Here is a 130,212-nt window from a genome sequence, read left to right on the forward strand (position 1 = left end):
CAACTAATGCAGAATGAAAGCCTTTTTCTCTTTCCAAGTGGAACTAATAGGAACATCAAGTATGTTAAAATAAAACAGAAGCACGAGTGATGAAATTGTTTTCCACTTTTTTTTAAGAACCTTTTTTCTAAGATCATCCATCCATGAAAGTTAAAAAACAAAAGTTTGCTTCTAGCACAAACGGCTTCAAGTGTCTGATTGTTTTTATTTGTCTATAGATTGTATGTCTACAGCAGCTGTCAGCTCAGGGAGTAGAGACACTGGCTGTTGTGGATGTCCCATAGGCAGGGGATATTCCCACAGGTGGTGCAAGCCAAGCAATATCGCAATAAACACAAGAACAGGACCCAGTGGATCAGTACTTGTGAACATTCCCCAGGCCTCTAGGAGACAGTGAGTGATTTCCAATGGCTTCAGTGGGCTTGTTTCATCTTTCATTCTCTTGTAGGTGATGTGGGAAGAAAACAAGAGCAATATCTGCCAAGCACCTGGCCAGAGGGGGCATAAAAATGCCAGTTTAACTTTTATCTACTGTTGCCCATAAACAGTGCTGTAACACCAAGACCACGTGGTGGCTCTGTCTATTCACCTGCCATTAAAGCCAGTATTTAAAAGATGGCTGTTGTTTATATATATACATACATACACACATATGTATATACATATCAGTCAGATAGCACTTCATAAACTGCACGGTTTGGAAGCAGTAATCATCCTGATGGGACAAGGGCAAATTCTTGAAGGAAGTGTATTGGAATTCAATATTAAGAGTAATATAAAAAAACAATCAAGTGGCATGTTAGTCCAGTTTCATTAACAGTAACTGCACAAATTGATATCAGAATGTTAAATTATAGATATTTAATTTACTCATGATGTTATGGAAACATTCTATAAGCTAAAAGAAGTACAGGAAATTTTCTTCTGAAATTATCTCTGATTCTGCTGGTGAATGCAACTCTTTTTTTTTTAGTTCTGTTTCTTTAATTCCTGCTTCACTATCAAATTCATTCTTCTTGAGGCTACGTGACAACATCAATTTTCTTGGTGTCAAAACTACAAAATTCTCCAGAGCACTTCCACAATCCTGGCATTAGCACAGAACCCATTTGGGAGGTTCTCCAACACTCAGCACTCTCACACTTTGGACATTCACATTTTAGCTCTCAGAGATAAAGACAGCGGAGATGAGGCTGGTCTCTGTTAGGCATTGCCATCACCACTGTCTAAAAGCATACTCAATATCTCGATAGCACTGCTATGTGCAGCATCAGGCATTGCTGCTCCTCTGCACATGGTGCTGTGTTTTCTCTGGAGCTCCTCTCTAATACAGAAATAGTGATTGCATCTGTACTGGTGCATAGTCCCACACACTGGATTTTGATTGTCTTCATAGATATTTTGGTTAAAAGATTCTTCATATGTTTTTGGTCTGTGTCAGTCAGCACTCTCCTAAACAATTTGGAGTTTGGATGCAACACCCCTGCTTTGGAATAAGAGAGGATGGACGTGTATGGACGTGGACAAACTGGAACACCTTACTTCACAGCCTATAACACACCCTAGTACTGCTTAGTGTAGCAGATGTCAGCTATAGACTATGACTCATGAGACTAGATTACCTGGATTAGTTTGTACGTAGTGAGGAACTGTTCCAATACCAGCAAGCATCACTACTCTGAATAGTTATTATTCAATTTATTTACATCAAACAAACATCTAAGATGGTACTGCACCCGTTCACATCGTGAATATATGTGATAGGTAAGATAAAGTGACTGATAATGATCCTGACCTGTCTAAATCTGGAACCAGATATACAGTGTGATGCAGTACAGATATTTGATGTAACCAGATCCAAAGCAGGCTGAAGAAGCAGAGAGATATTCCTGTCTGCAGATTAAACATCAATAAAATAAAAGTGATTTAAAAAAATTGTAATTCAAGACTACTTTTTGTTCACATATTAACTGATGCAGCTCAGTATGTCGTGACATCAGAGAACTAACGAAACATACCCCAAGCATCATGCATTTGAGCTGAACCATTGCAAGATATGAGAAAATTTAGACATGGAGTAAAATAACTGCTTTGAATCAGATCCCAGATGTGTATTTTGGAAACAAAGTATGAACAAACCAGGAAACTCCCTAAAACAAAGACTGCATTTATCCAGCAAGCCAATGATACCATACATGATCAATTCTGCGCTTCCTCTTGCTAGCTGTGTGAACAGTAGATAGCTCAGAGAAATGAAATCTAGTTCATACAAATTATTGTCATTGTAATTATAAGGATAATTAATACCATGATGAGCTGATGCTTTCTTGGAGACATTTTAATACTACACTATTTCTTCTATGAAGCAGCATTAAGCAGAATTCTGGCTGAAATGCCAGTTTATACTTGATGCAGCCTATTCTTGGTGTCTACCCATTAAACTAATCTAATTACTTAAGTTTTTCTTGTGAACTTTTTGAGTGTAAACAAACTGAGTTAGTGTCTTTCAGCTATGGGCTTCAAAAGACCTACAATTACAAATTTTATTGCTCAGCATTACAAGATGATGGTATCTCAAGAGAAGGTGACAGTGAGTTAACAGATAGGCCCCCAAGGGCAACTGGCCCAGACCTACAGACTCCCTTCTCCAAACAGAGAAACAGGCACAATTAGCAACTTTCAAAATGATAAATCTCTTTCCTTCCTTCAACAAGCCTAAGGTGACTGAGTAGACTGTCTTTCATTCACATTTTAGTACTAATTAACTCATAACATTTGGCTTTCTCAGAAGAATCTCTTGCTCATTAGATACCAACTTACACCATGAGAGAAGATCACTCTTATAATGCCAGGAAAAAGAAACACAGTTATGAAAGGAATTATTTCGTAACTCATATTTGGTGAACTGTTAGAAAGCACAGCATATTTATTCCAGGTACGTTATTAGATTTTCCTAATGTAGTCATCAGCTTAAAGTAGCAGTACCAGTGTTAGCAAGAGATAAATAATTGCCAGAAGTCTTAGAGGTGCATATAGCTGTATTTCTAAACTTTATACCACTACAATATCTGATCATTAAGAAAGATAGTATTAGAAAACACAGCACAGTAACATAAATAACAGGTTGCTTCTTTTTCTTTGGTTTTTTCTTTGTTTGTTTGTTTGTTTTTCAGAAAACTGAGATGTAGACATTTGAACCTCAAGCTTGTTAAGATCTATGTGGGAGTCATGTTTGATGTGGAAGTGATATTTATGATTCATAAATGAACAAACCAACTGCAGATATATTCAAGAGATTGCAATTTTTCATTCAGGACCATCATTGTTTTTAAAGACTGTTGAGTAAAACATGATGCTTTGTCAGGAAATTTAATGCCATTCTTTTTGGAAAGAGAATGTATTCGTATGTCTCCTATTTTGCTTACATCTTCACCAAAAGATATGAGAGAGAACCATGATACTGGCCAGTAAAAGTGGTGAGATATATAAGATATTTCACTATCAGAGCTGCAGTAAAGACCATAGTAATATTTTAGAGAATTTCTAGGATGTTATTCCACTGCAAAGATAAGAGACACTAGAGTCATTAGTGGAATACATTCTTAAATATCCTGTGACCCATTCACAAAAGTTTTTGTTGTGTTTCCTTCCAATACCTCAGTGAATGATAAATCCATGATGAGCATAGAATTGATATAGTTTCTATGCTTAGAAACTTCTGATCCTTTTCATCTAACCAGAAAAAGACAACAGTGTCTTCTGAGGACATAAAATTACTTTTCAATCTACTTGTCATATGCCCTAGAAATGCTCAAAAAATGTGGATTTGTCTTCCCCTACTTTTACATTCTGTGTTCTCTAAGTAGAAAGACAGTTTGTCTCCCAGCCTGAGCAAGAAATCTCATTTCTTAAAAAAACTAATTCCTGATTTCTAGAAATGGAAGAAACACAGGATCTGGATCCATCAGGTTACTCTTTTATAAATAAGCTGGATTAATTAGAGTGTAAAATTTTCTTCCACTGGGTTGGCTTCCTACAGCCTACAGAAGCCAAGTAGTTGAAAGCAGATAAGTAAGATTGTGTTTGATGTCAGTAGATTTTAACAATTCCAAATCAAATACTATACATTTCCACTACAAATCTCTTGTTCTGATTTCCACAGGTCACAGAAGTTCAGGTCCCATCCAGCCATAACAGAATTTTCACCAAACTGCCTAAGGTTTGCCCGTCGCTATTTCAAGCAGAGAGCAAACAGTGTGTGTGATGCTTTTGGCACCTGCAGGCTTAGTAACATAGCTAATAGAAAGACATCTGTTTCTGTTATGATGGAAGGATGTTTACATTATGGCAGATTTGCAAGTTCTACAGAGCAGAGGCCCTTTATTGGTAAAGGAAGTCATCATTTAGTTTGTTTAGCACTGAACACTTACTAGGGGCCACCTTGATCAGTAATCTGGAAGCCAGGAGTGGTTGTGGATCTTGGCTTCCCAACAGGCAAAGCTATTGAGCAGAACATTTGGCCAGAGAGCAAAATCCATCTTCTTCATTTTTGACAGCAGTGACTTTGGTAAATTGCAGAGGAAGAAGAGGTCTCTTCCTTCAGTAGCTCTGCACTTGATTTGCCGGGTGGTTTAAATCCAGATCTGTGTGACAGACTCAGTTTCTACAGTTCATAGTTTCCAAGGTCAACAAGCTGATGGACGTGCAAAGTATCTTACCACTCAAAAAAGAGGGCTGAGTAGTGGGGAGAGAGAAAGCATAGACTGCTGGGAAAAGCAGGAGAAGGGAGAAAAAGAAAGGGAAAAAGTGGTGACATCACATGAACTAACAGTCTGAGTGCAGCACCAAAAAAATGAGAAGTAAAGCTAAGAGCAGCGGTTAAAGTTAGAAGGCAAAAAACATGTTCTTCAAGACTCACTGAACAATGCTTGTATTAAAGCAAAGATATTCAGCTATAGCAGACTGAGACCTCACTGTGTGCTGAATAAAATGCATATGAATATGAGCTATGCATTTATAGGTACAGGTATGTGTATAGATATGGGTATAGATATATGAAACACAGTGAAACAGAAGAAACCTCTAGATATGCTCTAGTCCTCTGCCATGCCTAGCAAAGTTCTACCTCAGTCATTGAAAACTTTAAAATATTTTCAACTATTTTCAAAGAATGCCACTTCAACTGTTTCAACTCTTAGTAGGTAACACTTTTAAATTAAAACTTGTTTAATTCAATTTATTCCCATTGTTTCTGGTACTATCCCCAGTGACATAGAATGTATATTCTTCTATTCTTATAGCAATCTTGTATGTCTGTAAAATCTATTCACATGTGCTTTTTTAGTTCAGACAAGCACAGATTTTCAGTCATATGGGCTTCTGAATCCCTATTTACCCTACTGTTGCCCCCAGGACTTTCTCAAACAGGCACTTATCTTTTGGAAATGAGGAAAAATGCCACAGTGCTTCTAGGGAGTGGGAAGAAATTTCTTCATATATTATCTGTTCATTCTCTTGTTCCCTCGTATTTAATATATACTGTATTTTTTTTAATTGTTTTTGCTTGTTATTTGGTTTGCTTTCTTAAGAAAACTTGAAACTGCTGGATAGTTTGTAGCATATATAAAAGCTTATTGTAAAAATGAAGTGCAACAAGCCAAATTTCAATGCAGTGCACACCCTGGGTTACAAAATTTAGATTTTATGCCTTTGGAAGGAGTGCAGGTGCAAAAGGTATCAATTCCCCATTCCTGTTCTGGGGAAACATTCCTCATATTTGCAAAATGTCTGAGAGACAGCTTGGTCCTCAGTTTGGGTGAATGTAGCCACAGTCAGAGCCAATATTGCTCTGACAGCTGCTCTGACTGCAAGCGCTCAGGCACAGTGCATCGCTTCATGCTTCAGGAACACACATGACTATACTCTTGTGTCCACTGATAAATTCACCATCCAGAAACTGGTTATAAAATACAGCCTTCATCTCTGCTGCCAGCAAAATTTCTGAAATCCCACTGACAAATATTTTACCTGACATAAACCATGAAAATAAGTTGAGGTTTGATGATTTAGTCATGGAAAGCATATTATTTTTAAAGCTTCTACATCACACAGATACATTAGAGGCGTACTGTAAAAACAAAAGTGATAACGATAGTTGTAAATAAACAAATTGATAGTTAAGCAACAAATAACCCAGATAGCAGAGCTTTGCATTAAAAAAAGTGGCTTTCCTATGAAGAGCTCAGTATCTTTTTGTGTTCACGGAACATATACAGCTGAAGAAATTCAATAGTCACCTTTGTAAAAGGAAAGTTAAAAGTGGATGAGGGAATCAAGGATATTTCCAGGACATTCTGAAAACAATAATAATGACATTGATATAATTAGTAGGGAGTTTCAAACTAAACACTGCTACTGAAGAGAATCAGTAAAAGTACTAACACCAAGTGGAACATTTCAACGCAAGTGCTCGGAGATCTCTGCATGTAAGGACACTGATGTACTCAGAAAGATCATCTGCCCAAAGTCATAGGATAGAGGGCAGAGGTGGGGGTAGAAGAGAGGTCTGAGGGTGCTCTAGTGTGTTAGTCATTAATGTTATCTTATTTATTAAGCATAAAAAATATTTTCACTGTTAAAACTGAGAGGTGGTGGGCTTACAGTCCTGTGTAGATGTGTCACTGAGGGACATTGGTAGTAGGTGGACAGTTGGACTGGATAATCTCAGTGGTCTTTTCCATTCTTAATTGATTCTATGATTCTGTGATTCCTAACCTTCTGTCTTTTTTCACTTCCTTTTTAATCTTCCCTATTTTGTTGGGCTTTTTGTTTTGTTTTGTTTTTTGGTATATTTGTTTTTTAAGTGTGTTGGTTTTGTCTAACATTAAGAAAGGATTGGAATAACTGCAGTCAGGCAGTCCTGCTTAAACCCATGCAGGACACAGAGATGCTGGCAGTCATTGGCACCAGCTCACCTACTCCACCCTTCTTCTGGGCAGAACATTAGCAGTACCCATGGGCTACCATGGGAAGGAGCAGACAAGCTCCTACATGGACAAGGAGTAGCATGTGCCACTGTGCTTGATGGCCTTTTTATTTTGGAAAATCTCTTGTGCCTCTTTATCTCATGCAGGAAATCAAATCTGATCTCATGGCTTCTGCATGTTTTGCTTTCTCTATAGGCTTCCCCTCTTTTCTCAGGGAGAGAGAAGATTTTGTCAGACATGGACTCCACCCTATCAAAAAAAAAAAAAAGAGAATCCAATAAACATAGTGTCAGTCAAGTGAAAAAAAATGACAAGGATGCTGACTCAGCATTTCCAGATCACTATGGCAGCTGGGATCACAAGTCTCTGAGGAGGAAAGATATATAGTAAGGAGGAGACACCATTTGGCTAAGGAAGAAGATATGTCAGGAAAGTGGAACTGCTGATGCCTAATCAACATCTAAAATAAGTAAAAAATGCAGCACAGAATCGAAAAAGAGACTTGCAGCCTGCAAAACTACAGGGGTGACAGCTTCAATTTTTATGATCTATCTCTCTTATTTCTTTGGCTTACTAAATAACAGTGGTAGTAGGTTCTTCCAGCTTTCAGTAAGACAATTTTTATGGCAGGTTCATGCGTAAAGAAAATACAAACAGATGGTATAAGATGGTAAGTCAAAATCTGGCCAACGTACAAGAAAGCTGTGCTCTCCCAGATTTAAATTCAGAAAGATTTAAACTTAAAAAGATGAGATAGTAAACAGGCAGGGTCATAGGCACAGAAATGAGCAAAGTCAGACTGATCCATAGGAACGTACTGAAGCTCAGCCACCAAACTTAAGCTTTCACATTAAGGTGAAAGCTTGGAGTGAGGCAGATAATAAGATCTGCCATTAAGTTGATATAGAAATCTGCTCCTTTCTTTTGCCACAGATGAAATCTGTGGTCTGTCCAAACCACTCAGCTCATCCAAATCGAACTCTAGCCCTGTGTAAACTGAGACTAGCTCTCAGTCCCTTTAGTAAAGCACTTTCAAGAGCTACAGATTAAAAGTGATGCTTGCACAGCACCAGCCAAATGCTGGTTGCTTTCAATCTCATGGCAAAATTCCTCTGGGTCTCTTTGGCTATGTCAATACTAATAAATTAAAAGTGCCCAGCACTATTATCTGGTACTGTAGCCAGCTGGCAGCGTGCATCTATATTACTAAACTCTTTCACTCCCTTAAACAGGTTAGTCATATCCAACTTGTTTGTTGAGAAGGGCCTATACGAGCTCCCAGATCATTTCCTGTGCACTGGATACAGGATGCTGCCTGAGCCAGGCCCAAGCCATGCCGTGGTCTGTTCTCACCCTTGGACAATACAGAAAATCCACCTCCAATGCATGGAAATCATAGAATGAAAAGATCATTAAGGTTGGAAAAGACCGCTAAGATCACTTAGTCCAACAGCCAACACGTCCCCATTATACCATCTGAACCTTGTCCCCCATTGCCATATCTATATATTGCTTGAACACCTCCAGGGCTGTTTCTCAGCATTATCTACTAGTTTTAGAAATTCTTGAGGAAGGCACTTGACCTATCAATTTTAATATGCAGTGCAATTAGAAGTATTAACTCAATTGATATTTCTTTCAAGGGTTCAAATCATTTCCTTTTAAAATATTTTTAGTTATTTCCATATTTTGAGGTCTCCTGTAAAATACAAGCAGAGTTCATGCTGGATTTAATCTGATTTCTAGTGCAGACCTCCAGTATAGTAGGTCTCCATATTGGATTCTTTTTATCAGCTCGTTCTGCAAATCAAAATTTGTGCAACTTCAGAATCATCCTGCAAGTGCTGGGATTGCAAACTATTCTGCCATTCAGATGGTTCTTAGGACACAGAGGTTAAAATCAAATCTGATCCACAGCCAAGATGTGCTGGTAAACTCCAGAGAAGCTTAAAGAGCTAAATTATTAAGGCACTGCAGGTTTTTACACAGCATCGCCCACTGAGTGCAAGCAAAATAGACTAATCCCTCAGCTACCAGAATCAGCTGGCTATTTCCAAAAGCCAACAGCAGCAAGGAAGCAATTGCATAACTTCTTTCTGAGCAATAGAGAGTGCAGAAAGGAGGGGTTGGGTGGGAGCAGAGTGGTTTGACATCCAATCTATCATTTTTATTAGGCTGAGTCTGCAGACATTTGAATTGTGTTTTTCTCATTTTTTTAAATGAAATGGAGAACAGTAACACTAATGGCACAGTTCCTCATGAGTGATAGAGTAATTTAAACTTCATAGAGCATCCTAATTCAGATAGTGATAATTTCTATCAGAAGAAAACTGCAAACATGGAATTCGTGTTAATGAAGAGGAGGGAAAAAAGTCCTTCAGGATGCTGTAAAACAACGGCCTGAGGGCATGTGTAAAAGACTGAGCAGGAAAGTTGGGGAAAAAATACTGTTCTACCAATGCACACATGCTTCCTCACAAGCACGGGGAGACGAGGTGTAGGCGGAGGCCGGGTGCTGTATGGAAGCTGTTTTCTTAACCTCTGCAACAGCCTGGCCCCCCCGCTGCTCCCCCCACCAACTCTCCCTGTGTGCTGCACAATGTCATCCCAAGCACCAACAACAGCTTGAGTAAAAACAGCTTTCACTGAGAACAGGAGAGATAGGAAGGAGATTAGTGCTTTTTTTATACATAAACCTTGTGCTTGGTGACCAAAGCTGAAGACAAACTACAGGAGCGAGATGAGGAGAGTGGATGCAAGGAGAAGCAAAGTCGAGGTGACTCAGAAGATAGCTTAAATCCATCAACAGGCGGCTAAGATCTGAACGTCATCTGCAACTGGGGGAGAAATCACAGCCCCAGTGTCAACGGCCACAAATCTTATCTTCTTTGAAGTGGCCAATATTTTACCCAAAAGTTACTACCTAAGATTGTTATCTGGCTACTTGCTGGTCTGTGTGAGACAAATTGGCAGTCTTCAGCTTGATCCTGGTAGACTAATTCCACAACACCACATTTGGCATTCATTAGCTGTGGGGCTGTGGGGCTAAGTAGGAACAGTCAGAAAGGCAGAACCTCCGTTTCACCCCTCAGAGGTGGTCTTTCAAGCATGGATTTGAGATCTATGGATAAATCAGAGTAGGACAGAGGGTGCTGCAAGTACATACATGGGTAATTATGTGACTTTACCTTGAAGAGCTCTATTTATTTCCAGCAGCACCACAGATTATTGCATGCTCCCAGCAGTTTAACAGCACAGTGAAAATTACTGAAAATGAATATTTTTTTCCCTTCAAGCTTCCTATGTTTGGGTAATGGAGAAAGAATAAAGGAAATGGAATAAAGGAAAAGGAATAAAGGGAAATAATAAGGGAAAGGAATAAAGAGAGTTGAGGTAACTACCTGAGAGATATGTTCCTAGGAAAGAAAAACCTAAAAAATGGACATGATAGTATATAGGCACTTGTTTAGAAACTGAGCTATTGAGAGTCTTCTTGGTATTCTCACAGATGAACTGACACTGCTAAACATTCTGATTCTCAGCATCAATCTGCATTTGCAGACTTTATTTAAATTGACCACTCCTACATGACGGCAAATAGATAAATGTTCTCCCAAAGTACTCTTACTGTATGTGACTACATAATGTGACCCAAGGAAAATCAAGTCAATCAGCACTGAACTCACATTCTGAATAACCTACTACAAGGCACTTTTAATGTTTTAAATGCTATTTGTCACTGTCACACTGGAAGAAAAATTACAGATCACTTGAGCTAAGTGGTAGCTCACTTCAACAACATGAAAAGCCTCTGAACTTCTGCTTTTATTCTGATCTCATAAGCAGTTTTCTGTGAGTTAAGAGCTGGAAAGGAGGAAAAGAGCAGGAGTTGCAGTGGGGCTTTCAACTTTGCCGGCAAATTGAAGGGCTTAATGTTAATCAGGGGATAACCAGGTGTGAAGAGTCTTAGTGCAACACTCCCTGCAGGTCCCTGGTTCAGGGGGTTACTTTGGGTGTTGTAAAGATTAATTTCACATCTGTGCAAGACTTAACAACTTGAGGGCCATTCTGAGATATGGCAGTGTTTGCCAAAGGCTGCTAGCTGCCAAGGAAAGCATCTGCCCTAAGAAGGGGCAGAAAGAGAAAGAAAAGTGATCGTGACAGAACTTAGTCATAGGCTGATTCTTGGAAAAGCAAAGGTTGGTAATGACTGACTTGTGGAACTGGGCATGAACATGGGCTCACCTTGATGGGTGGTCTCAGGAACAGCTCTGAAGGTGAGGGAGTTTAGTTCTCAGGGTACCTCTGAGCATGTTATTTTTCTGATTGTAAGCTTGGGGGAAATTTCTACTGAAACACAGACCCACATTATTTCCCAGCATCACAGGCTCACGGAATGGCTGAGTTCTGAATGGAAACTATGGAGATCATCTGGTTCAAACCCACTGCACAAAGCAGTCAGGTAGAGCAGGTTGCTCAGAACCATGTTTAGGCTCCTGAATATCCTCAAGTAGAAGATGCTCTGGGCAACTCATCCCAGTGTTTGACCATCCTCAGAGCAAAAAGTGGTGGTTTTTTTTTCATCAAGGCAGTTTCTTGTATTTCAGGTTATACTCACTGTCTCCCACTATATTCCTCTGAGGATTGCTTGCCTCCCTCAAGTCAAGCATTTATATATGCTGATGGGATCTCCCAGAGCTTTCTCTTCTCCAGCCTTAACAATCCCAGCTCTCTCAGCTTCTCCCTGTTAATTCTGTTTAGTTTGTGTATAGGCACATGCTCAGGATTATGCCATTTGCTGTAGGAGAGACATTTGAACCTTTTATACAGCAGTATAAATTTTTAAGTATACTAATATTTCCAAATTCTGTCAAATGACAGAACTGGAAAGAGACCCAAAAATGCTTTCAGCTCCTCTGCCATCAGCTCTGCCTTGCTGCGAAAGTAGAGTCATAGAATCGTAGAATCACTGAGGTTGTAAAAGACCACGAAGATCATCTAGCCCAGCCTTCAATACCCCCCCACAATGCCCACTAACCATGTCCCTCAGTGCCATATCTTCACAGTTCTTGAACACCTCCAGGGACAAAGTTTTGCTTTTCCATAAGGATTGCAGGTAGTGCAATGCATCAGGCACCATGCTGCAGGCTCAGAGAGCAATGCTCACAGGCCACACCAAGAGATGCACAGAGGTAGCTCCCATCATCCACTGGCTTCATGGCTCCAGACACTGAGCCAGATTGGTTCTCCCTAAAATCAGGCCTTTCTGCTTGTAGAGCACTTGTACATCCTTTCTGCTCAAGTCCTTCTTAGTGTTGTCCATCTGATTTTAGGTGAGTCTGCAGGGAAAAGAAAGAGAGACACTACTTCTTTAACCACAGTATTCTGACAAGGATATATGAAATTCCCATTAACAAGGGAGCCACAGACTTCTTTCTGCATTACACATTCAGTGCAGATTAAATAATCAACAATCCTTTTTTATACCATCAGAGTTCGTTTTCTCCTTAGAAAAATAATGCTACAGATCACACAAATAGGACAGTAGTTTCATTAAAAACTTAAACTTTATGTCTATATTATTTCAGTAGTTAAGGGTAGGTTTCTTTTTTCTATGCAGATTTTTGAATGTTTTTCTAATTCTTTTTATCTAAATATTGAATGTTTTTAATTTACCTAATAATAAGTACCAAATACTTAGTAGAAAGATTGTTTGATATTTTGCAATTTTAAAATTGACTTTTGCAGGTTTGAAGATATTTTTATTCTCAGAGTAAGAAAATGGATAATTATTTCAAAATAGTCACAATAAAAATGCCTGTTAAAAAATGTGGCTTCATAGCACTGAGTTTTTAACTTTCCTTTTTAAAAGTTGCTCTTGAGGCAAACCTCTCATGCCCACATTTTTTATGAGCAACTCAATTCAAAACGGGATGTACCAGTTAATTAAATAAGCATAATGCTTTATTATTGTTTCCTTTCCACGATATCTATCTCAGCGTTAAATCCTTCTGGAGATAAAGCATGGAAGGTTTTCTTTTATTGTGATATAGCTTGGTGAGGAAATGTCTATGTAGAAAAGAAATAAAGGAGTTCCTGAATGTAGCCCAGAGAAAACAGATAAAGATAATAAAGCGGTCCTATTCTCGGCTTGTTTTTTTCTTTTTTTGTTGCTGTTTCCCTTTCTTTTTTTCATAACTTAGAAATTCCCTCTTGACCATGAAAGAAACTACATAACAGCATAAACACAAATTAAGTAAACTGTTTTGATACACTTTTTTTGGCACGCTGTCTTCAGCTTCCATTAATGTGCTGAAATTAATTCTAGAAAAGGGAGCTATTACATTTACATATATTATGTGCTTAAATGCAGGTAAATTCAGACCTCTCCTACAAAACTTAGCTTTATACCACCTCTTATATTAAACTAGATGCCAAAGGGATAAGTACCAAAAAATGATTTAAAAGACAACCAGCTGAGAAAGTCACAATGCTGCATGTTTTCACACATTGTCATGTGGAGGAATTCAGAACAGCAGTGACAGAATTTTTCCTAGGCTTACACAGAGAAATGTGAACAGTTGTTTCAGCTTCTCTAGCAATAGAAGACATAAATACAAGATAGGATAGAAACAAAAGCATTATGTGTAGCTATGATTGCAGTTCTCACCTCTGGAGATCTCAAAAAAAAAAAAAAAAAAGTTTAAAAATGACATCTTTGATTCAAGAAGGATTATTTCCATCCACTGTCATCTCACACAGAATTATAAAAGCTTCTGATAAGGCAAATTACTCCTAGGGAGTTCACTTTCTGGAATATACACTGTTGAGTACTTGCCAGACTAACAGGTCTGAGTCAGCCCTATCCTAATCATTTTATCCATAGCCTGATTGTCCATGTGCCTTATGATCCTGGACCTTGTTCAAAATAAATAATGGCAGTAACAAGCCACAGGCTGAACTTTCCTCTGAAATTTTTTTAAGACAACATCTTCTTGCATAAAGCAAGCAACATCTGCTGACACAAATGAGGAAGAAATTCTTAGTGGTTAGGATGGAGAAGAGGAATATAAAGGAAGAAAGTCTCCATCCCAATCCTATCCACACCACAGGGATTTCTGCATTGGGCTCCAGGCAGAAGAGGGAACATGCTCCTTACCTACTTAAATACTTAATTCTTCTAATAGAAGATTTAGCCACTTTGACATCAGCTTACATGCTGAAGTTCGGAGGCACTTGGCACTTCACTGATGCTTCCTAAATATACTAAATATACAGATGTTCTGGTTCATATGAACATACTCCTCAACAAAAGGTGGAGGTTTGTCTTCTGCAGTTGGCTTATTAATAACTTTAGAATTTGATATTCCAACAGACATTAAAAAGCTCATCATTAACTTCTTCCTGCATGATAATTCTGAACACTTTCATCTGCTGACAAAACTGTGTTACAGGTTTTATCCCAGACTCAGAGAAATTGTAGTTTGTGAGATGTTTTCATTACTTGTAGGAGGCCAAGGACCTTTTCTGAGACAGGGTCACATTTTCCAGCATCTATTAGAATAGCAGGGCACTCAAGAGGAGTATCCCAGAACTTGGAACTGCCTTTTTTGTCAGCGCAGAAGGATGACACATTTAATCAGTTTTAATCCTTTTCAAGCTACATTTTCATACAATTATATAATTGTCTGGGTTGAAAGGGATCTTAAAGCACATCCACTTCCAATCTTCCTGACCTGGACATCGTTGCTACTCGCCAGATCAGGCTGCCCAAAGCCCCATTCTACCTGGCTTTGAATTCCTTCAGGGGTGGGGCACCCACAGCTTCTCTGGTCAGCTGTACCAATGCCTCACCAATCTCTAAGTAAACAATTTCATCCTAACATCTAATCTAAATCTCCTCTCTTTTAGTTTAAAGCCATTTTCCCCTTCCCTATCAATATCAGACTGTGTAAAATCACTGCCTCCCTCTCGTTGGTAAACTCCCCTCAAGTACCAGACGGCCACAGTGAGGTCACCTCAGAGCCTTGTCATCTTGAAGTTAAACAAGCCCAATTCCCTCAACTTTTCTTCGTAAGAGAGGTACTCCAGTCCTTTGATCTTTTTCACGGCCCTCCTCTGGACCCTTTCCAACAGCTCTGCATCCTTCCTATATTGGAGGCCCCAGACCTGGGTACAGTACTCCAGATGGGGCCTCACAAGGGCAGAATAGAGGGGTACAATCCCCTCCCTCTCCCTGATGGCCATCCTTCTGTTGATGCAGCCCAGGGCACCACTGGCCTTCTGAGCTGCAAGTGCACATAGCTGGCCCACGTCCAGATTCTCATTCTCAGAACCACCAGGTTGCTCTCAATGAGTTCTTCTCCCAGACTGTACTCATATCTGAGATTGCCCCAACCCAAATGCAACAATTACAAATGGTCTTGTTGAATCTCAGTAGACTCATTGGGGCCACTTCTCAAGCCTGTCCAGGTCCTTGTATACATCATATATAGATGTATAACAGAAAGCATAATGGCATCCAACTGATGTTGGAGTAAATCCGTGATCCAATTGCACATAATTCAAACTCACGAGATTTATTTCTCTCCACTCGAGAATGCCTGTCAGAGCCAGGAAAATATTTTATCACCAGGCTAAATTCATATCAACAATTAAATAATCGTTTACAGAAACAGCAATTTTGCTTTGCAAATAGCACAATAACTCCCTAAAGCCTTTTTTCTTTTTTTTCTTTTTTTTTTTTTTTTAAGTCTCTCATCTCTTTTTATACATTTTTAGTTCTTTGCAACAGAATTTTGTTGCTATTTTTTTTTTGTCTGGGATTGTAACTATCAGCTATCTTTCACATGAAAAAGCACACAAAAACCATTTGCATTTGAGGTTGGAGAAGTATTTGTTTTTATTTGAATTGATTAGCTGTTTGTAATAAAACTAAATCTCAATAACTGAAAGAAGATGATCTGGACAGAAATATTCCTGTTTGCCTCTGGTATCTGATCTGGACAAGACAGGAGGGAAAAAAAAAGACTAAATCTCTAAAGCAGTTTTGCCTGAGTATGCAGGATATTTCTGTGAATTTAGTGATTTGTTAGGGTAGGCTTTTCCCTTTTCTCTGAAGGGAAAAGATATGGGATATAGAACAGGAGTGGGAGTGACTTGTTTGCTAAGGAAAGTGCAGGACTGAATATACCGTTGTAACCAAGGAGGTTTCAGCACTAAGTCTCCCAGAGGTAAGTACTCTGTCTGCCTAAAGCCACGAGGAAAACTATGTCAGTGAAATGAGGCAGTCTCTGAAGGGAGGAGAATCTAAAAATGGAAGACCATTTGTACATGTTTATCTATTGTAAACTCATAATCCAGGCCATCCTTAATAAAAACATTGAGTTCATGCAGACCTTTCTACATCTTCAAGAATGTAGAGCTGGAAGAGAGTCTCTCTGAATCTCTGTGAATCTCTGAGTCTTGCTTCCTGTTACTTTGGGCACCATATCTTGAACAAACTTGAAGAAGATCCCAAAATCCTTAGTGAAGGAGGTCACTATCAGGATCTCCATTTCACAGATGGAGAAACCTGATCCTTGGAGGGTTGAAATGATGAAGCCATGAACATTCAGTAGAAATGTTTGGACCAAACCCTCTTTTCCCAAACATCTTCCCTGTATTTTAGCCCCTGGGATAATCAGGGGCTTCTAAAGGTCTTTTCCAGATTTCAAAGATCAGTGTCCCACAACACCATTGTTGTTCATGCTTGCAGTGCTTTGCCTTATTGATTTATGTTGAAATGGACTCAGCGCCCTGCGGTTACATTGGAGAAATTCTTCAGCATGCTTTTTTTTTTTTTTTTTCTTTTTTCTGGCATTTCTCAGAATGCAGAATTCATCCCAAAATGACTGGCTTCTGGAAGCTATTGGAAAACAAGATGAAGCCTTCAGTTTCTGAATAAAACTTTCCACCTGCCCTTATGGATGCTGAAAACTAAAGTGTCCAATTTTGTCAATTAAAATAAAAAACACTTGAGCTGGCTGTGTATTAAATGCAGACCACCCCAGAATGCCTTTAAACAAGAGCAGGAAAGAGATTGTTGTTCATGGGGCTGAGACCTGCCAGTCAGAGTAGGACCGAATGCTTGTCAGTCTCCCTCATATTTGACTTGGAAGAAACTCATATCAATATGTAGTCAGGAAATGGCTCTTTAATCACTGCAAAGTCTCTCCTGATTTTAAAGATTAAATCAGCCATGGGCTGCATGGGTCTTTTTTTTTCTTTTTTTTTCTCCTCCAAGATAACTGATGATAGCATTTGAGAATGATTAACCATGCTGTACGGCACAAGTGTACAGCTTGCTCCGATTTCATGCATTACAGGCACGTTGAACAACACTGATCTCAGATAACAGAAAATCCAAAGAGATCTGACAGATTTGCCTACGAATGATATATGGAGGGAAGACAACTTGAAATACAGAAGGAAAATAAATTACCCCATATATTAACAGTGGTCTTATTAGAAATGCTGAAGGAAGATGGGCCAGGAAAAGAGCAGAGTCTCCACGGAGGTCCCAGTGAGGTGAGATTTGAAAGGCATCTCCTGCTAAGGGCTAGAAGTCCTACTGCTCCAGGAGGAGTAGAGGAGTATCAAGCAGGATGGATGGATCTACAGAGAAGTATCCCTGAAGATACATAAGCTTCTTAGAAAAATGGCACCTGGGACATTCATAGAATCATCCTGTGTCTTGGGTTGGAGGGGATATTAAAGCCCACCCAGTTCTAACATTCTGCTGTGGGCAGGGCTGTCATGCACCAGATTAGGCTGCCTAGGGCTCAATCCAATCTGAACTTAAAGGCCTCCAGGGTATTCAAAACTTCACTGGGCAACATGTTCCAGTGCCCCATCACCTTCTGAGTAAAGAATTTCTTCCTGACATCTAACACAAATTTCCCTCTTCTTTAACTTAAAGCCAATTCCCTTTATCCTATTCACTGCAAGAGGAAGCCACTCCTAGAAAACCAGCCCTTGGAATAAGTCAGAACTGGGATATTCATAAGTGGGTAGGAGGACACATGACAGGGCTGTGATGAGAAACAGAAGCTTCAGGTGGGAGAGGGCTTTGGCCATCCTTCAGCTGGAAGGGACAATGTGTCCTGGGGAAAGGGAGGGTTGAGATGTAGCAGAAGGGACACCACATGCAGATGTGCTCAACATAAATACCTGCTTTTATAGCAAAATCCCGACTCTTACAGATTGTAGGAAGGGAAAAGTACGTCCTAAACTTTCTGAGTAACCTGTATCACTGAATTTACCATTAGATGGTACAAAGTGCCTTTGGATGCTGATGGCTTGTTGTTTAGCAAGGAAAAGGGCCTACAAAGTCATCAAATGAGTTGTCATGAAACCACCAGTCAGTTCCTGCTCTTCTCACAGTGATCTGGATGGTTTTAAGCAGAGAAATGCTCCCCAGCCAGGCTCATAGTTAATAAATCCTCTTGGAATCTATGCTCAGGTTGTACCTTTCTCTAATACTGTGTGCCATTTTTCACTCATCCTCCTCTGCATTTTATTCTCCTTTATTAGATTTACAGTGGAAACAAGGGACTGTTGCAGAAGTCCTTCTCCCACACCTACTAGCAAAATTCTGTTCTTTCCATAACATTTTAAAAGATTAAGTAAAAAAAAAAAAAAGAAAAGAAAAGAAAAGAAAAGAAAAGAAAAGAAAAGAAAAGAAAAGAAGAAAAGAAAAGAAGAGAATTATCAGGTAAAATTTTACAGCAAAAGCTTTCTCTTTTGCTAGGAATTCTTTTCCCACAGATTGCCTGTTCACAAGTTGTTGATATCCAAACACATGCTAACGCATGCTCAGTCACCTCATTTAAACACAGCAAAAGTGCAGCCAAATGGACTCCCTTGTTCCACATTTCTGCCATTCAAACACCAATACAAAATTAAATGGAGAAAAGGCAGAAAGCATTTGGTTCCTCAAGGCTGCTTGAAAAGACACTGAAATCAACAGCACGACTCCTTTTAGCATGTGTGGAGTAAGTCAGTCTGTACAACCTCAGTTAGAAATACCAATGGGACCATGTAAGGGTGGGGGTGGTAAGCACAGAAAAGCAGCAACTGCACATATATGGCCATTTTAGAGAGATTCATGTTAAGTAGATGGAATCACTCAGATCTCTGAACTACCCCAGGAGAAAAATGAGCTTGACTCTGAAATTTGCCTTCCAGAGTGTCTATAACTACAATTTGTTCTCAATAATTATATACGCTTTTGAAACTTCTTACCAACCTTGGCCTTCTCTCACATATATTTGCCTCTTTGATGCAGAAGCTACAAAATCTGAGCAAAGAACACCACTATGATGAGATTCTGGTCTCATTTGGCAAGCCCACGCTGCTCCTTGCAACACAGAGGTAAAGTTTCACTCCACAAATCAGTCTTACAACTGTAGTGTACATTTCCAAACAGTCCCACAGTAAATCAGTGAGTACAGTAGGGTGTGCTTATTGGTGTTGTCAAGATGCTTGTTGAGAATTTCGGCTTCTCAGCTAATTCACCTCTTTGATCCCTTCTGCTTTACTCCAAGTCTTTTCCTAAAAAACATGGAAAAAGGACACACCAGTGCTTCAAAATCAGCTGTTCAAGATTACTGACTTTGTATTATTTGAATAACTGACAACACACTCTGGATAGGTCATTTTTTCCATGAAATACCTCCAGCTGAGATAATCATGCCAGATTGGACTAGGAAAGCATGTCAGCCAATCTTCATAGTCAATGATGAATAGAAAAGATTTGATAAGGAGAATTAAAAGATAAAGATGAGTGAATAATCAGTAATGAATAAACAATAAGGAATAGCCTACTGAACGAAATTTATTTCCCTATGCATACACATGGTTCTGTTTAAAACCTACTATTGCTATCTCTTTTTGTAACTCTTTTATCAGCTAATTTATAGGATCAGTTCCTAGGCCATAGATTCCTTTCAAATGTTGTGAGGATTCACTTGGAATTTGTGCTGGAAAATGGATTACATAATATTGTCTCTGCTGTATTGCTAAATGCATGTGGTAAGTCTTCGAATTAACGTCAGTGGTTCACTAATGACAACAAGTAATTGCTGATGTTTTTTTGTTCCTGTTCTTATTTTTCTTTTAAGAGTTAGTCTCAAGATAGTAGGTGTCTGCTAGACATTTCAGAAGCGGAATGCTGGTAACAGCATACAGGAATCAGTAAATAACTCTTTAAAACATATACAAATACACAAACTTCCTTACTTAGCTGTCAGTATGGAGACTGGATAAAATGTTTGGAATTTTGGCTTTCAGTCTCCTGAACCATGCACTTTTCTCACTTCATCCTGCTAAATTTTGTGTTTGATTAGATGTGACAACTGCTGCTAAAAATACTGGAGTTTGTGGAGTGACAGTATAAATGCTTAAAAGAGGGCCAAATTCAGCTCCTCTCAGAAGATATAAATCCTTAAATACATCACTGGAGTCATGAGAGCTGGTCCGGATTTGCACCCTATGAGAACAGAAACTGGCTCACAAAGCTGAAGAGTGCAATTCAGCTGGCAGTCCTGTCCCAATTTTTCACTTGTTTGCACTCCTGCCAACATGTTTTGCAACTTTGCTTCATTTCTGGTATTGACAAGCTCTGGATTTTGTGATTTAATGGGAAGATGAGAGTTTTGACATTACACCCACATTCGTTTCCACTGACCTCTCCATTCAAGAAGGGCCACCAGACAGGAGATTTGAATGATACACACCTGAGAGTTCAGTGCTCTGTAGCTGTCAGTGAGGTCTCCCAGAGCAGAGACAAAAAAGTCCAGTAGTTTTCAGAATGCACCAGAGCAATTTCCTGCTGCTAAGCTTCATCAGTACATGGCTTCATTGCCTGCATCAATACATCACGGCTTGCTGTTGCCCAATGTGCTTACTCCCGGACTTCGTACCAGGCATCTAGGTAAGGCACATTTGAAAAGTGCCTCCTTCTTCCTCCTTCACCATCTTATTTCGTTTCTGATCCACGGACACAAAAGGATGCAAGGAGTTATCATCCCAATGCACCTCACTCTAGAAAAAGATATAGATGGAGCAAGTCAGAAGGTGACATCTGAGCATGCTCATGTTACAGTCTCCAAGCAGCTACAACCACATCTTATCCAGTCTGCTGTCCTTCCTTCCCTTCCCCTCACTCCTGTAGCGATAACTGTCTGCATGTGGCTGGGTCACCAAAGGATAGTACAAACGTAAGCACAGGGTTCAAGGTCAAGGACCCCTGTGGCACTGAAGGACATGATTTGGTGGTAAGACTTGGTAGGTTGCCAGGTTGACAGTTGGATTTGAAGATCGCAAAGCTCTTTTTCCAGCTCGAAAGGCTCCATGATTCTGTGGCTGAATTCCTGGATATCCCTATGAACAACCACTAAGTTGTTCATTCTATAGGGAGAAATACTCAGGTCTTTACACCAAGCAAGTATCCAGCATTGGAGAAATACACAACCAACAGCATATGGACAGGAAAAATTTCAGGGTTGTTCACCTCATAATTTTAATGTAAGAGTATCTTGGACAATAAGAGGGAAAAAAAATGTAACTAAAAGTGGCCTTAAACTCCTTCAGATATCCAGCTTGCACCCAACATTGTTGCCAGCCTACTGTGATGCCTTTGAGGTTGTTCTTAGAGCAAATTAGCAGCTCACAGCGTCTGGAATAGATTCAGATGTCCCATTGGGATAATGATATGCTTTCTTTAATAAAACATCCCATGTGAGAAACAGAACTATCTGGATTTTACCTTTTCCAACATAACAGATTGTGGTTCTGGTTTTGTGCAAGTTACCAAAGGAAAATATTAATTGTCTGTCACAAGTGTACTGGTATGCATATGAACAAAATCATCATTTGTTACCTTCCTACTTACTAATGTTCTCCACATCTCTCAGGACTTGTCAGAATTCAGAGTGGAAGGAGCAAACACTGCCTTTAAGCTTATGGGTATTTTGGAATTGCAAGAAGCACACCGTGTCTAGATTCCATAATGGTTTCACAAGCCTCCACAAGTTCAGAGTGATAGATATAAGTAGCCAGACTACGCCACAGTTGTCGGCACAGCATTGGTATCAAAGTCCTTTATTAAAATGAACAGCCATCAAAATAGAGGAATGAATTTTCAGTTGTAGCCCACAGGAATTTCTGCATCCAGATCCCATTAATCACCAGAGCTCTGCATGCAGTTCCCTGTACAAAACCTTTAACATTCAGCTTAGCATGGTAAGTTATGACAACCACGGGATCAGGGCCAAATTCTGCCCTCACTTATATCTCGGCAACACCATTAACTGCTGTCAAGTTGCACAGCGCAGTCCAAGTCAGATCTGGTCATTTGTCTACCATGTAGCTCTCTCTGCACATCAGTTTCAATGGATCCATTTATATGCTCTAAAACCAAACACATAACTAGTGCTTGCATAAACTGGGAACCAAAATGGATTTTGAGATGTGTCTTCTTACACCAGGAAGAGTTCAACATTTAGGTTCCTGCCAGAATAAACAAGACTTACACTATCAGATGAAGAATGTCATGGGATACTTAATTACCAAAATTAGCTAGAGGGATTCAGGTTCTGGGTCTTGACAGAAAAACACATGAAATGTATACTGCATGTTTACATTTTGTGAACAGCTTCTCTTTATTTTTTCATACCTCTTAATTTTTTAGTACTTCGGAATAAATATACGCTAGCTCAGAACGTTCCATTCCAAGTGACAGAAGGAATCATTTAAAGTGTTGTGGTAATCATAAGAGGTGAAATCAAGTTAGTTTTAATTCCATAGCTGCCTAGAACTAATATTTACTGCTTCATTTAGGTAGCAGTTTAACTTCAGAAAAAGTTGCACACAAAACATTTGTCCCTGTGAAATATTCTCATCTATTTTATTTGGCTTCTCTTCACCAGCAGGCTGAAGGGGTAGTTTAAATATGAAGTGTAGGTTTTACCCTACATCTTTACCCTAGATGGACAGTAATGGAGAAACGCTTCTCTACAGTGCAGTTAAAAGGTACGATTTGCAATAGTAATTGTGCACGATAGGAAACCATTGCTTATGCAGCCCTTACCACAAGGATCCATGCATGGTGTTTTCTTTCTGATTTCTCAAGTTAAAGTTCAACCAGTGATTCATCTATTGTTGCTTCTGTAACTTGCACAGTTTGAAATGCGCTACTTTTTGGCTTAAAACAAATGTAAACCACACACAGCAAGGCCAGCTCTGTGAACTTAATGAGAGGTAAGAGATCTAGTGCTTCTGGGAGGCAAGGAACTGTGAACTGTTTCAAAGTGGAAATCAGAAATATAAAACTAGCAGTAAACTAAACCAGCATAGAAACATTTGAAATTAACAAATAAAAAGATCTTAACAGAAGCGTATCAACATAGATAAATGTATATATGTAGGAGAGCTGCTCTGAAAGAAATGCCTCCTGATTTATTATATGCACCCTTGCAATCATTTTGGATGTTGGTATGTATGGCAGCAGAGTCTGTCCTGTCCCACCAACATCACAGTATGTGTTGTTGCTGGGTGACAGATGGCAGCAGAGGGGCAGTCTGACAGAATGGTGTTTGACATGGAAGTGCATATGAAGCAAAGGTCTGTCACTGAATTCCTCCATGCAGAAAATGTTGTATCCATTGACATCCATTCACACTTGCTGAAGGTTTATGGAGACCAAACAGTGGATGTGAGCACAGTAAGGCAGTGAGTGGTGCGTTTCAGCAGTGGTGACAGCAACAGCAGGTCACCTTCATTGGTGTAGATTTTTACAGGTATGGCATACTGGCTTTTGTTCATCACTGGAAAAAATGCATAGCTAATGGTGGTGACTGTGTTAAAAATCATGTTTTGTAGCTGAAAATTTGCTCTATCAAATAGTGTTATTGTGTTCTTTGCATCAACTGTAGTTTTGACAGAAATAATTAAAAAGCATTACTTTCAGAGCAACTTATGTATCTGTGTGAGTATACATATACACATCTATGTATACACATATATATGCATTCATACAGTATTAGGCTCCATAAATCTGCAAGAGCACTATATCAGTTTAGTTCAAGCATTCACTTGGCACCTAAATTTTAGGCATCTAGTGACACTGAGTTAAGTGCTTGAATTTCCTTTACAGTCAAAAAGAGAAACACTGCTGTCTTTGAAGGGCTGCAGATAGAAAGAGTCTGTCCGCTTAAATAGACTCTCTTCTGGAAACCTTCAAAATCACCCATCCTCTTCTGCTGACTACAACAGCCAGTGGCACAGTTCCTTCGGAGAACTGCTTTACCAAATTCATAAAATACAAGTTAGATGTCTAAGTTAGGCTAACTGGATATAACATTGGTTTCTGATCAAGATAAGGAAACTAATTTAGCTGCAGACTCCCACTGAGCTGCCTGTGTAGTACAAGAAAAAGAAAACAATCCACGACATCAATGTCCAACAAAAATACCACTAATCAAATGTCTGTTTACCATGACTACCACAAGGTATGACAGAGAACAGAAACCCAGAGATTCCAGGAGAATTACAGCTGTATCTGCACAATAAGCATATCCACATCTATAAGTGATGAAAATCACTTGTATGCTGCTATGAGAATTTATAATATAAAACATCCAAAGTACCTACTGTAATTAAGTTTGTCCAACATTTCCCTACCATAAAAGTGTTTTCAGTGGCCCAGAACATTACTAAACTTTAACCACTGGCAAGCCAATGGAAACTTCTCAGCCAAAAGACATCAGGGATTTCAAAGAGTTCAGCCAAAATAAAATAGATATTTTTGTCCTTAATAATAATAATAACAATAATAATAATAAAAATCTGGCAGATTTTCTTCTTTCAGTGGTTGACCTCTCTTCTATCTCCTTGTTTGGCAATAGCACACATTCCTTACTCAGGTGAAAGTCTGTCACCTTCTGGATGCACCCTTCTCTCCCCAGACTCTACAGGGCATCTCAGCTCAGTGAATGTGTCTATGCCCAGATGGTGTCAATATCCCTTTGGTGCAATATCAATGTGAATACTATGGTCTAACACAAGCAAAAGAAGCATAAGTTAAGCTGAAAAAGGCATTTCTACACCCAGAGGAGTCTCCAACACTGAAAGGCATTCAGGGTGCAGTTACACCAGTCACATTTTTTCTATATAACCAGAAAAGCTTTCTTTCCCATGTCAACAGGACTTTCTCTTCAGGAAATCTAACTGTATAAGGGAATGTGTGTTCAAGGGGGTCTAAATTACTGCATGACCATCTTAAATTACAACCAACCCTGAATTTGAGTACAGGAAGCATTATAGCCCTGCTTAGCAGTAGTGCTCTTCTCGTCAGTGCTCCAGCCTGGCCTACCGAGGGACAGCACAGACAGCTCAAGCATTCAGCACTTTGGCAGAAGGAAGCCAGACAAAATTGCCTGTAGTGGTGAAGGATAGCAGGGCTCTGGCAGTATCTCCCTGGAGTGCCACAAAGTGAGTCACCAACTTGGCTTTCAGTTCTCCAGCTCTTACCACCACAGTATTGTTCTTCCTTCTCTCAAGATGGACAGACAGTTGTTTTGTGTGTTGTCCAGCTGACAGCTCTTACCCTCACAACTCAATTGTGCACGCTTGCAGCCCGGAAGGCCAATTGTGTTTTGGGCTGCATTAAAAAAGGGGTGGCCAGCAGGGACAGGGAGGTAATTATCCCCCTCTACTCAGCTCTTGTGTGGCCCCATCTGCAGTACTGCATCCAGGCCTGAGGCCCCCAGTACAGGAAAGACATGGAGCTCTTAGAGCAAGTCCAGAGGTGGGCCCCTAAGATGATCAGAAGGCTGGAGCACCTCTCCTATGAGAAAATGTTGAGGGAACTGGGCTTGTTTAGCTTGGAGAAGAGAAGGTTTCCTTCTATATGCAGCCTGCTTGAGGGTCTAATCCTCTGTTTAAGACACCATGCCCTGTTACTATGGAAATTATTGAGATATTGGAGATTTAGCATAGTGACATAGTGCAGGGACAGAGCTGGAGGTAAGGGAAGAGATAGATTAATTGTGAGAGAAACCAGCACTGTGGCTGTGAGTCCTTGATTGCTGATATATGTGGATACATTCTCTGGACTCAATATACAACCCTGAGGAAAGATAGAAATTAGTCTGAGGAGTGTCTTGTGTTTCAGCTCCTACTTAGATGAATTTTTCTGAAAGACAGAACTTGTGCTTACACATCCAGTATTTAAAGGGGGGCTGTAAGAAGGAAGGGGACAGACTTTTTAGTAGGGTCTGTTGTGATAGAACAAGGGGAAAATGTTTCAAAGGAAAAGAGAACAGATTTAGTTTGGATATAAAGAAGTTCTCTACAATAAGGATGGTGAGGCACTGGCACAGGTAGCCCAGAGACATAGTGGATCCTCTGTTCCTAGAAATACTCAAGGTCAGGCTGAACAGTTCTCTGAGCACCTGATAGAGATGTGGGTGTCTCTGTTCATTGTAGGGGAGTTGGTCTATGTGGCCTTCAAGTGTCCCTTCCAACTCAAATGATTCTATGACTCTATGATTTTCAGGTTTCTCAAAGCAATGCTGTTCCTTACTTCCTCCCATAAAGGTACTCACATACTTCCCAGACTACGTTTGTGTGTTTGGTAAAGGAAGTTAAATTTCAGAGCAATTTTCTATAGCCAAGAAATCAGTTTTCCTACTTACTTACAGGAATCTGGCATATAAGTCCTTATTGATTGTCTTGGTTTGTAGAAGTGACATCTGTAAGTCCCTATCTTGTTTGGTACTTTTCACTCTAAATCTCAGCTCAAATCATCTCATGATAAATCCCTTTCCTTCATCATTCTCACCCCATCTGCTCTCCCAAGGGAGACCTTTATTTTCCATCTTCCAAGCTCATCTCTTCGAATGATGAGGAAGCTGTCAGCTGCTGTGAAGATTTGTAGGGCCCTAAATCGTATATGTTAAATCTTTAAATACATTTATCCAGGTAAAACATTTTGAAGCAAATATATAAACTCTGAAGGTTTGCTAGCATATGGCATAATGATTAAGCAACCAGATATGGTGATTTTCATCCTCTTTATTGTCATTATTTTAGCAGTATAAAATCTCTTTTCCATTTATCAGTTTGCTTGAAAAAATCCTCTACTTGGTTTAGCCCTCATCAAGCTTCATCATTCTCATTAGTGGAGTAAGGCTGAATCCAAAAGTCATCATTTTCATTAGGTCAAATACCCCACCACATGGACTCTGACCCTAGTCTGTCTGCAAGGACTCTCTTGATGAAGTTTTCTTTCAAAGAAATAGAGCGTTGGTATTAACAAAGATGTTATTTTGATGTTTCAGATCTAACCAGTCACAAAAGAATTACAAAAAAGTAGCTAAGGCTTGCATTTTGATGAATCTCCTAAGTTCCATTTTAAGGGATAAATCAAAATATGGTTTAATTCTTTAGTCATCCTGGCCATAACAAGAATCATTCACCAAACTTCCATGCCAGCATTCCTGCCTACTGGAAAGTTTTAATATCTGCTGCTATATCAAAACACAAACAACTCCTCTTTTTTTTCCTTTTCTTTTTTAAAATTAAATTGCTCTTTTATTTTTATTTCAATTAGTTAGAAATGAAAAGATTCCAAGTTTTTTCTCGAGATATGCTACACAAGTCTCAAGTCCATATTGCCCACTGCTTTTTGAGCTGCTACTCGTAATATGCATCTGGGCACTGGGAGGGTTAATACAGGGAAGAAAACACAGGAATGTGTGATAGAAAGGGACAGTGAAATGAAGAGGAAGCATGTGAAGGTAACTACAGGTGTGACCCCACAGGAGACATGGTGGCTTGAGGGGATCCGAGGCAGCCCTGTGCAGCAGCCCTGCTGAGGGACAGCCAGAGTGCCTTGCCGAGACCACCTCATTGCAGCTGGATTTCTGCATCCTGAAACACACAGGCTTTCTCAGTCTATTTGTTCTCAATCTCCTCTCCCTTTGGGAGGATCACAGTGATGTTAGCTATACCCCTTTCTGAAATACACTCTTATTTCCAGCCAGGCCATTCTTGAAGCCATTGGGTTGTGCTGATAACTCTTCCGGGAAGGTAAAATTCAGCAGCCCTGCCCTATGGCACAGCAGCAAATGCACTGCTCTGCACTGAGCACTCCTCTACAGACAGCCTCTCTACAGGCATCTGTGTTGCAAAATTGGGCCTTGAGGTAGCAAGACACAAAATGTAACTGCACAACACTTCTCATGTGCAATGAAATAAATGTGGTAAACCACCGATGATTCATCATTTACTTATTACAGAAAACAAGCAGGTTTTCTTCTGAGTCACATGCATGCAAAGAATTTTTTCTTTCTCAAGTGAAAATAACAGTGTTATTTGAAGACCTGGCAAAAATAATAATAATAATATTAAAAAAAAAATCCAGACAAAATAAGAATCTTTGTTCAAATCTGGAAACTGAACATACACCTATTTGATGTTCTGAGATGTTTGGGAATTTGATTTTTCACCTGAAGCTATTGCAAGGTATGTAATTGTGCAACTGGGGGTTCAGAGGGGGATGGATTAAGGATTTGTTGGGATCCATTCAAAGGTCATGAGATCCTTTTTCTTTTCCCACTCCAGTGTTTGGGGAATCTGAGCGTGCTGCTAATAACAACCCAAATATGTTACATTCAAACTTGATCAGAGTTCTTGTGAAACCTGCCCATTTGGTTATCACATGGCAGCCAAAAAGAGTGTTCACTTACTTTCTTAAAATGAGCAAAGAAACTTTTAGCTTGGTTCTGGAGAGAGGCAATAATGGGATAAAAATATTACAAATATGGACAAATGAAATGATTGGGGGAAAAAATGAAACACTTTTATAGAAGAATGGACAAATTTAAGAACATAAACTCTTCTGTTTCTTGCAGGAAAAAGCACTGGTTCAGACCTATCCACTCCTCAGCTTAAGAAGGTAAATTGTTTATGGATTCTTTGCCTTTGTGTTCAGCGACTTACACTGCTATTGCCAGTCACAAATATTAACATTGAGCATAATTGTATTGCACTGAAGAGATGAGTGATGCTTATCACCTCAAGAAATTCCACATGGGTTTTTCAGAGGGTATGAGGTAAAACATATCAACTTGTCAGCAAGTTTATATGACAAATTCTTGAGAACTGATGGACTTCCAAACTCCATTTTGACATGATTTAGTGGGAGTGGTGGTGATGAATTGATGCTTTGATGAGATGATCTTAGTGGTCTTTTCCAGTCTTAATGACTTGTATATATTTGTATGCGTATTTATGTATGTTATATATTTATGTATTTGTTTTTGTATTATTATTTTGTCCAAACTCCCACTTGTGCAATATTGTGCCCAAGGAATGCAGGTCTAGCAGAGATACTAAACAGCTAAAATGCAGCCCCAAGTAAACATGATTAAACTACTTCCAGACTCAAACCTATAAACCCCCATTCAGCTGATGGGCTGGAACATGAGGATTCATCTCTCTTGTCTGTGCTAGAACTGCTAGTCCTGGAATCTGCATCTGGTCAGCATGACCTAAACTGCACCATCTGGACACTTGAGAAAGAGCAACACTTTCCCCACTCATAAGCAGTTATTTTAAACAAACAGGACTTTGGATGGAGCAAGCCAAAGAAGAGAAGAGAGATACTTGGAAAAGCTGAATAATTAACAGCTGAAAAACCTTTTGTCTGGTAATGGATCCGACCTTTCTCCTATAGTGAGGACTGGCTACCAATGAAGTCATGATTATACCTTCCTTGTTATACCTCTTCCAGCTCTGCATCCAGGCTTGGAGGCATTCAGGGACACACAGTTTCCATGATTTCTAGAATGGAGCTTAGCTGAAATCACCAGTCAGGAGACAGAAGCAATGACCAACTTCAGTGCAGCTTCATTTCCCGTCATCTGTGGGCCGCTATGGCTTGAACAGCTTTTTAGACAGGGGTGTAGATAGATCAGCGCAGATAGTCAGGAAACCATTTCTCCAGGGAATAGAAGTGCATGGGACCCAACGAGGTGAATCCACAGTGGTCACACTGAGTGGTCACACTCAGAGAGTTGCAGTCAACTTGGTGTCTAAGCAGAGATTGGTGATGAGTGGCACTCCTCAGGGATCGGTGCTAGGACTGGTGCTATTTAGTATCTTTGTAGATGACATATGAACTGTGGGATCAAGTGCACCCTCAGAAAGTTTGCAGATGACATCAAGCTGAGTGGTACAGTTGACACACCAGAGGGAAGAGATGCTATCCAGAGGGACCTGGACAGGCTGGAGAGGTGGGCCCATGCCAACCTTATGAAGTTCAACAAGGCCAAGTGCGAAGTCCAGCACTTGGGTTGGGGTAATCTCAAGCAGGTTGGGTGGGATGTGAGAGCAGCCCTAAGTAGGATTTGCTAGTGTCAGTTGACAAAAGGCTCAACACAAGCTGGCGAAAGCCAACCAAATACTGGGTTGCATCAAGAGAAGTTTGACTAGCAAGTCGAGGGAGGTGATTCTGCTCTTGTGAGAACCCACCTGATGTACTGCATCCAGTTCTGGGGCCTCCAACACATGGACATTGAGCTGTTGGAGCAGGTCCAGAGGAGGGCCAAGAAGATTATCAGAGGGCTGTAGAACCTCCTGTGTGTGTACAGGCTGAGAGATCAGGAACCTTTCAGCAGCTGAAGAAGACCTACTGGAAGGCTGGGGAGGGACTTTTTAGAAGGGCATGTAGGGAAAGGATGAGGGGAAATTGTTTTAAACTGGAAGAGTGTAGATTTAAACCAGATATTAGGAAGGAATTATTTACTGTGAGGGTAGTGAGACATTGGAACACGTTGCCCAGCAAGGTTGTGATTACCCCTCCCCTGGAAGCATTCTGGGCCGGGTTGGATGGGACTTAGAACAATCCGGTCTAGAGGGTGCCCCTGCCTATAGCAGGAGGTTGGAACTACATGATCTTAAAGGTCCCTTCCAACCCCAACCATTCTATGATTCTATAATTCTACAGTTCTACAATATGTTTGCTCAGAGAGGTTTTGGCCTCAGATCCTTAGAAGTACTCAAGGGCCATGGAATAGGAACCTGTCAGACAGTGAGTGATACCTTCTCTCTTCACTGCTAAACAGAGCATCTTCCTAGGGCCTTCTCCTCACTCCTCATTCAGTCTGAGTCCTTTCTGTGAACCTCTTACCCTGCTGCATAGAATCTTGCCCATGAATTTTGAAAAGCTACAATCAGGTGTACTAAAAATAAAATACTATTAGAACAAAATAGGGAACATTGCAACCATAAGCAGAGAGCAACAGCCTTCAGGAGATCAGCAGGTACATTGGGTGCAAAGTACAGGCTGGATCTTGCAACCTGTCTCTTCTCACTGGTGACAGGTGACAGGACGAGGGGAAATGGCCTCAAGTTGTGCTAGGGTAAGTTTAGGTTGGATATCAGGAAGCACTTCTTCACAGAAAGGGTTGTTGAGCACTGAAATAGGCTCCTAGGGGCGGTGGTCAAGTCACCATCCCTGGATGTGCTTAAAAACCATTTGGATGTGGTGCTCAGGGAGAGGATTAAGCAGAGGGTTGTTAGAGTTGGGGTAGTATGGATAGGTTGTGGTTGAGCTTGATTATCCTTAAGGTCTTTTCCAACCTAAGTGATTCTATGATTCTATGTCACTGGAGCAGGTGGGACAGTGACCAGAAGGGTAGCACCACCAGAGCCACGCACTCAGCTCCTGCTGATGTTAGTGAAAGTTCAAGGCACTTAACACCTCCCAAGATGGGTCCATGAGAAAGACTTCCAGAAGGAAACTATCTTGAAAATAGATCATGTGCTGTTAAATGTAGCATGGAAGCAAAAAGGACAGAGCAGTGCGTGCTGCAAGATGTATCTTCTTTAGTGCAGTATCCCCAAGCTACAAGCTTATTCACACTCTTGGCTCTCTCTTCCCACTGTCTTATCTGTTATGATGTTGGCACAGAGCTGAGTCCAGTGGGACAGCAGAGCTGGAATAAAACAGTGAATGTTCTCTGGTTTTCTTTTCTTACTGAATTCCCTAACTCCCAACCTGCTTAATGGGGAGCCATGAGCTAAAGTAAAATTATAGTTTTGTCTTCTTCTCAAGCCAGATATCTCCAGAGGGAATTCTGCTCACAGTGTACTTTTTCTCCAGAACTACTACCACTACCACAGCACCTTGCATGGAAAACAAATTTTTTCTGTTCCCCAGTGAAGTTTCCAATTAACAAAGGTAGATTCAGTGAATAGTCTTCTTTTGGTTCAGATTTGCTGTACTTTACCAGTTGTTCTATGCACTGGAATTTTTTATTTATTCTTTTATAGCCAATCATCTGAACATTCATATAACATTATAAAGTCTGCAGCTGTTATATCTAATCTGGCAAAGAAAGGAGAAAGTATACTTTAAGGAAAAGAAGGAGAGGAGAGGAGAGGAGAGGAGAGGAGAGGAGAGGAGAGGAGAGGAGAGGAGAGGAGAGGAGAGGAGAGGAGAGGAGAGGAGAGGAGAGGAGAGGAGAGGAGAGGAGAGGAGAGGAGAGGAGAGGAGAGGAGAGGAGAGGAGAGGAGAGGAGAGGAGAGGAGAGGAGAGGAGAGGAGAGGAGAGGAGAGGAGAGGAGAGGAGATGGAGGGAAGAATAAATGTGTTAGTTCCCCCTTTTTATTTGTGGAAATTCACATTTATTAGTTTAAAAGTTCAATCAAATAAAAAGATTTCTGAATGAAGTGGTCTCAGTTTCAAAAATTCTGTGGCTCTCTGTATTGTTTCAAAGAAGATTCTGTTTTTCTGTAGAAAAATTGAGCAAGCATTACTTTATGTGTGATGCATAGCAAAAAATATCCAAGAGATCTGTGGCTTTCATGGGTCTTCTTTCTCCTCTTTATTTTCTGCTAATGCCTCTGACTGCTCCACCCTGGCATCATGGACAAAGTATTCCTCGTAAATCAGGAAAGAGTATTTAAATTCCAAAGGTAAGAATGCATGATGCATCTAATGGATGTTATATCCAGTGTACCAATATCTTTTGTCAGTATATCCATATGAAACATACATATAGGATACGACATCCACTGGAACTCAAAGCTAACCCCGCTGCTAAGAAACGGTATTTTTCCATTGTATGTCATCACTGTATTCACCAACGGTCCATACACATACTTAATGCTCACTAATTCATTTTATATTTTAAAAAAAATATCCTCGTGGATGTTGCCTTCTCTTTTGCTATGCTGATAATATCTATAATAAATTATTGCATGAAAGGGAAAAGCTTTCATTGAAGTTTTTTTCAGTGGGGAGTTCATGTCGCCACTCCATAGACTGCCATTTTGACTCCAGCTTGTAGTGGTGACATCACATCTCATCACCAGTAATGCTGTGATCCAGGAAACTGTCACCTTCAGTTTCATATTGGTTCAATACAAGGTCCTGACAAACTTGTGTACCATGTTCTTACTGTTCCTGGGAGAAGACTTGTGGGATGCACCTGGTGCAAACTTTGTGATATTCCAACATTGCTAGTATTGTTTCCAATGTACTGAAACCAACATTCAGCTCCTTACACAGTTCCCTGGCTATAATTCAATGATTTGTGTGAATGAGGTAATCAAAATACTCTTCATCTTGTGGTGTAACAGCTGTGAATGGCCACTGATAAAACACACCACCTACTGCCTCCCTATACTTGAATCCACTGATCAGTCTCCAGAAACGTTCAGCAAACATCAACGAATGCCAATGGATGCCATTCTGTCCACAAGGCAGAATTCAATGATACACCTCCTCTTCACCTACAGTTCCATTTCAGACAACATTTATCAGACTTCTGCTCTTCTACCACATGACTCTGCTATCACATGGCCACAAAATGTAATGGGAGTGGAAAAGTTCAGCCTCTACAGCCACACCACCAAGATCCATCTCTGACATTTTGGATCAATATCATTAAATAGGAGGCAGTACTTTTGGAGCAGGCTTTTATTTGTCACTTACAGTCTCACATTATTTGGTTTTAGTAGAGGTAAAAGATACTCGGTGTGATACAAATAATTTGTTGTTCTGTAGCAGAAATGTAGAAATCCCTTCTGAGGTAGGAGATCTTAGAGTTCAGCACAAAATGTGAGACAAACGTGACTAGAGGCTACATCTCTGATCTTCTGGTCCATCAGAAAAGAAAATGAAATTGGGCAAGAAATAAAACAGCCCCAACACATGCTCTGCATCAGGAAGAACAGTAGACTATGTAGTGGTCTACCTAATTTGCCACGATCAGAGAAAAGGAGAAACTGGGCCTTCTTCAGCTCTAGGGATATATATTGCCAAGAGAGAAAAGACATCAACCACATTAGCTAGCAATGGGGTGCATGGGGTGCACCATTTCAAGTGTGCCATTCCCTTTGTATCCCTTAGAAAAAAGCAGAAAAACAGGTTAAATAATCAGATAATGACTTGTGAACAGTGTTTTAACACAGCAGAAAAATAAAATCTTTGCTCCAGTGTCAGAAATGCTGGCAAACCTTCTTGTGGATATTCAGTGCTGTCTGACCAATATTCACAGGAGTAGTCCCGAGGAGAGAGGGAGTATTCCAGCAGAAGCAAAGGAGGCTCATAATTTTTTATTTAATTATGGCTTTGTAGCTGGAGATTGGTCTCATGGGAAACATAATGGGAGATTAAATGGCAGAAAAGTTCATTCTGTATCTCTTATCTAAACATGTCCAGATCTCTCTCACATATGAGTTGTTTGTAACAGCGCTGACTTTTTTTTAAATAAAGTTGAGTATGAGGGGAAATAAGAAAGGGTCAGTTGGACTCAGCTTGACCTTTTTTTTTTTTTTGTAAAATAACACTTGTGTGTTTGGGAACAATGAACTAAATATGGACTTCAGTCAAACAAAGAGAGATTCAAGGTTAAGGGGGAGGTTTTTGTTGTATTATGCAATGCTCTGGGATAGTCTATTGCTGGTCCTCGCAGTGCAGATGTAGCCGTGGCTGATTATCCATACTCCCAAATCTCTTTACTCACCCGCACTGTTTGGTTTCCAAGAGAATGATTCTCCAGTGGCTGATTTATTTCTGCAGAAATGCGTGTGTGAAACTAACTTATTTTACAACTGTTCAGCATTGAGCATCCTCTTCCCTTAGCAACAGGCAAAAAAGGCTTTACAGAGCACACAGTATACCACTGTAGGTCTTGTTCTTTTTATAAATGTATTGTGCACCATGTAAAGACGTTATATCATGCAATAATACTTCAGTGGACATGAGGATAGAATCCAGAATGAAAGTTATGGAGGGAAAATTAGGTGTGGGACGTCCCCTAACGTCACTGAAATGGAAACAGAAAAGCAAGTTTTAGAAAGAAATAGCCCTGAGTTTCTGTAGTATTCAGACAATTTTACATTAAATTCTTAATTTGGCACAGTGCCCTAGTTTGTGCTGTAGAGAGTGAGCAGCTAGCTTTAGAGTAATGTAAAAAACCAGCTAGCAGTGAGTACACGCTGTATATCATGAGACAGTGGAGGGAAAATACATGGGTCAGGCATAAGGTAGGTGGCAAATATCATACTTCATAAGGGAGGCAGTTCTGTATTTCACATGCAGCGAACTGGGTGGTTCCCAAAAAAATCACAAGTTGTCTCAAAAAGTGTTTTGAGTTTGCCAGATGCTCCTTGAGAAGAATAAAATTGAAAGCAACACCTTGAAGGACTGTAACAGGAAATGGCATTGCAAAGATGCACCAGAAGAAACAGTGTGCTTATTGCAAGATTTGAATACTGATGCAGAAGATTACTTAGGAGATATAAGGAGTTGGGGGGGGGGGGGGGGGGGGGAGGAGGGGGAAGGCAGAGAATTAGTTTCTATGCAAAGAACTGCTCTGAAATCCACAAGAAGGCAATAACCTTTTTAGAAAGGTCTGTTGCAATTGGACAGTGGGAAATGGTTTCAGGCTAAAAGGGGAGAGATGGAAAAAGTTTTTTTACAGGAGCAGTGGTGAAGCACTGGAACAGGTTGCCCAGAGACACAGTGGGTGTTCCCTCCCTGGAGAAAATCAAGGTCAGGCTGGATAGGTCTCTGAGCACCTGATGGAGCTGTAGGTGCCACTGTTCATTGCAGGGGAGTCAGAGTAGATGGCTGTTAAGGGTCACTTCGAACTCAAATGATTCCATGATTCTACGAAACAGATCTGAATGTCTCCTACATTTCTTGGTGAAAAAAAATAAAGGACAACAGAAAGGGGAACGTCTACAGTGCAACGTGCAATAAAATGTCTAGTAAGAAGGAAGAGAGAAATTATACTTTCTGATAGCAAACATCTGAACCACCCAAATAGTGGATCTTCTGGAAATCAGGGACGTTATCTGGCTAATTATAAGCTGAGATGGGGAGAATTCAGTATACTTGGAGGACAGTCTGTTACTTCAAAAAGCAAAAGAACAGAAAAGGAGGGGACTATTTTAGGTTATGAGAAAGATCAGATCAGTAATCATGGGTCTTTCTTTAAACAATCAGGATCGTGGTTTACACAAAAACAAAAGGAACTGAGAGATCTTTGGGGGAAAAAGAATTGAGAAACAAAGAAAAGACAGTGGGAGGTTTTGAATGAGACCACCTGAAAGAGGCGAAAGTTCAGAAGCACAGTAGGTTGTTGATATGGCTCCATCAGGAACTCCTTAAGGATCTGAAAGCTGAAAAAGAATGTTAAAGATGAGGTTCAGAACGAGTGAATAAGGATGGGAACTAAAAGAACATGGATAAAATCAGAAAAGCTATTGTAAGAACACAGAGGAAATGCAAAAAGTCTAGCTACACACTAGAAATCAGAAGAGAGAGACTCCTTAGAAGGAGGAAAAACACTGCAAAAAGGGAGAAGTCTAGGTGTTAGTTGTTTAACAGTCTAGGTGTTACTTGTTTTACAGTTTGCAAGAATTTTTAATTATGTTAACATCAATCATATAATGAATCAGATGCTAACATCTGGGGGGGAGGGGGGGGGGGGAACCAGGAGGTCAGAAAGGGAAAAAAAGCATGTTTAAAAAAAAAATTAAGTTGTGTATCATCAAGTTATGGAGTTCACTGCTAAGAATGTAGCTAAAGCAACCTCAGAAACAGGTGATTCTTTCTAAGGATTCGTGGATGACCTTGTGAATCTCAGAGGAGACACTCCCTCCAATGTTCAAAGGTTAGAGGAACAGAGAGCATAATCTTCAGCCCTTAAATAATTTAAATATGTAGATAAATTAATTAAGATATTAAAAGGAGAATTCTGTTGGTGTCTAGAAAAAACATAATACCAAGGTCACCAAATTTCCTTTTCTGACATGATCGCCAACAACCTGCATATAGGTATTGCAGAAATAGTCTCTGCAAGGTGACCTGATGCAGACAAGACTTCTTATAAGTATGCTAGGGAAGTGAGGTTTAGGTAAAACATCCACAGTGTCATATGCATCTAGCTGGAAACCTTATACTAAGCATTCTTATCAGCAGAGGCAGCTACTTAAAGACAGGTACTATAAGCAGGACCTTTTCATCATATGTGAATGACATCAAAGTGAAAAGGTTGACATGTGCTTGGGCTACAAGCTCGGAATTCAGTGTGATCTTGGGAGAGTGAAGAAATACAGTGAAAAAATTAGCAAGATTAAATTCTTCAAAGACATGTTGCAACAGTCCTTGTGAAATCCAGGCAACTCAGACAGCTGAGTGAATTGCTCTCTGGGGACGCCTGTGCCTCTGCACTGCAAATAGATGAAGTGCAGGGAACTGTGCAGACAAAATGATTAGCTTCTGAGTGGCTTTTGTTAGGTGAGATACATTCCAGCTCTGAAAGCACAGATATGAAGTGGAGAATAGTTGTGGCTGGGCAGCAGTTCAGCGGGAAAGATCTCAGAATTACAGAGGATCACAAACTCATGATGAGTCTAACGTGGTGTTTTGCAGAAGAAACAGTTCTTATTCTGGGCCATACTAAACAGATTGTTCCATAAAGAGACAGGAGTATTTATTCACTCTTTCCCCAAATTAACAAGGCCGCATCTTAAAACTTGTTCCCAGTTGTGGAGTGAGCACAGGAAGAATCAAGAAGGGAGAGCATCAGAAACCATCACCCGCTGATAGTGCCTTCAACCTTGCAGCTGTATACTTCTTTAGCACAAAAACCTTCTGTCAGCTGCATGATTCACTTCATAAAATATTACTGGATATTAAAGTGTTCTAGTAAAATAATTTATGTAACAGAGAAAACTGGTGTCTGAACTATGGAAACCAGTTGTAAAGAGGCAACCTTGGCTTCCCTACACAAGAAAACTTCCTCCAAAGACTAAATTTACCCTGCTTGAAAACTCTCTGGCTAACTCCAGAGCTGATCTCTCCAGCTCAGGGAGAAATCTATGCATGCAGATGTTGCAGATAGGGATGAGCTCAAATTACTGCTTTGTGTCCTCATGAAACAGTAGAATGAGGCTCTCAGAATGCAGATCTCCAGAGCTGTCAAACTGGCATCTCACCATCATTACACTTGCTTTATAATTGGTGGTAGAAAATATTTTATTCCAAACCGTGTATTCTAGGGGTAAAGACAGAAGTCCGGGGATGCTCAGTGGTGTGTCAAAATCTGCTCTCAGCAATAGCCAAGTGTCTTACAGCTGGTCCCTTGGTGGGGTCAGCCTAAGGCCAGGGATTTGCTATGTTCAAAATTATCCATTCATCCTGCTAGGAAAAAGAGAGGAACAAGCCATCTAAAGAAGGTAAGGCTTTTACTAACCCAAATAGAGTTCCACACATGGACCATTGCCTGTGCTGGAAAAGTTAAAGAGAAAAGCAGCTACAGAGAGAGAGAGGAGGATGCCTGGTGCTGATGACATTACATATGTCATCTGGAAGAGCTGATGAGGGGGCATTAATTGCTTTGACACATAAAATTGCTGAAAGCTTTCAGATCTGAAATGCTGGAATTGGATGGGAATCCTAAGAGAAGTTGCCGTGCTTTGGGTTTATTTGGATTTCTTCCAAGGAGCATTTCAGAATTTTGCAGTCAAAGACTTTGAAATATCTCTCTTCACACAGCAATGGCAGCCATTCCCTCTGTGAGACACGATAAGCACACAAAGCACTGCAATTTTGGATTATTCATTATCTCAAACAAGCTGCAGAGAAAATACACACTGTGCCAGCTCATCAGCTGGTGTAAATCAATACAAATCCAGTGTTTCCCCCTATGAAGCCCACTAAAAGCACTAGAAGTTATTTAACTGACATTTTTGCAGTCCACATTTGTTTATTTCATACAGCCAAAAAGCAGGCTAAATGAAATGTTTGTATACAATATAAAACCAGAGACAAAGCTTGCTACGGCTTTTAGCTTCCATTTTTTTTCCTCGTTGATGCTTATCTCGTCGTGGAGGATGGTGGGACTGGCACTATGAAGATAATCCTGCTTCCTTGGGGCAGGGTGCTGAAACCTTGCTATTTGTGTTTCTACAGCAGACTCTGACAGGTTTTCAGCTTCCTGGGAGCAGTGAGAGACTGCAGTCTTTCTCTTCCCCTATGCTACCCAAGCATAAGAGGAGCTTGTCTTTCAGATCAGCTTTTGAGAATAAAGTACAAACCTTTCAAATACATAGAATTATTTTCCCTATGAGGAGGAGAGGAGAGGAGAGGAGAGGAGAGGAGAGGAGAGGAGAGGAGAGGAGAGGAGAGGAGAGGAGAGGAGAGGAGAGGAGAGGAGAGGAGAGGAGAGGAGAGGAGAGGAGAGGAGAGGAGAGGAGAGGAGAGGAGAGGAGAGGAGAGGAGAGGAGAGGAGAGGAGAGGAGAGGAGAGGAGAGGAGAGGAGAGGAGAGGAGAGGAGAGGAGAGGAGAGGAGAGGAGAGGAGAGGAGAGGAGAGGAGAGGAAGAATAATGGAAGAAGACAGGTGTCTTCACAAAAATTTCCATGCCTTTTTCACTAAAGTCCTATTAATTGAACATTTCTCCAAGATCTAAACATAACAAAGTAAAATGAGTAAAAGGAAGATAACTAAGCTCTTATTCACCAAGGCATTCAGTAACAAGCTAGAGTCAAAAGGCATGATATGACTGCACATTTTCAATTGTAAAATATAAACTCGGTTGTTTCAAACACACTTTTAGCATAGAATTAGAAGGAGACTGTTGCAGAGACAATATTTGTAGTTCACTAGATCCATTCTAGAGTTTAATCCTCATGTAAATCTAAAACTTCGCTCTCTTATACTGAATTACTCTCATTTTACATCATGGTTCATCATTTTAATACAATTGATATACAAAGTTAGCACTCCTTCAGTTTACGTACATGTGATTCTCATGTATCAGTGGCTCTCCCCCGAAGCCTTTTCTGTTGATCTGATCCTTCTCCTAGAAGGTAAGTTATCATATATTTGAATAGTCATGTTTCATAGTCTTCTACAAACAAATAACTTCAATGTAATAGTTGTCAAATATGCAAGAACATGAGTTAAATTCTTCATAAAACATCTGTTCTTTCAATGCTGAGCTTTAGACACGTTAGGCATTTAAACAGAACATCCTGTACTGGCCAAAGTAAAGAAAAGAAAAAAGTAGTTAATATTCTTTTTTTCTATTGCCATATAATTGTACAGCATATATTTTCAGTCTATGGGAATATTTTTCAACATTTTTTTTTCCTTTTTTAAGTTAGTGGTTAATATCAATGATTTTTGCAGAGCTCTCAGTAGCAACACATTTCCCAACATATGAGCAAATTACTCATATGGCCAGAAATGAATTGAGGCAGAATTTGTGGCTGCAGATATGTGAATATGGATAACAAATGTGAAGGGTGACAGGTTTCTTTCTTCTGTTCCACTCTGTTTTTGAGCAAGCTGCCTTTTTGTCCATGGAATGTGGGATCTGCAGTTGTTTTGCACATTTCTGTGTAAATTATCCTGCTTCATCACAGAAACATTCAGTCATCAATTTAGAGAACTATGGCCCATGTGATTTGAGGGTTAGCAATGTATAACCTGGCCAGAAAATAAGTGAAAGGCCTGAGGTTGACACTGAGCCCTGATTATTAACAGGAGGGGAGTACACTCAGCACCACAATGACAAAAGCACACCTTGGTATTAACCACACTGTGTTGGTTGTCTTGTTAGGTCTTCGCTGTTTTCTCATTTAGACTATCAACCCAAAATCAAGCATGAGAATGGCTGTATCCAAACTAAAGCTAACTACTAAAATGTTCTTTCATTATATTTATTTCAATGTCAGGTCCTGGAAAATGAACATAAATTCACAGTTAGTCATAGAAACAGTCATGAATTCTCATTACTTTTTATTATTATTGTGAACTCAAGCCATATCTTCTAAAAACGTGCCCAAAATTAGTTTTCTCACTGTGGAAGCTGAATACTCTTGGTCCCTAGCTTGTGTGTCTATGGGAGCATCTGTTCTTCCTAAGAACTGATGTCACTGACGCTAGAATGATTAAACCTTTTCAGAGCTTGGCCTCTCGTTATGATTAGTTTAGAGAGAGTTTGTTCATCTTTCATCAATCTATAAAACACACAATATACACAATCTATACACACGCAACCACGTAGGGAGCACAGAGCTTGCTGGCACAAGCAAGTGTCCTTCCACACATTGCATGGACTATATAAGGACAAAGAAGCCATATACTGAAAATCTTAACTGTAATAATTGCGATTAGTAAATCAACTATGTGAAGGAAAATAAAGTTCAAGAGCCTTAGAGACACTGGTAAATATTTCCCCACCCACCCCATCTTGCTCGTTACTGAAAATCCATGAGAACTGTCTGACTGGAATGCTTTGGTTTGAAGCCTGATTGAATCTTGGACAAGATGCTGCACAAAAAGCATTTTCTTCCAGCAGCCTACCAATCATGCTAACAGTTGTTGATTTCAGATTTATCACTCTTCTTAAAAAGTGAAAATCTCTATCCTTACAGCTTCCAACACTAAGAAAATCTGCCAGAGGTAAGCGACGTAGTGAAGATAATTAGGACTGAAGGAACTCGATTCTATTTTTAATGAATTTTGATTATGTATACATATGTTTATTTCCCTATAGATCTTCCTGTTTTATTGATGTACATCTTTCCACCAGCAGTACATAACAATCTTATATTTTAATTCTTCTTTTTTTCTCTCTAGATCAGTTATAAGGGTCACAATTTATAGCAGATTCATAAATAAAACACAATTTTATGTCATTCACTTGTGTATTGCCAGATAAGACTTCAGGAAAGAATACCAGTTGTCTACAAGAGCTGCATTTCATATGTTTTCAACTATTCTTCCTCTGTAAAATTTCACATATTACCAAAGGCATTTTTAAATATTTTAAATGGAAGGGGAAATGTCAATGATCATTTACTATTACAGGTTCATATAAAATCTTCACAAGCCTTTTAAAATTGAAAATCTAATACAGTTGATTTTATCCTTGCTGATATCTGAGTTTGAATGAAAGAAGCCCAGCTATAAAGTTAAAAACAGAGCAAACGACCAGATTTCACAAAACATGAATTGCTACAACCCACATGTCCATAAAGAATGCTTCATTCCAATTAAAACTGGTGGAAATGCCTATTATTTTCTCAGTGTAGAGAGAGGCAGGGGAGTTTCCTAGTGCGATTTTAATTCTTTATGAGAAAAATACATTGGTTAGGCTCTGAAGTGAAACTGAACACTCTGTATAATGATACATGATCAGTGTACCACTAGGTGTTAACTATTTTTCAGATGTCTCCTCTAAAAGTATATAAAATTATAAAGGCTATGTTTTCCAAATCAAACCCTGAAATCTAGCCCAAATTTGGCCACTCAGCAAAGTATCCTGCTGTTACAAATTTTTAGACTCTTTAGCTCCCTCTTATTTTCATAAACAGAAACTGCTAAGTTTTTTGCTTAGTAAAACTCATGGAAAAAAAAAAAAACCACACACATACACACAAACACACACACACATTAAAAAAGTACAACTATTAAATAAGACAAAAGAAATTGTTCCCATTTTCTGATTTTTTCAAGAAAATGTCTGCTTTGACACCACCACCACCCAGAAGAGAAAAGTCATAGAGATTTTATAAAACTTTATTATTAGGTTCTTAGTATTACTTTACTTGGAAGGCACTAGTGTACTATAGTGGTGGTTACATCACCTTAACCAAGACGTAATGCAGAGCTCTCTGTGACCTGAAGTGACCAAATGCCAGGACAGAGCTGCAATTTGGGCTATTTTTGTTTACAAGTGGTAGCATTTCAGTAAGATTTTCCAAAAGGAAAAGAGCTATTTTAGCACGCAAAGTGTTTTGGGCTAGGCTGGTAATTACCTCATCCAACACAGATACAAAAGCAGCTATGATGAGAAGTTTCACAATGTTCCAAATGCTTCTCTTTATAAGCTGTTGTAAACTGGATTTCTCTCAAGTCACCTGTAACCCAGACCTCCCAGAAGTCCCCTTTCCTGTCTTGCAGATGGGTTCGTTTCACCATATTGACATGAGGCACCTGTTTTGGGCAATTGTCTGACACTGTAGATCCACTTGGTCACTGCTGAGCTAAGAAACCACAGGAGGAAAACTTTCTAATGCTGAAAAACATGTTGGCTCTGAAAAGTATTCCAGTTTTTTTTTAAAGAAAAAAAAAAAGAAAAGAAATAAAGCAGGAGATGAGCTTCACCTGCAAACATTTGCTGGGCAAAGCACTGTATTTTTCTCCACTGTGTTACTACTTCCACATTTAAGTACTGTGTGAGTCACCACAGAGCTCAGGAGAAGAAGAATTTCTCTCAATGTAAAATCAGCCTGCATTACACAGTGTATAAAAGGCAGAGAACGAGCTAATTCTAATTTTTGAGTACAAACATAGAGGGGACCCAGCCACAGCATTTCTCCTGTATGTTTTTCATCCTACCTCACACATCTCCTGTGTGCAGGACTGAAGGTAGGGAAAGAGCTTCATGTCCTTTCTCCCACCTCTGGCTATTTAGAAAAGGACAATGAAAATTACATTTCAATTTTTAGCAGTAATTCATGTGACTTCTGGACTTTTCCTTACAGAAATGGGCTCTGTACTTCTTAAGAAAAAAATAAGGAAAATCCCCCCGTGTTTTTTAATCATTTGCAGCAACTAAAAACTGAAGATCATTATAAACATGAGGCTTGGCAGCATGCTACAGACCCTTTCCCCCTCCAATACAGATGATGCTGGAGGGCTGATCCATAGGCTTTCTATTTTGGGAGGTGAAAGAAGGTAGTCACTGGAGCGCTATTAAAAACAATTTCTTCAAGATATTTGCATCACTTAAATAGGTCATAAACAAAGGCAGAAGCAGTATTTACTGTGCTATTAAGGTAAACAAAAATAGAAACCCACAGGTAATTATGAAACAGATTGAATCTGGCAGGTGGGTTCCAGCAGTCTGGTTTTGATTTCCAAAAGAAGGATTAGAGCCAAGCTATAGACCTGCCATAATAAATTAACTATATTCCCATACTTACATGGCTTGTTTCTTTTCACTTCTACTTTCATTTTACATTAGCAGCATTTGGTGCCCTGATCTAGAAACAGGCCTCCTCATTCCCTAATCACCTCTGAGCCCAGAGTTGGTTTTATGGTGGAACTACAGCCACTGCAAAGCAATCAGCATGGGGCCATCCTGCCAGTCCATACCCATGCAGCACTGAACCCTGGAACTGGCATCCATATGCTGCTTGCAAGAAATGGAGAAGCTTTGCCTACATTTTTCAGAGGAAATAGCTTGTCAGTGCAGTAATGAGTCCCAAGAGCAGAAACTACAGGGGAAAAAAAAAAAAGAGATAGAGAGAGAGAGAGGAAGAAAAACACCATGCAGATACTATGACTAGACCAGACAGTGCTACCACTCAAGTGAATTGAGCACAGAGGGTCAAAGAGGAGGGGCAGGAGCTAGTTTGTAAAATACATTTAAAAGTGAGGAATAAATTTGATTTTCGTACCACACTCTAGAATATAAGCTTGTGTATCTCATGACATGATCTAGTGATATGGTGGTGACAGGTTGATGGTTGGACTAGATGATCTTAGTGTTCTTTCCAACCTCAATGATTCTATGATTCCATGCTTCTGTTATTTAAGGAATGTCCTCAGAAGTGAGAGATGGAGCAAAGAAGTCTGGATTTGCACATATCAGAGCACTGACTGCTGACCACAACGCACCTCTGGAGCAGTTTGCATGAGAAGCAAGAATGCCAGTGGCCCAGGACCCCGTGTAGCACCTCTTCATATTGATATACACACCCAACCAACCAATTGCCAGGGTTTTGTTCTGAGTACTCTGCTTGGCTCAAACACAGCAAGTGCAGGAGTGACTACCTACACTGCAATCGCAGCTCGGCTAATAAGCTCCACAGTCCCAGAGGTGCTTTTGACAATAGGTCTTAAACTCTTGGAGCACTGCTGTGCCCTTGGATGTTCTACTCATTGGCCTTTTGGTGGTTTTTTCCTATACATGATCAGGCAGAACAACAGTCTGACCCTGCGGTCCCAGGTGAGGATCAGCAAACCTATGAGAAACAGTAGCACTGAGAACAAATGCAATTTACTCAGATAGTGAATATCCTACGCCAAAACAAGGAGCAAAGAAGATACGATTTACCCTTTAAACAGACAACTGACATGATCACCGTGCTGAAGCGCGTGTTGCAGCTTTATGTACATCTGCTTTGATTTCCTTTGCTTAGATTAGAATCCATTAACAAGGCCCAAGAGGTTAAAAACTGAGAAATGACAGAAGTGGATTACTACTGCCAATTTTCAGTAGTAGAGACACAAAAAACACAGAAATTGAGTTTTTTTGGTTATTTTTTTAATTTAAGTTTTATTACAGTTTCAGATTTTAATGGATAAATAACCTTTTGCGAAGACTGCCAAACGTTTTGTTCCATTTCTAATTTCACTGCTGTTGTTTTGGGTTTTTTTTGTTTGTTTTGTTTTGGTTTGGTTTTGGTCAGCAAGTATCAGAATTCAAAGGCGTGTTTAAAAATACAAATACATTTCTCGTACAAACTATGGTTTTGATAAACAAGATGCAAAACAACAGTGCTCTTATTGCAAAATCATCTGCAGAGGGTATCAGCCAAATCACAGATATTAAACAGTGTGATGGGATAAAATAAACATGTTTGGTTAGATTCAAAGCAATTTCTGAGCGATTTATTTATTTATTTATTTATTTATTTATTTATTTATTTATTTGTTGTGAAAGCTGAAATTGTGAAGGACGTTGGGAGAGCACCAAAAGAAAACATCTTCGTGAGGAACCCCAGTCCTTCAGACACTCACGTGGCTCTGCACCGTCTCTGCATATTTCTTAGGTTTCAGAAGGGAATGGAACTTGGTGAATGAAAGTGTCACATCACAGTCCTTGCAGCAAGCTGAAATAACACACTGTGGGAATAGGACCTTTTTCAGTAGGACTAGTTTCAGAGACTCTTTATTCACAACACCTTCCAGTCCCACTTTTTCATTAGTTACTATGGCACCAGCAAAGTTCCTGGCTGACCTTGGTAGATGAGAGCAGAGTACCAGACTTCCCATCGTGGTTGGCAGTATTGTCCTGGCTTTCCACAAGCTCACACCATTCTCTTAATATCTATTTAAATCTCTTGTGCAATACCTTGACTGTAAACTCTCCAAGTCACAGGGCTGTTCTTCTGCTGCATTTCTACTGCATCCAGTATACCAAGCTGTCAGTCCACAAATAGACCTCCTAGGTGATATGATACAAATACAGACTGTGGTCACCGCTGTCTTCCTGTCATAAACAACAACTTTTTCTGTTCCTGCTGTGTATGGAAGATGAGAGAGAATTTCTTTTTAAATCAGTGCTCAAAAATACATGCTCTTTTTTACCCAAAAGCATCAGAGTGATCTTATTTCAGTAAACCATTTACCACTTAATCCCATTTTAATAGGACAAGCTATGGTCTAGCAAGTAGGAAAAAAAGGGCATGTAGTAAATCACTGTGCTTGATGTAAAATGGTACAGGTTCCTTACTGTCTTATTTAGCTTTGTGGAGTCAGATAGAACCCAACGTTTCATCTTTGTGCCTGAATCTGCTTATGTTTAAGGAAGAAAATATGATTAATGCTGATTTTATTTGTACAATCCAAAGCACTGTATTAATACATGAAACTTATGGGTAAAAATCAAGGGTTGCTGGAACAGGTTGCTCAGGGAGGCTGTGGATGCTCCATTCCTGGAAATGTTTAATGCCAGGTTGGATGGGATCCTGTGCAATCTGAACTAGTACTTGATCTAGTTCAGGCAACCCTGCCTGCTGCAGGGGAGGCTGCAACTTGATGATCCTTGAGGTCCCTTCTAACCCAAGTGATTCTATGAATACATTATTATTATTTAACAGCTAAAACTGTGGTTAAAAAAAAAATAATAATAAGCAGTAGAGAAGAAAATTGTTCATCATGAAAGGAAAGAAATGTCTTCATAGAATGAAGTTCTGTGCTAGCACTTTCTGTTCATCTGAATAGTGATGACAGAGTATGTATTGGACCCACGAAGTCCCAACATAGTAAACTTTATCCTACCCGTAACATGGGAGAAGAGTTTAGATTTTCCATTGCAATGTAGACAGACAATAAGAACAACCTTTCTCTTTTTTGGGCTCACAGCAAAAGAAAAGTAGGGAAAATAACCATCTCAACACTGAATAAAAGACAATTGGTTTCATTGTGATAGATCTTACTTGTGTCTTCTAATATCACAATGAAGAAAGATGTCTTTCTTAGACTGTACAGGAAAGATGGCTTGGTTCCTCAGCAGGTTGACCAAAAACAACATAATTGTTCCAGCTAAAGTTGAACAATGCATTGTAAAGGAAATATAACTTTATCTGCATGGCTTTAGACTATATTTATTTGGAATATAAGAAGAAGCTGTCCTTTGTATTTTGCTTTGATAACTAATGCTGTTAAACACAAGCTCTTCTACTTCTCTCCCAGAAGATCCTGGTGCTGGTCACACTCAATATTGGGGTTGAAAAGATTGCAAGACTGAGCCACACAGTCATGCAGACTGCCAATCACAAGGTACATCTCTTTTGAAAGAATGAGTTTTACTGCAGAAAATAATGCACTAAATTTACTCCTAAAATAAATAAATAAATAGGAAAGGAAACGATTTATCTTTGTATCTAAAGCCTAAAATAACTATGAAACATTTTAATTGACCTGTAAGCTTACTATTGAAGGCGAATTTGCTTCTCCCTGACAACTCTTTAAACATCACCTATAAAAATTAGTGGTATGTCTCCTAACAAGAAAAATACAAAATAGAACAAGACAAAAGATTGTCATCAAAGAATTTCCACTCAGCAAAGCCAACTCTGAAATTTCATTGCACTTTTTCTGGTGAGGGAATTAAACTGAGGGACAAGTTTTGGAAACTTAACAGATGTTTCTCCTCACCTGAGCTAGTTGAACTTATTGCATGGGTGCTGCTACCTCACCTTACCCAGAGGCAGGAGATGCCACCCCGGCCGTGGTTGACAGCTGCATTTAAGCCAGCACATTCTTCCCCAGAGTGAGCTTGGCTGAACCAATAGTGCATGTATGGCTCAGAAGAATAATTCAACCCCCAAAATTTGATTTATTCAGTAACAGACCCACGTAATGTTATGAAAATCCTCAGCACCATACACTGTATTCCAATATTATGTTCATTCATATGAACTTGAGGCAGTGTATTTGGCTTCAGTTAATACTATCAATGTAGAGAAGTAATAGTAAGACAAGAGTGATCCTTGAGCTTATAATTAGTACTCAGGAACTCAGAACCTTGTCAAGACTATTCTGGTACCCAGTCCACTGGAAGAATTCATTACTAAAGTTATACTACTTGGTCACACATAGAATTTAAATATTCCCCTGAAGATGTCACTCTGTAAACACAACTAAAGCCAATGAATCAGTATTCCTCCCTTGTATGTTATTAAAACAGGCAAAAAAAAAGTGTTTCGCATTCTCTGTAGCAGCCAGACTACAGATCCCTTTGCAGGTCAGACAGTTCAGAGAAACAATTTGGCTTACAGTACTTTTGTTTGCAAGTTATTGTGAATAACTCCAGAGGAAGGGGAAGAGAAAGGAGCAAAGCAATGATTGATACCTAAAACTCCTCCCCACTCCTCAAAAGAGACAGTGATCAACAGGACGGAGCTCTCTAAGGGTGCTTGTGCATCTAGCCAAGCTCCTACAGGCTGTGAATGGATCTGTGATGGTAGCAACCACAAGGTCTTTCTGGGAGTAAGTGCTGTAGGAAGTAGGACAGAAAAAGGAGATCATATCTGACAGGTTGTTATGAGAGGTTAGTGCTTACTGCCCAGTGTCTTATTCATCTCATCTTCCTTTACAAGGGAAAACTATCAGAAGGCACATGCAGAATTTAACTGACAATATGATTGTTTTCACTGAGCGCTTAACAAATACGTGATTACAAGCTTCATGCTTTCTGGAGCACAGATAGTGAGGGAGAGAAAATTAAACCTAGAGTCAGAACTACAAGAATAAAACAGTGGGAGTTTTTTTACTTATTTTTTCCTGGGTAGGGTTGGATAAGGGCTATTTTTTTATTTTGTTGTTGGGCCAGATCCTTTCATCAACAGAGCTTCGTTCAGTTTGGTATATGGCCACAATTCTGCAGACTTCTCCTGCAATTTCCTCTAGGCAATCTTTTTTAAACTTAAAATATATAGAAAATAAATAGCTTACAGGCTTCAGCAGTTCTACTGTACTCATCCTTTTTTGTGGAGACGGCAGGATCAATTCAGCTGTCAAAAGGAGGGGGGGGGGGGGGGGGGAAAAAGCAATGCTTGAAATTAAATTCTGACTGCAACATGGGGAGTTTACTTTGCAGGGCAGTGTAAGTGCATGTTTATGTTTCCCAAAGATGCATGCTCCCTTGAGGAGATGCTACTGAAATGGTATTCATGCAAACAGCCTTCAGGGAATTGTCTTGAAGTTGCTAAGGTCATCTTGAAATGAGGCAGAAAATATACTGAAAGCGTACTGATCACATTTAACACATGGGAAATAAAAAAAAATGAAAAAAGAGAAGAAGTAAAACAGACCTTGACTGTTCTTCTCAATTCCCCAGACCAGGGAAGGAGATAGAAGGGGAGGCTGGGCCACCTGGATGCAGGCTTGAGAGAGAAGGCACCACAGAAGGCAGTGCATCACACAGGGCAGGTGCTGCCCCAGGAGCCTTTTCCCCACTAGACCCATCTCCTGCTGTCCATGGAAGTTGGCTTGGTGTTAAAGAGAGGAGCAAAAGAGCTTATTATTATGATGAGGCATTTTCACTACTACATAGCAGAACAAGTCAGACAGAGCTGTGAATGCAAAACTCAAGATTAAAGGAATGGCAGTGTTTAATGAATGTGGTGTTTAACAGCTTCTTGTAACACTGCTCACTAGAAACATGCCAAGCAACACACTGCTCCATTTCCTGTGCATGGAGCAGAACAAAAGTCTTTCCTTCACAAGTACACATGATCACAAGGTACCACCAAAGCCAAGCAATAGTTGATGCCTGAACTGCAAATGTTGGTCTTTCTGGCTTCAGTATTATTAACAGAGCTGGCTTTGGAGAGGCAGACACAAGGTAACTGCCAAGAGTGTCAAGCCACAGGGAATGAAAAAAGGGAGAGGGGGAGGGCACTGAGTTAAATATGTAGCACAAAGCATAAATCACTTGGTGCTGAAACCCCCGCATCTGTATTTTAAGCAGTTCAGGGGGTTGTGTGGGATTAAGTTAAGATGGTTCCATGGGCCAAACTTCCCCACTACACATTTGGTCTGAAGCTGTGTGAAGGACCCATGACTGGCTTCAATCTCTATGCTTCTTTTAAGATTTAGAAAGCCCTTAGTACACACCTGAAACAGTGGTTCCAGTTTAGCATCCCTCGCAAAAAGTCTACCTTAGGCACACAAGTCCTGCTCTGTGGGTGGAAATCACACACAGCACATGGAAAAATCCAGGGACACACTTCCAAAGTAAAGTGTTGCTTCAAGCCAAAATGCTAAAGCAGACACAGAAACAAAAACATCATTTGAAAGCTGACTACCCTTCATAACATCTCAGTTGACCTCACCTGTTTCTATTGTAAAACTGAGGGAACAAATATAACCGAAGGGTCATAATCTTCTGCAGCTTGTGACAACATAAATGTGGAAAGCTACCTTTCAGATCACTGGAAATGCTCTTTGAGTAGCTAAGACATGATGATTAATTAACTCATTTTTCAAGTGCCTCATTTCATCTCAAAAATAGCTAAATCAGACTATATTTTAATCCATCACCTTTTCACCGTCACCCCTGGCACAACCCTCCTCTCTTGACCTAATGTTTTCAACTTCCTGCTAAGACGGGTGTTTGATGAAACAAAAAACTGCCTAGTTTTCAAACTCAGATCCAGCTCTTTCCCTATCGCAGTCATCAGCTAATTTCCTTTAAACATCATCACATAATCAAAGGGGACCCTGGGGACCAGTGTCCTAACCCTGTCTTGTCTGACAGATGGAAGATTCCTTTCTTAAATGTCCAAAGCTCAAGGCTGACAGGAGTCCTTCAGGGAACAGCATTCAGTTCTCCCAAGGCCATACCAACTCCAGGTCACCTATGGCACTAACTGTAAAAATAAAAAATAATAAAAGAAAAGACTTCCTGTTGTTCTGTCGATACTCTTTAATGTTAACCTGAAGGGAGTACCCATTGCTTGTGCAACTGAACTAATTACCAACAAAAGGTAATTTTATACACGCATACTATACAGTGAGGTGAACATTTGACCTCCTTCATTGCCACCCAGTTTACTTTGGACAGAAATATCCAAGTTCTTTGTGTTTGGCCAGCTCCCCCCTCCTTCTAGTTCCTTCAATGCTCTAACTAGATGTTAAAGAACAAACTGGTAACCTTCACTGGTGCAGCTACTTACCTCTAAAACTCAATAATTAATCCCAAGTGGATGACAAATGCTATGCAATTTATTCTCTGCTTGGCTTCAGCTTGAAGGAGCATGGACTCTGAATTAGTGAGCTCTTTGGGTTCAATCTGGAAAGCATATGTTTCCCTTCCATCATTCAATCCATCAAAATGCAAAATAAAATAAAATAAAATAAAATAAAAAAAGCTTGGGAAAGGCACATGGCACATTTTGATATTATTCATTAATGTTAATGTCCCTGTTATAAAGATATGTTTTATTTGCAGGTAACAACAGCCTCATGGGCATCTGGGAACACTTTGAATGATTGCAAAAAAAAAAAAAAGAAGAAGAAAAAAAAAGAAAGAAAGAAATTTGGGTCATAACTAATGATCAACATCCCCTTTTGATCAAATGAAGCCATCATAATGTGGCAGTCCTCTGGGGGAACAAGAACCTTTCACCTTGCTGGGGCCTGTTGAGGCCAGCAGTAGCTGCAAGCAGCCCTGGAAAGTAGCCTTTTAGCTTTAAGAGGGAAAAAATGGAATCTATCCATCAACACGCTCACTTTTGATACCGAACATATAAAAGAAACTAAGGCTGAGCAGTGGGGTAGTGACATCACCTCCCTGTTAACACATGCATTTATGGAGCACCCATTTGGAGCCTTTCTAACAGCATAGCAACTCATGCAGCGCCACTGCTGGGTGGCCACTGCTTGAATGCTGGGGACTCTCAAAATATATCCTCGATACGGAGTTCTGTCTGTACTTCCAGAACTTCTTGTAAAAGAAACTCAAAGGGCTGCCCTGGGGCTCTGTAAAATCAGTTTACCCCTTTCACTGTTGGTTCTCCCACAAGAGGAAAAGGTTGTCAGGTCAATGGTAAAAACGTTCTGGCTTTTTTTTTTTTTTTTTTTAATCAGTAAACAGCCTTTGAATGGATTGGGAAACAAAAGCACAAATACTTTATATCAAAACGACATCAAAATAAGACAGATGAGAATTTGCTGAAAGTTGGTGAGGACAATAAAAAAGGAAAACACAGCAACAACAAAAAAACAGAGGCCACAGCTAATAAATATTAGTTTTCAGATAGGCTTCAGGTGCCTCCTGAATACTGCTGCCCTCTGCCAGCCAGACTACTTGATGATCCAGGTTCACCCCCAAAATCTGCTACCATCAGATCCCCACAAGACACTGCAAATGGCTTACAAGGTGAATAGGAGAATGGAAATGTGGAGCACACCACTTGGCACCTGAACTTTTTGAGTGGACAATAACCCAACCTTGTGCTAATAAAATGAAGATTTTCCTTGGGGAAAAAAAAAAAAAAAAAAAAAAAATGTCAACGTATTTTTATCAATTAAGACTTTCTGCTCAAGGCATTCTGCCAGTGTAGTTCACTGCTTCATGTTTTCTTATAAAATATGTCCGAGCCAAAAGATCCACTCGTAAATAACCTCACATCAACCATGCATCTCAGGGTGGTGACAAGGGCAAAAGCCTTGCTTAGACTGCAGAAGTCCCGGCTGCATAGTGTTATTAAGGGAAGGGGCATTGGGCAGCTGTCCAGACTATGGAAAGCAAAGGACAGTGACACAGCACATGACATCCTCTATATCTTTGTCTCCAAAAGCCTACTCAGAAGTCAGCCTACATTTGGTCCTGACAGGTAAATTTCAAGCCTTTAATACAGCTTAGTCGTCAATGCCCTTTAATGTTAAAAAAGGGGGGAAAAAAGACATCCATGTTGCCTCAGTGTGCTTCACATTGAACGAAGCAACAACTGTCCTCTAGGCTCCCCAAAAACTGGTGAAGCAAACGTATCCACTTTGGCTTTTCCTGAGTCATTGGAGAAAGATGTTAATTAAACACTGTGGTCTGTATTTTGCTGCGAGATTTTAGCTAACTGTATTCTGGCTTTTTTCACTGCCACTCCAAGCCCCTTCAGTGAACTATAATATTTAATCTTCAGTGTTGCTCCAACTAAAATGACTCCCTAGATTTGTGTGAGAGCCTAATGTATATCTCAGATTTCACTCTGGAGTCCCTCATCTATCAAAAAAAGCAGCCTTCTGGTGAGAGCTTTCCTATTAGCTTACTCTGAGAGGCGGGTGGGAGCTTTTAAAACCCATATTTCTATGTGGCTCAATGCTCCTACTCCTGCAGCATCCGAGCACTTCACATTCTGCGATGGGCAGACACTACTATTTGATGAAAAAGAGGTCTAAAAGGGAACATAGATTCATAGAGTGATTTGAACTGGAAAGATCTTTAAATATCATATAGTTCCAATCCTCCTGCCATGGGTAGCAACACCTTCCTCTAGACCAGATTGCCTAAAGCTCCATCCAACCTGGCCTTGAACTTGTTCAGGGACAGGGCACCCACAGCTTCTCTGAGTAACCAGTTTCATTGCCTCACTAACTTTAGGGTAAGGAATTTCTTCATAATGTCTAACCAAAACCTATCTTCTTTTAATTTAAAACCATTACACCTTAACCTTTTCACTCAGAGGGTGGTGAAGCACTGGAACAGTTGTCCAGAGAGGTTGTGGATGCCCCATCACTGCAGGCATTCAAGACCAGGCTGGATGTGGCTCTGGGCAGCCTGGTCTGGTGGTTGGTGACCCTGCACATAGAAGGGGGTTTGAAACTAGATGATCATTGTAGCCCTTTTCAACCCAGGCCATTTTATGATTCTATGATTCTACTGCTGCATTTGCTGATAAAGAGACCCTCCCCATCTTTCCCATAGACCCCCTTATGTACTGGAAGACTGCTATAATGTTTCACTGGAGCCTTCTCCAGACCCAACAACCCCAACTTTCTCAGCCTGTCTTCACAGAAGATGTGCTCCAGCCTCTGATCATCTCGACTCACTAGAAACTGAATGTCCTTCTTTTGCTGGTGGCCCTAGTGCTGAGCACGGTATAACAGGTGGGATCTCACAAGGGTAGAGTAGAAAGAGAGCTGTGGAGCAAGATTAACAGCATGAAAACCAAGGACATCTCTAGAAGAAGAAAAAACAGCTCATGGCTCTGAGTGAATAAGTGCCCACATGCATGGTTAAGGAGTGTTTGTAGAATACTCTGTCAACATGTAAAGGTGGATGGGAAAGTTGTAAGGGTGGGAAAGCTAAAAGAAAAAGAAAACTTGTGAATGTAAAAAAGTGAGGTGAGAACTTATAGTAAATGGTTTGGATCATTCACATCTGAGTCTGTGCATCTGACACTGCAAGCTACCATTTATCTTGATGCAACCCAGGATACTGACTTTCTGGGCTACAAGCATACATTGCCAACTCATGTCAAGCTTCTCATTCACTCATTTCTCTCACTCCATTCATTGCCCAGCTTGTATTTTTGCTTGGGATTGCCTCAAGCCAGGCACAGCATTCAACACTTGGCCTTGTTGAACTTCATAAGGTTGATACACACCCATCTATGAAGCCTGTCAAGGTCCTTCGGGATAGCATCCCTTCCTTCCAGTGTGTCAACTGTACTGCTCATCTTGATGTCATCTGCAAAGATAGATAGATAGATAGATAGATAGATAGATAGATAGATAGATAGATAGATAGATAGATAGATATTAAGCATGTTGCTCACTGAACACTGTAAGACAACAATTGCTGCCAAAAGGAACATCCTAGCCTTCTTCCTGAGGTTGCTCGTGTCCAGTCCCAGACAACTCCACATCTACAGGAGTGTGTAGCGACCTGGAGTGCTCATGCTTACACCAGAGAAAGAAGAGATACTGCCTGTGGGAAAGTGTTTGCCCCTTGGTAGCCACAGCCCACCTGAACCTCTTAACCAAATGTAGCTTTGGATGCTTTCCCAGCACCTCTGGAAGACCCAGCAGGACAGCTCAGAGCTTTGGCATGATCCCAAACAGAAAGAGTTCCTTTGCTAGTCACAAGGCTTTCCACGGTCAGGTGGTGAGCTCAACAATTGTGTTTTTATTTTACTTACTGAAAAAACAAAGTAGCTACCAAGGTTATAAATGATGACCAGCCTTCCTCAGCCTGCAGTGTGTTGATGCAAAGACCCCCTGTGCTCCTTGGCTCTACCTCTGTCTTGTGCTTGCTGTCTGAATAAACTAAGAGACAGGAAGTTCTTTTTAAGATCCCTTCTCAAGCTATTGCATTTTCTGAGTGTAATGTTAACCATCCTGTCAGCACTGTGTAAGCTCACAGCAATTTTAGGTTAGGGCGCCTAGCATGGCAAGAGAAGCACAGCATGGGAGTTTTATGTTTGGAGGAAGGGATGAAGTGACAAGTTTTGAATTTGATAGCTTTGCATCTGGCACCATTTCCGAATAGTGGTGCATTCTAACAGTCCCCTAAAAACCACTGATTTGGAGAGAAAGTACACAGGCCTGCCCTCACGCCCAAGGCACTAAAGCCAGTTGGCAGGGCTGTCTTCAAGACTATTAGCGCTCTCGAACACTAGAAACCTCCTGTCCGAGGATATTGCATTTACGTACATCTCTTTTCCAAACTGGAAATGTTTTAGAGTTTCGTTCCATGCCTGGGTTTTGTTTCAGTTAGAAACTCAGGAAATCAAAGAAAGAAATACTGAGAGCTTGCAGCATTCAGCAGAGACCGAAGGGATGACTGGAAAAGGACAAGCCATGATAGCAAAGCTCACACATTCCTTCAAATCTCCCAATTACACTTCATCCCCCTGCCTTTAAAGCATGAGGACAGCAGTTTGCCCATTGAGCCTTTTCAGTGCAAATAAAGTCCCACAGGAAAGAAAGAAGGAAAGAAGGAAAGAAGAAGGAAAGAAGAAAAGAAGAAGGAAAGAAGGAAAGAAGGAATGAAGGAAAGAAAGAAAAAAGGAAAGAAAAACAGACATAAAATGTTGCTCTGCAGAAAGACAAAAAAATTTTCCCGGTCTGAGTGAGAAAATCAATAAACATTAAAGCATTGCAGATAATTGAAAAATGATGTTTATTTTACTAAAAAACACTCCTGTTTTTTGGAAATTAGTTCTGCAAATGTTGCATGTAAAGGAATGAGCTTCCCCAATAGCATCACTGAGGATGATGGACGGGACTAGGAAAGAGTGCACAATCATGTTTTCTTTGTCCCATTAATCACACGTTCCTCCATAATCCTCCTTCCAAGGCCCTAGAAGGAAAGGGAAGAACCTGTCATAACCTTCTAAAATTGGACTTTTCTGGTCTTCAGCATGGGTGTTTCCACTGGGCCTGTGACAGACTGAAACACATCCCGAACCATTTCCAAGCACAGCAGGGGAAACTGAGGCTGCATTTCTAAGCTGGTCTTACGTGCATGGTTTTTCCTCATTGCCTTCCCCATCCAGGACTGTTCCCTTCCACTTTGGTGACTGCCAGGCCTACATTTTAGAAATAAAATATCTTTTTGAACTATCTAACCACTGTTATTGGCACCTCTCAAAGCTGCAGTGAGGGCTCCAGCATGAGAGCAAAGAGGTTAATGTGGACATATGGAAAAGACAAAACCCAGGCAAAAGGGCAGTGTGTCTGTTGGACATACCACAGTAGCGTGCCTGGTAACACTTTTCCAAAAGGAGTTGGTTTCTGAATTAAATGACACTATAGACCAAAATAGCATATCCTCAGCATCCATAGCTGAAGCATTTGGACAAAGCTCAGCTCTAGTCCCAGGGTAAAGCAATAGCACAGCCAGAGAAGTATTCAAGAGTGGAAGAAGGCAATTGAAACTGTGCAAGGAAGGTTTTGATCTGCTATATATTTGAATATTTTGAAGGTCTCTATTAAATGACTGTAGTCTCCCTGCTGCGGCAATTGAGTGGAGGAAATAATAATGGAGATTGAAAGGCATTCACCATTCGACCTCTCACAACCCTGACATTCTTCAGTAGAATGTGATTGGAACTGGGCACATCTGCTCTCAATAACAAAAACAAAAATGGCCTGCAGCTTTAAGCCCCGAAAAACATAAAGTTGGTCTAAAAGGAGGGCATAAATATGTATATTTGTAGACTCAATATAACTGCAATGGTTCAGTAATAGCTCTACGATCATGGCTGCAACATGTTGTGGAATGCTTTATCTCCTGGAAATGCCCAAGAAATGTGAGGAAGTGAAAAGACAATCTCCTCTTGCAATTAGGTATGGCCAGCTTCATGCAGAGGTCATATAAAGCCAATGTTTTGGCTATCACCTAACACAGCACAAGCCAGCTGAGCCCTCACACCTCATTTTGCTGCCCCAGCCATGGGGTAGGTGGGCACTGTGCAGATAAGTAGTGCTGAGATGCCTGGTCTGATACCAGCCCCAGAGCTGCTTCTGGGGCGATCATCTCAGTGCAATTGGCAGCCAAGGGATTCACACTGCTGATGATTGAGGCTATTTACCTCAGGAACAGTTCTCACAAGGTTTCACAGGTCCCAGGTAAATGTAGAGCTCAGTGGGGTGTCATTCAACATGTCATTTCGCTCTAAAGAAGCTGAGGCATGTCAGTCTGCCATGAGAACGGAGAGGGCTAAAAGAGTGCTGGCCTGGGACAGGTCCTTCTGCACCTCACAGCACAACAGGCCCCTCTGCTCTGTGCCAGCTGAGGGAGGCAGTCATGCTGGGGACAAGACTGCAACGAGCTGAAAGATGGAGCATGTCCAGTGACTTCAGACACAGCTGCTTGGTCTGGGACTGTGCTACAAATCAAATGGTGTTGCTGATTCATCCCATTCCCAGTAGCATATGTGAGTCATCTGTCCACCCTGGACTGCTCACTGATGAAAAGTTTATTTTTAACAAGTACTAGTTAAAAATAAATGTATACATCATAGAAATGAGTACAGCATTCAGCTCTAAATTGGTATGAATGTGCCCTGAGAAAAATTAGCTAGCTTGAATGCAATAGGAAACCTGAGAACAAGTCCTTCTCTTACATTGGCATAAATCAGGACAAACCCCACAGCGATCAGTTACTGTTCCTATTAAAGCAGCATTTTTAAGACTCTGATTGAGATCATGCTCCATTAACCTAGTAGGAGGATCCTCTCAAAGGTTTTATTATTATCCAGTGTTCACAAAAAGGGGACTCTGACAGTGGGGGTCCAAAAGCAGGGTCTGTGCCACGTTTACCACTATTGAAGTTGGCAACAAAATCTAAACTTTTAATTTAACCTCCATCTGTAAGAAACAAAGAGATGAGATGACTCAAACAGTGGGGGAAAATGCCCCTTAAATGTGCATATACCTCTGCAGTGACTATAGACACAACTGGGTTTGGACTGGACACCTGAAGTTTGGCAAGATGAGCAGCACTCCAAGAGATCACAGCAGGGGAAGGAATTTAACTTTGCTCCTCTCAGCTCTAATGAGAAGCTTTATGTGGCTGAAGTGGCAGAAGATTTAACAGCTTTGTCCAAAAAAGGTGGTTAACAAAGCATATGGGTAAAGAGCCTGGGATATGCAGAGGGAAAACTAATGGTCTTGCCTGGCCATCAGCTCTGTAACAAGGGTCATACCCTGAGCTGTGTAATGGCTTGTAACTGCCTGGAAAGCTGCATGATTTCAGCCACTGGATTTAGCCTGCTTCAACAAAACACACATTCGCACCACATGGAACCTGACAATTGCCCTCCCTGAGTTTTCTCATGGACACACGGACGTTTTTACATCTGAACACATACAAGAGCAGAGCAGTGTAGGAACATGTGGTGTCCTACCACAAGAGCAGACAGTCCAAGAAGATTTTCAGTGTACTCGCATGGAAGGGTGGGAGGCAACTAAGACAACTGAACGTGTCTGTTTAAAAATAATTAATTGGCACATACATACATTTGGATCACAGAAACAAGGCAGAAGCACCCTTGCACATTTATAACGAGCAGATGGCATGTGGTAATACTGTGGTGGGACTTTGAAGTGACCTGCTCTTTCTAAATGTTAGACTGAAACTAACTTTTAAGAGCAGAGCACTTCCTTCCTGTTGTCTTTTGTTGTGAGGCAAGCAGGCTGCAGAAAGAGATGTGCTTGCCTTCCTCAACAAGCATGAAAGAAGGCCCAGCTGTGTTGTCATTAGCGCTCAAATATCAGCATGGAAAGCTGCTTGGGGCAAACACCATCTCACTGTTCACCCTGTCCTTACTGTGCACACAGCCCTGCAGCACTGCCATGCTCAACCTCATGCAATGATGAACTGACAGCAAACACTCATCACTGTGGGGCTTGTGCTTATCAATAGAAACCTAACCTATCTCTAACCTCTGACATGGTCAGTAAAGTCATACGTCCTTGACTGCCCAGAGAAGCTGTAGGTGCCCCATCCCTGGAGCTGCCCAGGTTAGATGGGGCCCTGGGCAGCTTGAGCTGGTTGGAGGCAATCAGCCTACTGCAGGGGGTTGGAACTGGACGATCCTTAAGGTCTCTTCCAACCTAAGCCTTTCTATGATTCTATGATTTACACTAATCTTTAATTGGCAGCTGTTAATTATTTAATGCAACATTTTTCCTTAACTTCCTATGAAAAGCAGTAGCCATTACTACCTACAGCTTAAAAAGGGGCAAGATTTTGATGCAGAAAATAGTGTTCTTTGGGAAGCATTTCCTGAGTCCTTTCAAGAGCATTATCTGACCAGCATCTTTCACTTTTATTTACATTTTATCTTCTTTAAGAACACTTGTGGTATGGGCTGAGTCATCAATAAGGGCACAACATGAAAGGAGGGATGAAAAATAAGCTGTCTTAAGAGCACTACTCTACAGGAAACTTATTAGCATTTATTGTGCAGTATCAAGTTACCAGAGTCAAATGGAAAGAACAGAGTTTATTTAAGTGGCACAAAACACAGCCCTCTGGAAGTTACATTCAGTATTTCTGAAGTACATGATGGGAATGGGCGTGTGTGAAATCTCTTAGATTTTGCAGAAGCCAATAACAGGTACAAGCTGGGGAGACCGGGAGTTTTAACATTCATGGGAGCCTTAAGAAACAGCACTTGGATAGGGGAAATGCCAAAGAATTAGGGAAGAAAGTGTAATTTCCAGTGGGAGAAATCCCAGGGCTATCACATTCATAGCCTACACACACAAAGCCTATGTCTTGTCTTTCCCTTCAGCTCCTCCCCCTAATTAAGCAAAAGAGACACAGTTAAGAAACAGCTCCATAGATTTCCAAGACCAATTCCTGCATCTGGAAGACTTCTGAGCTTTCTCGATGGCCAAGTCACAAACCTCACTCCCACATTAATAGAAGCTGATTGCTACTGATGTAGACTGTAGGAAAACCTTCGAAGTCTCTCTGTAGGAGTAAAGCAGGATATATATTTACAGATGACATGCATGTGCTGACATAAGCAAGGCACACAATTAGAAATGAAGCTAGATTTACACTTTGGATCTCTCCTTGGATGAGTAATGATGAAGCCTGCATGGCTGACATCTCACACCAAGAAAGAAAAAATATATGTGAAGAGAGGGCTTGGTTTTAGGGACATCTTTTAATGGGCGATATAGGTGGTAGGTGGACAGTTGGACTGGGTGAAGTTAGAGGTCTATTCCAACCTTAGTGATTCTGTAACTCTATGACTTTACCCTGCGCAGAAGACCTGATTCCTCACTGGCTTTTTTCTCTCAAAGCAGAAGGTCACGATCTGAACTTCCATTATGGCTGTTCAAAAATGCATCAAAGGTTCAATGGATAAAAGAATGTTATTTTCCAAAACCGCTGGGACACTTCCTGTCAGTTCACATAATTGAGTATTACAGTATTTAAATTACAAATTGAAGATTATTTTTACAGGTGTCATTTTAAATATAATATGAAATTTCTTGACATTACCTCAGCCGCGCTACACAACCCAGCTGCACTCGGACTTGCATGTGTGATGCACATGGCTGAAATTTTGTCATATTACATCATGGGCTACAAAAACACACAGTATAAATAGACGATGTAATATTTGAGAGAGCAAAAACACATAGTGCTGGCCGAGCTTTGTGGAACCCCAGATCTAATACGGACGTGGAAATGTAAACTGTTATTAGAGTTCAGATCAAAAATCTTTTAAAAAGGGTCGTGCAGATGCACAGGGTGAGGTCGGATAGACGGTGCTGCATTGCCCTCCAGTGGGCTCCCACCGCCTCTGCCTCCGCATCCCCAAACCTGTCCGAGCAGGAGCACCTACCCGTTGGCCCCGAGAAGCTAAACGCATGAGACAGCTATGGCCCCTGAGAAAGGCACGGGTTATTCACACTGGCAAATCCGTAGACCAGCAGGAAAACGTTAACTTAATTAAGAAGCAGATCTCTGAGAATCCTCTTGGCTTTTTATCCGCAAATTGGCATTAGTGGCCGCAAGGAATTTGCCTTCAACTGTTCTAATTTAATGTGGCTTTCTAAAATGCTATTATCTCCATTCTGTAATTTGTTATTTCATTTTTATGGTTTCCAGCAAATGCCTTGTGCGGAACGGAAAATTCCACCTTTTCTTCTACTCTGTTGTGACTTGCAATTTGCATTCATTCTGCATGAAATACTCAGTTCCCATCAAAGAATTCTAAATGTAACGAAAAAGATATAAAGAAAACAAACTGTCAGCAGCTTCCTAATGTTGTTAACGCAAAAAAATGTCAGCAATACTCACTAGATAAATTAAAACCCCCTTGCCCTTTTGCTACCCTCTTCCCAAGGAAATGAGATATAGTTTTACTTACACAAAGCTTTATGTTGGATCCAACCTTCAGACCAAGTTTCAGTTCCAACAAAGAGTGACCACAAACTAGGCTGGATGTCTGGACAGTAACTTAGAACTAATGCCAAACTCAGAAGCAAGGAGCTGACACTCTTGGGCCCGTACACACAGTAAGCAGAAGAGAACACTAACTGTAGCATTAACTGAGCAATTATTTTCTTTATGACTAGTTTGCTTCACAGAGCATAGCACGATTTCAGTGATTCATGGAGCAGATCTGTAGTGGGAAAAGGTGCAAATGTATTGAAAATGAATCTGAGGGCATTAAACTTTCAATGCACGTTCATCTAGTGTCATGAAAGACTGTAGCAAAATGACTACCTCTGCCTTTTCAGACAGTGCATTTTATACTTCAGTGATTTCATTTGGAGGGGTGGGGAGGAAAATGCCAACTTCTCCTTTTAGTGAGCTTTGCAGTGTCTTTCCAGTCTGTACCAAAAGACACTTTTGACAACAACTGCTTCGTTTGGCTTTAGGCAATATGGGGATATCACCATGAGTAAAGTTTACTTTTTAATCAGAGACAGAAATGAAAACTGGGAAGAAATAAGGAAATGAAATAGTTTTCTGTTGTGAAAGGAATGTAACACAAAGGCTACCCTGGCTTTAACCTGAGAAATGAACGTACTGGGATGGGACAGATGCTTGTAAACCCTACCTGGCCAGACGTAGGGGTCACGACCAAGGCCATAGTTTAAAATAAATTAAAACAGGAGGGGGAGCTCTCACCCAGCCTGTCAAGGTAGAAAGGTGTTCTCAGGTATTCTACTCTGGGATCAGAAGTGAACTGTGAATCATTTATATAAGACAAGTGTTTATATTACAAATCCGAAGCACTGATTTTATATGCTTAAGGGTTCACCATGGGCAGGTAAGTACTGCTGTGATCATTTAGACTGCCCAGATTTTACCCCAAACCAAACTAAATGTGTTGTTTTGTTTCAGGGATCCATAACATTGAATCACTGCAGCTGATTTTTAGCTCAGTGATGTTTGGTTTGTTCACATCTGAAATTCAAAGTAAAAAATATCAAGGAATGGGAGCTCATATGGATGAAACCCAAAGCAAATGTTTGCAGGAACCTCTGAGAAATGGAAGTGCTGTGTTCACATAGTTCTAATTATAACACTGCATTAGTAGGATTCATTTGAGCTAGGACCCACGGAAGGGAAACATAAAGGAAAGCAGACTTAAAGGGAATGCAAAATACCCTGTGGAATTTGGTCTGGAATCTTCTAATGTGAAGGAAATCTACTTTAGAAAAGTGGGAACTACTTAAAAAACAGCTGGAGAGACCACAAGTGAAATTCATCCTGGCTATAATCTAAACACAGAAAAGGGCAAGAAAGGCCGTTTTGGTTAAGTAAGGATATTAGTCTTATGCACTGTGTACAAGCCTAATAAAAGGTCTTAAAAGTATAAATAGCACTGGGAACTACATAAAAAGTAGACAGAAGCTAGTTAAAATGAATAATTAGGATGTGAATGGGGTTCTAACAGAAGGCAAACTGTAAAGAATGCTTCAGTTAATCCCAAAAGCTCCTTGCATATTCCTATAGCAAAGACAGGAACAGAAAACCACAGCAGTTAACCTAACAATGAAGTGGATGGTGCATTAGACCTGCTCTTCATGTTGAAATGGTATTGTTCCTATTTAAAGCAGAATACAATTTTCAATATTTTCCATAATCAGCCCCCCTTTTTATTTGTTCTGCTCATAGTATGAGGGATTCCTCTCATCTCACTGAATCCACATAGGAAAGGGGGCAGGCTGTTCAATTACTCATTCAGACACCACCAGCAGTCAGTTGTGGAAGATACCTAAGCTATGGAAGCTGAGGCATCCCTCCTGAGGTATTCTTCTCCCACCATGAAATACAGAGAACCCAGATGCCTAAACTTTTGTGTGTGGATGTGACTCTGTGTCCTTACGGACAGAATTCTAATCCAGTTACAATTTTTTTAAGGAAATAACCTAATGACTTGAAGTCAATGAACCCCGCTGGCTTACAGAAGCCATGGGTATCACAGATTCAGAACAGCAAATTGCAATTGTAAACGTAATAGGAAATTTGCCCCCAGATGGAAAAAAAACATATGTATGTTTCTGCCCATAAATGGCATCCTTCCATGGCGAATTGATGAATTTCATCTGTGAGTCACTTCTTATGGAATAGTAATGTTACAAAGGGTAAATGGCTCGTTTGACTGCAGACATGCTCAAATAGAATAGTTGGAAAGAGGCCGCTCGTTAGTGTCTTTGCAGTTGCAGTGGTTAGTTCTGGAGCTCTCCCTTATTATTATTTTCAACTGTTCAGCATTACGCCTTTCCACAACACCAGTTGCATGTATTTCAAGGAGGAATAATGGCAAAGATCAGCCTCCAGTTCTTCCTTCTTATATTTCAAAAGTGCACATATGAGTTGCATGCTGTGTAATCTACATGACTTGCCAGAACGAACTCGCAATGATCTCCTTGGAGACCACCATAAGGGAAGAAAGCACTTGATGACACAGACTAGGGCCTAGTCCAATCTCTGGCAAAAGCCTTTTTTTTTAGTAAAATTCCTTTATTTTATTTCACTGTAATAATCGAATACTTTTTGAAAGGAAAATTGCAAAGTGGTTTGGCTTTCACTTTGAAACAGAGGCCATTTTGTGGGGAAGAACTTCAGTGTCATGGTGAGAAGAAAGCTTTTGTTTTGAAGTAGCAACCCTTGAGATTTTAACATGTAAAATCCCAGCTTTTGGTGGAATTGAAGGGTATTTTGCATATAAGCAAGGAAGTTTTGAAGTTGGGTATGGCAGAGTTGTCTACATGGTGTGGGAGGTAGCAATTTCCTATCCTCTACCAAAAGAATGCTAAAGAGGGTGATCAAAATGTTCTCCATCTTAACTGTGGGCAATGCTTCTGCAGTCTTTGTACTGTTGTAACTACTTTCACCCAGTGTAATGCACCCGGAACCTGACCCCATAACCCAGAAGCAAAAAGCTCCAAAATAGAAATTAGTTAGATCAATCCTTTCTTCACCAGTCACTGTGGTCAGGCTGAGAAGCCCTCTGAAGACTCTGAAGGAACCTAGCATATTTCCTATGTGGTGTTTTTTGAAATGCAGCCATTTTGAAATAATGACATGATAGAAATAAATTAACAAATAATGCTATCATACTAAAGTTAGGTGTTCATATCTAACAATAATAAATGTTGCTTATTAAGAACTTGCTATCAAAATCCTCAAGGCTCTTAAAAACACCAAAAAGATAACAAAACTGGCTTCTAAAAAGCCCTCTCTCACGAGTCACTAAAAGAGAATGATTTGCTGAAACAAGAGTTCTGAGGACTCCTATTACTATAGGTCTATACACAAGTCTTTAGTCATAGAATCACAGAATCATTGGGGTTGGAAGGGACCTCCAGAGATTATCTAGTCCAACCCCCCGCTAACGCAGGTTTCCTATAGCAGATTGCACAGAAAAGTGTCCAGATGGGTCTTGAATGTCTCCAGAGAAGGAGACTCTGCTACCTCTCAGGGCAGGTTCTTCCATCCAGTGCTCTGTCACCCTTAAAGTTCTTTTTTGTGTTCATATGGAACTTCCTGTGTTTCTGTTTGGGCCCATTGCCTCTTGTCCTGCCCCCCTGCACTACCAGTAAGAGCACTGGGCCCATCCATTTGACACCTTCCCTTTAGATATTTATAAGCATTGATAAGATCCCCTCTCAGTGTTCTCCAAGATTCCAAGATGAACAGTCCCAGGTTTCTCAGCCTTTCCTTGTACAGGAGAAGCTCCAGGCCCTAAATCATCTTTGTTGCCCTCTGTTGGACTCTCTCTAGAAGTTCCCTGTCTTTCTTGAACTGAACAGCCCAGAACTGGACATGGTACTCCAGATGCGGCCACACTGAGGCAGAGTGGAGGGAGAGGATCACCTGTCTTGACCTACTGGCCACACTCCTTTCAATGCACCTGGGGACACCACTGGCCCTCTTGGCCACAAGGGCACACCTGCAGTCCTCCAGGAAAACCAGGTCCTCCTCCACACAACCCAGCTCCAGCTGGTCATCCCCTAACCTGTACTGATGCATGCTGTTATCCCTTCCCAGTGTAGGATTCTACAGTTGCTTTTATTGAACCTCATCAGCTTCCTCCCTGCCCAACTCTCCAGTCTGTCCAGGTCTTGCTGAATGGTAGCACAGCTTTCTGGTTTGCCAGTCATTCCTCCCAGTTTTGTATCATCTGCAGACTTGCTGAATTTGCATTCTCCCCTCATCCAGGTCACTGATGAAGATACTGAACAAGATCAGACCCAGTACAGACCCCTGGGGAACACCACTACTTACAGGACAACAACTAGACTCTGCTCAGCTGATCACAACTATCTGAGCTCTGCCAGCCAGCCTCAATCCACCTCACTGCCAAATTACCTATCACACACTTCCTAAGCTTACCTGCAGGTACCTTTTCACTGTCTTAAGAATTCTATAACAGAGAACAGAGAATGGAAATATCCTACATACTCAGAAAATGCTTACCTAAAAAGAGGATAAGAAAGAAAATTTGAGGTTAGAAGGCCAGGGAAGATCAAATGTCAGTCAAATTTGGTGATCACCAAAGTCACAACATAGTCGATAATTCTCTCAAAAACTGAGTAACAGTTGAATGAAGAAATCAAATGGGATTCAGAAATGATGCTTTTAGTCCTGTAGCTGCATATTAAAATACAAAGTTTGCTTTAGAAAATCTGGTAAAAGATCTTTCAGGTGCAATGTGATTTTTTTTTTTTTTTTTTTTTTCACAGAAGACTTTCTTGTATTTGTTTTGAATAGTCATTAATCAGAGCAATGGAGGGGAAAAAAAAACAGAAATGGAATATCACTTAACAAGCCTGCAATTAGTGGACTAACAAGTTTGTTATTTTTGTACTTTTTCCCACTGTATGACCTAACGGAGTGCTAGCCAGCATTAAACACACCACAGCTCCAGTAAGAGCATTGTGGTCTTCCACAACGTGCATGACCATACTGCGAGTCTTTGTGAATTTTGCTTTTGTAGAGCTAAAATGCACTTGATGTCTTGTCCATCTCAATTTATCGTGAATCATATGTCAAGAGCTCAATATTGATGAAGACAGCGTATGAGAAGGCATATGCCTGGATATTTTCCAGTCTCTATGCATGGTAGAAATCTTAAGGAATTTGGTCCTATCTTGATATGTGGAGAACAATGCAAATAATATCAGATTTCAGAGCCATAAGAAATGCTTAACACAGAGCCAAACCAGAGAAATGTACAGGTGCCTTTCCCTGATCGTTTCCAAAACCACTCTGTCCCTCTACATTTCTAGTTTTTGTTCATCTGAGAAAAGAGGGGGAGGGTGAATACTTTTTGATTAGTAAAACTAAGAAGTTGTGCAACAATGCAATGAGAAGGTCAGAGTTCAAATTCAACATGCTGGATTGCTTGTCTCCCTCAATCCGATTCACTAAATCAGCAGCACTGAATTGCTATGATGACAGGAAGAATTTGGAAGGGGAGGAAAGTTGTGCTAGTATTGAAGACAAACATAAATCTATAAAATTATTGTCTTAATCTCTTTCCAAAATCAGAAGAATCTGTCTATTAAAAGAGTGAATAATTTTTACCTTCACTGAAAGGATGGATTCGAGATTTAAGTGTCAACTATGAATATACATTTCTAGTTTTTCTTTGATTCTAACCCAAAAATTGTGTTTGATAGGAAACTTTTCCCAGCAATAAAAATGCTTCTCACACAAAATATCCATTAAAATGAGTATATATTCTCCCAGAATGTTTGTGATCCAAAAAATGGCATTACAAGCCTGCCACAAAACCAGCTAAACATTGACTCTTGCCCAGATTACCAAAAGCATTTACACACTTATCTTGCATTAAAAATTAGAAGCTTAAAAGCCTTTGAGACCCTGGGCTCTTAAAAATTCAGATCTGAAAAATACATTTTTACAGAGAAATCAGATCATATCATGAGATTAACGTTTATTCCTATTGAGAAATGAAATATTATCTCACTGAGAAATTAGCATAACAAGGCAAATGCAAAAAGACTGAAGCTGTGCAGTTCTTTAAATTATTTCCATTTTTAAAAGCCTCAGCCATTAAGCACAAGAACTTGGTAGTAATCCTATCTTGTCTGAGGGTTTGAAAACATCAGGTACAGTTTCCAAAACATTTTTAGACTTGTAGCCAAGCTGTGCATACTTAGGCATTAATGCTTTAAAACTGGACCAAAAAGTCAAAATCCTGACCCAGAAGGAGTTAAGAACTGAGGTGCAGCAGAGAAAATTAGGTTTCTCTAAAGCTTCATCCATTCAGTGTTGGAACTTATCTGTATCTATGGATCTCATCCTACAGTAAGGGTTGGTGCACATGGTTCATTGTGGGCAATGGCAGAGAAGGGGGCATGGCCGTGTGAACCCTCATCCCAAACTCATTCATATGGTTATCTCCTTTTCCAGAGGGTGCAGGAGGTACAAGAAATTGTGATGAAAGTGATTCCATTCCCCTCTCAAAGCTGGGTCACCAGACAGCAAATATGACGAGATGCTGGTGGTGAGGTACAATGGTCCAACCACTGATCTTATACGACCACTCCTCTAGGTTCATCCTGTAGGGTAAGAAACAGCTCACACCAGAGTCTATTAGAGTGAAAATTAGCATCCTAAGATGGGGAAACAGTTACAGAGAACAGCCTCAGGCATGATGGCGAGGAATGAGAAGTCTGTAAGATTTAGGCATCTAATGCCCACATACTTCCCCATATTGGGCAGCCTGAAAGCCATTTTAAGTGACTTAGCACCCTGAGAGGAGCAAGGATACAATCTGACACCGAAGTCCTATTTCAGTAGCAATAATTATCTGGGTATTCCCCTTCTGGGTGTCGAAGAAATTCAGCTCTTGGAAATCAGCTCTAACACACAGCCAGACTCTTTGGCTGGGATTTGCCCATTAATTTTAAATCCTTTAAAGTTAGTTGTCTAGTCTAAACTAGTCACTAACCTCCCTTCTGAAGTCCATGAAAAGAGATAAATCTGCCCAGTGAGGAATTCATTCCATTTATCCCAGGCATTTCTCTTCCCTTATTGTGCAAGGAAGGACTTGTGTATTGCTTTGCGGAGTGAGGCCCGAGCACTTAATACTTTCAGTTCCTGCAGATCTCACAATACGACTACTGAAAATACATTCAGCTACTGAATGCACAGAGGTGCGTCTGAGCTGTCAGTATCTCTCAGTCTAGCCCTACATCTGCGCACACCTTGCTTGTAAATCATCAGCAGAATAAACACATTTTCTCACCGAGGGTTTTCCCATAGCTCAAGAGTTAAGGATATTTTTTCTGTGATCAATAAGTCAAGCTTCCATAGTCAATGAAGAAATCATTCCTTGTCAAGAAAAAAATAGAACTCTTTTCTCTCACTTTTTTAAACAATTGGCCATTTTCCATTTTTTCCACAGCAGAGAAAAGATCTAGAAAGTTAGGGATGCACTTTTACCCATGGTTATTAAAAGCAAATGAACACACATAAAAACACGGTATAGGAAAGAAAAAAAGGGGAAAAAAAAGAAACAAAAAAATAGTGAAACTGAGACACAAGAGAGAATCCAAGCAGCATTTTCAATACAAACCTTGACAACCCTATGTTGTCTTACAGTACAATCTTTTCTTATGTATGCAGCTGATACACAATTCAATGTGTCATTTTTTTGGATGTGATAGCAAGAAATTCCAGGAATCGTTCAGCCAAAGGTAACTATGAGTATAATATCATGTGTGGGTATAAAAACTGAAACCCCCTATTTTGTGAAACACTTCACAGAAGATCTGAAAAATCCACCTTCCATTAGAGCCAAATTCCAACCTCAGATACACACTCAAGGCTCTCATTAAAGGCAAGGGGAGCCAGAAGTACTTTGTTGAGGGCAGACTTCAACTGATTTCAGTATTTAACCTTACAGAACAACTCTACTGAAACCTTGATTAGCCAAATGGAACAGAGACATGAAAGTAGTTTAGATTAACAGGGTTTGGATAAGTGGGAGAGGTTTTAGTGTTTTGTTATGCACTTTAATAGACATGACCTTAGGCCACAAATCAGCAAGGCTCCTAGGCACATGCATAACATTAACCATGTGAGTAGCTGAAGTCAGTGGAACTGTTTGCTCCCTGAAACATAGTATTATGTGGAAATACAGGAAAAAATTGAACCCCAGTTCTGAATAAGAGAAGAGCAGCAGTAACTACGGATTGCATATTGTTCAGTTTTATTCTTAACTCTAAATACAAGCTTAAAGCAAGCATCCTGAGGGGAAAAAAAATACTGATTTGAGAACAGGTGTCCCATTCAAGCTAGACAAGTCAATGGAGGTAAACCAGTAGGTTTTTGGTACAAGGTGAGAAAAACCTTAGATGGGAACAATTAAAAAACTCTGCCAATAGAGCTTAGAAAACAAATCCCAGCCAGTCTGGAAGTGAGAGCAGAAATGCCCAGAGGAAATTCATTCTCCTTAAACTCCAGAACAATGCTGTGAATCTGGACTGTTTTTTATCCCAGCTTCTGAGGAAAATTAAGCTACTGTGGAATCTGTATTTCAATCATCCCCAGTAACTTTTGCACCCAGCTGTAAAGATGGCAGCAGTCACTGAAATTCTGAAAGTCTGACAAAAAGAGCATTCAGACAAAGGTGAAAGTCCCTACAAACACCTTACATGAAGGCTGCAGCCTGTGCCAATGTACTGTGAGGGAAGTCCCTTACAAACAATCCAGCTAAAAGGACATCTGTTCAAATTCAGTGTGGGCTAAAATCCTGCTGAAAACCAAACCTTACTCGAGTGTTCACTGCATGTTTGGGGAGGAGAGTTTTTTGGGTTCTCTCCTTTAAAAGTCTGCTCATTAAAATAAATAAATAAATAAATAAAAATAAAAAATGTGATGTTCACTCATTTATGAACAGAAAACCAAACAAATCCAATAGCAAAGGTTAGCAATCAACCAGCATGTGGAAAAACCGTTCCATACTGTTTACATAGTTGAGGATGCAGGCAACCAAGGCTTCTGTTGTTTGGACAAATCCTAATGCTTTACTCAGTCTCACTCTCTCATCAGAAAAGTGCACATAACTGTCACTTGCCTATTTTCCAGAGTTAATGTGGGCATCCATGTTGGGAGTTAAGTGATTGTCAAAGGCTGTGGTGATGGGACAGTGAACTACCTAGGACAGCTTTGACATTTATTTTTAGTTTATATCATCCCTTATCCTAAACATCCCATACTTGCCTGTTCACTAATAGCTACCATTAGATAAAACATGAAGGAGTAGGATGTGCTAGCAAAGGTACACGCCTACACTATGAAGGACCCGAAATCTCAAACAGAGATAATACAGAGCTGCAACAAATCAAGCCTCTCCACAACACTATCTGGTAGTTTTTCTCCACAGTGATTAATAATTGTTTCCTAAATGATCACCCGGAATTTCCACTGACTCTCCTACACATTTGGTGGTAGTTAAATGTCTAAGCTCTTTGCTTCCCCACAGCAGATTGTGTATAGATTTGCTCCTCTTCACACCGTGCCACAGGATGCAGTCACATTCCCTCCCTGTATTTAGCATTTGGAACTTAGTGAGCCATAAGAGTCGGGTATTGCAGGATGAATAATTTAGATCCAGAAGTTTTCAGTTTTGGCAATTAGTAAGTGTGAAAGAGCTGTAAGCAGACAAGAGCTCCTTGTGGGCATTTCCATTTGCTAACAAAATAGATATGTGCAAAAATTAGCACATCCAAAGTTTGGAAAGAATGGTTTTTGTTGTCGTTCTGTTGTATTACTCTGGTAGTACTGATGTTTTATTAGTAAAGGTTTTAATAAGGCCTATGGGGAAGAATGAGAAAAACAAAAGAAAAACAAAGAATTCAATATTAATCTATTCTGCAAGAATAAACATCTGTGCCTTATGGGACACATACATCAAGCTTGGTTCAGCTGCGTGACACAAATGGCATTTTCAATCTGCCTTCTTAATCTTAATTCCCACTGTAGGGCTATTGCTGAAAATGAACTGGCGAGAAGCGCTATTCCTTTCTACTGTATGTTTTAACAAATATGGGGAGAAAACAGTTATAAAGGGGAAGTGCTTTTGTTATACACTCATGGGTTGAGCCCCTATATAAGGATCTTTTTGCGAGCAAAAGCGCATCAAGGGACCAGAGTGAAAGCAAGTCAGTGTGGGGATGTAGCAAATTGATGTTGATAACAACAGAACCATAACAGAGAGAGGCAACGCATTCCTTGTCTGCATGCAGGCTACATCCCTCACTGCCTTCAGTAGAAACTCCACAAAGACAGAAGCAGCTTGCCTGAACTAAGATGAAAACTGTAATGTTTCCAGTGAAAGTAAAAGCTCCTAGAGCTGCAAAAAGAAGTGTTAATGTGGTGATAGCAGTGATAAGGAGGAGAAACAGATGGAAATAAGCACAGGTATCAGAATCACCCTGATAAAAAAACATTTGCACTTGAACTGTGCAATGCTTTATCTCTCCACTACTTGCAGTGTCCTTCTGCCTCCAAACTCAAACGTTGCCGGTGTAAATTTGTCACAGGTCCGCAGGTCTGTGCCGCTTACCAATGGGACCACATCTGCATGTATGTGACCTTTCTTCCCTCATCATTGCTCCCTTTGAGGCTGTATGCATCACTGATACTATCTCAGGTTTTGAGGACAGCAATAATAAAAGGAAGCTAGAATGAAGTGTCTGAATGTCCTGCCAGGCTGCTGCAAAATCAGCAGTCTGAGGAAACAGAGAAGGAGGAGGGAGGCATGGAGGCAGCACTGGCCCCAGAGCCTTTTCCATGAAAGGCTAGAACAGCATCTTATTGCTGTCCTCGAATAAATCTTTGTGGCTATCTGTGCACAAAGGGTTTCCCTTTTTAGTGTCATTTTCTTCTTACATATCAGCTGGTACTTCATGATAGAGAGCACTGGTTGGAAAAGCACTCATAGAAACTACTTTTTCTTTACCTTGGACTTCTAGATATGGATCTCGAGCAGTAGTTAATTCCGAATGTTATGGGGAACCTGACTATTTCCATTTGGCCCCATTTTGCTACTGTTACCACCTCACAGAAGAGTGAGATGCAAATGCAGGAAATCCATCCCATAGACAGTTGAGGAAATAACTCCTAAATTGGGTTTTGGTACAGCCTCACAGAAATGTAATGAATTACTGGTCTATATAATTCTGTGACACCATTCAAAAGAGAAAAACAGTTAGCTCAAGCATTTGTTTCTTACGTAGGAAAAAAAAATACAGCAGATGTACAAGGTCTAATCAGGATCTAAGAAACTGTAGAGCTGTTAGAAAAAAATTCTACCCTGGCAAAAATGTCAATGAATTTTTATGATATTTGCAGAACATGCAAGATCTTAGACCTTCAGGCTACATCTGAAACATTTTATACAATAAACGTACCCTGGACCATTTTCTTGCTCAGGGGCCAACTGGCATATGCTGTTCCACATCCACCTCCTCCAAATCTTCTGCTCTTCAGATCAGGTTGGCTACAACCAGACGGCCTGTGGGGAATAATCCTGTCCTAATTCCTGAAATGCCAAGGAATTGCTCAGGATAGTGCTAGTCAGCATAGGCTGAAAACATGTCACAGTCTGCTCTGAGTAACACTATAAACAACAGAGCCCCAGTGAGCAGGGGAAGCTCCTGGCATGGTTTGATTTGCTAGTGTAGGCATATCCAAGGAAAGTTTAAACACTGATCTTATGTAACTTTACTAAATAAAGAAGCTTCAAAGAAACGAAGCATCCTCAGGGTCCTGACTGTCACACTGAAAAGTGTGATCACCAGTTGGAAAACTGGTTGCAGTTCAGTGAAGAAAACTGTAAGCAGTTGTGAGGTCTTTGGTATGAAGGCATACCGACCTTCTGTATAGACCATCACACATAGATGCAGTACTGCATACTGCTGACATATACGATAGCATAACATGTGAAGTTAAACTATAACTCCTAGTTTGGCCATCTACTGACAACGGGAATGCATACATGAGCTCTGCAGTTGTCTCTTTGGGAGATGTCATCAGTTTTGTTTTCTAAGAGAAGAAACTGAAGAACATACAAAGCTCCATGTCCTGAGTGAGCTGGGCACCCTCAAAACCCAGTTTCAGGTAAAAGTTCAAAGTAGACCTGTTACTTCAAGTGTAATCCATATCACCTGCCTAGAGCATGTCAAACTTGTTTGCAGAATGCTAAGACTCAAGTCTATCTTCTTCCCACTATCTTCTTTTCTCAGAGACATTTTAGAAGGACACAGGAAGCACAAGCTGTTTGCAGTGAAATGTACAGGACACAAGAATTCTCATTCTTGTGCTCTGTATGTTTTGAGCAATGGCCCAGAACCGGCTTAAGTTACTGCCAACTTCTGTTAAGGAAATGGCACTGGAGAAATAGGGTCCTTCACACCAAACATAAGTTGGACTCCCGTATGTAGGATCTTTTCCAAGCGGAGCCCCATCCTGCCACTTCTCATCCATCTCACCAAGAACACACAAGTACTATTTGTTTTCCTCCTTTTCAGCCTGCACAGCTATGTTTTTTCTGGCTTGGATCCACAAAAGGAAAATATAACAAAGGAAAAGTCAAGGACGGATTATAGCTCTGAAAGAAGTTTAACGACAAGCACATTGGCATTTTCTCTTTTATTTTTACATTTCATTTTACCAGTTTCGTTACAGCCTTCTGCTAGGTAACATGCTGGATTTTGTTTGTTGCAAATAGCCAAAGTCTATGATATGTTCCCATACTGCAATGCTCTAATACCTCTCAGCCCCCAACTCTTGTCTTTCCTAGCTGATCTTAATAAAGAAATGTCCAAATGTTATAAAATAGTTTGTGCTGATTGTTAAAAACCCTTTTTAATATATTTTATTCTCTCGTCTCCCACACCATATGCACTTGGAGGTGTGGTTGCATTAGTTCACAGGGAACATAAAGACATGAGAGTTGAGTTTTTTAGAGAAGGATAGTACATCCTGCCTAGAGGCCATTTTTGTCATGGAAACTAGGATTATAGGCTATTCTCCTGCTTCTTCTTGCATGATTTGAGACATTAAAGTGAGATATCTAAATTGGAACCTATTCTTCATCTATAACCAACAGATGCAGACAGACAAGCTCATTGCCTGTATAGGGAGCTGAGTATGAGCCCTTAGGCAAGTTGATTCGGTGCCTGAAGTTAGGTGGAATGAATCCAAGCTGAAGGTCTTCATTTTGCAGATTGTATTATTTTAATATGATTAAAGCATCTAAGGCACAGGATATGTATTTTTTTTTCCCAAAAATTGAAATAATAGAATGGAAAAATAATGTGATCTTTCAGGATTAGGCATGGGTGCGTGGAAGAAAAGCTCATAAAGTTCTGGTGAGACCATTCTAAGAACTTTGATAAAGAGGTTGGAAATATTTTTTTAAAAAATAAGGAATGGGGGGAAAAAAAGAAAAAAAAAAGCTATAAGAACATTTAGATGTCTGGAAACACTATCTCTATCAACAGTTCATTGCTGAATTTTGTGCCTTTTACCCATCTGCAATGAGCTACGTTACTCATAGCCTATAAGTAGACAGATTTCTAGCGTTGTATCTAGAGAAAAGACAGGAGGAAGAAGATGCAATATTGTATAAGCGACACAGAAACATGAAAAACAACAAAAAAAAAAAAACAAAAAAACCAACACTGAACAAATGGTTTATAATCTTGTTTCATTTCAGAAATATGTTCATTTTCAGGCTAAATGAGACAATACCATTGGAGATCTGGGCTCTTTTAGGTAATGTGTTATATAGTCCCCAGGGAGCCCAGCAACTCAGCATGGCCACATGGCAGTCTATCATCAGCAGCCCAGAATATCTCTCTGGTACAGATCTGCCCTTTTCTTTTTCTGCCACTAAGTGCTGGCTGAAGCCAGCAGATCTGTCTGTGCTAAGGAGATCCAGCAACGTACACAGCAAGGAGGCGAGGAGCAACCATAAGTCATGACAACCCTCATTTAGAACTCATTCTCCCTTCTACCTGAAGCAAACTTTGGACCACACCACAAAACACCTTCATCTTGAATTATTACTCCTTTCCAGTGTTGAAGTGTCTTCACTTATCAGAATATTCAGAATACTGTTGAATTTTATTTACACCAGGGCCACCTGGTTCATAGGAATAAACTATCTTTTTACTCAGTGTATAGATGTAACAAAGTAATTTTAGCTTTATGTTTAGCTTAAGATCATAGATTCTGTAGAATCAGAAATGAGTGTGGAATGAGAAAAAATGAAATCTATTTCCTCTTCTATTTCAGGAAACCAACTGAAGCAAGAAAATGACTGTTCCAACAGAATTTTCCACATTTCTATATATCATTTTAATTTACTAACTCAAATAAAGGGCAGGTTAAACCCTGTTCCTCTGACTTTGCAATTAGATACATGAAAAACGAAATAAGAACAATAGCATCCTTCAGTGCAAGAGTCGAAAAAAGACAGGACATTTCACATTATGAATACCTTTAGCTTCTCCATCACTAAACATCCACTTCTTCTGAAGGAGGTTTGTTTTTTTGATCTGATCAGGCCGTATCCTTGAAGTTCTCTTTGCAATCAAAGAATCTACAACGGTGAAAAACTGTGCTGTGTTCTTTTATTAGAATAAGCCATCTGTTCAGTATGGAGGAATTTTCATTTGTAACATCATAGAACTCTTCAAGGCTGTGGTGCTTAATTCAAGGCAATTGTGCCAAAGTGTTCCTGGAAAGTACAGAGATCAATAAAAGAGATTTCAGCACCAGCATTAGAGATGGTTAAAGCTATATCAAAAGTAGAACAACCAAACTGCTAAGTGAATGGAGTATGTTAAATTTCTCAGACAATTTTGTACTTCTCTGAAATCTGACAAGAATGAGTTGTGAAGAAAAGAACATGTGAAGGATGGAAACTGAAGCTAAAGGACACAAGGAAATGTATACAGGTGTATCTGAAAAAGGTTATTCTAGACAAAACCATTTTCTCTGTTTTTCAAATAAATATTTTACTGATAAATGAAATCCTCTGAGCTAATCTATTCCGATTTCACAAAAAACAGCCACATTGAGGATTACTACTTACAACAGAGATCATTGATTTTGTGGCAATTTTTTAGGTGGGTAATTTTTTAGCTGAAATGAAGATCATAAATATGTCCAAAAAATTGTCAGTTTTGTCAATTCACTGAGCATCTCTAAAGGATAAGTCTTCAGACTTATTTTATTTCCTGTATTTGTTAACTGAAATCTGTCTTAATGTTTCAGGTGACACAGATAAGGATTTTTCCAATGCAAATTTTCCTATTGGGTAATTTCCTTCTGAGTGAGAAGTACAAAATGGATGCAAGTTAGCAGCAGTCACAGATGAGAAAGTGTTCTGCTCCTGGGCACCCAGACTAACTGGGATTCTAAGACTGAGAAGTTGAAGCTTCTCTTTTTTCACTGTGTGAAAGCCTGATAGTCCTTAGCTTATAGTCTAGATTTCTAGAAATAGGGTATAGTTATCAGTAGGACTGTCCCTGTTAGATCTGTTTAACAAAATCACTTACTTGAAGCTGCAGAATAGTTGGCTGGAAATGTATGAGATGGAAAAAGACTGGACGAGTTTTTAAATTGGCAATATTAAGGTATGGGATGTAAGAGAAGAGGTATGTCGAGCAAGGATAGGGCAGTACAAACATCACTGTCAAAAGCAGCATCAGGAAAACATTAACTGTACTGACTACAATTCCACTGACCCAGAAACGAAGTTTTAGATCTTGACAGGTGACTTACGATTGGAGAAGAAAGGAAAGGACTGTCATTAGGATTGTACAAAGAAAAGAATAACCTGTTTGCTAAGAGGAAATTAAAATATTTGTTTTGCTTAGTCTATCAAATGAAGCTTTAGAATGTCCTGCTCCATAATATATTAGAAAAGTAAATCCATAGATGAGTAACTATGATTAAAACCTGAAGATCAGTGCTACCACAAGAAATAATTAGCAGCAAATACATTATATCTGGCAAGTAGAAGTAGGTCTTTAGCTAGGCTGGGTTTCTGCAATGGTCTTCCAGTAGCAAGAAACATAGCTAGTTCCAGGATGAAGTTTAATCCATTTATGAAAGGTTGGCTGGACTATCAGTGTGTGAGGCACTGGGAGCCAGAAGGTTTCTTTAGGCCTATTTCTTCCTTTCCCTTCTACCTAAATCATATGTGGTTTCTCTAGAATTCTTTAAGCATGACAGCAAATTAATGGATAAAGAAGAAACAGATGATATTATTTATTTGGATGTTCTAACAATAATGATAGTGACCCTTACAGAAAACTACTATATAAGCTTCGTACTTAGAACAGAAGATGAATAGTAGGATTTACCAAAACTTGAATTTCAGAATATAATTTCCCATCAATGTTCCTTCTCTTTTATATCTGAGAATGCTGATAAACAGGATACTGGACTAGATAGGCAACTACATATGCAGTACTTTGCCTATATGGCAAGTTATCCTTTCTTACATTTCCAGAGGTTATACAGCTGAAATGTATTATCTTAGTCTTGGACTCTTTGCTCTTTCTGTTGTGATTTTCTCTGACATAAACCATAGCAAAAGAGCCTACATGATTTCAACACTAGGAGATTGCAAAGTAAACCATTTTTACATACCATGTCTGGTAACACTTTAAAATAATAGCCCAGTTAATTAATGATGAACTACAGTGAATATTCTTATACAAGTACATATGACATTCCTATTAGTGCCAAATGAGTTCATCATGATTAATGTTATTACAGTACATACCAGTGAAATTCATAAAGGCCATTATGCTGAATAGTTACCCAGCACCAAAAAGCACTTCCCTACAGCCAGCAGTCAACACTCAATAAGGAAGATGAACAAAATTCTATTCTAAGATCCATGGAACAGCATTATTATCAGCTTGGTAAGAGATACAGGCCTTTAAAGGAGATCTTCAGAGGAACCTTCAGATTTAGGAATTTATTCACAGAGAGGCATAGTGGTTAACATGTTTAAAATTCTGACAAGTAAAATTAGGTGCTGCAAGGACTTTCTTCCTGTGCAGGTAAGGCCTATGGAGTGGTATATGTTCAGACTCTTTAGATACTGGTCTTTCCACAACAGTGTGAAACATTAAGCATGCCTGCCCAAGAGCAGAGGTCATCACAGGGCTTGTGCAAAGAAGGATGTTGTGTTCATTGTCCTGTCTTTGCAATGGATGCATGGCAGGGTCAAGAAACACTGCCACCCTCAGCAAGGGCAGTGCTTAATGCCCAGATTTCACAATATAAGATAAGAGGTAGTATCTACATCAATGAATTCAATAAGTACAAAGTATGAGTCAAAAGACTGTGAGAAAATATTTGGCCTGTACTAGCTAGCATTCACTCAGACATCACACACACTTGGTTTGGAGATTAGCGCAGTGAAGGACCACTCCTTGCAAGCTGTGTGATAGTAGTTCATAGCAGCCACTCTGTTTTCAGGGAAAGTCAGCAAGTTTGGATGTATGCACACAAGCCATAAGACATCGTTTGGACCCTGTGTCAGGAAAGTCTGTGGTGCATTTCTCTGCTCCCTGCAGATATAACCAGAACAGTTGTACCTTCTTAAGACACAGAAGAGAGAATGCTTTTGGCTATTCCACACTGCCAGCTCATCCAGCTCACATCAGAGCTTTTCTGGGGCTACAAATGGCTATTTTTCCATCTCAGCATTCCTGAGACTCAGGAAGTTGATTTATCAATTGTACTGAAGTCATTATTAGAAGCATTCTGTTAAATGCGTGCAAATGAAGATGGAGTAGGTATGGAAATAAGGATATTTACCTTTGGAATAGCTAGAATTTCAAAGAGAACTGATATTAAATCTGGGGTATTTTAACTAGAAGTGTTGCCAGTGCTATTAATTGTCCCCATTATTTATAGTGAAATGTAATTAAGATAATTATGAGGGGAGTTTTCTCGCTGAAATAAGCTTAATGGAATAAAAAACAAAACTATCAAGAGTACTTCACCAAGTAAAAAGCAGATTGACTCAAAAATTTTTCATGTAGAAACAAAATAGAACCCTTAGAAACAAATCAATGTTCTACTAAATAAAAGACATTCTTCTAAAATTGTTTCCCATTAGTGTTTTCTTACCTTGCTTTGCATTCTGGAACACTTGACATTCACACCCTAAATTCACTTGTCTGATCTTATTTTTTGTGGTTTACCATAACTTTTGGTCATGTGCAGAAGTTCCTGCTCTGTCAAATGTTTAAGCACGAGTTTAGCTTTTAGCTGGTGAGTATTTCCAGGGACATATGTAGCTGTAATCACACACTGATTATGAACACATGCTGAAATACATGACTTTTGGTAAAGTTTCTCTTCAGTTTTCTCTGCATTTCCTCTCTTTTCAGACCATATCGAGCCTTCGGTTTCTCCACACACTGTGAAATTTCCTGGCAGGCCTGGGTATAATACTGGGGGTTAAGCCTCTAAGAAATAATTTACTTGTTACTATTCAGCTAACCCAGTAGGAACTGTCAAGTAAGACTCTTTAAATTCTCAAACCTCAAAACCAATTCTTTTTATATCTCAGAACACATATCACCACCTTCAGGACCTCCTAAGTCAAGATTATTGAAAACACCCACTATCCTCTTCAACATTTTGTTAATATCCAATATTGAAACACCACAAAAAAAGTGTTCTCTCAGGTCAGGACAACTAATGTAACATAAGTGCTTTATTTGTCAAAAACAGTTAACAAATTGTAAATAGAAATGAATCCATAAGCCTTACTGTTGGTCATGCATATTCCCAAAAGGTATTTTGCAGTATACATCCAAACACAAAATCCTGATGCATCAACATTGCTGGATGAGGTTGTTGTTCATAGAAAAGTGTGCCAGCTGGGGAACCCGATCTATAGTCTCATCTTGACTACTAAGTCACTGATTCATTCTAGCCCATGTGTGGCTCAGTTTTCTCAAGGGCAAAGCAGCAGTGATACTTTTCCATTTAAGTAAACTGCTATGATTACATAGCTGATCAAGTAAATGTATTATTTTCAGGATGGACAGCAATGGTGGAGTCACATAATTTTTCAGCCTAAACAACATAAAACAAACTCGGAGGAGGGACAGACATTACCCAACTTAGCTGTGGATTTGATTCCTAACAGTTGTGCAGCTGGTGACATTGCCTATTAGGAAACTTGCCCTGAACTTTCCATTTTAAGTCATTGTTCAGTGGCCCTTATCCAGAGTTTAACAGTTTTGATTGTTTTGTGTAGTAGGTGTCCATCACAAGCTTCCTCTAATTTTCAGCTAGTATGGTTAACAATTCTGGGAAATGACAATAGGGAAAGAAGTATCAGAAAACTCTTTCAATATCACTGTAATTCCTTTGTTTCTTTTTTGTTGGTTTTTTTTTTGTTTTTTTTTTTTCATTCAATAAACTTGAAATCTAGTACAAAAGAGAGGATCATATATTAGGCGTGATTTTGCAAACTCAAAGAAAAAGAAACAATCAAATAACGCAGTTCAGAAAACAGTCTGCATTTGTCCATACTTAGCAAAAACAGCCTCACAGTTAGCTTTACTTTCTCAGAAGTCTCTATCCTCTTTGAGCTTTTTAGTCTCCTCATGGCTCTTATTTATACATGGCAGACTCTACAGAGCAAGGGAAAAGAACCCCTTTACCTCTTTGGAAAGAACTGGGCTACAAGTGTGTTCTTCCCCTCAGCTGCTGAGAGTGGAAACTGAGAGCTCACCCCACAGACTACAGTTTATTTACTGAACAAGGTAAAACAGCTCTGGGTGCAAATTAGAAAGAGTCTGTGAGTGATGTGCCTCAAGTATTGTACAGTAAATAAAGCAAAGGAGCCCTTGGTGCTCATGGACCCGGGTGGTCTCAAATTGGGCATTTAAATTCAATATATTTTATCTCAGTGTCTCAAACATTTCATGGCAGTGCGACTCGTTACCTGAAGGAGTATGGAGATAATTAACCCTCCTGCAGCTTAGACATAGGAAGCCTAAGTTTTTAAAGTCAGGAAAAGGAAAAAAAAATACATGAGGAAATTAGTGATTCTGTCTATATGGCTTAAATAGGTGTTTAGCCATATGTTAATGAATAATTCTTCCCTGTCTCAGTTAGTTCTATTCCCTTATCTAGAAGTAGCAAAGGTGTAACTGAAACAAAGCACACTGGAAGGCAGAATTAGTGACTATATACGTTATATACACAAGATTTTAATTCACATTACATGGACAAGCCATTTCTGAACGCTTGAGCATTTGACATTGCAACCTGAATAATATATTTTTAATATACCTTTCGGTAGTTAATTTGCATTTAAACACTTTTGAGCATTGGGAGAAAAGATGGATCAATACATTGGTCAAGCTTTTCCTTTGATAAGTAGGATCTTATATTCTAATACGTATAGATTTAATACTATTTTAGCATTTATTGACCACTTTTTCATACTTACACCCCCATGTCAAGCCACTTATGAATTTATTTCCAAAGGAAATCAGCCCCAAGTTCAACCATTACAAGCTTTACAAAAAACTGCGGAAAGCAGGAATTAATTCTGACACATCTGATCAGCAATTTGTGGCATCATTCATCTCAAACTCCCCAGACAACTGAAACCAACAAAAGATGATAATCGTTTTTAAGTAAAATCTTCAACTGGAAATAATTTTCTCTCTTCCCCAGCTCCTTTACCCACCCTCCATTCCCTCCAAAAAATATAAAATATTTTACACAGTAACATCTTTAATCTTTTCTTTTGTCTCCCTAGCACACAACACAGATGGGCTGCGATAGGAAAACCTGGCCGCAGTCCACTTCTCTCCTAAAGAATGAGAAACAAAAATGATTGAAACTAGCCCAACCTGTTCAGTGCGCTAGTTTCTAAAGAAAGCAGCATAAAATATTAACCTTCCTATTTTTTTTGGCCATTTTTTGTTTGTGTGTTATTTTTACTATTGCTGTTCACATTGTAATAATTTAGGGCCCTAAAACTGATCAGAGTGGCTTCAGGCTAATCAGCATGGGAGAGTGAAAAACTGCCCTCCCCTCAATGAAATGCAATATGCTGTAGCCCATGCCAAAGGCATATTCTAATGACATTCACATTATAGAAATGGAGGGGAGGGGGCTGCAGGTGAGAGTATCTGAGGAAACAGAGGGTAAGGAGACATAATGCAGAGGAGAGGTGCCTGCATCTTTCCCTTCAGGTTAAACGGATGGAGCAACAAAGTGAACATAGTTATGTAAAATCAAGTGGGTTTTATTGTCTTCTCAATATTTCTGAAAGAATGATACGCGATGAAATTACGAGTTAAAACAAGTAAATCAACCCCTTGGCAATGATGAACAAATATATCAAAGGGGTGCAGTCCCTGATGAATATAACAAAGTACATTGGTTTTATCTACATTTATATTTATCTGCACTCTAATAAAGGGTCCCTTTCATACTGAGCTATTCCTTTCCTCTTGATAGATAGCACAGTGATTAACATTCCTTGGCAAATCTTAGAGAAGTTCTGGTGTCAATAAAGTCTTGCTAAATTGAGTTGAGTTCAGATGATAAATGTTTCATTCTTTTGTATCCCAGTTCCGTTATCCATCAGGCTGAACTACAGTTGGCAAATAGCTTCTCTCAGGTCAAAACACCAACTTCTCCAGCTCCCCTCATCACAGAGTGCTTGGTTGTATGAGTGAACCTGTCCTAAAACACTGAGATACCTGGTAACTACACACAACCTCCAAGTTTTAATGTGGTTTACGTAGCATAGGCCAGTTGTACAAACAAGCGAGTAAGATTTAAAACATATTCTATTTTGAATACCACAGTTTCCTTAAGGGCAATTTAATGCAGCATATTTTTCAGATTTCCTGTGTGTTGCATGCCACTGTGATGTAATCTAGCGAGATGCTCCAAACTGTGACAGACATTTTCAAATGTGAAAAATATGTTTCCAAAGAGCAAGGTTACTATCACACCAGACTTCAACAACCAAGAAAAGCTGGGCTGACAGGTTTCAACTGCATTTTGTACCATCTCTAGTCTCTAAGGGCACGTAACTCTGGTAATATGTACGATATGAAAACCTAAATGTACTCCAAGAGAGACAAATGACCATTCAGTTATCAAAGAGATCACACACTGTAGTATTAAGAACAGTGGTCAAAGTCTGACTGAACATCTTCTGAAAGATTATAAATCAACAGGAATACATGTAAAGCGTATGCAATATTTCTACATTCAGTTTATCTAGGCTTTAGTTATTGTGTCATTAGAGAGGAGCACTCCAGGGGAAGCCAAGGCTCAAGGGGAAAAGAGGAGTGGTCTGAGGTGGAGGATCTGTCACCCATGAGCAAGGACTGACAGATCTGGCACCACTTAGTATAGGGAAGTTTGAAGAAAAGGTCAGTTTTAGATGTTGGAAAGTCTGAGGCAAATATGTCAGTAATAATCTGCTCTCCTTGTCTTCTAGAATGAAAAATAATGGACTTTAATTGCAGTAAGGAAGATTCACATGAGATATTTTGAAGAATTCCCTAATGTTAAGAGTAATGAAGCACTGGAATACATTTTCTAGGGAAGCTGTAGGATCTCTGGAGAATTTTCAGAGCAGGTTAGGTAAGCATCTGGCAGGAATGACATAAGATTAGTTGATTCTGCCTTCAGGCACAGGACAAGATGGCCCCTGGAGGTCTGTCCCATGTAGCTTTTTTTCTTTTCCTGTGAATCTCCATTTCAAAAACCTGCAATTGAATGCATCCAAAGTATCACATCTCAGTTAACATTTCTCCTTATGCAACACCTGGACTTGAGTCTTTGGGTTAGCCATAACCCCATCGTTTTAATTTAGATGGCCTCTTCTAATAGCATCACTAGTAGAAGGAACAATTTGACTAAGATTCATAAAAAAGTGATGAAGAAAAACAGCAGGTTTTAAAGGACTGCTATAACACAGCGACTTAATCAGAGACAACAGGTTGTCAAACAAGTCAGATGTTTCCAAAGTAAAAGAAAAACATCCCTTGCTAGAAGTATGAATGAATAAGTACTGAAATAATGTACCAAGAAAAATGACGAATCATTCCATCTTGAAGACTTTGACTCAAGACTATCTTTTTTCAAACTGCTATAATCCAACAAATATTTTTGGATTCAATATAGAAATAGTTAAACTAATATGGCTGTTATAGAAAAGATCAGCTTTTTGTCATGTATGTACTTGATACTATTCTCTTTCTCTCTTAGTATTCTGTGTCCATGTTCAAAATTATTCATATTCCATAATCAAATCATCTCTCTGTTATGCAATTGAACAATATTTTTCTTATCTGCAGATGTTGATTTTTATCAGAGCAGCTCTTCTTTCTGTCTAAGATATTCAAAATACTCATAAGTAAATTGTGCTAACACTAACAAGTGTTCAAAATCTTTTGAACTTTGCAGATTCTAAAATAGGGAGAATATACCATTTTCTGTTTATTTATAACTGCCTATTGCTATAATTAGGTTACAGTGCAGAACAATAACCCTTCAACACATAGAGACGTACAGCTTTCAAAATTATTAATATAAAATGTATCAACAAATTCAAAATATCTTTCTGATGGTACTGAAAAATGAAGAAAAAAATTCAGTCAAAAGAAAGAAAAATTAACAGCTTTGATTTCACAGAGCACATTTTCCTAAAAATACTTTTAAGTGTCTCTATCCCATTTGATCTTTAATTTTTTTAAATTAACTGTGTAACTAGACGTCTTTCACTCTATCTTATGGCTGCTTCTTTTGTAGAATCTCCAATTAAACATCTTCCTTTTCAGAAAGTGAGTCACAGCACTCAGCACAATAGGCTGGTACAAAGCAGCACAGAACAAAGACAAAAGGATATCTCCCTATCTCTGGCTCATTTAAACAAATTATATTTTATTGGACCAAACAATCCAGATTACCCTGAGTAATCATCATAGCAGATCATGCTGACAGTATTTGTGGCTTTCACAACTGTTGGCAGTGATATTCATTTCCAGAGCTCTGGAGAACATTTTGCCTGGCACTGGAGTCTGAAGCCACCATTCTGGAGCTCTGCTGAAAACATTTCCATTTGATAATGGTGCCTACAGACAACTCTTCTAAAATTTTGTAGAGTGTATCATAGCAGAATAAATGTTCACTTTGTTGGCATCATGTAGCACTGATCATTCAGTTGGAATAACACTTGGAACTGATTAAAACACTTTATCCCACCCTTTGTACTGTTACCAAAACTGATTTCATTTGTTGTTTCAAAAATTTAAACCCAATTTATTTCCTCAAATCATTCATTCAGACTTGGATTACATTCATATGAAAATTAATTACTTGTTAATTGAATCCTGTACCAGACTGTCCAACATTTGGCTGGAAGGTGATACCAGGTAAACCAGCTGACAACTCCATCACACTTTCCCTATTTGATTGCTGTCACAGTATTACAGTTCTTTCTCTTTTCTGGAGTTTCATGAGATTTTGCAACTTATTAAAAAATGAACATCTGTGAAACAGAAATGTCTTCAGCCAACTCTTTCAGAATTCTTAGGTGCAATCTAGCCAAGACAGATGATAGAAAAATATCTACCCCTGGCAGATCTTATGTGTTGTCTTCCTTCAGTACCGATGAACCTGGAAGGTGATAATGTCACAGAGCATATCTCCAAATGGAGATGAGAAATCCATATTCATAGAATCATAGAATGGCCTGGGTTGAAAAGGACCCAATGATCACCTGGTTTCAACTCCACTGCTATGTGCACGGTTGCCATCCACCAGACCAGGCTGCCCAGAGCCACATCCAGCCTGGCCTTGAATGCCTGCAGGGATGGGGCATCCACAGCCTCCTTGGGCAACCTGTTCCAGTGTGTCAACACCCTTTGCTTGAAAAGCTTCCTCCTATTGCCTCTGTCTTTTTTACTTCACAGTAGTCAGTTTTGCTGAGCTCCTCTATGTGAAACTTAAATTTTCCCTAAGTTTCTTCTGTTCCTAAAATCCTGAACCCTACCACGAGTTTCTCCATAATAGGATCAAATTATCTTATCAATTAAACTGATTTCTTAATTTCTACTTTACACAGGTTCTTTTCACCTTTTCTATTCTTCTTCCCCTGTACTGATGTATATCCAGGGAAGATGACTGTGGCCATGTTTCTCCATTGGATTATAATTTATTTTAGCAAATTACAACCTTTGAATGTGGAATCAAGACCTACTAGCCAAGCAATAAACTCTTGTTGAGGAACTCCCTGTTTTCATTCATATTTTTCCAACCCCAATTTCCTCCAGGGCAAATTTATTCATCACTTCTCCCTAGCTTCCACAAAAAAGCCAGTTGTTGGGACTGTTCTCTTTTAATAAATTAAATATAAGTTACATACTACTTGCAATCAGATCATGATCATCAGACCCGTAGCCACTCAAGGCTGCCGTGCAGCATTTAATTCATCTATATCTATCAGAACAACATCCAGCATAAAATTACTCATCGTCAAACCCAGTATGTTTTGTGTTAGAAAACCATCATCTGTCATCCATCATTTTTAGGAGCTTTACTACCCTCTGCATGAAGTGAATCTTCCATCATTGTATCCTGGACTCGAGTCCCTCATGACAATTATTCTTTCTATATATTAAAGACAGGTGTTGCTTTGGCTGGATTCAGCAGGCTGTAACTGACTTACATTAGTGCACGGTCCTGGCCTTTGTTAATTAGTTTGTACAGTCACAGCCACTCAAGACTGCACATTTCAGATTTCCCTCTAGCCTCCCAGATTTCAGAACTTCAACTCACTACATTCAAATTTTTATTTTTTTGCAACTTTGGAGCATATTTTTCATGTGGCTTTACAGAAAGTTTTAATCAGAGAGAAAGGAGGATGGTTCTTTCTTGAATTAACGCAAAGCACACATGGAAATCAGCTTAGGTTGTGGTTGGACTTGATGATCTTTATTGTCTTTTTTCAACCTGAACAATTCTATGATTCTATGATTTCACACCTCTAAATTAGTTACTTTTAGTGCAGTTTAATTATTAAGGGACTACTGAGATTTTCTCTCCAACCTGGTGAATAACACAGGCTATTGAATCCAACTTGCCTGTCTCTGGATCAGATTTGTTCCTGGTTGGAAAATTTTAAAGGGTCTGATGATCTTGATAAGTTGCTAATGATTTCTTTGTACCAGCTTTATCTCCACTATGCCATGAAAGATCAGACTGGAGATCGAGTTTGGAAAGGTCAGCTTCCTTTCTTTAAATTTATGTCAGACAAAAGTATACCTGGTTATTGTGCTCTGTTTCACCCCTAGGTACTCCCTCCATCAAGTTCAGATTAAAGATATCTTTTATATATATATGATTCCAAGTGTGACTCAGTTCTGTCTACATTATGCTGAGGATTTTGTCTCTAATACTGTGATGCTTGACAAGAAAGAAGTTCCTTATTAATGAGTAATACCACCAAATCAAATGTAATTTCTGACAATAGTTTCCTATAAAATCTCTTTAGTGCTCTTAACTGGAATTACTATAATTCACGTGAATATTATTTTAACCATAATATAATTGTACAGCAGGAGCCTTAGATTCCTACATTCAAAATAACTTTTTTAAAATGCCATGGATTTGTACATTGGAACAGCATACATTTTTGACAGCCTCTTAATTAAAAAAGCCTGCAAGGCTACACCATTTCACAAGCTGAAGAGCAATTTTCATAATTATAATTGCACAGAAGCATGCACATGAACTTGGCAATTCCCATCTACACAGCTATAGATCAGACTAAACTTAAATTGTTAAAGCTCCTTTGCATTGAACCAAGCCAAAGGGAGCTATGAGACCCGATTTTGTTACTAAAGCTGCTTATCTGAGATAACACTCACTGAACTACTAACTTTTGCAGCAACTACAAGTTTCACACAGGGCAAGAACAGACATAAATAATGTCCAGAAACAAATAACATTGTATACAAGTATTTTTCCTCTTGGAAATGGTTATGTTTATACTACACATGTGCCTACATGCTTTAAGCCCAGGTTAGTACCACCAGTGAAGCAGCAAGAAAATGCTTTGCTTTTTCTAATCACAAGCAACAGGGTTGAACCAATCACCAAGAGCTGGAGCAACATTAAGGTGTTCATTCCAGGAACCTGTATCTAATTCACGCTGGCCAAGAACAAGGAAAGGAATGACATGGAGACCACTTCAGTGCTCCATGTCTGAAAGCACCAGCTATGTTGATGTGATGGGCCCAGATACACTGGCTTGAGAGCCAGACTGCACTACAGGCTCAGGACAAAGCATCCAGAGCACCCCAGGGAGTCTGGCTGTGCTCATCCTGCTATGGGACTGAGTCCAAACCCTAATACTATCCACACTTGTGCTGTGGGTAGGAGCCTAACGCCCTGCTCACTCCTCCCTGATAGAGTAGGTCAAGTCAAAATCTAAAGACTTCAAATCTGCAAATCTTTGTAAAGATGCAAAGCTTTGGTGTAAATTAAGAAGTTTAAACTGCTTATTCTGTATAATGTCATGAGGCAGAAATATTTGGTAGTGATAGATTTCAGATTTCAGATTTGAGCTCTACCGCATTCCATGCTACTCAATATTTACATGGCACTGGTGTAATGTGAAAACCGCTAGTACCCAGAGGTTACAAGATACACAGGTGCAAGGCTATCACAGTGTGTCAGATATTCTGCTCACCCTAAAAAATGGCATTTTCATTTCCCTTCTCACCCATGCAAGGAGACTCTCTTGGCTCTCTTTGTTGTTAAATTTTCAGTGAAGGAAAAAAAAAATTTAAAAAAAAAAAAAAAAAGAGAGAAAGAAAGAAAAAAGTGAAATTTACAGAAAAAAAAAATATCAGAGGTCTCATTTGTACCCTGCAAGCACAGCAAATCAAGGTCGTGGAGCATTGCCAAATGACATTTTTCCTTTTTTCACAGTTAAAATGCAGTTTCAGCACTGATCTTGGAAGGGAAAAGGCTACCAATGAAAGAAACTGCTGCCAAAACTCAGATATGAAAGCAAAATATCTCAAGCAACAATATATTGACTGAACTACTGCAGAGGAAGTCGTGGCTAGATTCTACAGTAAAATATTCCTAGATGCTCCCTGACTCATCTCCATGACCCACCATATCCACTCCTTTGCTCTGTCTCATTTCTGTAGCAGGCAGCACACCTTTGAAGCAGCTAATTCAAAAATAAACAAATAAATAAAACTGTAGTGTTTATAAAGCAGATTGACAAGGGTTTAGGGTTGGGTATTTTCTGGGCTTGAAGCAACCAAATCTGTAAAGAAAAGATGCTTAGCAGCACCTCACAGGTCTTTAAGGAATTTCCTGAACACTTAGTCAATATTCAAGTATCCCTGTACCCTCAAGCAGGCAGCTGTGCTCAATGGGGTGAGCACTCCATGGGTAGCATGAAGTGATCTTGTTGCTTTACAAGCAGCTCTGAAATGCAGAGGCTCACCTATTACAAACATACAACAGTATCACGGGAACACACAGCTGGATGCAGGTGGTAATCCTTAACCTATCCAAGACTTCCCTGTGCTTCACTGGGGTGTTTTGGATGATGCATGGGTCAAAATTTTGTTTTAGGTCTGTAAAACTCTTGAGAATCTTCCAAAATTAACCCTGTTCCTGAAATGCAGCACCGGCGTCCTAATCTCATGCATAACCTAATCCAGTGATTTCTAGTTGTGATGATTTAACTAAATTCAGGGCAACTGTAATTTATGTTTGTAACAGCAGGTTTATGGAGATTGCAGAAGTGAGCCTTCCAAAATCAGATAATACGATTCTGAAATCTGTTTCTAGGAAATTAATGTGTCTCATTGCATGCAAAAGACATTTTAGAAGTACATGAAGACAGAACTCATTGCAATGCACTGTTGGCTGACCTTCATATGCTTCTTCTATTCAGTGCCCCAGAAGGCATTATATGCATGTAATTTCCAATATGGGAACAATTTGAGATGTAATTAGGCAAATCTCAGAAGGTTCCGCCACTGATTTGTTCATTCTTTCAATATTATTCTATAGGACACACCAAAAACATTACATTAGGTTCAAGCAGGGGGCAATTAAGAAAACTTTAATCCTGTTACAAGGGTATGTAAACATATCATCACTTCATAATGGTGTTATTATACTTTACATATTGGGCAGATGGGTCATCTTGGCGTTCTGGCATTCAGTATTGCACGTGCTGTCTCCAAATATAATTTGCCATGTTAACAGGCACATTTCCCATTATCAGATCAATAGTATGGTGATTTTCTGCTAGAAATTCTAGTAACACAATAGCTATCTGAAAAAAGAAATAGTGACAATGTTAAGAGATTGGGCAAACTTACCTGGAATTAGCCTTTAATCGAAATAAAGAAGCCAGCAGAGTAACACTCCCTCGCGAACAGATATTTTCACCAAATAACTTTAAAATTCCTTCTTTCTATGGCAAGGGGAAAGTGTCATCCACTGTCTCTGATATACAGTATCTTTTTCATTTTCTCTTCATGTTTGCAGTTTGTATTTTATTTATTACTTATCTACATATGTATATATATACTATAGGAATAAAAATATGACCATGTGTTTACACCTGTGTCTGCATACATGTATGTGCATAGGTTGCTTTGATGGTTATGTCTCCTATTTATTTCCCTGGAAACTACAACAGACTGAAGAACACAATAACATTATTTGATAGAGCACATTCTCAGCTACAAAACACTGTTTTTTAGCAAAGGTGACCACTGTCGCCATCAACACAGCTGAAATGCACCACCCAGTGCCTCAATGTGCTCACAGCCACTGTTTGAACTCCATAAACATTCAGCAAGAATGAATGTCAATAGGTGCCACTTTTTCCACATGGAAGAATTCAGCGACACAACTTTGGTTCATCCACACTTCCATGTGAGATGCCATTCCATCACACTGCCCATCTGCTGCCATCTGTCACACAGCAACAACATGTGACAGGGTATTGGTGGGAAGGTGCAATCTCTACTGCCATACCACTGACATCCGCCTCCAACGTCATGGGCCAACACAATAAAATAGGAGGCATCACTCTCAAAGCAGCCTGTGTATGTATATGTGTACATGTAAAGTGTGAGACATATAGGGAACATTGCTATATGTATTACTTAAGGGCTAGTGAAGACTAGTTGAAAGTCAGATCTTAGATATACAGGTTAACACTGCTCAATTTAACTTAAAGACATTGTAAAGCCTTAAAACATTTTCCTGATGCCTGTTATTGTAGAAGGTTTTCTCCATACATTATATCACAAAATTGTCACACTTTTTTTGTCACATATCACAAAGACAATTTCTTCTTCAACTGTCATTTAAGAAAATGACTCTAAAGCAATTTTCATAATCATGAATAACTAAGTAACTAATTGCATAAATATTATGTTCCTTTTGTCAGGTAATCAATTATTATAATACCATAAACTATACAAAGACTCTTTCACCTTTACTTGAATTCCAAGGTGATTAATCTCTGAAGGTAACTATTTTAACCACAAAATAGTATTATAAATCATTTTAGCTAAAAAGATGTGGACTTAAAACTGCAGAGAAAAGAAATGAAGAAAATTTCTTTCACAAATTTGAGCCAAGCTAAGCCCTACTGCTCAAACGATAGAACGTGAAATCAACAACATTAGGAGCGGTTAGACTCCACATTTATTTTCTGCTTGATTTAATTTTAGAACCAGTTGATATTCACTGTTGTGCTCACAGTCTTCATTTTGCAAGAAGAGCTCAAACCAAAGATTCATCTGAGTCTATGACCAATATATGATACCTGGGAAAGACCAGAATAACAGGGTAATGAATCTCAATGTCTGCATTTCTTCCCTGCTGCCAGTAATCAGATGCATAAGAACTTCCCAAGCCAGAATTTATTTCTTCATGTTAATAGCTTTTGAATGCCTTTTTTCCATGAATTCATCTTTTTAGATTCATGTAAACTTTTAGGATTATAAATTCTACAGCTGAACTAGCTGTTTAGTTTGAAATTTCCATCCCATCACCTTTGCAGGAGCCTCCTCAGGTTTGCCTCATGACGAACAGTGAATAATCATTCCCTCTTCACTATGATCAAGCCACTTTAACTCCTAGCATGACATCCACCCTGCTCTATCATCTAGCATGCTGAATTAGCAAAATGAGTGACAAGAAGACTTGAACACAGACGAGTCTTAAAAATAACATTCGTTGATGGCTTGGGTTAGAAGGGACCTTAAAGATCATTAACCTCCAGCCCCCCTGCACGTGCTGGTGTCACCCACCAGCCCAGCTACCAAGGGCCCATCTAAACTGGCCTTGACTGCCACCAGGGATGGGGCATACACAGCTTGTCTGGGCAGCCAGTACCTCACCATCCAAGAGTCTTTTTATTGCTTCTCTTGGAAGCAATACACGTTTTTCAGGGTTTCTGATGGAAAAGTTATGCTGTTTTTCTGATGATCCAACAACTTCTGAGCAAACTGATAGCTATTATCTGCACTACTGTGCGCTTATAACTCAAAGTATATGAGGCAGAACAAGGCTCATTGATGCAGCATGTGTGTGTATGCAACAACTATCAAAAACACTCCTCTAGAAACAGAGCAGGTTGTTCAGACTAGCAGGTGAAACCTCCTCTGTTACGAGTGTCCTTTAGGCGCAAATCAACCAGCAGTTTAAACAAACCATTCTCCTCCTCCGCAAAGTGAATCATATCACATAGCTGGTATTTGGGCACTGCTAGTTAGAATGCGTCTGTTTTTCCAGCTGAATCTGTCAAAGTCAACGCGGTGGTAGCATTCGGGGAACAGAGCCAGAACCAAATGGTGAGAACAAAAGAACATGTCCTCCCTACCAACCAAAACAATACACAAACAAGCAAACAAAAACCTGTTACTCATTAGGCTGGTGCGTGATTCCCAGCATAAAAAAATGGGAAAAACTTACTTCAGTTTTCATTGCTGAACTCTGACATGGGCTGTCATGTCCAATTACATTTCGTAGGTGTTTGACAGAGCCTTGTTTCTTTCTAAAAAAAATATAATAATAATAATAAAGAAAACACTACAGGCTGCTTTGAATGGCTTTGTGGCATCTCCATTCTTCCTTTTTAACAGACATCTTCAACTTAAGTGTACTGAAGAAAAAAGTCTTCTGTTGCAAGGTTAAACACACGACTGACTGGAACAGCTGCAGTACGGAAGTAGTTAAACTTCACTCTTACTCAGATCTGTGGCAGAACATAATGCTGAATTACCAGCCTTGAAAAAAAGGAAGCAGAAAGGTAAACCCTTATTCCCTGAACCACTCAGGTATGGGGCCTCGTGGGTGTCATGGAAAAGATGTGCCCTGGACTCCCATCAGCAACTCACAGTTGTTTCCTTTGGGGTCTGCTTTGAATTAGCTGGTGTGAGCAGAAGATGCAGATGTGTGAGTTGAGCTCCATTGGTGAACATATTTGCTGGAGGTCACTCATGACCCCCACAGCCCAACCTGCCCCTCAGACATGGCCCCACTCATTCTGCAGCTCCACATGCCAAAAGTGCTATTCCTTCACAACTGCAATTTAAAATCCTCATCATCTCTCCCCTCTCTGCTGCCTCAACAAACTCAGTGTAACTCAATGTGTCTGCCGCAAGCATACATGAGATCCATTATGTACATCCTATCCGACTGGAAGAAGAGGAAAACTAGAGATTTTTTCTCTCATTTTTTTCCCCAAATAAATGGATATAAAGTTGTGTGTTATAAAACTTGTGCAACTGGGGCATATACTATTAACAGATCTTATTCAGGATTACACAGAGTGTCAGATAACAAATGCAGAGGACCAAATGAAGGTGTAATACTAAAATGCCAGACATTTCATCTTAAAATAGTTCATATTTACCTGGACTGCATCATCAAACAGAAAGAGTTGTTCTTAAGAAGTTATTGGTGTCTGTTTTGGTCTTATTTCACCTGCTGTTTGCATCACAGTAGATGAAACAAGAGTCTTAATGTTGCAGGAGGCTCACAGACGTGATGGCTACACCCCCACCAATAAACTAGGCAGTTCCAGGCTCTATTCTTTGGCCCTGGAAGCAGAATCATGCTGTCGTAACATAGCCACATTTATTTATTAAACTCTCCTGGCCTCTTAAGCAGGGAGGCTGCATCCAAACCACCATTTCGATGGTCTCTGGCCCAATCTAACTCCTGAACCAGGCCCAGAAATAGTACGAGAGGCTTTCAGTAAGCCTAAGCCAAACCCATGCCAAGGACTGCTCTAACAACTTCAGGATAGAAACAACACAGTTCAGGGCCAAGGCAAGACCTTTGGCACTGCTAATTTATTAGTATAGACACAGCAAAGGGAGGTGGCTAATTGCCCAACAAAGATAGGCAATTTGAGGCCATGCACTCAAGCCAGTACTAAAAAAAGTAGCCTTCTGAGCACAGCACAAGCTCTCCTTGGAGCACTGTATTGGGAACTCAGATTCTTCTGCCCTCGGTGTGCTGCACCCCAAATCTCCACTCAGGTGTGCTGCTATGTGCACACACAAGGAGCACAAACTGCACCACATCCTTGCTACTGTCTCGGTTTCTCTCTTATTTGGACCTGTTGCTGCTCCCAGTTTCCTCCACAAAGCTCCCCACCCCATGTCATTACCTGCAGTATTCTTCCAACACCTCTGAGTCAAAATTCAGGCTATCAGAAACCTGGTGTGCTATACAAAGATTAACAAGGCTGAGTGTATTTGCAGTGTGTAGACATGTGTCCCACTGAAGCCAAGGAGAACTACAGGAAAACAACCAAAGAAAGAATGCACTCCAGCAAGATTTGGATCTGCAGCTTACTCTATTATGGCAACATCATGAGATTATGTTACTAACAGTGCCTGAAATATCTGCTGCTGAAAGATAGATTCATATTAACAGCATGTGCCGTTTGTTGGGAGCATTGTGATAAAAACAACTATCATATTGCTAGAAGTTTGATGCTTTATAAAGGCTATGTGTCATGCAGAGGTCTTATATCATCAGCGGGAGAGAGTGAAATGATATTTCTTGGCTTCAGAGAGGACAGTCTAGTGCTTAAACTGGAAGTCTTACAAAGACACAGTATTTCTCAATGTGATATCTACTTTTTTTTTTCTTTTTTTGTCTTCAGTCTGCTATTTCCTTCTCTCTGCTGGTGCCACCTGTCCTTTATCAGCTCACAAGGCCACCCTTGAAGAGGTCAGGACATGTGAACCCATTGCTGCTGTCATGGAAGGCTGTCATAAGTCTTGCCAGGTGTTTGATGTTACCCCATATAGCCAAAGACATTGTGCTAACATGACAATCAGCTTGACACCTACAGCTCAGCTCACACCTAGGGTCCTTGAGTGTTCAGTATTTCATTTGGGAGTGACTACCTGTGGAGATTAACAGGCAAGGCTCTCCAACCCAGTGAGTAGGACATTCATGTGAAAAAGGAGAGTTCTGGGTCTTAAGCACTACTTACGAACTTCAGCACAATCCATTGCAAAAGTTCACTGAAGAGTATCATACACTGTCTGTTTTCTCTCTCTCTCGAGTCTACTCCTGATGAATCTGGCATCTCTTTCTGCCTCTCAGAGCAGACTCAAAATGATTCCCCTTTTCCAAGAAGTCTGGTCAATGGGACATTTTCAAAGAATGGAGACAAAGAGCCCATTGTGATGGAAGCAGGCACAATACCTCAGTCATTTGCAACCTGGTTGACTGCTCTTGTTGATCATAAATGAGGAGTAGCTGGCAGCGCCATCTTTTTTGTGTATTCTTTAGTTGAATTGGTGTGACATCTGCATGTTTGCTTAGGGTCAGGCTTTTGAACATGCCTATGAGATTAAGCCTGTCCTCTTTGCCTGAGAATCATGGCTGGACCTAAGCAGAGGAGGCTCCCTGGGCTACTCCAGCATCTGCAGCTTGAGGAATATAGATCCCAAGTATCTTAATTTGTAAAAGTCAGGGAAGTACTCACAAACATTAGAAATTCATCTATTTCATGAGTGGTTTTGAGACCTATTCTCAAATTCAGCTCCTTGCTTTGTTGCTTTGGGAAAGACCCATCCTAGAAGTCCAAGCTTTTAAATATCTCTGGCCAAATTTACATGAACAGGGTAATATTTCAGACTTAACTTTCTTTAAAGTAATGTTCAGGTGAAAAACTGAATATTTAGCTAAAAAGTTTCAGACAAATCTAATTGTGGCTACCACAGTATTTCCCCCCATGAAAGCAAAATCTTTCTCTTTCCTACTAATCATCTCATATTCACACTTATTTTTATATCAGTAAATGATAATTCAATAAATGATCTCCCTTGCTCCCAGGATAATTAAGGAGTGTTGGTTTTTTTTCATACCATTTTAGTACTACACTCTCCATTAGAACAGGGAACATCTAAAGCTTAACTCGCTGTAACAACTTCTGTGGGATCTGGGTCAAGAACCAACAACGTTTACAGCAGCCTGATCAGGGAGACAAGCTACTAAGATAAGTGCTTTCAAATTACAAGTGTCCTCCCAAGGTCTGAGAAGAAATGCAGCAGCTACCTTCAGACCAATCAGAAAACTACCGTTGGAAAGCAGTATGATGGGGCACTTGTCCAGGATAAGCCAGAGTTGCCTAATCCCTAAAATCCTGTGCATTTTTTATTCAATTTGTCAGGTCAGATATTTCTTCATTCTCCTGTTTGGACACATCTCATAACCTCAGATCTGATTGTTGTTCTTTGCCACGCCACAGCTCTGTGCCATATATGATTTCACGGCTCTTTTCCAGTAATTAACATAATACCGAAGGGCAAGGAGAGGTTGTGGCTGAAAATTAATGCTATAGCAAAGGCCCATTAATCACAGCTTTCCACAAGCCAAATTAACTACAGAAGGTTGTGCTGATAACATGACAAAAATTAACTACAGAAAGCTGCTAAAAATATGTAAATACAGCCTAAGCCTTTGGAACTTTTGCCTTATGAAGATTCAAAAAGAACAAAACAGTGATTTTTGTTATAGAAAACAAATTGTTGGTTTTGGTGTTTTTTTCTGTGAGGTATTAGAAACAGAAGATCAGCACAAAGAAAAACGGATCTAATTTCTCAGTGGATCTTATTTTCTGTTCATTGATTTCTAACCAGGATCTAATCTGTGAAGGACAATAAAAATGTTTCTGATGTAATCCTGTTGCCTGCAGATGAAGAGCAGTTAATAATGAACAACTACGGGCTGGTTGACATCTGTGTCTAGAAGAGAGGAAAAAAAAAAAAAAAAAAAAGAAACAAAAAACTTTCCCAATAAAATTAACCATAACACTTTTCATTGGAAAAGATTTACAGCGTCCTTGAAATCCAATAATAGCTTATACCTCCTGAACAGTGGAAAAAATCACTTTTGGGGGGCTATAAGCTCAAAGACAACAACAACAACAACAAAATACTAAATATTTTTTACCACAATCTGGAAGTCAATAGAGAGACTTGAACTCTGCATTGCTTCAACTTCTCCCATGAAGGTGGAAAAAATGAAAACACCGTGTATAAAGTTGCTTATAGAAGAGGCATAAAGATAGCACTCACCATGTGAGGAACAAAGGACCTCTTGTTTGAAATGTCAGGTTTAGAGGAATTTATATAGTAAGTAATTAAACCAAATTATTTCATCAAGGGAAAGATATAAACTGATTCTCCCAGGAGGCCAATTAACAGTTCCACAGACTTTACATAGGAATCATCTGCCAGAGCTCAAATGTCTAAGAGCTAGATGTCTAAGCTTAAACTAATCCCTAGGTTCCCTTTAGGGTCAAAGAAAGAAGCAGCCACCTCCAAGAAGCAATTTATCTTGTCCTACAAAAGACACTGAGAGCAGACACATATATGCCGGAGATGACTATTTCTCTGGTTGAGAGCTGAAATATTCACATACTTTATTTTTACACATTCAGCTCCAAGTCTTTGTACCTGGGCTGAATGCACACACTCTAAGTGTATCAACATTAATGCTTAGATGAGAATCTGTCAGCCAGAAGACAACTGCACCTCCCCTATGAAGACAGGCTGAGGAAGCTGGGCTTGTTCAGCCTGAAGAGAAGGCTGTGAGGAGACCTTCCAGTACCTAAAGGGTTCCTATAAACAGGAGGGGAGTCAACTCTTTGAAAGGGTAGATAATAGCAGAACAAGGGGAAATGGTTTTAAGTTAAAGGAGTGAAGATTTGGGTATCGGTGGGAGGTTCTTTACTATGAGAGTGGTGAGGTGCTGGCACAGGCTGCCCAGAGAAGTTGTGGATGCCCCATCCCTGAAGGTGTTCAAGGCCAGGTTGGATGGGGCCCTGGGCAGCCTGGTCTAGTATTAAATGGGGAGGTTGCTTGCTCTGCCTGCAGCAGGGGTGAATCTTTAAGTCCTTTCCAACACAAGCTATTCTGTGATTCTATGATTCTATGAACTGAACATTATAAAAAGCGAACAAGAAACTCTTGATTTAGCTCAAAACCTTAAAGACACCGCCTTGGAAATTCACTAACTTTATAGGTTACTGTGGAGAAAATCGGGTAGAAAAAAAACGTGGATGGAGAAAAGGGAAAAAAGTAAGGAAAAAGAAAGATTTTCTATGGAATATTTTTACTTTGGAAGTAAAATTCAGTAAAAGTCAATTGTCCGCTGAGATTAATTATACAGGGAAACAAACTACAGACTTTTATTCAAAACTTGAAGGAGTGTTCCATCAGCTCCTCAGACATATTAATTTAAAGCTAATACCTAAACTGGACCAAAACATTTCTTTTTTTGATTTCTTTAAATTCAAACAGAAGTTTGGACAGGAAGGTTTTCTAAATCCAAAGCAGATACAATGTGTGTGTGAGAGAGGCAGAGACAGTTCATCTGCCTTATCAAAAATTATGAGAGAGATTCAAATCAGGGCTTGACATGTGAGGTGAAAACAGATGTTTCAACTCACAAAAAGCTTTTCACAAAAATGCTTGAGGTTTTGTTTTTCTTCCAATGCAAAATGAAAATAAATAGTCATATTTTGAGATTTTGCAGGAGTAAACAGAAACCACCAGAAAAAAAGCTTTTTTTAGCCCACATCGTTTTGGTTATATCTCAAGCAAGAGTTTCACAACCACTGAGATGGTGAGTGTTGCCAAAACCAGTGCTTCATTTAATGGCATTTCCCAATGCTCTCCTTGGCTCTACTCAACAAAGGCATTTTTTGCTCAAGGTTATCAAACAGGAACAATGAAAGGAGGAAGAGGATGGTGGAAGCAGGCTTTGCCAGGCTGCTCTTTGCCCACCCCGCACAGAGGTAAAACAGTTCTTCTGCCCTCAGAAACTTTCCTCTGGATTTACACTGGAGTAAATTAGTGGAGAATTCACTGCAGAAATAGAAAGCTGTTTACAATTCTAATAGGAAAGAAGGTTAAAAATACAAAGCAAGCAGAGAAGCATCTTTTTCACATTACCAGTATTTTTAAAACTTTATCAGACTCAAATTTAGCTTTCAAATGTAGGTCAGAATCAGAACCAGGTTTCAAGTTCATCAAGTGACCCATGTTTTGTTCTTTCTGTAACAAAGAGGAGTAAGTTTATTAAATCAAAGTGTATGGAACTGGAATCTATAAAGTCAAATTTACATATCGTGGTCATTGTTCAGTGTTGATTTGTTTCGTAGTGAATTAGAATCACCACAAGGCAAAACAATGCCTGAAAAGAAGCACTGGAGAAGAAAAAAAGAACTTATTAGTACACCCAAATGCACGGAAATTTGTCTAACTGAGAGAAAGCTTATTAGTCCCCAGAGAAGTGAATACAAGTGCTATATCCCTGTAAAATTTGGAGGTGACTGAATAACCTCATGCTGGACCAAATACAGGCCCATTAAAATCGCTGGAAACCTCTCCATTGACTACAATAGGCTTTGGATCAGGTCTCTTTTCCTTTTTTAGGCAAGGCAACACAAGATGGGGTGAAATACTATCCCCACTGAAGTCAATGGGAGTTTTGCCACTGACTTCATTTGGACCAGGATTTCACTCCTCCTCCATTATCAGAACATAAAGTGTACTTTCCGGATCTAATATGCTGGTTGTGAAAGAAGACAGAAACAAAAAAACTGCCACTATATCCAGAACACAGAATATACCATGACATGACAGTATTACTGTGTTTCAGAAGAAAAAATGGCAGTGGAACACAAACCAACACAAATATATATTATAGACTAAGTTACAACAGTTACCTGCAAATATACTTCATATTGCAAACTATGAGAAAAGAACATTAGTGGCAAATAGAAAAAAAAAAAAACAACAGATGTTGTAATGTTAAAAAGACTGACCTACCTATGCAGCCCTGTTGGCATTTCTGTGGTCAATAATGTTGCTAAAGGTAAAGATAAAGGTAAAGATATCAGAAACTAAACGTTAGTGTCTGATTTTCCACGCTTGATCTTAACTCTCCAAGCCCAAACAAAAAAACTCCTCTGACCAGACACTGTTTCTGTACATTGTTATTAGGATATTATTTCCACACATGAAACAAATAAACAAACAAACAAACAATAGTGGATGCCCATCATAACATCATAGTTTGCTGTTTTTGAGTGCTTTTGGGGGGTAAGGGTACAGCTGTACTTCTTTCAGAACAGCTCTTGCAATGGCTCATCCTGGGGTGATGCAGTCCCTGGTCTGGGAGAAGGGATACAGGTAGAGAGGACACATCTTTCAGAGCTCACTCTCTGATCAGCATTGCTTGCTTGGGAAACCACAGCTTCAGGTTGGACCTGAATGCCATTATGAAGAAATTGAATGGTGCAGCAGTGCTGGCCCTGGAGGACGAGGACACCTCCTTTTTCCATCTCCTAAATGAGTTAGAACGTGACCTGCTTGTTCACTAGGAGCCAACCTGAAAACACACTGGAAAGCAAAATCAGCACGTAGTGAAATGAAACATCTGAAATTTCTTGCGGTCAAGCAGCAGGCACACAAAAAAGGAAACAATAAGGACTGCTGTCTTTCTCAGCATAGATTGCAGATCAGAGCCTGTAGACTGGGCCCCAGATGAGAACGGCAGGATGCAGCTGACAATGTACTGACTCATGTATCCACTGACAAGTAGCAGTATTAAAACAGGGCGTAAAGATGCCACAACTCTGCGTGAGCAATTCGTCAGCCAAGGCAGACACAAGTGAGAGCATTAACAGAGCTGTCGGATCCCAACTGGTGAGGCACGAGCACAGAGCAGATGCAGGGCTGTGCTGAGAGCAGAGCTATCTCTATACCAGTAGGGTAAATAAGGGCTTTGTCTCTCTTCACCAAACTGTGTGTAGGAGAGCAGTTTGGCACATGCCAGAGCTCTGTTGGCAATGTAACAAAGATGATAGTAATCTTGAACCAAATGGTCTCAGTTCCCAAAAGCCATCCTGAACCCTCTCAGACTTGAAGCCAAACTGCTGGAAAACCCCATTAACCATTCCTGGCCTCCAAATGTCCTCAGCTCTCCTCTAGCTGCACCTTTCCTGGACACTAGACCCACTCCAAATAGCTACTACCTCCCAACAACCATCACATTGCTGCTGTCACCAGACTGAGGCTAAGGGCTAAAGAAACATAAATGGGGACAGCAGGAGATTTAAAGCATGAAAACTTTCTCTGAAGTGAGAGTCAGCTACAGCAGCACTGTGAACAGGCAAGCAAAAGCATAAAGAGAGCAAAGGGGAGAGGCCGAAACAGAACATCAGGCAAGAGGAAAAGGATGTGGAGTGAGAGGCATGCAACAAGGTCTGCTAGAAATGGAGTCACTTTGAAGTGATTTGGGGAATTGTGAGCAGGCTCAGAGAGGCCTGAGGATGTGGTGGTGATTTCACCCCAGATGGGCACAGTTTTGCAAAATGCATTGGGTATTTAAGCCACCGGACTTAAGCCCTGTAGCACCTCCGTCAGGAAGGATGCTGTTGCAGAGAAGACCTTGTTAGAATGAGGACAAAGAAAGAAGGTCCATTGGGACTGCTAAGAAAACTACCAGGGTTTGGTCCCTTCCCTCCTGGCTAGCAAACTCAGTGTGGGACCCTCATCTAACCAGGCTCCAGGCAGCTCTGGCCTAAGAGTGGGATGAGCGTGTGTTACTTGTCTCACGTGCTCTGAAGCTGGGTGAGATGTGGCCACAAGTGTCTCCCAACAGCTCCAAGACCCAGGCTGACTGAGGGACATGAGCTGACATTCAAATCCATTCCAGGATGAGCCTGCACACACAACAGTTTGCCAGCGTTACTGGTTGTGGGTTGACAAAAGCACAGACCAGTACGAACACTATTTTTCCCCAACACTGTTTTCCTGGATATGATTTTGGCAGTTAGCTCCCTGGTAATCAGATCTCTTAGTCACTGTCTGTCACTACCAAGCCAGTGTTCTTTCACACTGTAATTGCATCCCATATGTAAAGTTACTCCTAAAAGCTGCCTTTGATAATTGCTCTTTCTTCTTTGTATCAGGCAATCATCACAGACACAGGCACAAGTGAAACAATAGATGGTTACGGTTTCCTTCTGACGCACTTGCATGGATGCGATCCAGTTGGCTATTCACGCTACTTTAAAGACAGTGTATATTTACCCACTCAGCACTGCTCCAAGGTAAGCACCTACGCTCACTGCTAGAGTGGTGACAGGCTTTATTTGCTTTTGCTGTAATGAAGTGAATTCCACCACAAAAACGGCCTTTGTTAACTGCAGGGGTACAGGCAGCAGAAAGATTGACACTTCCAAGGTAGATGGGATCACAGAAATCTGCTACAGGGATTGTGCTCTGTGACAGTTACAGAGAAAATAAGAAGTAGGTGAAATATATATATGTGTGTATCACTTAAATTCCTTGATATAAATAGGAAAGCTTCAGGTGAAACAAAGCAACATTACCTTCGCACACAGTTTGGTGAGAACCCTACAAATTGAGTCCTGCTCTGGAATCTGCCTGTTAATGCAGGTCAAAAGTTGGAAAGCTTCTGGAAAAAACACCATTTCTTCTAAGGAGAGGTGTAAAGCATTCAGTCAGAACACTCAAAAAAAAAAGAAACCAGTTTTCAAAGCTTCTGAAATGGAGAGGCATGGTATGAGCAACCCCCAAGCTGTATCAGAGAAAGGCCGTACAAGATCAATGGGCAGAAAGTGGAAAGTGGAAAAATGTAAACTGAAAATAGGACACAAATTCCTAACAGTAAGAGAGTAATTAATCACTGAAACATATTACCCAGGGAAGTGGTAAATTCATCATTGCTTGGAGCCTTTAAATGCAGATTGGATGCTTATGTGACACGCTGTAGTAGTTCAATGGCAAGTTAGCAGACGCAGTAACATTCACTTGTACAAGTGTAAAATAATTCCAGTTCCTTGCAGTGCAAAACTACTGTCTGCCCCATGGGAAGTCAGTCAAGTTGGGGAAGTTGCCCCCTTCCAGCCTCCAAATCTCTGAACTCAAATCTCGTTAACATGTGGACACTTACATTGTTTTGTTTATCAATTCCACTCTAGCCTAAGTGCATTATACATCATGCACCTTTAATACTGTACAGTTATGCTGGGAGTAAAGTTTGCAGGTAAGAGGAAACTAGAAAAGAGGCAGGCGACAGAGCTGATTTGCAACAAGTCAAACTCTGGAATGTCATACCTTCTAAGCACCAACTATTCAATCTTTGCACTTCAATAATTAATTGTAGGAAGTTTTTGTTTTTGTTATTTTTAAAGCCTATGAATCATTTGTTGAGGGATTCATAAATCTCACTGCTTCAGCTGGTAGAATATAAAGGTTTCTGTACTTTGTTAATCAGAAAGACCCAACAGAGACATCTTAAATATAGCTTTCCTCTGTTGACCAAGTACATTGCCTTAAATGGGAATTTGTCTGTGGAGCTGCAGTCTGTATTGACCATATCAGAAGAAAGACATCGAAACTGTAAGTACTGCAGGATAATCAGATAAAGAAGATACCTCAGATGCCTGATAACTCATGGCAGAATTCTGATGTGTTGGAAGTGCAAAAGCCCGGACACTGTTGGGTCATCAAAACTAGCAAGGTCCAAAGGAAGTTTCTAATGAGAAAGGGCAGAGGGCTTTGAGACATCATAAATGTCAGAGGGAAAAAAGGAATGACAAAGCACCTGACTGCTAATGGGAAGCAAATCCATGAGGTAATTGCATATGGTAACTTATTATGATGGATAAAGATGAATTGAATTCTAAACAGTAAAACAGTACTTGATTAGGAACTGTAGGTCATGACCGGTTTCTATTTCATGTATGCAGACTTGGTACAGTTCAAATAACGAAAACACTTGCATGCTTCCAAACAGACATATTCTGACACTGGAAAAATTATAGGAGAAGTTTGCTAGAAGGAAAAATGTAGGCAAAAAAAAACATGGGAGACATGACAGAGTTCTTCAGGAACCTGTTAGATGACCACAGGATCAACCAAAAAAAAAGGACAATATCACTTGAAGGCTTGTCTTGGCCTAGTGATATATCAGATGCAAAAATTTCAGAAGTGCTATTCAAGAAATAGGAGAAGATACAAAGATTTTGAAGCATACGGGTTAGTATTTGCAAAGTATACAAAGTGCATTAAAAAAAGATAAAATATCCTAAAGGAAAAAAAGTTATTATTGGCAAAACTGGTTGTCAGAAGTTTAAATACAGTGAGATCAAAGCAAATAAGGCAGATTTCTCAGTAACAGAAAAAATTCTCAATAGCAGTAATGAAAACAAAGAACAAATAAATATTTATTTTTATTTGATAACAGTGTGTTTTCATTGACTAAGTATGATTAGACTATTTTTGCTTTATCTGTCTAATAGAAGGAATGAGATCATATCTTCTAAGGATGCACATTTTAAGGCCATCAGCCTGGATAACCTGAATTCAGGTGTTCTAAAGGACTTTTTCTGGAGAATTCACTAGTGAGTTTCTGCTTATTTTTACTAAATCCCAGAACATTAAAGAAGTCTGGAAATGGTAGACAAACAATCATCTTGTACAAACATTTGAGAGAGGCACCCCATGCCTACCAGTGTTACAATACTGATCATCTTGACATCAACCTCAAACGAAGGAATTAAAAGGCTCGTGTGGAATTTAACTGATAACAGAATAAAGGAGAATTCTATAATGAATACCAGACAATGTGAAATGCTTGATGGAAAATACTGTTCCTTGAACAAACTTGAGTTCATTCTCTGAAGCTTTTTGGATAAATGTAACTGCAAAAATGTAATAACATTTTATAGGGTGTTTGAGTTGATACCACACAACATTCTGATATAAAAGTTGGTAGTATACAGCACCAAAAAAAAAGCCAATTAGCTAACTGGAATAACTCAAAGTGTTGGTAAGTAGTGCCACTAAATAGGGATGTTTCTAGGAGGGTCACAAAGTAGCAGCTGTAAACCTAAGGCTTATGTTCTGTCATCCTCAAGTATTTAGAAGGAAATGTGCAATTGCTGGTAATTTTCCTGTAGGATGTAGAAGTAGTTGGTATGGCAGAAGGAAGTGGGGAGAGGACAACCAGATTGATCTGAATTGCCACGTAATCTGAATCTACTCAAACAAAGGCTTTCCGTAAATTCATTAATTTATATATCTAAGAAAAAAAAACAAAAAACAAAAAACAACAACAATGAGCTGTTCAGATAAGATAGGAATGGTGCTCTGGACAGCCGCAATTCTGAGATGGATTTAAAAACCAGAGTAGGCCAGGCTGAAGTCCCGGCATCATGCTGTGGCAAAAAAAAGTGCTGTTGTGCTCCTGCGAATGCCATTTAGGGGATGTTTTGTAGGAATGTTAAACCCCTCCTGCAGCTTTAATGGGACCAAAGCCACTACACTGAGTAAAATCCAGAATTGCTGAAGAATACTTTATTTCCCTTTTCTCCACTCCTTTCACGCACTAATAAACACAGGCACAGAAAAAAAGAATCAACTGTAAGTGCCATCAAAATTCTACTAATCGTTCAATTTTTGCTATACCACAATCTTAAGAAAATATCGATTCAAAGGTGATCTCCAATCTACTGTGTAAAAAACAAGAATTTCTGATAATAGCCAAACCAACACATTTTCAGTTGAATATTAAAATAATCTTAATGCTTACCTACACTGAACAACATCAGAAACAAAAGAATTGTCTGAAAGCGAAGTTTAGGCGTTCTTCTGATATCTGTGATTCAGCCAGTCTTCTTGAGTCCTGGGCTCAAAGAGGGGTTAACTGAATTGTACACGAAGAGGCCAAACGAGATGATCTCATTGTCTCTACTGACATTAAACACTATGGAAAAGGACTTTGCAATTGGAATGAGATGTTCTCACATGGGTAATCCCAAACTGAGGCATTAAAAACACATCACTGGAGATGTTCTAATAAACACATGCAAAGCTGCTGAATTTAAACTTTTGTAACGTCAAAATTACTGATCCAAATTTCTTAGATTTTTGTCAGCTTATATTATATTCCCTTTGAGGCAAGATTATTTCTCGCCTATCTATAAAATACCTCATGCTAAAGCTACGCAGAATTTTCCTTTCTCACTATGGAAAATTTCGACTTTTCATCAAAAAGTGGGAATAAAAAACAAAAAACAAAACAAAACAAAAGTTTTCAGCCAAAATGCTATTTTTGGGGGGGAAATTGCCATTTTCTCAAGAGCGAGCATTTTTCATCAGAATGAATTGTTTTGTCTAAAGCAAAACTTTCATCCAAACATGATTGTGACATAATTTTTGCAACCCACCATATCTATAGTACTGGTGGTGCTATAAATAAACTGACCAAAAACACATTTGCTTTAATTTGTTACATGCCAGATAAAATAAATGCTCACTTTACTTTAACCCAAAGTTTGTTAAATTTGAGTTGTGTGGGATGGTTTAGAAAAAAAAGGGGGGTTATCTTTGGTTTTGTTCTGCAACTGTGAAACTGGATCACCTTTTCATTCCTGGCTACAACAGTGATTGATAGTGGAAATCAGATTTATTTTTTAACTTTTTATTTTTTCCTACATATGTAAATGCTGAATAATCCACATGTGCAGATCTCAGCTGAGAAATCTTACCACTGTTGAAGGAGTGGTAGGATTAATGAGATTTGGTGTTGTATCACACGCAGTATACATAACTACATATCTTAGCCTTCCAAACGGTGTCATTAACACATTTGGTGGGTTAGATTATTACAAAACATTCTGCAGGCTGAAAGTACCTACATGATTCATGAATCACCTACAGGATTTGGTATGAATTGGACTCAATTTTCAACTTAGATTTCTGCTTATCCTACTTTTGGCTAATATGTGTCAAAATTTACATAATTTACCTTCTGATCAGTCTTCTATTTCAATCAGTGCTGGATGAATAACACTTTTTCTACAGATAATTTGGAAGTGGTCTACCATATTTCCAGACCAAAATCTTTACAATCATATTTTTTCTCCTGCTAAACCCAGTACAGGTTGCCTCATGATCTTTTCCTCTATGTAAAAAAAGCCCTTGGAGCTGAACAGTGTTCTTCACTGATGTGTGATTTCTGACTGCTTAAATTAAATCTTTAATTGGCAAGAAGAAAATAGGCCTGGGCCCGGCACTTTCAGGGCAGGGCCTAGTATGAAGAGCTGGACAACCAAACCAATGGAGGTAATTTCATTCTGCAGGGGAACGCATGGCTCCCGTCATGGATGAAGGCAGGCAAGCTCCTAGAGAGACTCATGCTGTGAGAAGTGGCTCAGTGCTCTGCCCTCTTCTTTCTTGCCCTTTTTCTCTGCTCACACATTCTTTCCAGATCTCTCAATTTTTCCTTAAGCATCCACAGCAGGTGTTCCGTCACCCTTCACAAATGAATGAAGATCCAAATCAGGCTCTTGTTGGCAATACTGCCTTTAAGCACTACCCATCCATAGCTGCAGCTATACATGCACCAGTCCCTGAAGGCAGAGGCCACATCTCACTCTCAGAATGAAAAGTCTCAGAAAAGAAAAACAGTCTTGGATACAAAACAGAGAAATGGTGACCAGAAAGAGGAGAAAGTATAAGAGGTGAAATCTTGGCCCTTTCACGAAGGGAGTCTTGCTACTAGTTTTAGCTCTTTCCTAGGCTGAAGGAAGCAATGCTTGCTGAGCTTTTGTCCTTTTAAAAAGCAGCTGGCCAAGAAGAGTAAATCAGGAAATCTGGTTGCACTACTCATCATGACTGTTTTTCAAGAAGATAATTTATTATTCATGGAAGATGGGATCCAAAGAGCATGGACATCAGTATCAATGGACTCTAAACAGTGTGCTTGACAGTGACAAACAACACTCAAGTGCAGACAGTGTGTGGCAGTGAGTAATTAAAGTGTGATGCAGAATAGCAAAGCAAGCAGTTGTGCTCACAGCAGAGCACCTGGACAGTCCTGCTCCACTTCAGGCTCCATGGCCAGTACTGTTCAGTTATAGGCCCACAAACTCCCCTGAAATTCAAATGGTAAATTCAGAGGAAGCAATCATAGTCACCATCCCTGAGAGTTCAATGGCAACAGTGTAAATTGCAGCCTCACCACTGATGTCAGCGCAGTCTTAGACAGGTGTTTCCAAACAAACCCACATCTGTCTTTCACTGAGGATGTTCACTGATGGGCCAGCCCTGCCAGTCTGACTGAAATAACACTTTTGTTGGCTTCTTTCAGTGATTTGTTTGTCTCAAGAAACTGAGACAAAGTCCTTACAGTTTTCTCTGCAGTTGCTCAGTCTACTGCCAGTTAGAGCTCAGTACAAATAGCAGACCTCAAAATTCTGGATGAATCCAAAGATACAAAGTCAAACTAAGATAGAAAAAAAAACTTTGTTCTGGCAACCATCCAGTCACCAATGGAACTGGAGGAAACCCTATCATATGAATCATTTAAAAATAAGATCAGTCTGGACACGGAACTGGAAAATGTACCGTGGGGAACAGACTTGTATTGGCGAGGGAACGAACAGAATGATCTAATCCTGTAGGTCTCTTCCATCTCTAGATTCTGAGGGCCCAGTCCTCAAGGGACCTTGCAGGTTGGGCCCATGCCACGTCAGATTGCTTCAAGAGCATTAATACAAGAACTATGATAAAGCTAGAACCACATGATCACAGATTTGTCATCCCACTTGACTCAGTAAGCACCTTCACAAAGGTATCCCAAGTAGTAAGACCCAGGCTAAAAGTCAGAGAGCAATTTTGAAAAATACTTGATGAAGGGCATTTGAAAAGGTTTTCCTTCTTTGACTAGACAGAGGCTCAAAACTCAAAATCCATCTCTGATCCTGTGCCTGTTTGGAGCTGGGATTTTGGTTCAATGTATCATTAAAGACAAGGCCCAGCTGTGAAGCTTGGAGCTGGAGTCAGACTACTACAGTATCTGTTTACATCCAGAAATTTGGTTTGGGACATTATCTCGTCAGAATATACTGGCAAACTGCCTCATCCCATTCAAAACAAATGCCCTGAATATTGCTAAGTCCAAACAGAAATCAAAAAACTTTTTGGAGAAGATAATGTAGTAGAAAGATTCTGAGCCTTCTTCCCAGTCACCACTTCAATAAATTGAAGTGTCAAGGGATTGCTGTGATCAGCATCAAAACCACAGATCCATCCTTCTCTTCTCTGCTTGTTCTCAACTCCCTGCATATAAATTTGACTGGAGAGGTGAGAACAGGCTCTTATCTACAAAGGGCACGAAACAAGTTAGGAGACGTGCGTTTTGTGTCTGGTTCTATTCATCACTCACTTTCTCTCCCTGTTCCTTAACTTCTCCTTTTTGTAGCGGCTGTGAAGGAAGCAAAAGCATCTACTTTTTCCAAACCACTTTTGAATTCTCTGCTAACTGCTGTTAGAGCAGTGCAGAGTATGAGCGCTGTTAACAAGGAGAAAGGAGAGTTGAGGGTGGTGCGAGTGGGTAATGGGACAAAACTAGGAAAGGGATATTTTAGGCTAGAAATCAGGAAAAAATTAACAATGAAGCCCATTAGGCTGTGGAATAGGCTCCCAGAGGGAGCTGCTGGCAGCCCTACCACTTGAGTCATTTAAAATAAGACTGGACAAAGCAGGAGAAAATACGCTGTAGGGAACAGCCCTGGGCTGACCTTTGGGAAATGGAGGGAAGGGAGGGGGGGAAAACGGTCCGTGTGACCTAACAGGTCTTTTCCATCCCTAACTTCTATGAATCTGTTACTGGCTAGTGAAAAATGTGATGTAAGGGCAGCCTGCAGTGATTGGCAGACTAAATGAAGGTCAGGAGTAATTTTTTGGATGCCTTGAGCACAGTGCGTGTCCCAAGTACTGACCACACTCACTCGGCATGTTTAGCCACCTGGCAGCTCTGCTGTAGCCAACCCAAATAGTTCATATAAAACTGAATTGAAATAGCAAACAACCATCATTCTCAGAAATGTTCACTTTTCTCGGGATTTCTTTTTCTCTCCTTTTTTCAGACAATCCAAAAACAAGTGATTGAGTTGAGGTACTTGCTGAGTGAACTCAGCCCAGTCAAAGCTGACTGGTGTCTGGTGGAACCATTGTTGGAAACAAAAAGGCATTTACAAGAGGAAAGTCCATCCGCTGTATTTGGATACCAGCTCCGGCTGCTCTTAGGGCAGGAGACTGCTCCTGATAGATAAGCCATTGTAAACACAGGCTAGAAAATCACTCATGTTCTCCTGTAGACAGACATGCATCACCCCAGGCTGCCCACGTTCCCTGCTCAGTGTCTTGTTTTCAGAGAGCCCTTGGAAATAAAACCATATGTTGCAAGCACCTGGAAACCCCTGACTAGATCTCATTTCTCTCAATTGCCAAAAACACTCCGTCTCCTTTGATTCTCAATCCTGGGGCCAGGTTTTGGTGACAAAGCCATATACTGATTCAAGCGTGGTGGTTTTGTGCTGTTTGGTTTTTTTTTGCTGGTCCACTTGGATTGTCATTCCTGAACTTGCATTGGTCTCTTCTAGGCTCATCTGCTGGAAGGAGGCAAAATGAGTGCTGGATGTTGCTAATGAAAAGAGCACTCTGACTGGCAAAGGATTTTGGTAAGGCACCAGAGGAAAAATGGGATGACAAAATATGGGCAGGAGGGATGTAGGGAAGTGAAAACAGCCAATAAAAGAGGCATGATTCACTGGGGTAAGTGGAGAAGAAAGCGTGTGTAATTGGCAATGAAAGGGGAATCTAGTGAAGCAGTGAAAAAGCCAGAGGTGTAGAGTTAATGCACAAGTGGTCACATACAGCTAAAATGTAGCTTTTCAACTTAGGATGATTCGCTTTGCCCTTGCATTGGAGCATTGCCAAAGTTTGATGCCAATTTTTATGAAGGCATATTTATGGGCTCCAAGTAGCAAAAGCTCACTACACTGGAAGCAGTCAGCACTTAGGGCATGACCTGACAGACCTGCATGATCCCTACATACAGTCCATCAAGCCTTTGGCATACACCGTAGCCACTGTGCAGGGAGTCAGACTTCAGGAGGAAGCAGCAGCCCCAAGCATTCTCTGAACAGTCTAAGCGTAATCTGAAATGCAGCCCCCACTCCCTTCCCCACCAGAAACAAGCAACATAGCTGGCTTTACATCATCTCAGGAAGATGAGATCCCTCTAGATGAGATCCCTCCCTTTCTCAGCTTCTTTTTATGGTCCTCACACATCAGCAGAGCAATGAAAAGTCACCCCCTTTGACTATAAACCATTGGATTTCAGCCTTCTAAAAGTTTCCGTTTTAGTTATGAGAAGAAGAAAGCAGGGAAGAGGTCATCTTTACTTTCCTCCTTTGCTTACCTGGCAAAGTATCTGTAGGTTTATTTTTCTTACCTGTGGTTTTGTTTGTCAGTCCAAGCATATCACATCAAACATAGGTTTTGGTCAGAACAGATCTAGAAGGGAAAACGATACTGTCTCAATATTTTGTAGGCCAGAAGAAATTAAACAATGGCTGTAATTTCAGTGGTATAAGAAGCAAGTGATGTGGGAAGAGGGATCAGAGGATGACAGACAAGATTAATTACGTGCAACAAGACCAAGAGGGCAGAGGCTGCCATAAGTAAATTTAGCAGTAGGAAAAAGCAACATTGCTTTTTCATAGATGGACTCTGCACCAAAAAAAAAGTTATATAAAGTGGTAGTGTCTGAGTTTTGTCCACTACCTGTCCATGTATATCTTTTAACCGGAGCCAAAACAGCTGATGTCCATAAGAAGTCAAGACCTTCATGATGTTTAATCAGTCCATAAAATTAAAAGCCCAAGTTGGGCTCATACTGTTAATATGTTCAGTGAAGAAAAGAGAGACCTTTCATATTCCCTCAGAGAGCCAAAGGGTGAAGATCCCTCTCTTGTTTTGGGCCTTATATAATATATATTATATAATACTTACACCTCTGCAGTACAAATGGAGCAGGCTGCAACACTGGTGGTTTTCAAGCTTTGGTAATCCGGAGGTCCCTAAAACTTTCCAGTAAAGAAATGGATTTCTATATAGAAAATACACACCCAACATATGACATGTTGCAATCTTCAGAAGGAAGGTTGAAAACCATCGTGCTTCGTTCAGAGAATAACGGAAACTGTCTCCGCACCAAAGCACGCTTTTGGGATGAGCACATTCAAATACTGTGGTCAGGGTTATTGCTATTCCCAAGTATGATCTTTTTGCCAATCAACAGCACTGACCCATAACTCAGAAAGCAGGACCTTACTCTGGTTTTCATTCCAGACATGATCAAACCATCCTAGCTTACGGCCCCAGGGAGCTCATTTGGTGCCAAACTTCACCCTGCTATTAACCCCCACATAGAGCAGGAGTATGATTTCTGCTTTTGCTCCTACCTCTTGTAGCTTCCACCAGCACCTCTAACACCCTTTTCTTCATGAAAAGCCCTCCCCTAAATCAAGGCTTCTTGTAAGAGGTGAGGCTTTCAGCTGACAGGGCCTCAGGTCCTGCCTGCACTGGCCAGCAGAACCTCACATTGCACACACCTGCAGTTTGTTAGCCTTGAGCACAAGTTTCCAAACAAGAATCAAAAGCTGTTTCTGTCAGGCCAAGTTCAGGATATGAGAGCAAACGTGAATCTCAGTCCGCCCAAAACTTAACAAGCATCTTTAAATTTATTGAATATCAAAAGGACAGAGGAAGAAGTTGCTAAGCCGTTTTCAGTGGTGTTTTTTCTACCCAAAGACACGGTTCACAGCCATTTTGATAGCGAATCTCCTTTTCCTTTTCAATCAACTAAATGTAAGTCTCTTGCTCATCAGTGAACTATGCTGTGGAAGGCTGTTTTGCATTTGGTAATGAATTGCATACCATCTTTAGATAGAGATCTTTTGGACTCTCGCTTTTGGCATCTCTGAGGAAATATGCTCTCCACCTGCTGCTCTGTCCCATGCGAGCACCATACCACGGCATGTTTCACTCTCACAGGCAGACCCTGCCACCTAGTGAATCCAGATGTGTACTGGCCTCACTAGACACCCTAAACAGCTGCCTGGGCACCTCCTTCCTATCTGAGACAACCTGATTTCTCCATAACACCCTTTTCTACTGTCACTGAAGCAGCAGCTCTCCTAGGAGATGCAACTGCACAAATATTCTCCCAGAACCTGCCTCTGTTCTCAAAAAGAAAAGGAAAGAAAAAACAAAAAACATTTTGATTTCCATTTCCACCTGGCAAATGACATCTCTGTATTTTTCTACTAGTAATAAACCAGGTAAGCAGCCACAGGCCCATCCTCTTTTAATCTGCTATACTTCTCTGAATACGTCCCTTTAATCTGGTTTGTTCAGCGTTCAAATAGTAATGCTGTTGTCTACATTTAGGGTGTCTTCTCATCCTTTTGTGTTTGCTCTGTGTCATGAAAGACACAGTCCTTCCGGAAGCCTGCAATGCACTAACTTCACTTCCAGCCATAGGTAAAGCAGCACAACTTGTAAAACAGAAGAGAGCCCGCAGTCAGTGGCTGTATTAGAAGATATATGCAAACAAAATTGGACTTAGGTGCCTGCATGTGGCTTGATGCCCCTCCACAACACTGAGTTACTGCTTCAGTTTTTGGAGAACCAGGTCTGTGAAATGAAAGGAATACCAAATTGGACACAGCAGATATGATATCTGAAAAATTCTGTTAATCAAAATTATCCTTTCTTTTTATTAGAAAGGATATTTTTATAAATCTTTGGGCCAGGCTTGAAAGTTTTAACCATCCCACACTTCCCTTCTCACAAAGCCAACAGTCCTGTTACCTGACAAGACAACAATCAGCTTTTCACACGCTAAGCTGAACAAATATCCTCCTCTTTCCTCACCTCTCATCTCTGAGAGGAAGGTATTAATTTTCCTCCACAGTATCAATGTGATATACTGCTCCAGTCCTTCATTAGCTGCCAAATCCAATCCTTGTCAGCTTTTTCTCTGCTGCCCCGCATTTCTTACCAAATCACAGAATTGGAATGATTTGTAGGGACTTCTAGAGATTATCGAGTCCAACCCCTCTGCAAAGCAGGCCCCCTACAGCAGGCTGCAAAGGTAGATACCCAGGCAGGTCTTGAATATCTCCAGAGAAGAAGAATCCACAAAAGTCCATTTTGCTATACATTTTTCAAGCAGTTGACCAGCCTTGCCAAAAACACCTTATTTTGTTTCCTCCCACACTTCTGAATAGATCCAGTCTAGTGAAGTGGCGTACATTTTTCACAACACTCACCAAAACAGCTTACTGAGAGCCTTGATAGGCTCTCCATCACTTGCACAGTTTTTATTTAAGATCAGAGCTAACATACGGCAGCAAGTGAGCAAGGCTGAGCCCCAAGCAATGGGAAGGAGGATGCACAGGCTGTCTTTTTGTGCAGTGACAGAAAAGAGGGGGCCCTTCTGAGCCAGGGCAATGCCCTCATCCTGACTTACAGGTGGAAGAGGGACAGTGGTCAGGACAGGAATTGACACATGCCCTATCTTGATGCTGCAGCAGCAGAAGCAGAAAGCATCACACCCCAGGTCTCCCTTCCAGGCACTACCTAGCTGCAGCCCCCTTCCCATCCTTTTGCTTTTAATTACCTGAAGCATGGTAGAAGAAATAGGAACTGAATAAAGAGGTGCATTTCTCTCCCAGGCAGTCAGCTGCTGGGGCTGTGGGACTCACAGAGCACTAAAGGAGGAGAGCTGTAAGGAAAGTACAGAGGGGAACTGGTGAGATGAAGTGAGGTGAAAAGCAAAGGACAGCCAAAGGAAAGCCCTCTCAAACTTACTGTGTCTTTCAAGTTCCACCTGCCCCAAAAAGACAGCTTTCCAAAAGCATTATCTGTACCATCCTCTTCTGGAAACCATAGCCTTCCCTCTCCTCCTTTCCACCTGAAAAGTTTCTACCTGGCCCTGTGGCCTCCTACTGAATCATACATCCACCACAAAATAATCTTGCCTCCATAACTTCTCTGCAGTCCTCTGTGATTTTCCCTAAGCCTGTTTCATACTCACCATCTCCAAAAGCTCAGTTATCTCACACTTGCCTACTGGAATCTTCCTAACCAGCCCCAGCATCTGCACCCCCATCTGTCAAAATCCCCTGGACCTTTCCAGACCTCCTCCTCTCACAGCCCACTCTGCTGCTGCCCTGAAATTAAACTTTGCTTGTGTTGCCAAAAAGCCTTCAGCCATCTCTGATCTTAGTGGAAAACTTTCTTCAAGTACTCTTTCTCCCAGTTGCAGGAAATCCTGCGGGGGCTATTCAGTGACCTCTGTAATGAAATAGGTCAGATTAGATAACCACAATAAGCTTTCCTGGCCCTAAAGGCCTCTTGCAAAACAAATTGAACGATCTAGCCCGTGTAAGAACATGGATTAATAAGGACTTTCAGGAAGGGCAAGTCCCATGTTTCAGAACCTCTGGAACTGCAGATGCCAGCAGCACAGTCTAATGCAGTCTTCAAATCTAAACCTATAGATCTAAAGTGGGAGGAAAACAAGTACTGGGTCAAAGTAACAATCTATGTAGCCCTCATAACACCACCATTACACTCAAATCATTTGTTTTGTATTATTAGACAAGGTGTACAGACATCCCATATTCCCCAGTTTGAACTAGCAAAATGCCAATGGACAAGGGGAAAAAAAAAACCACAAAAGTTTATTTTTGTAGGAATAATGCGATGACACATTTTCAGCAATATATACTATATTGTCAAGCCCTGATTAGACAAGCCAAATATTTTTGTGTAATTTCTGCAATAAAATATGAAAGCAGCAACATTCAGACAGAGAAGCTGGCTTTTGTTAAACTAGGGCTCCAAGAATAACAGCTTATGAATTACCAACACCATTGTTTGGAAGAAGAAAGTTGCTTGATATTAACAAATTCATTAAGCCAAAACTGACATGTCTTCTAAAGCAGCCATTAGCAGTCTCAATCTTGACAAACTTGCGTCCCAAACATACCAAACAACACCAGTCTTGAGTCTTGTGTCAAGTCCTCTGACAGAGTAACCTACAGCTGCTGGGGCACTGATATGTCTTCCAGCAGATGTTAACGATGATTTATGACTCACATTTCTTCCATGTACTGTGGCACTCACACAGCTCATTTGCGCTACATGCTTGCAAGAGTCATTTCATCCATCCATAATACCAGTGAAATGCAACTGCCTTGAAAGAAAGGGCAAGTGAGCGTTGGAGCTGCTACAGTAGTAGCACGCAGGTGTCTAGGACAGAGTATGAGGAAGGCTTTCATCCACTAAAGCTGCCCTTGCCAGAGAGACCTTAGGCCTCTCTGTAATTTATTCCCTTGTCAGCCATCTGAAGCTGTCAGCCTGGTGGGCTCCTGACCCATAGAGCATGTAAGCATTGACTTTCACAGACAAGGAGTGCATGAAGAGACAGAAGACGAGCCCAGATCTGTGTTCTGTCCAGGGCCTCAGCACACGGCAAATCTTTTGTCTTTCTCCAGTAGAAACTGCCAAGAGGATTTAGGAAGATGAATAGTAATTTGCCCAAGAGAAATCTGGCAAGGATGCCAGCGTGAGTGTTCCAATCCTCTGATAAACTTCATATGATGTTACAGCTGTAGGTACACGGTATCAGCGCCTGACTACACAAATGCAACCATCGTTTATTTGTGGATTAGCCTGTTACTTTCCACCAAAATACAGTTTCTCCTTCTCCAAAGCATCCTGTATCTTTGAGAAATCTGATCCCAGATAACACAAGAAAAAAATGGTTTTCATAGAATCAAGGCAAAGCGGAGCCAAACATGTAGGAATCTGTATTTTAAGCACCTATGCTACTGAACATTCAGTTTACTTCTTTTCCAAACTAAGTGCTTCAGTTTTCTGCTTCATCTGAAGCTCCCATCAGTACAGAATGCTTCCAAAATGTCCTTATTGCGTAAGGAAGTTGTGTTAAACAGACAGATTTGTCTCTGGCAGGTAACAAACTTGACTGAACATCAAAATATGACACAACTATGGTGAAAATGCTCTTCTGGTTCCTTAAAAATGTGTAGGACCATGAGCAGATACAGAGATATTAAGAAATCAGAGGTTCTACAAACCCATCAAATGGATGCAAACTACTTCATGTCCATGTTAGTCCTGATTTAGCCGAGTTCACCAAGGAATCTTTCTTGAAGCTCGTAAATGTGGATAAATCTGTTTTAGATGAGGATTGTGTTAATGATCACCTTGTTACCTGTCCACACGCCTTTCTTTTCACTTGGAACCCATTCCATTGCTAAAGAGATCGCATGAGTACTGTAGAGATATGTGACTCCTGTCACAGATAACCAGTGCCCTACAACACCATTTAAGGAGCACCGTCATCTGGAAAATGTTTCTTCTCCACAGTAGTTTATATCTTATATAGAAGAAGAATGTCAAGTTTGGAGGGATGGAGACTTTTAAGAAAGAGGAAACTCAAGGTTCTCTTTAATCCCTGTGTCCCTGGAAAACTCAGCTGCCAAATATCTGTCCTACCCAACAAAGAAAGCCAAGGAAGCGTTACTCCTACATGTCACTGTCTTTTACCAGTCAAACAGAGCTAAGCTTTAGCTGGATTAAAGCAAAACTGAGCAAACCACCAGAGACAGATTATCAAACAAACCCTTAGACAGCATGGAGACTGCCATGGCAGAATCAGATAAGAAGGATGGATCAGTATATTATGGTTTTTTATGTAACCAAAGAGTAGTATGAAGTAGCAGCAAATCATCTCTGCTATTCCTTCACCCTCCTCTGGGAATGCATGTCCTGACAAGTCCAAATCCACTTCTTGTGCAGATCTTTCAAGCAGCCAGAAGAAAACCTGCTTCCTTCTTGCTCTCTTGCCAGCGACATAACCTGACACCATGCACCCATTCCTTCAACATCCGGAAATAACAGCAGTAGTTAAAAACAGGAACAGGACACAGTCCTATTAAGCCTGGCCTACTGCATTACCACTTGTCAACCTATGCGGTGTGCCTGTGATGTGAATACAGATCCCAGTGGCCTCAAAACATCGGGGCTGTATTTACCACTTTGGCTGAGGTTGTCAGAAGAGAGATATGAGACCAAAGACCAATCCAGAACATTTGCTATAGAAATGTTCTGTTGCGTTTGAGAGCAGAAAGAAGAGTAGATAACAATCCACAGCTTCTTATGATAAATAACTCTACTGGGAAGCACAGGAAAATATTGGTATAGAAGGAAGCTAATGGAACCACCGCCTCTTTATTGCAATTGATCTGTATATCAATTAAAACTTATGGCACACAGGATGCCTCCTCCAGCATAAACTTCACCAAAAAAAAACCACCAGCAATCACACCAGACAACAAAAGAGCAAATTAATTGCATAAGAGGACAGCGTGTTTTGAAAGGGTTAAAGATGATGCTTCAGAACTTCTCAAGCACATATGAGCTGAAACAGCCCCTCAAAACCCTGGCATTTGGAAATGCTGCAGAGTTCTTCCTTTGCCCGTGTCTCCCACTGTACTGAATCTCTCCATTTACTCACTCTGCATTCAGTTCCATGTGTGGCTGCTGAGTTCTGGCATCCCATCCAAGTCTCTCCATCCTGGGAATACCGACCCCATTGGTTCTGGAATCAGAATGACCACACGGCACTTATAACATTTCCAGACAGACATAAATACACAGATTAGTCTTTTCTGCATTTTTCCTCATAAAAACAACAGCAGCTTCGAAGTGCATTGGCACAAGCACTGAGATTAAGTATTGCAACCTGCTATTGTTGGCAGGGTTGCACTGGCTTCTTCTGCTTTCCCCACCTCCTTGTAATCCTCTCTCTTCTTGGAGAGTAGTTAAATGCTATGTCCATTCATGTCACCACGGAGTAGTCTTGGCAGATGCATGCCCCAAGGCTGGGATGTTTTTACGAGAACCGTTTTCATATTTCACTGTTTGCCTGGCTGATCCTTTATCTGTTCTAGCAGTTATACAACTAAACACACTGAACTCTCTGTCAGATGATTACATATTCCATGTTGAATTGCAGGATATGGAAATACTGCCAAATGTAGTCCTGGTCTAACTCTTTTGACTTCGATGCACAGCTAAAAATGAATTCAGCTCTTAAACTCCTTCATGTCAGTCTTTGAGAATGAATAAAAGCAAAGTCATCAGTAAGGTGTCTTGTCTTTTATGTATCCTTGCCTTTTTAAACCCAAAAGCTTCTTTGGATATCCTTTAGCTTTTAGTGGAGAACTTGTGTGTAGCACCTCTCTTGTGTGTACCACCTCTCTTGTGTGTACCACCTCTCTGCTCGGAGCTTTGTATTTAGGGCATGCTGAAAGCATTCTGGTCTAGAAGCAATGGTTATCAGGCTCCTAAAGAAAAGGGAAGGGCCACAGAGCCCTTTCCTTCATTCCCCGCTGCTGACAGCAGCAGAGGCAGGAGGGAGGTGGAGGTGAGTGTGGCTGGAGCAGACAGAAGCTCTTTTCTCTTCCAGATATGACTCCTGCTCCCAGCTGCACAGCAAGGTCCTGGTGGCATCTGCATGCAAACAGATTTTTCAAGTTGGCTTTTAAGCACCTCCAAGCCCAAGGAGACCATGTTTGCTCGTGGCTGTTTGGTGTGAGATTTATTTTCTGCAGTCATTCTCATTGTTTGTTTTTTTTTAATTTGTGCCTATTCCAATATCATTCAGCTATGGCTACCGAATCAAACTATTAATATGGCTCAAGGATTGGGTTTGCATAAGACCTGAAGCAAAGCAGAAGATAGATAGCTATAGTAAGAGTTCAAGAAGCTGTTTCCTCCACTGGAAGATTCTAAGAGACAAAGATATGTGGAAAGAAGGAAAAGAAACAGGAGCGGGTTGCCCGGAAAGGCTGTGGGTGCTCCATCCCTGGAGGTGTTCAAATTCAGGTTGGATGGGTCCCCATGCAGCCTGATCTGGTGGGTGCTATCCCTGTCCAAGGCATAAGGGTTGGAACTGTATGACCTTTGAGGTTATCTCTAATGTAAGCCAGTCTATGATTCTATGAAATGTTCTGCACTTTGGAATTCAAGGATTCTCAGAGCCCTCATGCTGATATTACCATCTGACCATCTCCAAACCATTTTAGCTACTTTTGCCATGTGTTTGCCTGTTGTTTTCAATGTTATTACTCTGATTGCAGCTCCCTGCATGCAATCAGCCTTCTTTTGTATGAAACGCCTGGGAGGTTTATTTATTTATTCCTCTGTTTTGACAAGAGTTGCAGTCCCTTCTCCTACCAGTGAGCAAAATGAAATAAGAGACCAGAGCAAAGGAAAACATGATCTTAAAAAGGTAAGAAGGAGAGTTTTAATCAGGAGAGCGTGTTAAAGATACCATAGAGTGGCTGAGTAATTGGGCAACTCACGACTGAAATGTTGACAAAAAGACAGGTCCTAGTAATATTAATATTAGGGACTAGTTTCTTAGTCCCCAGTGGTGGGGGACAGCAGAGCCATTCCTCCTTCAAATCCTTCTTCCCCTGCATGGCTTCTGTCCAGCCCCTCATCATCCCAGCTCCTCTGGACCCTAGCAATGACTTGCATGAGCAACTGATTTAATGAGGACTGCATGTTGCTGGCTATTTAGCTGGATTTAGCTATAATTAGACAGCTGACAGAGACTGGCTCTGTGTGTGCTCTTTCTCTGTGATTACATATCATACTTGGTCTATGCGCAAAGTAAAAGACAATTATTCTTCTTCGTCACTCCCCAAACTCCTCAAGGGAGTTGATAATCAAATTGGCTGCTTTCTGCCACTTACCTCACTACTAGTAAGAAGACACTGTCATCATTACTAAGCTGATAAGTGCGTTGATGTGACACGTCGAGGAATTCAGTCGGCCTCCTACCTACGCCAATAGTTTTCCCCTTTTTGGATTACTGTTGCCTTTTGGGGGAAAAACTGATAAACAAACATTTTAATTTTGAAATGACGTGCTGCTTGCTAAATAGTAATAGCTGGTTGGATTCATTTCTTATCACACCATGATGTTCCCTTGGTGCGAAGGGAGGCAGAGCAAAATGGGCACACTGACAATAGGACACAGAGATGGCAGTGAGGCCCCTATGAGGAAGTGAGAAGATGAGAGTGGCCTGAGATGGCACCATCTAATGATGGTTCCCACCTGCAGTAGTTCCTGGTTTTACTGAAATCACTGCATTTTTTCACATGGAAGGTCCAATCTTCTCGTGAAATGAGAGCATTTAAGGGAAAAAAGTCAATGAAAATATTTTCAAACAAAAACACTAGCAGAACATTTTATCATTCACTGAAATAGCCACGTTAGCTTCAGTAATTGAGGGTAATAACTTAGACTGAAAAATAAAAGAAACCTGAAGCAGCTGTTTGGAATGAAAAGATGGCATTTCCAAGACAGTTACTTTTCTAACCACATCTCAGGACCACTGCATAACAGATTCTCAAAACTCTTTGCAGAAGTACTTAAAACCATCCTTCATCTTCTTTGCGCTGTGAAGAGCTAGCAGACTATCATTACCAAAATGAATGACTAAAAAAAATTCCTGAAAAGCCCTATTAATATATATATATTTGGTCCCTAGTCTGTGAAATATCTCAGCAACAGCAATAAAAACTGTACTCATATCAGAACAAGGTTTCTATCCTACCAAAAAGGGCCATAAATACAGAGTAAGATTGAATGAGAGATATGCGCTCCCCTCACAACCTGGAGCTGCTGCAGATCACATCACACCTCTGCAACCAGAAAGAGGTGAAAGGATGATTCCTCCAAAGAGAAGCAGAAATCTTCCATAAGTTTCTTTCCCAAACAGGTAGGCTGGTGAATGCTAGCCAGAAGCTGTACTGTTGACATTAAGCTTTATTTCGTAGTGTCAGAGTGGCAGCAGAGTAAAAAGTAACTTGTTCATTTTAGCAGCTTCCACCAGTTTCTACCTTTCTTCTTCTGTCAAGAATTGCCCTGGCTATTGCTTAGACAGCGCGTGAATCCTAAAATCTTTCCCACCATCTCTCTCCTGCTTCCTTCCTCTTTTGAATAATTCAGCACAGCACAAGTACTTTGTAATGCTCAGAAATTATACCCTAGAGCATAATTCCTAGCACCTTCCCAGAGCCCCACCAGCTGCCCCCACTTGCCTTCTGGGCAGACCCAAGTTTAGTGGGTTGGTAAAAATAGGTCTCCCTGCCTGCCCCACTTCTGATTCATTGCCCACTTAGGTAACGTCTCTTTCAGTTACATGGAAAGGCTGGGGCCTTCTGGACCCCAGGGACATTACATCTTCATAAATAGGGAGATTTATTTACAGATATAAATCAAAACACAACGTTTAGGACATGCTACAGGGAAACAGTAAAATGCAAGGAGAAAGAAAAAAAAAGAATAATCAAAAGTCGAGGATTCTGGCCAAATTCTTCTTAAAATAGCTCTTCCAAGACATACTGAACATTGTATCAACCTCACACAGGATCTCTAGCCAGCATCTTGGCTTCTTTATGACTCATTTCACTCAGGCTGAGGAGTAACAATTTCCTCCCTAGCCACCAAGTCACATTGCTAAGGTTAGGTAGATACAGTTCAACCTGTTGTGACTGATCTGGTCCCTCTTCAGGTGAAACGATGTATTTCATCCAGTGCTACTGTACATCAAAAATGTTGTCATCAAGAAAATCACCCTCTTCAACACAAAAACCCACACATCCACACATATACATGAACACGCAGGCCCCGGTCAGGTCATCATATGCTGGTGCTAACATAGAATCATAGAATCATTTGAGTCAATAACATCTAGAAGTCATTAAGTCCAACTGCCCTGCAATGAATAGGGAATTATACAGCTCTATCAGGTGCTCAGAGTCCCATCCAGACTCACCTTGATGGTTTCCAGCAATGGGGCATCTACCACATCACTGGGTAACCTCTTCCAGTGCTTCACTATCCTTATAATTAAAAGAAGAAGAAGAAGAGGAAGAGGAAGAAGAAGAAGAAGAAGAAAAGAAAAGAAATATCCAATGTAAGCCTCTCTTTTAGCTTGAAACCATTTCTCCTTGTCCTATCACAAGAGACCCTTATAAAGAGTCTGTCCCCTTCTTTCTTACAGCTCCCCTATAGATACTGAAATGCTGCTATCAAGTCCCCCCAAGAGCTTTCTCCTCTCCAGGCCAAACAGCCCCCAGGATGCACACAAGAAATTGCAGAGCAGACATCTGTTCAGGATGTTGCTCACTGGATCAGCTGTCCTCAAGTCTTTGTAGCTTTTATGTTCCAGCTCTGTACTGTCTACAGACAAAGAATGGTGTTTGTTAGTAAAAATTCCTTGTGCTGGTGCAGCATGCATTGGCATGAATTACTCTGGTTCAGCACTATCACAGTGGTGTTGATAGAGGAAAATCAGCCTTTAGCAGGCAGACAAAACAAAGTTCACTAATTTAAATTATCGTTAAGTGGGTTCTACACGGGTCCTCTTCACAGGAGAAGGTTTTCCTTTAAACAATAAATAAGTAATTTACGTACTGTTTGCTCTTTGCCGGGGTGGTCACCATTTCAGGGAATTCAACTTATGATCTGAAAATAAATAAGTAAATAAACCCACACAAGTGAGTTATGTCTAAATTACCCCAAATCATCTGAATTGTATTTAAAGTCTTAAATGTTCCTCAAACAAATGCTGAAGCAGAGTCTGTATTTTCACTGTAATTTCTGAATATAGGCTGACACAACTCCTGCTGGGGGCATTGGCAATATCTTGAGATTGGCCTCAGAGGTAATTAAAATTTGAACTGGAGAATGGCTGCCAAGAGGTGGGAAATGCCCTGGCCAAATCCCTGCCTCTCTGTCCCCATATGTTGATAGCATGGGAACACAGGTCCGGAAAGGACACTGCAGAAGTCATCACATCCACACTCTTGCAACTTTGCACAGATACATTCGGAAGTGAAAATTTTTCCTTTGTCAATCAGCTGTAAAATATACAGTTGAAACATGAGTGAGACAGCTATTACCCCAGACTTTACCATGTCAGACCTCTGATGACCATAGCAACCTGCAGGCAACCCAGTGTCTTTATATGTTCAGCCTAATGGACCTTTCTTGAGTGGGCTGAGAGCTAAGTAGTCTTGTGTGACCTTCAGCATTGTCTGTTGTATGTGCCAACCTTGGGTTCCTTCTCTGTGCCACCACTATTACTCTGTAGTGACCGTGGTGGCATCAACAAAAACAAGGGAGGCACAGCCATGGTCACCCACTGAGAGCAGTGTGTGGCTTTCTATGGACCTGCCATGGTGGTAGACATCAGGTTTGATTGTCCCATGTACACTGTGGTAGAAGGCACCTTCCCTTGGGTATTTTTGGGTATATCAAATAGGTGCATAACATAGGTTACAGAAAATTGAGCAGTGATGGGGAAGAAGTCAAAGTCAAAGTAGCATCATTTCCTGCCTCTGAGTGGCCCTGCACCAGCACGTGGATTCAGACTGCACACTGAAATGGACAAAAGGCCATACCCAGAGCAGGACAGTTGAAGCTGGCCCTCTCACTTCTATTGTCTGAGCTGTATTTCTAGCCAAAGCTGATATTTCAAATCTCAGCTGCAGCCACCATGCCATTGTGGCTGTGGTTTGCAGCTCTCAATTCTAAGGCAGAGGGGGAGGAGAGAGGCATGGCTGACACTTCATTCAGTGATCGCAGGCCTCCTCCGAGGCTCAGACTTTGAAACAAGACATTGGCAGGCCTGTGCAGAGAAATGATTTCATCCGTGTATGAATTAAGCCAAAGAACATAGTACTCGTCCCCTTGGTGTTTATTTTAAAATAATTATTACACGTTCCCTTTTCTTTCAGGAACATTAAACACAATGCTGCACATGATTTTGTTCAGGAGGGCTGCAGATGGCTGTGATGAGGGAAAGTCGGTGGCTAACACTGACATATGCACCATGGCAAGTACTCAAAAATGAACTCTGTCAGTCTGAGGAATGCTCAAGTCCAACACCATTTCTGGGGGGAAACTGAGATCAATAACAGTTAGTTGATTTATTTGGTTGTTGATTTTCTAGTACCGCGCCACCAATTCTGTTGTACTTCTGCTCGTTAAATCGAGTGCAGACCTTTAAAAACAAGTGCCAGATTTTGGTAGCAAGTGAGGCTTCGTTCAAGCAGCTTTCCACACAAAAAATATGCAGTGGTTTGAAAATGTGGTTGCAAAATGTGGACAAATGTGCACAGGAGTTATTAATGTTCACAAGAAAATGTGCTGCTTCATCTCCATTACAGTCATTAACCACAGCTGTGGTTTTGCAAGTGAGGAAGTCTACTCTCATTCTTAGAGCTCAGATTTGGATGCTCACATGCAGATTCAGGTAGTTCCTAGAATACCCTTCCCAGCCATTATGAGAACATACAGGGACACTGGAAAAGAAAAAAAAGACTTTCTTTCATCTTAATAGACCTAGCACATGGATTGCAGAAGGAGTTCAAAATCAGGTTTTAATATCAGATGTTTCATATGGACCACATTTCTCCCAGTGAAAAGTGAAAAATAAATGTAATTTATTTATTTATTTATTTATTAAGACAATACACTGTCCAGGAAAACAAAGCAAGCCAGCCAGCTTTACAACCATTGGACTAGGAGACGGCTCCAAAGTCATTCCAGTACTGGCAGTACAGCTAAGCCAGAGTTCTCCTATAAGCCAGATGACACAGTTGGAAAAATATATTCCAGAACTTGTTATCCGTTCTCTGGACCTGCCAAATTTGCCCGTGTGGGACCACAGGTGCTGGCTCAACACAAGGAGGAAAAGGATGGAAAAAGACAGCAAGATGAAGAATATTAGGAGTGGTGGCAGTAAGTATCTTCAAACCAGTGCTGAAGTTGTTGCTAACGCCAGTTTCAGGGGAAAGGACTATGATCTTTATGAATCCCAGCTCAGAGAAGAGACTACTTACTAATATGTGCATGGGTGGAGATTTACAAATCCAACCTGTAAATCCAGCCTGGGTTGCTCCGTTTTTTAATAGGTATGAATATGACGCTTGTCAAAATGTGCACAGGAACAAAGTATTATAAAGCATGTCCTTCAGCTTTAGTTGCAATGGACCCCCTTTCGGCAGTTCACCATGAAGAAGCAGTTCACTAAAGTTTCTTAAATAGGTGTGGACAGGCCAATGAACTCTACCTTAAGTTCCAAGCTGGTCAGATGCAATCCAGCTCCCATCTGGAAGCTGTATAGATGTATTAGTGCAGCAGAGTGCCCAAACTAAGTACCACACTGCAAAGCAGGATGTGTTAACCAGAGCTCATTGCTGTGTTAACGTGGCTGTGTGGCTTCTGGGGCTGAGACCAAAGAAGCTAAAGTCTCTCTGAACCACACAGATGTAACCAAGGAGGAATTCACTTAGCAACTGCACAGGTCTGATCTTTCTTCCCAGCAAGAGATCTAAAACAGAGTTGTCCTTTACTGAGTGCAACATACCTGGATTTCAGATCCCCAGGCTGGTCTGAGGATGTTGGCTGCCAATGAGCAATCCCTAGCAGCACTCAGATCAGCACTATATTTGTCCCTGGGAATCAAGCATGGGAATTTTAGAATCAGAAGTAGAAAAGCTCAGTGCTTGAACAGGAACAGTTCTCTTACATCGCCAGCTTGAGCCATCCAAAAGTTACAGACAGGTTCCCATAGTCATGAGCTTGTCTTTAAATAAAAATCACACCATGAGATATGATTTTAATAACACATTTGGGTTTGGTTGCATTTACTTTCTGGGGTTTTAACCACTGGGGTCCACTTCCAAACACTTTCACAACAGGAAGGCTCAGAGTGTGTTATGTTATTTTTCAAATGAAAGCTGAGGTTCTTATACATTCATCTTAACTCCAGGAGCTGTGTTTTTTAAGGCACACACCAAATGTCAAGAGACTCACAATAAAATCACAAGAATTGGCAAGGCTGCCTTCTGGCTTTGGGGAATGAGCGGGTCGTTGTTGGAGCCACACATTAGAGGGAGACATATTCACATGTTCTTAACCAGTGAATTATGCACAGAGGTATAATGGCATTCTGCCCAGCACTGACATACAGCAACAAGAACAGGATGCACAAAATTCCCAGGCCTCTTAAGCTAATGGGGAAGCTTTGTTAGTCTCCCTAACAAGGGAACCAATGACATAACCTGTCATAAACATGTTGGGACCATTATATGCACAGACATGAGATGTATTTAAACTATAAAAACCCATTTAATAACCGAAAAGACAGCTGTGTAATCTGCACATTACACTCACAAAAAGGAAATAAAAGTAAAATGAACTGGAACATGTGTGCCTGGAGAGAGAGAGGCCTGAAGACCTTACAGAGAAATTCTTCTAGGACCCGCTTCAGCAGGAAGGCGCTCCGCTCCGTCATTCTCTTTGGTTCTCTATAGGAGCCATATGTTTACAGATTTTTTTCTTTTCTTTTTAATGAAATGGCCCATAAACTAACAATGGGACATTTTGCTTAATAGCTAGTAGCTGAATATAGCTCAGCGGTTTCCAAGTAAGGGGTAGAAGCCAAGAGCAGGACTTCATCTTCTCCATTGACAGTAGAAAACCAAATGCATATGCATCTCTGTGTTCAGATAAGCTAATAGGTCAGATCCCTGGTACCATCACCTGGGATCAAGACAAAGTCCAGTCTAGTCGCTGCACTGGTCCTTATTCTTTCTTGCACCAGAGTGTAATAATTAAACTGACACATACAATGTGACAAGAGAGAGGGATCTGTTCTTTTTATCATGTCTTTGCCT

General features: G+C 40.2%; 1 long non-coding RNA gene across 3 annotated transcripts; it reads right to left on the reverse strand.

Moving 5' to 3' along the window:
• Positions 1-45,903: 45,903 nt before the first annotated feature.
• Positions 45,904-121,605, reverse strand: LOC146761577 (uncharacterized). Of its 3 annotated transcripts, none has more exons than XR_014944269.1 (5): positions 120,963-121,605; positions 113,802-113,863; positions 55,471-55,553; positions 49,817-49,875; positions 45,904-46,878 (listed from the first exon to the last, which is right to left on the reverse strand). It is a non-coding gene; the product is annotated as an uncharacterized LOC146761577 (long non-coding RNA). The 3 variants fall into 3 exon arrangements; XR_014944268.1 differs by lacking the exon at positions 120,963-121,605 and adding an exon at positions 114,362-114,794; XR_014944270.1 differs by lacking the exons at positions 45,904-46,878; positions 49,817-49,875; positions 55,471-55,553 and adding an exon at positions 107,603-109,815.
• Between the last annotated feature and the right edge of the window lie 8,607 nt (positions 121,606-130,212).

Source organism: Coturnix japonica, chromosome 3, assembly GCF_054131305.1.
Source record: "Coturnix japonica strain WE chromosome 3, WE-NBRP24, whole genome shotgun sequence".
In the NCBI taxonomy this organism is placed as follows: domain Eukaryota; kingdom Metazoa; phylum Chordata; class Aves; order Galliformes; family Phasianidae; genus Coturnix; species Coturnix japonica.